The 144,179-nt window shown below is 46.1% G+C and overlaps 4 protein-coding genes and 1 non-coding gene across 7 annotated transcripts in view; 4 read left to right on the forward strand and 1 right to left on the reverse strand.

Annotated features, from left to right (window-relative positions):
• Positions 1–10,994: 10,994 nt before the first annotated feature.
• On the forward strand, positions 10,995–31,494 carry LOC135913936 (SEC14-like protein 2). 2 transcript variants are annotated; one of them, XM_065446632.2, is made up of 12 exons: positions 10,995–11,116; positions 14,700–14,769; positions 18,219–18,262; positions 20,214–20,276; positions 21,590–21,680; positions 22,668–22,762; positions 23,066–23,144; positions 23,964–24,044; positions 25,109–25,195; positions 26,702–26,811; positions 28,236–28,524; positions 31,357–31,494. In XM_065446632.2, the coding sequence occupies exons 1-12, from the start codon at positions 11,063–11,065 to the stop codon at positions 31,452–31,454; spliced, it is 1,161 nt and encodes a 386-aa protein (XP_065302704.1). In that variant the 5' UTR covers positions 10,995–11,062; the 3' UTR covers positions 31,455–31,494. The 2 variants fall into 2 exon arrangements, with proteins under 2 accessions (XP_065302704.1, XP_065302705.1); XM_065446633.2 differs by lacking the exon at positions 14,700–14,769 and having other exon boundaries at positions 11,000–11,116.
• Positions 31,495–34,608: 3,114 nt separating this feature from the next.
• LOC135913938 (SEC14-like protein 2) lies at positions 34,609–54,685 on the forward strand. Its single transcript, XM_065446635.2, has 12 exons — positions 34,609–34,841; positions 36,236–36,305; positions 39,511–39,554; positions 44,494–44,556; positions 45,153–45,243; positions 46,325–46,419; positions 48,245–48,323; positions 49,158–49,238; positions 50,599–50,685; positions 51,891–52,000; positions 53,135–53,426; positions 54,338–54,685. Exons 1-12 carry the CDS (start codon positions 34,788–34,790, stop codon positions 54,427–54,429), a joined length of 1,158 nt encoding a protein of 385 aa, XP_065302707.1. The 5' UTR covers positions 34,609–34,787; the 3' UTR covers positions 54,430–54,685.
• Positions 54,686–65,158: 10,473 nt separating this feature from the next.
• Positions 65,159–108,379, reverse strand: LOC135913917 (SEC14-like protein 2). 2 transcript variants are annotated; one of them, XM_065446607.2, is made up of 12 exons: positions 108,153–108,379; positions 94,195–94,264; positions 88,665–88,708; positions 87,269–87,331; positions 85,568–85,658; positions 84,045–84,139; positions 82,235–82,313; positions 79,583–79,663; positions 78,828–78,914; positions 77,609–77,715; positions 75,620–75,974; positions 65,159–65,331 (listed from the first exon to the last, which is right to left on the reverse strand). In XM_065446607.2, the coding sequence occupies exons 1-11, from the start codon at positions 108,204–108,206 to the stop codon at positions 75,663–75,665; spliced, it is 1,083 nt and encodes a 360-aa protein (XP_065302679.1). In that variant the 5' UTR covers positions 108,207–108,379; the 3' UTR covers positions 65,159–65,331; positions 75,620–75,662. The 2 variants fall into 2 exon arrangements, with proteins under 2 accessions (XP_065302679.1, XP_065302678.1); XM_065446606.2 differs by having other exon boundaries at positions 75,686–75,974; positions 108,153–108,377.
• A 17,961-nt stretch (positions 108,380–126,340) lies between these two features.
• Positions 126,341–126,413, forward strand: TRNAK-UUU (transfer RNA lysine (anticodon UUU)). Its single transcript has one exon. It is a non-coding gene; the product is annotated as a tRNA-Lys (tRNA).
• Positions 126,414–129,598: 3,185 nt separating this feature from the next.
• Positions 129,599–144,179, forward strand: part of LOC135913916 (SEC14-like protein 4) — a 52,620-nt gene continuing 38,039 nt past the window's right edge. Inside the window, exon 1 of the mRNA XM_065446604.1 lies at positions 129,599–129,741. Coding sequence (XP_065302676.1) covers positions 129,703–129,741 — 39 coding nt within the window. The 5' untranslated portion in view covers positions 129,599–129,702. The remainder of the gene's footprint in view (positions 129,742–144,179) is intronic.

Raw genomic sequence — 144,179 nt, forward strand, 5'->3', positions numbered from 1 at the left:
TGTCTATTACCCTTTGCCTCAAGCTGGTCCTTGTTGATGTCACCCAAGAAGGCATTGTGGAGTATGGCGATGCGCACTTACAAATCAGTGTTGATGCCAGTGAAACCAGATTAATGGAGCTGCCATTTATTTCTGTCCACTCCATCTTCATCCAGTTACAATGAGCAGTTCTTTGTCCAAACAGAAGGCATATGTAGTTGGTCATGCATAGCCTACGCACTAAGACTTGTTGGCGTGCCTGAGAACCTTAGCAGTGTCTATATGCAAAAACATTCTGATGTGTTGATGACTTCCTTCTCTTTATCACCCTTTGCCTGATGAAGCCAGCAACTTGGTCACCCGCCGTGGTTGCTCAGTGGCATGGTGTTGGGCTGCTGAGCACGAGGTCACGGGATCGAATCCCAGCCACGGTGGCCGCATTTCGATGGGGGCGAAATGCGAAAACACCCGTGTACTTAGATTTAGGTGCACGTTAAAGAACCCCAGGTGGTGGAAATTTCCGGAGTCCTCTATTACGGCGTGCCTCATAATCAGAAAGTGGTTTTGGCACGTAAAACCCCATAATTCAGCAACTTGGTCAATTAGATGTACAACAGGCTTCCCATTAGTTTTCTCAGCGTCTCCTTTACCAGGGTGCTGCTCATAGATATCTGTTTTCTTGACCTTGCACTGCACTTAAACCATGGCCACACCTGCTGAACCTATAGTATGCGATCAGAAAAGTGCTATACATCACGTTGCTCCAAACTCATGACATGCGCTACAAGGCCTTGTGGAACACCCTCATTAATTTCCGCCCTCATCATACTGTATGAAGTTTCACATGACAAGTGCGACAATTAACATCTGCTGGTTTTTCAGTGCTATTCCTGTCCAGCTTGCTGAAAGCTGTCCCGAGTGTTTCAAAAGCAAGACTGCTGTCGGACAAGAAGTGCATAAAGCAAGGGTAGCAATAACCATATATGTCACACAAAATGAAGGTCACTGAGTGTACAGGCGATTTAATTCTTATCCAACAAGCTTGGTTCTCCCTTTGCAAGTGAGTAAACCCAACTTGCCCCAAAGACATGGCCTGTGACAAACTATGTGCCAGATGCTGTGTCCCCTGCAAAGCCGAAGATGTGTACAACATCCTGACACCCGTAGTGGCTTCTACACTGGGCAAACAGGCTACTACAAGAATGACCGCCTCTAATAATATGCTAATAACATGAAAACGTGCAGAGATTTGGCTATTCATTGGGTCCAACTGCAGGTGCAAGCCACTCTTCCACCAGATTTGTGTTGTTCACAGGAATTGGAGCTATACAAATGCAGACAAAAACAGTGATGTTTGAAAGTAGTTGAGTTCAACTATATTCTGCACAAACAGTGCTACTTGCAGCGCCGGTACCTTGTAGCTACATTTCATGGCTGTCCCGCCATTCAAAGGCACTATTCTTGAATTATTAACTTCTATTTATACTTATGGTGGCCACATATTGCAAGTACATATCTACATTTGTGCAATATGGTTAAATGATGTCAACTATGATAGCCATTCCTAATCTGAGATGCAACAAAAGAACTAATATAGACAACAAATTGCAATTCAAGAAGACAACCCGTGCACAGGATAAGTGATAGACTTCCTTTTATTGAACAAAAGTCACATGTGTCACACGTCACCAGCAGTGGGTAGCAAACTTGCAAGCTTGGGTGACAGAGGCAAAACTTAGCAAAATGCTACACTCATACTCAAATGTATAATGGCCTATGACACAATAAACTACATTATATTATACTGAATGAAAGGGCAAGACTCCATCCAAGAACACACTACGGCACAACATAATTGACATGGTGTAAAAGATGTTAACACGCCTTCCCCATAAAAAAAGAAACACTGAAAACATGCCTTAAAGGGCAATGTGCAGTGTCTGAAAGCAAGGAAAAACAACCCAAAAAAGGTTTCGCTAAGTCTTTCAATGATTAAAATTGTCAAACTGTCTTGTCACTTCTTAATGGATCTGCATTGTGTACTAGGGTGTTCTGATAAGGCAGTTTCAGCAAGTGTATTGGAAAGCAGTGTTCCCAGTCTGTGCCCAATATTTCGAATTTAAAGAGGGTCAGGCTGCCTTTCAAAGATGTACATTTTAATTTATAAAACAGAAAAAGGCAAGCAAAATTGCTGTGCTTTAGAAATTCACTTAAAGCAGTGCTAGTAAATTAAAGTATTAGTTTTCACTTATACAGCTTTCCACCTCTAACATTGTTTATCCCAGTTGTAAAAAGATGGGAATTTCTTTTTGAACAGAACTTTTTAAAATATATTTAACAGGCGAACCAAATACATCAGAAAAGTGGCATTTCGCATCTGCAACAACTTCAATGTACTTGAAATTCAGCATATTGGGACATGGAGGAAGCCATAAAAATGCAATAACGGCCCGAGAGAGTTCTCTGCAATTAGGTGAAGAAATTGGCACATACCTGCAACATTTATTGATATCTAGGGTGAACTTTAACATCCAATGCAATATAGGCTCTTTCGGGACTGTTTATAACGTTTTGTGCCAGCGCACATACGTTAAAACACTATTCAGTGCTTGCACGCCGTGTCGATGTATGCCGAATTGCATTAACAGGACGTGAGCAGCACAGTAATCGCAAGGGCGTTTTGTTTCCTCTTGAGGGCATGGCGCTGCGTATCATTAGTAGTAGTGGTGGAATACGACTCCATCTCACAGGTTCCGATCTTGTCAGCATGGTTTTCGCCCAGCGATCCTCGCAGCGTAAACTGTCGCACCGGCGTAGATCCCGATTCCTATCAATCGGTTGTCGGCATGGGTTTCGCCCAGCGATCCTCGCAGCGTAAATTGTCGCACCAGCGTAGATCGCGATTCCTATCAATCGGCAGGGCGGAGACGGCGCTTCGATGGATGGGACGGAAAGTCGCGTCACCCTCGGCTCGCGACCGCGCCAGCACACAGTTACGCCAGTTTCACGTAGCCGCGTCTGCGTGCCAGCCACGACAAAACGTTGGCCACGGCGTTGGCCACGACACGCAACAAGCTACGCGAAACCGCTGGTGATGAGAGTACGTTGTTAGGCATGACGCCACGGCGCGTCCCCGCAGGCGGCAGCCAATAGCGTGGCGCTGCGGTTGCCATGCGTTGTCCCTTCTGGATTTTCCAAATACGCAGCCGGCAACGGCGAGCGGAGACCCGCGCCGAGTAACGGCGACTTCGTAGATGACGTAGGCCCTCGTCGGGGCGCGCGAGCGCCCATCTGCAGGCACAAATAAAGTTGGCTCCAGTCCAATCCAATCGTCAGGGAATTTCTTTCCGTAAGAATGCAGAAGACGGGCGCTTACAAGCCAAAACGATTAGCCAGCATAAGTAGCAGATCGGTGTTTCGCGAAATAGCTCCGCCGCTTAAAGTCAGTCATTCAAGAACTTTATAGAGGTCCTGAGGGGTCTAAGCCGTTGGAGACCGCACGCAGGCAGCTACTTGGGCCGAAACCGTAGGCGACGCCCAAGTCGGGACGGGAATGTGGTGACGCTCCGCCAGTTCTTGGGCCCTCTGGACGGCCTTGAGTTGGAGTTTGAGGTCCGGGCTTTTGAGGGCTTCTTACCATTCGGCCTCACTGGAGAGAGGGCCCTCTGGTACCGCGGTACATTGCCAAAGCATGTGCGAGAGTGAGCAATAGGGTTCTGGGCAGTCTGGGAAATTTGCCGGGATTTCTGAATTGTAGTGGCTTAATAGGCCGCGTGACCGATACGAGTCCGTTTGTAGCATTCGAAACGCGGCCGCCTGCGTGCGCTCGAGTTTGGCGTGCGGGAGCGGGTATTTCATTCTGCCTTTTCGATAGTGTGAGGTGATTTCTTGGTAAGTGAGTAGCGGGTCATTAAACTGAATGTCCAGCCCCTCGGAGGCCGTGGGACCGTCGCGGAGGGCAAGTTCTCGCGCACGGTCGTGGGCCGTTGCATTGAGGTTGGGATTTTGCGGGTGGACGTCTTTCCCCATGTGAGCGGGGAACCAGGAGAGGCATCGTTTGCACTCTTTTGAGCTTGCTAGTAGTATATGCGCTACCTCTTTCGATACGTTGCCGCTTTCGTAAGCCCGAATTGCAGCACGCGAATCCGTGAGGACATGGGTAAATGTGGGGTCTGCCATGGCGATGACTACGGCTATCTGTTCGGCTTTAGCGCTGGTGGTCGATTTAACCGATGCCGATGGCCGTAATGTTCCGTTGCCGTCCACAACTGCTATCGTGAAAGTTGATGTATTGCCGTACTGGGCCGCGTCCACAAATGCCGCGGCTTCACGATCCGCGTCGGTGCGGTCGAGAATCGCGCGGGCGCGGGCGCGGGCCCGGCGCCTACCCACGTTGTATAGTGGGTGGACGTTTCTGGGAAACGGTGAGACTCTGTAGTTGTCTCTAATTTCACTCGGTAGGGTAACAGCGTGCTTGAGATAGGGAGATGGGGAGACATTAGCTTCGCTTAGAATTAGTCTACCGGCTTTGGACGAGGATAGGCGGAGTATTTGCGCCATAGTCTGAGCCTCGATCACTTCGTCGATGTTGTTGTGCATGCCTAGCTGATCAACCTTTGCTGTACTTGCTCTTTGTGGAATGCCCAAGACCTGTTTGATGCTCTTGCGCATAAGTGTGTTTAGTTTCGTCTTTTCTGCTTTCGTCCAATTGTGGGCAGAGGCGACGTAATTATTATGGCTCATAAGGAACGCGTGGTATACGCGCAGAAGGTTATCTTCGCAGAGACCCTTCCTGCGCCCTGAGACTCTGTGGATGAGTCTGATCATGTTTTCGGTTTTCGCGGTTAAGCGTTTCATCGTGTGTCCGTGGCATCCGGTGGCTTCGATTAGGAGCCCAAGAATGCGTATGTGGTCGACTCGCGGAATTTGTTGTCCGTCTCTTGTATGTAGTGCGATCGGAAGTTCGTCTAGAGGAGTTAGGTATCGGACTCCTTGGCAAGACTTGCGATATAGTAAGAGTTCCGATTTCTTGGAGGATAGTTTCATTCCTGTGTCTAGTAGGTACTCCTCCGTGGCATCTAGGGCAGACTGTAATGCCTGCTCCATGTCTGCCAGGGAGCCTCCCGGGCTCCAGATGGTGATGTCATCTGCATATAGAGCGCAATTTACGTTCGGGATGTCTCGTAGCTTATCTGCTAGTCCCTTAATCACTATGTTAAATAGTAATGGAGAGATGACTGAGCCTTGCGGTGTTCTGACGGAACCCAGCGTGTAGCAGTCCGACTTAAGTGTTGAGACTCGCAGTCGGGCTTCTCTGTCTTTTAGGAAGGAGCGCACGTACTCCTTAAATCTCTGGCCGAGGCCGAGGCCTGCCACAGACTCCAATATGAAGCGGTGCGAGACGGTGTGGAATGCTTTCGTGAGATAGAGGGCAAGTATGCCTCGAACGTCTCTTGTTTTAACGTCAAAAACCTGTCTTTTTAGGAGCAACATGACATCTTGCGTGGAAAGGTGGGGTCGAAACCCTACCATGTTGTGTGGGAGGAGATCGTGTTCCTCAATGTAGCGTGACACTCGATTTTAAATGACGTGCTCGGCTACTTTACCCACGCATGAAGTAAGAGAGATAGGCCGTAAATTGTTGAGGTTAAGTGGTTTGCCGGGTTTTGGGATAAGGACCACCGTGGCCGTGCGCCATTGCGTTGGTACCTCTCCTGTTTCCCACACATGGTTGATGTCTTTAATGAGTAGTGTAATGGCCTGGTCGTCTAAGTTACGTAACATTCTGTTGGTTACCCCGTCGGGTCCTGAGGCCGACCTCCTGTTTAGGTTGTGTAGCGCCTCTCGGACTTCTGCTTCCTTGAAGGCAGCGTCTAGTTCGGGAGTGGTTTCGCACTTTATGCTCGGGTAATCGTTGGGGTGAGCGTCGCCTAGCGGAAGGTAACGTTTGGCGATTTCTGCCAGGAAGGACTCTTCTGTTCCCCCTTTCTCTTTATGTGAGTGTAAAAGTCGGTCTAGCGCGTGGCTTTGATTATCCTTTGTTTGGCTGTCGTCTAACATGCGTTTAAGGAGGTTCCACTTACCTCCGGTTCGCATGCGGCCGTCGACCGCCGAACATAGTTCGTGCCATTGGAGTCTTGTGAGCTCCGTACAGTATTGTTCGATGTCTCGGTTGAGTATCGCGATGCGTTTGCGCAGGCGTCTGTTGAGACGTTGCTTTCTCCATTGCGCAAGTATCGAGGCCTTGGCCTCGAGTAAGTGTGCGAGGTGAGGGTCAACCCTTGGGACCTCCAATTCCGTTTGTATGGTTTTCGTGGCTCTAGTTACGCCGCCCTTTATCGCAGAGAGGAGCTCTGCGAAGGAATCGTACGTGTTCGTGTCTTCCTTCCGTAACTGGCGGAAGCTATCCCAGTCTGTGAGGGTGAAAGACCGGTGTGGGGCCGCCGTGTCTGGTATTTCTGTGCGTATGACGAAGTGATCGCTGCCCAGGTTCTCTTGCGTATTCGTCCATGTGTAGTTTGCTACATTTCGGAGTAACGTGAGGTCCGGCGTAGTATCGCGTTGGGTCGACGTACCCAATCTAATGGGGAACCTGTGGTCCGTCACCAAGGTGAAGGTCAGGTCGTCGATCGCGCGCGAGAGGTTGTTGCCGCTAGGCTTGATTGTGGGGTAACCCTACGACGGGTGGGGGGCGTTGAAGTCGCCTGCGATAACGAGCGGTGAGTTTCGTGCCAATGATGTGGCTTTAGTAAGGATCGCGTGGAAAGATTGTTTGTAGTGCGCGGGGGAGCTGTAGACGTTTAGTACAAAAACGCTTTGTTTTAAGAGTCGGTTAGGTACGAGCTCGATTAGGATCGCCTCGATGCGACTGTTTTTCGGTAGGACGTTATGAACGATACGCGCGAATTTTTTTATTAACGAGCGTGGCGATGCCTCTCCTGGCGTCCCATCCTCTTTGGGAGACGGGGCTGTACCCTGAGAGCGTGAGGGTTTCGCATAGGGTTTCTTGTAATAGTATTACGTGCGGCTTTTTGGGTTGAATTTTGAGGTACTGTTGCAGCGAGGATTTGCGTTTCGCGTAACTAGCGCAATTCCACTGCCAAATTTCTAAGGTGTCCCGTGTCGTGTTAGCCATGATGGTTTTGCGGGGGATTTATTGGTGACGAGTGAACAGACAATATTAGAGCACCGTCCCGACCGATCATCGGCTCAGAAGGCAGTGAAGGCACTTTTGTGTTTTCTCAGAACTTCTGGTTTGCTCGAGCGACTTTAACTGAAGTGCTGTCCGTACACGTACCTACACCTTCTCTCTCCCTTCTTTCTCTTCCCCTTCTCCCTTCCCCCCAGTGTAGGGTAGCCAACCAGACTATTGACTGGTTAACATCCCTGCCTTCCTGTATTCTTCTCTCTCTCTCTCTCTATTGGTGACGAGGGGTGCGTCGTCGTGTCCATCTGTTGTGGCTGACTAGCTTTGTTTTTAATTTTTATGGCGACTTTATTCTCGACCACCTCTACACGATTTGTTAGGATACGAATACTTTCTAGGTTCTCTCGCGTGAGGCGCAGAATTTCGCCTAGGGTGTCTTGCGGTGCATTACCGCTTAAAGAAGATAATAATAATTCTTTCGGCCCTGAACTCCTTTACCGCGACAGCAGCAGGTTCTCTCACCATACAACGCCATCTTGCTTGTTTACTTGCCTGCTTGCTACTCAAATAACATCTCTACACTGTTGTTGTCTTTTTCGCTATGGTTATTCACATGGGCAGAGTGACCACGGTTTTTCATGGAAACTGCACTATGATTGATTCTATTTTTGTGCTAATCTCATGGTACATAATGCTTCGTTAAAGAAACGCAACAATAATAACGAAAAGTTCAACAGGCAGATTTTCGATGAAGCCATATGAGGAAAGTCAGCAAATAAAATGCGTGTTTACAACTCTAGAAGCAATATGTTTAACGCGCCGGCTTAACCGATGCAAAGATGTAGTCGTGCACAAACTCGCAATGTTCCTCTCCTGCTTATCACTGGCTGATCACACGAAAATATCAAATAAGAAGAGCAGAGAGCCTATACGCGATAGCGGTGGCTCTGCGTATATCATTCTTTTGGAAGTATACTTTCGGCAATAGAGGAGAAAATTGTGCCGTGACTCTACGTCCCCTTGCGAAGCACACAGTTTCGATCGCGTGCACCCGTCTACTCCTCTAAAGGTTTAATTGTGGGTCTCGACACCATAAAAGTGTAATCGATACATCGCACTGTTAATATTCTCAATAGCAGCTTCATTGCCATATGCACAATGTCGTCTTCATCCGCTATAATACGTATTGCCCGCTGGGCCCTCTGAAATACGCCGACAGATGCCACACCTTTCAGACTTTGGGTGGTTTGATTACTTTATGGATTGATGGATCGATTGATTACTAGATTTATCTATTACTTGATTGATTGTAAATCGTAAATGTCGATAACAAGTACAGTGCGTCACCGCCTCTTAATACGGTAAACTGTAGAATGAATGAAGCGTGCTGATAGCTGTACAAAATCACTCGGAAATTGCCAGGCACGCTGCTGCGTGACAGCTCAGAGGCCAAGGCGTCCGGCTCCCAACCACATCACACCGCATCTTTTCGCAAACACACGACTTTAAGCTGCGGCGATAGGCACCACGAGTATAGCCATGCTTTTCTTAGACGTATGGTGAGGGTGAGGATGATAAGGCGGTCGGACTATACGTAACTGAAGGTACGGACAAAGCAATCTCAGCTGCGAGCTCTTGAACTTTTGTCGCAGTTAAACAGCGAATAGGATTTTGCATGCTGCCCCTTTTGCACCGTCGCGCTTAACTTTGCGTGCTCTCCACAGCCAAATAGTTTGCCAAATGTAGAAACTGCTCCCGTGATTAGCCATTTCTCGTTGCCATGCTTTCAGCGAAAAATAGCGCTCGAGTGGCTGCTTTTTTTTTCTTTCGAGCAGCGGACAATATGCGGGTACTTATGAAGCGCACAATAACTCCATTGTTCTGATATGAGAAGACGTGCATCCACAAGTGGCGGTTGTCCCGATACACTTGGCAACGAGCGTCACAGGTCGCGTCATATCAGCTCGCTTCGTGGATTCGCCTCAATAAAAAATGTTTGTTTGGACAAGTGGAGATGACATTGAAAAGAAAGTCTGCTTTCAAAGGGTTCACTGACGCTCTGTAACGTTATTGGGGGCTATACGGCGCTTGACAACTTAGCGCTAGACAAGTGGAGCCAAGTATTGCAGTTAAAATATTATAACAACCTCCTGCTGTTCGAAAACTTAATGATGTTGTTTCATCTGTGCTCGGGAGTTACGAATGTCAAGGGGTGTAAAAAAAATCTATACAGATCCCGTATACACTGTTGGAAAGGGTGTTATGCGGCACATTCTGCAAGTAGCTGGCTATCCAGCATTCTTTCGGTTTCTGCAAAGGCTAACGAAGTGGGCCAATGTGTTTTTGTAAATCTATCACACCTTACTCTTTTACATACCTAATGAAAGAAAAATATGTTTCTTCGCCGCAACAGCACTGACACGAAGGGACTGGAAGTTGGAGAGAAACCGACTTGCGAAAAACGTTTAGAAAGCACTTGTTTTCTGCACCAACTCGTGTTCTTGGTCGTCAATACGTATTCTCAAGTCAGAAATGCTTACGAAGCCTACGTGTTTCTTTACATGACGCCGACTACGCGAGTGGAAGTCGAGAAAAATGCCGCTTTACTGCAGCATCTCCAGGTCTAGGCGACACAATACTGAGTTCCTGTTACATAGTCGCGCAGCTTGCCAACACAACGATGCCAACCGAAGTGGCTTTTGAAACGCTGAGGGATAAGAGAAAGACAAGAATCTGAACGTCGTTTGGAAAGTATGTTAAAGCCCCCTTCGCACATGACACCCTCTTAACACTCCTCCTCAGTAGATGGTGTTCAAGCCCCAACCGTTGCAAAGTGGGCATCACGCCTTTATAGACCCAATCATATAAACACAACCATGAGTGTTCCCAGCGCTTTCTACATAACAAAAGAAAGCCAGGGTTATCACATACTCGACGTCATGGAACTGGCCCGATGATTTCACTTCAAAACACGCCATCTCGACGTACACCGACACACATAACGAGCCTACTCACTTTACAACGCCCTTTTTTGAATGCATCGATCATCAGACGATTGTCCCGGTTGCAAGCTTCCTTGCACAGTCGGCATCAAAAGCTTACTTATCACCAGCTCTGAGAAAACGTTGCATTGCCGAGCACTTAGTGAGGTTAACCAGTAAAACCACTAAAGGGACGAAATACAGTGCACATAGGAAGTAGCACACAGTAGGGGCGCCCCCGCCGCCTTTCCCGGTGTTGTTTCTTACCACTGTTTATTGTCTCTTTTGCGATGTTTCTTGTTTTAAAAGAAGCATAATAATTAACTCGCCGAATTTCACATTTTGCAACACTATAGTGATCGCACATTCTGGACAGGCTGGAAACCTGAGCCCATATTCGCAAAAAAAAAAAAAAACACTTACGTTAGAATTACGCCAAAGAAAAAATAAACATACCACGTCAATCCGAATGCTGGACGTAATATTAGCGAAGACGACCAGCCAATTGAAAAGAGCACTTCCGAATGAAAACCGTTGCGTATTAGGCCTCTGAGATCCAGGCTGGATGTGCCCAGATTGCAGAAGTATTCATCATCTTCTCAGATCCTCTTGTCGGTAAAGAGCGTTTTAATTTGAGCGTACCGTGAGGCTGGGGCTTCAATCATCCCCCAGTGAGTTTTCTCTGTCTCGAAAAACTCGAAGCCGGAGATTACAGACGGAAGCGGAGGAGGTCAGATGAACTTATCAGCCTCGTGTGGGTAATCGGTCCGCATCGAGTGGGCAGGTGGAAAGCCAATCGGCGAAGCAGCATCTATGCTCAGCTGTTCTGTCAGAAGCGCACGCGGAAAGGGCTCGCCGCAACCTTGACAACGTCGTCTAGCGTCGAAGCCAACGCGCGCTCGCAGTCAGTCGATCGACCGCCGCGGTGGAGGGCGGGCTCGCAGCAGCTGGAGCCATGAGCGGATACCTGGGCGACTTGAGCGCACGTCAGCAGGCTGCTCTCGAAAAGGTAGGACTGAACAGCAACAGGTGAAGCTTCTAATATATATATATATATATATATATATATATATATATATATATATATATATATATATATATATATATATATATATATATATATATATATATATATATATATATATATATATATATATATGAGTATAGTGAAGAGAACGGTAAACAGGTTAACCAGGCCACAGAAAATTCGGTTTGGTACCCTACATTGGGGAAGCGAAAGCAGAACGAGTAGAAGTAGAGAGAGAGAGAGAGAGACAACTTCATGTAGTCGCCAGCTGAACGACACCATGACTAAATGGCGCCGTGACGCGGGCCCTGACGTCTTCTCAGCGGGTGGTCTCTACTCAACTCCAGCGCGTGTTACTCCCGCGGTAGGTCGCCCTGAGGGGCAACGTTCCGTTGGTTTCGCTCGGCCTTTGTCTTTCAAGAGCCGCCGAGACCTGCTGGACGGCCCAGGTAGTAGAAAAGTAGAAGGGAAGCCTGCAAAAGTTTGCAGGCACGGCATGGCCACAATTAGCACATGACCGGGGTTGTTGGAGAAGCATGGGAGAGGCCTTTGCCCTGCAGTGGGCGCAACCAGGCTGATGATGATGAGAAGGGAAGCGGAATGAGCCAGAGAGCACTATTTTTTGAAACATTGAAATCGTGGTAAGAATAAACACCCTATGAATACAGGACACGTTTCCTGCTGAATTCAATTGCGTCGTGTCCATCATTCAGTTGGACAACCATTTGACTAATGCGCGGTGAGACTCGCCGTTTTTCGCCGCAGCTTTATACTATATACTGGCCGATGCGGAGCCGGGCCTGGACGAGATTCAGTGCGCAAGCAGGTGTTCAGAAAGTTTTATTTGTGTGTGCGTGCGACCGGTCGCAACGTGTGGATTTATGACACTTTCTCGTTTGTTGTTCTCCACAGGCAAAGCTTGCGTGATTGTGAACTTGGTGGGACAGTTTTCTTTCTACAGATTTGACCAGAGTTCTGATTTCTAGACAGTATCTTTTAATGAGCTTGAGAGAGCGTAAACTTTTATTTCAAATCAACAAGATTTGAGTCCGGCGTCTTTTTAGTGGGTCTGGACACCCGCCGCGGACGCGGTTCCGAGACCCTGTCACGAAGCGGCTTCCTCGGCTCGCTGGACTTGAAACTTTTCCTAAATGGGCATGTTTTTGTATTGCGCTCATGTGTGCGTTACGCCGCATTTCTCGCACGTTTTCGCGAGTGCATGTAAACCCGTGTGCGTGCGCGCGCACGCGCGTCTGTGTGTGTGTGTGTGTCTGTGTGTGTGTGTGTGTGTGTGTGTGTGTGTGTGTGTGTGTGTGTGTGTGTGCGTGTGCGTGTGCGTGTGCGTGTGTGTGTGTGTGCGTGTGTGTGTGTGTGTGTGTGTGTGTGTGTGCGTGTGCGTGTGCGCGCGTGTGTGTGTGTGTGTGCGTGTGTGTGTGTTTGTGTGTGCGCGCGCGCGACTGTGCGTGTGCGTGCGACTGTGCGTGCGTGCGTGCGCGTGCGTATGCGTGTGTTCTCGCAAAACTATTTCTCGCAAAAAATCCTCGCAAAACTATTTACACTACCGTACTTTGAGTATAATTTTCGTAGGACAGATACAAGTCTGCTCTTCCTACATAGTTATAATAGGAGAATGCCAGCAAACTTGAAAGTAGAAAAAAATCGAGAAGCAGACATAGACAAAGTGACAGGAAGGTGGCTGGTCACTTCGTCTATGTCTGCTTCTCGATTTTTTCCACTTTCAAGTTTGCTGGCAGTCTCCTATTATAACCATGCACCAACTAGCCCAACAAGTCACTCTCATGAGCTCTTCCTACAATATAACGCACGTAACTTCCTCACATCGCTAAAAAAATATACTTTCCAGGTTGTTCCGGATGCACTTACTCTTACATGGTGTGGTTTCTGAAGGCGAAGATACTTCTTGCGTTTCGAAAGATCTAAATTTGACTGCCATGGCCAGCCGCTGACATCGAGTTTCGGAACTCGGTGAATGTGTCTACTGGAACATGGAGTGTTCTACTGTTTAAAGTCGCTTTCTAAGGAAGCTTTGCAGAACAGCTGCGCATGGCACTGTCGTCAGACGGCAAGAGGAAAGTTTCTTCGGTGTTCAGGCAAAGCTGCCACGTGACTTGGTGCTTTGGAGTTGCGGCTAAGTGATAGTGGCGGAAGCTTTGGCAGCGGCGCACGCACTTCTTACATCGAGCTAAGCTGAAACGTGCGCTGTTGGATTAGTGCAGAAGTAATCCAGCAAACGCCTTTTTTTTTTCACCCGCTCGAAACTAACGTTGCAGAGCCATCGATGGCGTGCGATGAGGCTTTCTTTTTTTTATTCTGAATCTAGCGGAATATCCAGATATACTCTGCAGTGTCTCTAGTTATCAGTGCAACCAATCTTTTTACTTACCCTGGCCTTTATTTTCGGTGTATCGAACGACAATATTGAGTGGCCGTCACGTCAAGAACGTCTCTTCTTGACACTAACGATATAAGATTTGCAGAGAGTATGAACTTTATTTTGCCGTAGCTTCGGACAAACTACGGCAGTCGGTACATTTTTCAGCCTTATCACAGTATTCCTCCATATTGCAGAAAGCTAACCGATTTCAAACAAAACTCAGTTTTCTTTTAATTTCTTCAAACAACTTCTAACGTTCTATGTCACTGTATTTTCTGTTATAGTGTAATGCACTTAACTCAGCGAGTTTTTATCTTGTTCCTTTTTTCTACAAAACTGCGCTGGTGTTTTTTCGCTTATTCGAAATCGTACCTTTGCAGTTTTTTCGTAGCTAACAGTTTATTCAAAGCCACATGTTGTATTTCGATCATTTGTATGTTATAACGTTTAAGAGGGCTTGATAAATACAAGTGTCGTGTGCTGTAGCGGCTGTTATGTTTAAATCAGTTTTTTTCATCATGCACAGGAGGTTCCAATTCAATTTATATCTACGGTACCCCCTTCTGCCATAAACGTATCTTGTTACTCTTACTTCACGACTGAAATGAATAAACTGATTCTGATTCTGAAGGGCCAGAAGTGGCCAAAGAATGCCTCAGTGAAGCCTTGAATGACACAAAAAAAAATGACACGGCTGGAAGGTCTCTGTTTTAATGCAAGTTGCTTTGTCAACAGCGTAGCCAATTTTACGCTGTCGTTGCTTAATATGATAACATTTTTACCAGCCGCGGTGGCTTAGCAGCTATGGTGTTGCGAAGCACGAGGTCGCGGGATCGAATCCCGGCCGCGGCGGCCACACATGGACGGGGGCGAAATGCAAGAACGCCCATTGTTTCGTGCATTGCGGGCACGGTAAAGGACCCCTAGGGGTCAAACTTAATCCGGAGTCACCCCACAATAGCGTGCTTCATAATGAAATCGTGGTTTTGGAACGTAAAACCCCAGAATTCTGTTAATATCATTTTTGTTCAATCATATTAAAATACTGGTTATGTTTGTGTAAAATTTTCCCCTTATTTTAATACCCTTACTGTTGAAGCTGTTATCTATTAGGTCTAGCAGTGAACTGTTCAACCGACCAATTAATCCGGGGTCATGTCTTCTGTGCAGTTCCGCGAAGCCGTGGCAGACGTGAAAAAGCCTTCGCACACGAATGCATTCCTGCTGCGCTGGCTACGGGGTGAGCGGGCGAATCGTCGCTACAGACATTCTCATCACGAGTTTCACCACGCAAACACCGTCGAAAGGCGGTCTGTGCTGGGATAAGGCGTGACCGCATGCCTCTACCCACTGCATTCATATCAATTCGCACTCATGAAAGCCGCGCGCGTCTTGCTAGTATCGAGCCTTTGCAGAATGTTCAGAAGTGCTTCGACGGGGGCTATAGTTTGTGTGGCATTACTGTATACGGTGTGTGGCTATGGTATGGACCTTGCTCCCAGAGTGTTCCACCTTAGCAGTGCAACTCTACGTCATACAGTATTCAGAATGGTTTATTGCTATCGGTCTTTGAACGCGCAGAGGGCACTTTTCACTTCTTTCATTACCGCTACCCCTGTTCCCACGTTTACCTTACCTAAAGCAAGGAAAAACCCCGTTAACCTTCCTGCCTTTTTCTTCGCGCTCTGAATGTCTAATAACACTGGTCAGCTGCAAACACATATTGCACAGGTTATGAGAGTCGTTTACAAACTGCGGTCGGCGGAACCCGTCGCACCAGTTGCACTAAATAGCGTCCAGAGAGGATCGGGGACGAATAGTCTTGAATGGCAGGGAAGCGGCCTAATGAAGCTTAATTTACATGAACTCAACTCGAGCGGGTCGAGCTAGTCGTCGAGCTGATCGATACCGGCACGACTGCGTTTACGTGCATTTTCTTATTTGGGTTGGGCCAGAGGACAGACCGCTTCCATGTGGGTTGACCGGTTTCACCTCGGCGCTCGCTCACTCGACTCGACACGCTAGCGTTTAGTTCAACTCGACGACTGGGTTTCTGACTCCCAAACCAACTAGACCCGACTTTACTGCGCGCATGTAGACGTAATTTTAGACGAAGCGTCTGAATCTTGATTCGCTGAAGGGGGTGGTACAACCCTGCCAGCTTGTACCTATTCAAAGTTGGAAGCGCAACGGAAACATACAATGACGATTGCGTTGTAAGCAAGGTCGTATGTGCTCGATGGAGCGCGAAATCCAGCGCTCACTAGGAAAGCCTGCGTCACTGTGCATGTCAGCACAATGCGGCACGTCAAATCTGCAGCTATTGTTCTCTCCTGCTATTGTTCTAAAATGATCTTCGTCTTATTACCGAGCAGACGACCAGATAAGCAGTGCCATTGCCTGGTAATTAGTTGAAAACTTATTACCATATGATACATATTGCAATTTACAAATTGTAGCGGGTAAGACTGGAAGGCATATCCACTTTACAACAATTTTGTGGATGGCACCATTGCCGAGATATGCGCCGTCAAACTTGTGGTAATAATGCACTGTTTGATCCATTTAATTTCTGAAGAAAAATGGTTTTATGCTCTGAAGCACCAAAGTAACCGGAACGCGAATGCATTTCTCCGCAAACTTGGGGAATCAATATCTCGAAACTTCAGTGGCAGGATCCAGGGAACTGAATTTATTGGTTTTCCGCTCGCCCCCTTGAGGCGCATGCGGAGGGGTGAGCAAGCAGTGAATAGCCACCGTCTCAATTTCTCAGTTCCCTGGACCCTGCCCCTGAAGTGTTCATTCGGAGTGACCTATTGCCCTTCCTGAAATACGCACGTGCTGACTTGATGTCAGTTGTCGGTTAAACGTTCAAAAACTGGACCACAAGGAGGCTATTTAACTCGACTCCCTAAATCTAAGCCCATGGGCGCACTTGGTTTGCGAATTTCATGCATATATTCTTTTTTGGAACTATTTTTTCTTTTTTTCGCACCGTAGCTGGACCACAAAGCTGCCGGAACGGGCCGTGCCTTGTATATTTGTACTGTGACACTGTGTTTCTTTCTATAAGTTGCCGCTCTTCTGTCTTCCTTCTGGGCCCCTTCTCTATTGTGCCCCCCGCCACCCTCTCCCGCTACAACGGCAGCCCACGCACTGGAGCTGCGGAGCGACCGCTTTCTCCCTCCTTGCCTCGGGTGCACGGGAACCTAGCTGCCGCTACTTCCCGCCCCCCCCCTCCCTCTCCGTCTTACGTCTCCCTCCTCCTGTGTGTTTTTTTTCTTTTTCTTTCCGTTTTCTTTCTTTCTTTTTTCGTTTTTTTTCCTCACTTACCTCCTTGCTCTACATACATGTGACTCCGCCTTCCTCTTGCCCTGCATAGCTGCCAAAGGCCGCTGTAAATCTGCCAAGGCGCCGAAAATCAATCACTGTCACAACTGTTCCTCTCGGTTTGATGTATGTAAGAACGACCGGGTACCCGGTCTGGTGTCTTCCCTACTACGGCCGAACTGCCATTTTTTGTAAACCCTGACAAAGATCGGTCCACCGATCGAAACTGTCGAAATTAAATACTTGTTCTGTTTACCTTGTAGCACCACTCAAGTTCTTTACGTTTGAAAGGTAGCCTGAAGAAACCCTCTTTGCCTACTATATATATATATGTATATATATATATATATATATATATATACACACACAGTTTAGATGGCCCAGTCACATAGCAACATAATTGCGGCTATCATGGTTTCGTCCGCCAGAATGAGCCAATAAATAGAAAGAAAAAATGAACCTTACGACATGTTGTGGTCCGGGCTGACGGATGAGGTGCATCGCTCCATTTCTATTAACTCTCGGGGTCATGCATTCGGTAAGCCTCGTAAGACTGCTATAGCGATGGCTGCACAGATGTAGCCCTCATCAAAAGTTCAATAACCTAGGAAAAAAAGTTCATGTCATTTGTCTTGCTCCTCTTTTGTCACGTGGAGGGCACCTATGCGTACGCTCTTGCGCAAAGAGTTTTACTGGAATTTTGCTTCTTTTAACTAGTTTAAATTTACTTGCTGTGCACGCGGTTTGAATAATTGTGTCAATTATACTTCGGCACAAAATTCCGTCCTTCGGTATACCGTACCCGAAGTGAATCATTCGCAGGAGACAATTCCTCTCTCCAATCATAGCAAACACGTTCGTTGGAAATTGGTGAGCGTCAGTTTTGGTATGCGAAATAATATACCTTGGGTGAATAGCACGCGTTATATTTTACACGACAATAGAATTTTAAGCCACAGCAAGAAAGTATCACATTTTCAGATTTTTCTGCTGTGTTGCGTTCAATTGTGCTACAAACCGATTGTGTGTCTAATTTCTATACCTACGCACAAGTATATTCCGAAGTTGTTTACTTTGAACCCACCTAACTTCACATATATTTATCAAATCCACAACATCATGTCATAGAATACAATAGAACGATATCATGTCATTGCTATAATTGTACAGTATAATTATTGCAAATATACGAGGCGCGATCACGAATAGATTGTGATCCATACTATTGCATCTAACAAGTATTGTTGGCTACTATAATGCAATTGTATAATACATTATCTTTGGATTCCGAAACCGCAGAAACATGCTAACTGTTTTTTTTCTTATGTATTTTCATTGCATATGGCATGGCCCAACTAGCCCGAGAGTTTGATGTGTCCAAGGCGGAGCGCATGTACCGTAACGTGAGTACCATTCTTTCTTCAAATGTCAGAATGCACAGTCCTAGAGGCACCCTCGGCCAAATAGATAGCTTGAATTATCCTAATTTGTTTTATTTTGTATTATTTTCAGTTCGATCGGGTCTTTTTCGATCGCTTATAAGAGGTAGCGCTGTTCCCTCTTTTCAGGCGCATTTCTGAAGAGGCTAAACTTACGTGTTTAAGAAATAGCAGTGTTCAAATAAGTAAAGAGGTCCACTAATTGAACACATAATTATTAGCTTTAAGGGTTACTGACAGGATATTTTCGACTGTTCATTCGTCGCGTTAAATCAAATGACTCGGCCTCTAATCCCTACATAAAGCAGTGACAAGCCTCGGAATAGTGTTGAAAATTTTGATATAAATAGCTTTTCTATAGCTAGTTTCAGTTCCGTTTCCAGGAGGGTATTGGTCGTGACGTCATGACACATTACGTGGGATCTGGACTTTTCGATGTTTTCACAGTCACTCCGCCTCACTTGGTCGCCTCGTACGCTGCTACATTCGCTCTCACAACGAGTAGCAGCGTTCGAGACAGCCGAGCGAGCCAGAGCGAGGGTCAAAACATCGAAGTGTCCACCTCCCACGTGACCATTTATTGTGTCATGACGTCATGACACAGTATACTCATGGGAAACGAAACCGAAACTGGCTGTGGAAAAGCTATCATGTTAAATTGTTTGCGGCGCTCTGAAGCTTGTCACTGCTTTTTTTTTTAAGTTTAGAGCTCCAGTACCTTCATTTGATCTAAAGAATGACTAGTCAAAAATATCATGTCAGTACCCCTTTAACTGTTGAAGGCCTGTGACGCAATTCCTAAATTGAAGCAAAGCAGCCGCAAGATCATGTCTGTTCAACGGAAACCATAAAACTCCCTTTTACAGGTATCCGTCCTTGACATACTGTTAGCAGTACATCGGCATTCCAGTTAACAGTTTCTTAACGTGTGCGTTAAGAAGATAGAGACAGTTCTCTAACCGATGCGGCATTGAAGTTTTTCACAAATCTTTATCAGTTTTTATCAGATTTTGCAGGACACTATTAAAGTGTAACGCACTATCAGGACGTACTGTTCAATGCACCTTCAACGTTTGGGTGACATATTTGCTTTAACTAAACGAGAACAAAAGGTCAATGGCCTCTCGTGCTTTAGAACACTATCTTAATTAGGGAGGGAAGGAAGTTGGGCTAGTTGGCGCGTATTCCAGACTTGAGACATTGTGCAAGTGCTTACATTGGACAAGCGGGTTGGTGTGTCAGCGACCGCGTGAGGGAACTCAGGGTAGCTGTCAGTGCTTTAGCGACCGCTGGCCATTCGGCTGACCATCGCGGTAGGCGCTCGTGCGACGCTCAGTGTCAAAGCAATCGTGCGCTTAGGCGGCTCCAAGAGGCAGGTGGATCACAAAGAAATATTCGAAGCGTTTTTTTTTTTTCATAAAGGAGCATTGGTATATGAAAAATAACCTGCGCATCGATTTGTTCCGCTAGCTTCTGTCTAAGAGCGAAGAAAACGGGAACAAAAATTGAAATTTGCTTCTGAGCGTCGGGGCGCCACGCATCTTCACGAATCCTATGTATGCATCAGCACAGCAAAATTTCAGTTGAAATGCAGAGTAGTATGCTGTGTGCTGCCCGTTGTCTTTCCGCGTCTTCTTAGCGCTAGAATACAATGTCTCAAGTCTTAAGCCATATCCCCAGCATCACGCTTGTGCGCACATTCCATCTTCATTTTTTTGGTATATGTGGTACGTTTGTTTCAGACGATTGAGCTATTTCCTCTGTGACAGGACAGATAGTCGCGCGCTGAACTGGATAACCTCATATATATATTAAACAGATTTTTGAATAAGGTAGCCATCTATTAAAATACACTTGTTCATCATTGCTATTTCGTTTCCTAACGTTTCCTTACGCCATTATTCTTCACTCACAGCACCTTGAATGGCGTAAGGAAAACGGCGTCGACGACATATTAAACAGCTACAAGATACCGGAGGTACGTTTTCTGCTATGATAAACAGTTGCCATGTATGTAGTGGTTCATGTGTTTAAATTTACTGTGTGATATCTCGGTGAACCAGCTGGTGCGTTTCTGTCAACGTTCTTGCATCCATGCTGTTCACGTTTCTGTGTGTGATTTGTGCTTTTACGAGCGTGCAGACAGTAATGCTACCTGTAACTAATCCCTCATGATCTTGCCTTTCTGATCCTAAACCGGACGGTTCAATCTACGCTTGTTCCCGTAATCAAGCTTTGGCCCCTCTCAATGGGATCTGCTTCTACCGAGACATACGCTACTTATGGAGCTGTTACCAGCGACAATATTAACGCGACAGCTTTACTGGCCGCAAACTTGCGATTTCGCCGTGACGGTGCTCCGAGGAGGCAAATGACGTCACAACGCGCGCCTCGCTGCGGATATTTCTGTCTCCCTCGCACCCTAGTGACTACTGCGCATGCGCCACTAGTAGCACCGACCACAAGAGTTCCGCCGCTGCGCAGCGCCGCGCCTTTCCGCCTCCGCCGTTCGGTATGACGTCACACTGCGTTCCTCGTCGTTGCGCTCGCCTCCGCTCGCTTCGCCAGCTACGTCGCATGCCTGATAACATGTCGGAGGATTGAAAAGGAGAGCTCGCTTGCGCCGCTACCACAGTTGAGGCGGCAGTATGGACAGCGACAATTCTGATAAGCAGGAGGAGGGCTGGAATCGACATCGGAACGAGGTGAAGAGGAAGTGAATCTCCCAGGAAACAGACGAACAGCGCGCCGAACGAATGGCTAAACGCCTCAACATAGTTAGACAACCAGGCTAACCTGGACTTGCAATCAACATTACCCAGGCTAACCGAGCTATGCCTTAGCTTTCGCTATGTTTATCCTGGCATAGCCGAGCTAAGCCACTGCCATTTTTTTCTTTGATACAAATGCGAAATTGATCTTTGTTGCTGTAGATGCATTCTTATCTTGCGATTTACGAATTGTTTGTTACATATTGGCACGTATTCAGCGACGACGCTTTTATTAAATGTGGTTAAATGAAATGAGACCCCGCATCTTACTTATCAGCCATAGTTTCATCACATTTGTAACGATCCAATTTTCAATTAGCATCCGAAAAATGTGCAGCATGCTCATTTCCCTGCCGATGAGAGATCGCTGCTACCCGTAAACTGCACGTAGGGGAAGTTAAGTTGTATATATAAAAAAATTAGGAGTAAAAACATAGATCTAGCCGCTGGCTGCTTCTTGAGCTATAACAGCTCTGTTAGCTATAACGTGCGGGTAATCAACGTGCTTACGTTACCACAGCTGGTGAAGGAGAATTTCCCAGGAGCAATACTTCACCCGTGCAAGGATGGACGGCCGATGTGGCTTATTCCAGCTGGAATCGACATGAAAGGTGACTCTCGACCTTAACCTTGTTGAATGTGACCCTACGGTTCTAAGCTGGGGGGGGGGGGGGGATTCAGGTAAATAAACCTACCGGCTAAACGGATTAATTAATTATACCAACTTTAACACTTTTCTACTTTCACGCCCGCAGCGACCTTAAAAAGCAGCCTCTACCTAACGGGTAATACAAATATGATCAAATATAATTGAAGTATAACTTACAATTTAACAAAAATATGACTTATACTTTCAACTGACATTCCCTTTTTGTTGTTGTTCGAGTGCCCTCTTGATTATAGTTAGTTTATTTTTATCTATTATGTATTTCTATCGCTACTACACCTGTCTTCACCTCTGCTTGCCCGTTTGTAAGCTGTAAGTACTTTGTGTCAGTACAGTGCTGCCCAAACACAACCTGCATGTATCTTCTGTCATATCCCGTGCCGTTACACAACAAAAAGTTAACTCGACAGAAATAGTTTATATGCTCCCAAAACAGTCACAGCGACACAGGGGAAGCTAGTTTACAATCTATTGGCGCTGATGTACTGTAAACTGAAACCTCGGTATTAACAACACTGGCATTGAAGACTGGGTTGGCATAGACAAGATGACGTGCATAGGATAACAAAACGATAACGCAGGAGGAATCGCAGCATGCGCAAGATTTGCCCGTATCCTTATTAGTTTGACTTCATTGCCCTATTCATTTCAATGAGACACGACGTTGAGGGTAGCTACGTGGGCTTGTTTGTGTGGCACCTTCTACTTCGTTGTAGCGCAGGCAGAACGACACGCAAAGAGAAAGGCACACAAGAGAAACACACAGTCAAGCGTGTTTGTCTAATGTGCCTGTCCGTGTTCCTGTACATGTGGTTCTGCCGCGCTACAACAAAGTCCAAGACGGCGGTGAACTTCTCTGCGTTCGTTCAACTGACTCGAATCTTAATTGCAACACTGTTCGCCTTATGACGTCATTTTGTGCATCGTGCAGCATTCGTGGCGGCCCTAACCCCAGCCGTTGTGCAGCGCCACTGCATCTACATGCTGGAATACGCGGAATCACTGAAACAGTCCGCATCAAAAGAGGTGAGCCAAGACTAATCACCGAACTCTCTACAAAATGCGTGTAACCAAACTTTCTGCAATTATTGTGTGTGGTCGGCCAGTTCAATGGTAGAACTCTACAATGACTCTAAAGAAAATAATCATTGCAATATATGAGTCATAATCGATTTTTGCATTTATTTAACTCTTCTCTCTCTGTCACTGTCTCACCTTATTACCGTGAATGAATATCTCTCCGTGACATTACTTGAAAGCTAAAGTGCAAAGCTCTGTCTCCATGGCTATTTTTGCTTCCTCTCCTTCGTTTTTGTTTTCTTTGTTTAGGCAGCAGCTGAAATGGAGACCCACTACCTGGTTATTGACGTAGAAAATTTCAGCCTTCGTCAGGCCTACAGCTGGCAGAGTAAGTAGCAGCAGAGCTTGCCAGATGCCAGTAGAATCTTCGCTCCAAGTCCAGCGTTTCTTTCTTTGCTTATGCGTGCGGGCGTATACGGACTACGTATACTGGACTGCAATACAGAACGAACCGTGGAATGTGAGAAAAAGCCGAATATGTCCGCAGTCTCGCAATGCTGCCTGGTATCCTGATTTCCAACCTGTAAGTATATGCAAACAACGTAGGTCACCGCTTTACTGGCTACGGTCCCAAATTACTCGAAAATTCTGAGGTTTAGCTGTCCGTAAACATCCGGCTGACTGTACTTGCACGCACGCGAGTTTGTCCGTGCAGCGGGAAGGAGGAAGGGGGAGAATGGTACGCCGGAGATTTCACGCACAATCTAAGAGACGGCTGCAGCCCCATCTGCTAGAATAACGGATTGTCTCGTACTAGACTCTATCTTCAATGACTGACGTACACCTCGGCTCCAAAAGTTGCAATAAGTTTACTCTGATTGCGCCCTTAGTACAAGATTATTTTACTCCTCGTACAGGATCAATGGATCCACGAGAACTTCCCAAATTTTAGCTGCATATGAGCTGACTAGCAACGTCGCAAAATGAGTTTCCAGCGCTCTTTTTGTTAATTGGTATGGGCATCAGAGGTTGTAGGCAGGACTCATTTCAAGAGCTGAGGAGATGTCGGGGCCTTAAATTGTGCGTCAACATCTCCTTATCACATATCACTTAAAAAAAGCAGACGCAGAACATATCTTACGTCGCACTTTTTGTGGCTGTCAGGACACTGTATCCTTTCTTGCTAAATTGCTCGTTGGCAGTGCAGCCGTAAAGACTATCACGGACATGCTGCAAATGATGGAGGACCACTTCCCCGAGTGTCTAGAGAAGTGTATTATGATAAACGGTGAGTACGCCCACAAGTATGCCGAAACGTGGCTTGTGTTTGACGTTGGCTTTTGCTCTCCTCTCTTTCTCTGTTATTTATACACTCATTTGATACCAAATATTGTGATTTCCGTGCCACGGCTCCATGAACATCACTGATTGCGTGACAAAGTGCTTAGCAGCTAACTAATTACCAAATAGAGCTAGCATATTAATTAAATATAAACAGTAGGTAGCGGCAAATACGCCTCTTCTTAGCTACCTGGTGCGTGGATATTGCGCAGTGGAAAGCCTATAGGAGGAGACACAAGCAAGAGGTCTAATCGCTGGCTGCCAACTTCAATATTTATTGTGTGGGGATTTTTGGTGTTTTCGTGGCTCCTTCCGCATACATGTACCATGCCTTTATTAAAGCTTTCACTATTTAGCTAGATATTCCATTCTCCTGGGAAACATGTTGCAATAAATGAACAGGTCGGAGCTTTGTGCCGTCAGTGATCTTTGGCTCAGTTCTTGACATATTGAATAGCATGCACGCAAGTTCGTACATGTATAATTTTAGGCGTGTTCACATACTATACTGTCATTGCGTAAGCGATTCGTGTACTTGAGCACTAGTCGAAGTGCGGCGGCTTAAGATACCGCTTATAGTGTCCCTGTGCATCCTCCCACATGCACACAGTGCTCAGTCTCTCTCTTTTCCTCTTTCTATTCCCCTTCCGCCACCTCCAGTGTAGGGCAGCAAACCGGGTGCTCGTCTAGTTGACCTCCCTGCCTTTCCTGCCATTGTTCTCTCTCTCTCTCTCTCGATTCTGATCATCCACGAACAGGCTGCGCTAGCTTTAGGGCAGCTGACAGAACTGTAGTTCTTGAGCTGCAATGAACTTATTTATGCACTGCTATCTAGAATAATAAACCTTGTCATTCAAATGGAATTCGGCCACTTTTAGTCATTTAACAGCATAGACCTTGTATAAGCACTCATAAAGCTTATAAATCGTGCAAGAAACCGAGTCCTTAAGAGAAAAATGTTTTAGTGATATCGACATTGCTTGCGACAAGCTCATGGACTGCCTCGCGCAGCGGCCCACTTTTTCCCCATCATGTGGAAGCTGATACGGCCCTTCTTGACGGAGAGGACGACCGACAAAGTGGAAATCTTCGCAAAAGGTGAGTACAACTATATGCACGCTGGTTTGCGCCTAGGTCTGCGGTATCAGGGTGCTACAATAACGCCAATACCTGTGCTGCAGGTTAAAATCATTATATTGATAGCTTGTGACGAATTCGTTTTCATTCCGTCGTCGATTACAGCCGACATGCATCATGAAGGCCTGCCGACAGTTACATATTGATGTCTGCTAACGAGCCTTATCAGCCACTTGTATACTAATGTTAGTCACGTACTAAAGGGACGCCAGTAGGAGTGGAAAGGTCGATCGCCGTATGTGCTTCTGGGAGCTTCCTACTAAATGTTCCTTATAGACAAAAAGATAAATTCATTCAGTGGCTAAAAGAATGTCGTTTACGTCATCTCACCTGCCGCTCCCGAACAACGGTGACGGATAGGTATCGCACAAACTCGATCAGAACATTCACAACAAGGACCACATAGACTACTTTCAGATATAATTCGACGGGCCATCAGGTACTGCTACGCGTTATGCCATAAGCGCTCACAACATCATACAGATCTTTCCAAAACACAAAATGTAGTTGTTGCTAGTCTTGTAAAAAACATGATGTGACTGAGTGATAGGATGGTACCACAAGTGGTAACACAGTTTAATAAATGTTATGTCACAACACATCAGCTTAGTCACAGCCATGCACTAATTCATAGTTAGGGCGAGAACTTATTGACGTTTTTTGGAGAAATATGCAGAAATACGGCCGTGATATTGGTGTAGCTACTAATTAGGCGATCGCCTTTAACAGCAAGCTTTCGCTCGGGTCCAACTCCAATTCTTCTATTCAAATGCACACATGTAAAAAGTGGAAGTGCTTTTAGGAGACAACCGCTGGACCTGTTTGAATAAACTTTGTTGCATTTGAAAAAAAACAAGTCATGTTAAATTCTGGATTAATGCTCGGAATTTGTTTCAACTTGCCCAAAATTGCTAACCTTCAAGAAAGATTGGAACACGAAGTTTACAAATCAGTAACTATCCACCAAAAAACAAATATGGCAGTTCTGTAAACTGCGTCTGTTAAAGAATCGAAAGTGGGCAAATCTGTATATGAACTACCAACTTACGGGAAATGCTTGCAATGTTTTCGAAGGTTTTGCATAAGTCCTACTCACGGATTGGTGGTATATTTCAGAGCCCTGCGTATTACATCAATTTTTCCGCTTTACGTATATTATAAGGGCAGTTTAGAGAATTGTGATAACTTTATTATGGCTGAGTTACAAAGTTGTGAACCTAATACTTGTAATTCTTGAAATTTTGCAATTCTCAGCACTTCCTGTAAAAAAATATTGACGGCATAAATAAGAAATCCGTTTTTCACAGTCAGTATACTTCAACTTTTACTTTTAAATGCAGAAGGTCATCAATATTCTGGAGGAGTCACCAAGAAAAAACGATTTCTCCGTTTCATGCATTTTAATAAGAGCTCCCGAGCTAATGATTCCTCTTAAAAGTATGCAATGCTTCGTGGATTCCATCGCAGCTGACGCCTGGAAGGAGCGGCTGGTGGACATCGTTGGCGCAGCCTCCCTTCCCGCCCACTGGGGAGGAGACATGGTCGGCCCTGATGGAGATCCGCGATGCAGGCACATGGTCAGTGCTCCTGACTACTCTTTTGATATATGTACTGTAAGTGTCGCTACGGTTGAGCAATTTCCGGCAGCTACTGTAAGGCTAATCCCACCAGTAGCCTACAACCACTCAACTCAACGCAACAGCTCTTTGCACAGGCCAGTAAGATTCACGTGCATGCCGGAACTAACCTGCTGTGTCATTGACAAGTAATAGTAGATGCACGTTGTAAGGCGAGCTGGTGCGAGTTGCCCATGTTAGCTTGAAGCAACGAATACAATAGCGAACTGTGTTTTCATCGTTCTTGTCTTCATATATGTTTTTTGCGCTGAAAGCTAACGTTTACTAACCGTCTGAGTCGTTAACGAAAGTGAAGGGAAGCCAATCACGAATTTCTTAACTGTACGTCTAAGTATGAATTCGCGCCTCCCACGCAATGTCAAGAGCAGCTACACGCGTCAAGAACGCTTGTAATCGACATCTCCGTGTTTCAGTAAAAGTGATTTCGTCGACTTTGCTGCTGTCTTTGCAATGCCTGTTTTAATACATGGTTCGCGCACTATGAGCTGAACACTTGACAAATTTTAGCATCCTAATGGCAGTTAAGTAGAGAGAAGTCGCATGGCCCACGTAAACTCTGGCAGAGTAAGAACCAACTGCGTCCCGCGGGCTGTTACTTCTTAAATCAAATGACCTTAATATCCAAGCTTGCGCACTCTCGCACACAGACTTGGTGTCTGTTAGTGACGCATTCCAAGAAACTCTACGCTTTCTAGCTTATCTAGAATCTAAGCTAGAAATCTAGGCTTTCTAGCTTCGCGCTACGCTCAGGTGATTGACAATTTTTACCTTTTCGTGCAAATTTATACTCAAGCAGTGTTTCGACAAAAGACCATGTTGCTATATGTGGAAATTTCTTAGTAAGGTTATTCTAGGCATATGTTATACAATAATAGGCATTGTAAGTATCGCGTCGTGTTACTAAGACAAGAACGAACATCCAAAGATCAATGTTAATGAATTGTCACGGCCTAGCGCACTTTAGTTGAATGCGTACAATGCCACGTACACTGCTGTTATTGCCTTTCATGATTGGTTTTAACGCCACAAAACAACAGCGGAAGCTATGAGAGACGCCGCAGTGGAGGCATGCGGATTCATTTCCACCTCCTATACAGGTCCTTAACTTGCGACCACAGCTCGGTGCTCGAGCGTTTCTGCATTCCTCACGCATCCGAATGCGAGCGCCATAGCCAAAAATCGAATCCCTATGAGCTCGTGCTTATAGCTGTAGATCGCCGGGGCCACTTAAGGTCTGCGGCACTCGCGTCTTATTCTAAGCCTACGGTGTCATCGACGCGCAGAAGCTAGACTGTAACTCTCTAGCAATGCGTGTGCGTCAACCTTAAGCTCACTAATTTTATGTTAATGGTTCCCGTGTGCAGGTCAACTACGGCGGTCGCTTCGAAGAAGGCCCAGATCGGCCGACATGGTCCCTGTTCGACGAGCCGGACGCCAAGAAGCAGACCATAGGTCGGCGGGACCGCTGGGAGCTGCAGGTGAACGTGTCGTGCGCGGGAGTGCAGCTCAGCTGGCGTTTCCAGACGGCCGCGGGAGACGTGGCCTTCGGATTGCGCATGCGCGATGGAGAAACCCTGCTGCCTCTCCGGCGCATCGACGCAAGCGGTCAGATTCCACAGGAAGGCACCTGGCGCTGCGCGCGGGCCGGAACATGTACGATATCTTCCAAGTCCACTGAAAAGTTGTTCCGTTTCTGGGGACCGGGGCCCGTGTTCGCAAAACCTCTCATACGTCGTTCGTTTACTCTTTATCTGGCGTTTTATCTGATGTTCGAGCGCTTACCGCTCTTGACGAACGCTGGAATGGTAACCACAGGAACCACGCGGTGATGGTCTATAGCGAACCAGGCTTACATTAGAGAAAGCAAGAAAAGGTTGGGAGGTTAACCGACGGACGTCCGGTTTGCTACCCTGAACGGTGGACAGAGAATGAGGGATTGAAAGGAAGAAAGAGAAGGTAATGGGAAAAGACGAGAGAGTTCACGCGCATAGTAACCGGCACAGTAGGTTTATAAGTGCCATGGAAGGTCATTTCGCTTGACGAAAGTCATCATAGCGAACGTATCTTTCTGGATTGAGGATGGCTGAGTTCATGCACCCAGAATGTTTGCTTCTGTAAAAGGTCGACCATCTAATTGGCTGAGCACGCTCCGAAGAGACGTCCAACGTCAGTATCTTCAAACGAGAACTTTGTGAATGCGGAGCCCAACTCTTGTTAGCATCGCGGTTCGTTATCGCTCATCGTTGGCATGTGGTTCAAGGCTGGCTGACCGGCATGTCTGTTATTGCCGTCCGTGCCACTTGTCCAAATCTGATTGCACTAAGTACGCAACCCATTCTCTTTAAGCGGCGTTTACGTGCTGCCGCACGTAGAAATCCAGTATCATTAATCCTGGCTGTAGGTACCCAACGTGAACAGTGTGGAATGGCTTAGCTTAAGAAATGACGGACTGCTCGAAGTGCCAGGGCAGGTGTAAAGAAACCTTGGCAAGCGACGTGGCGGCAGCTTTTCGTGGAACCCACTTGAAACGCCGCACAGGAAAAGTGGAAAAAGAAAAGTTTTATTCACGGCTGTAAAGGTCGGCCCATAGCCATAATGCCTAGCAAGCCAAGCTCCTTTATATTCTTACAATGATAAGAAGAAAAAAAGAACAAGAAGAAATAAATATGCAACAGAACTATAAAAGTGCAAAATATTTATATATCTATATAGCTGTGCATTGTTATACTTATATATTAAAATTTATTTCCGATGTTCTAGATTAAGTGAAGAGTTTCCTTCTTTAAAATATGTGTGCATCTGTTTCTTTTTCTTCAGTCGACCACGGCTGCATCGTCGACATAATGCGTAACAGGGCGTGGGGAAAGGGTTCTAAATTCAATGTAGTACTAAAATTAACAGATGCGAGTATTTCGGAGTGACGTTACATTTACGCTTGTCGTACACGCAGGTATTAGAATACTAACGTCCCAATGCCTGACATTTCGTCTTTCGTACGCCCAGTTTGATGCCACCAAATGATCACTTAAGGGCGGAAAAATTAATGCAGCATCCACAGTGGCGTTTCGGACGCGCCGTAGCAAACATTCAGTCGCGTATATAGGTCAGTAGCTGATGACCGAACATTTAATTACTATGCTAAGTTATATTTCTCTGAAATGCCATCCGTATTTTGTGTGTAGTTGTGTAAAAGGAAGAAAGGTGGCATATGAGACGAATTTGTCATCTAAAAAAAGTAAGTTTTTTTTCTTTGTCGCAGTGACGTCTAACAAGACAGACAACAGTGACTTCTGACAACACCGAATAGTTTACATTGCGTGATTCTGATTCGCAATATCTTTGCAACGATAGTGTTCTACGTATGCCAGCGCTAAGTTCCCACGCGGTGACTGCATGCGGTGTTGGAATGGGTTCGCAAACACATTGTGCATCTTGAAAAAAGTCTACCTAGAAGTCTGCGTTAAGCTTTCGTGGTTAACCTCGGAACAATGAGTTTTAACAAGACAATCAACTAGATATAAGCAAGCCAGCATCGCAGAGATACAAAGCAAGAGAGTCATTTTTCGCGGCACCTCATCCTTTAGGCACGACAGAAGTAAGAAAGGGAAATGAAATCCTACAGAAATCAGCTTAAAGCTTTACGCGGTCACGTACTGCTTCAACTGGCAAAAACGACCGCTCGAAGAGAGCTACACAAACACTTTATTAGAAGCTGAATACTTAAGCCTGTCTCCGTGCCACACGTCTGTCCTCATGCAGATAAAAACAAGCACACTTACTGTTTACAGAGCACAGTGAAGTCTCGTTATAACTATATCGCTTTATTCAAAGTTTTCTGGGGTCTCGATTGAAATGTAAGCACCCAACTCCACTTGTACGAAGTTCGGAGCAGCACACCTGCTCCGCACTGTGTACCACCGGTGGTGACCTTTTGCGTTTTTTCATAGCAACCTGGAGAGGCTAAGAGCGACGCGAATGTAACTAACTCCCCTTAACGGCGGCAGCTTATTTGACCTAGCTGCATCACGTGTTATTAACCGACATATGATGTAGCTGCTCACGGACATCAGAAAAATTTGGCCACTGTCATGTTCTCACTACCAAGCGCGCTTCAGAAAGATATTTACGAACTCCCACACAGCATGGAGTGCACCCCCCCCCCCCCTCCCTGCTGTGACTCCGTTAGAGTTCCTCAGTTTCTAACGAAATACCGCTTATAACGAAGTATAGTGCCTGTCCCGATGGCTTAACCATACGACGGTCTACTGTGTCATACTGCGGCTTCAAGCCTTGCAAAGCAGCGATGGTGCCTTGCTCACGGACCAAGCACATAAAGTAGCTAAGTATTGGTGCAACAGTTCAAGGGCCGTATTTTGTCACCTTTTCTCCCCCCGTATTTTAATAAGTCGTGAGGCTATTGTGTGCAGTTGTGTTGCAGTATTAACGTATTCCGAATGTGGGTCGTCTTTTCTATGTCTCGTGCAGACGTGCTCCAGTTCGACAACTCCTACAGCTGGATGACGGACAAGAAACTGGCCTACGTCGTCGAAGTGCAGACGTCGCATGAGAGCCATGTGCCTTAGGATGTAACAAATAAATACATTTATTTTGTGCGCTGGTTAACTGGGCTCTAAGGAGAAAACTAAGGCTGTACTGGTCAACTATGCTTCTGAAATAGCAAAAAAAAACACTATATACATAGCATATCACGAGAGGAAGCTCAGAACGCCAGGAAACACACTAAAAAAGGATAGGTGGCGACGTCACTCTCGAAGTTGTCGCACCAGCCAGCTCCCTATGACGTCATTTTGACAGAGCCTGCTGGGGTACAGTTCATTGTTAATCAATAAAGAACTCCTTACATTGTGTTTGAAGCTAACCCAAGACTTCGCCTTCGTCTTGCGCTAAAACTGCCCAAATACAAACAAGCAAGAAACCTTAACCTACGATATCGTAATATTTTTTTTTTCCGGCGCACTTCTGGCTTGGTAAATATAGGGATAAAAATTAATTAATTCACACACTCACTGGGTTTTACGTCTCAAAACAGAACAGTCTAAGGCTAACACGGTCTAAGCACGGTCTAAACATGGTCTAAGTATTGTCTAAGGTCTAAGGTTTTTTTAACTTGTTAGGTTAACGTACAATGACGGTCTTGAACCGTGGCACCACGCAGGCGTCGTTTCCATGGCCGAGCGTTCAAGCCAGACGTTGGGACCAACAATGAAAGGCTGTATCTCTCCAACATCTGTCCGATCGTGAATTTTCTGTTTCACTACCACTGAATGAATTATAATTAAATATTTAAGCTCATACTAAACAATCGCACAGAGAAAAATAAAAGGGCCTAGTCTCCTGAAAGGAACAAAACACTCCGCCCGCCTGTTTCAACAGAAGAAAGAAAGGTAGGGAAAGAGGAAGGCACGCCACAATAAATCACATCATACAAACAGTATCTGCACTATACACAGACGAGAGTCTGCACCCGTGGTTTAGAAGAATTATAGTGCAACTTTGTGAGACTCCGAGATCGAGTTTCCGCACGACCTTTCGGAAATAAATAATTGATGGCATATTGGGAAACGATTCTGGAATGAACCAGTAAACCAACAAGCGAAAATATGCAGCGCACCGGGACCTTTCCGTCTTCCCGAATGACACATGTACGACCTAGGTGAAACAAATGGTGAGCTAGAAAGCGTTGTACGATCAGCAAATAAAGAGAGAAAGATGGTGAGGATACAGATGCTGGAAACAAGAGGATTTTTTTTTTTTGCTTTAAGTGTCAGTTTCTTGAGTTCACGACCTGAAAACGCCCAATCTGACTAGTTCTGCTTGTTAGGTGAACGTTCGCATGTTATCGGGCACAGAGAGTACAGCACGCACTTCTATCCTGATGTATAGGCTTCATCGCTACCGTGTCACTGTATCTATATGAAGGTTGTGATGATGCTTCCCGGAAATATGTCCAGACGTGGAAGCTGCTAAACACTTGTGCAAAGCGTGACGCATATGATTGGGTTTCTTCCTGCAGGCAGAAAGGAATATTTGCCAACCTACCTCCTGATCGGTGAGGGGGGGGGGGGGGGGCTTATTCCGTAACTACAATTAATATATTCCTTTTTCTGTGCTGCAGTGCTCTCTTTAGTGTGATTACCGCAGCTGGTGAGCCTGTCACCAAAAAATTTAATTACCAGGTAGATACGGCAGCTGCATTACATAAGTTGTCTCTCCCACTTCAACTTTGCGCAAGCTACTTGTGTCTGTAATAATTTTAGGGAGCAATTAGCAATGAGATAAATTTCTTTCTTCTCTTCTCCTGTCTACTTTAACCTTTTTTATGCCGTTACCACAGTGAGCCAGTATTAGCACTAGCTAAACTGCCTCTCTATCCCTCTATTCTTCTTTTTAGTCTATCTTAGTCCACCAGAACAAAGTTTACAAACGGGTGAAAAACAATGAGAATCGAGTTATGATCGGAATGTGCCACTGCAGGCTGCGCTCTAGTGTTTTCTTAAGTTCGACTGCTGCTATTCGCTGGTGAATATGGTCCCAAGCCAGAGCGCTAACTATTAGTAGACATTTGATTGGAGAAATTACTAGGCCAAGCATTACTTTATCTTTTGCCCTTACGAACAACGTTGGCCAAGGAGCAAGCATTATATTATGTTGCCTATCAACAGAATGATTTTTCAGGGAACAAAAAGACAACATATTTCTTATACAGAGGTTCGCAAGCCTGGCTTTGGTGCTGTCACTCAGTCACTCACTCACTCACTCACTCACTCACTCACTCACTCACTCACTCACTCACTCACTCACTCACTCACTCACTCACTCACTCACTCACTCACTCACTCACTCACTCACTCACTCACTCACTCACTCACTCACTCACTCACTCACTCACTCACTCACTCACTCACTCACTCACTCACTCACTCACTCACTCACTCACTCACTCATTCATTCATTCATTCATTCATTCATTCATTCATTCATTCATTCATTCATTCATTCATTCATTCATTCTCCCACTACGCAGATTTAGACATTTCATGTATATACCGTTGAGAAATGCTCGTTCCAAACTAAGGAAAGCAACACACTTCTGCGGTCACTCAACCGGTTCTGGGAAAGCGTGCTCCCCAGTGTATAATAGACGCATCACGAATGCACGTTATTTATTTATTTATTTATTTATTTATTTATTTATTTATTTATTTATTTATTTATTTATTTATTTATTTATTTATTTATTTATTTATTCATTCATTCATTCATTCAAAATATCCTCTAACGCAAATGCATTCTAGAGGTAAGTGGTTACAAAGGAACGGTAATTTATACAAAGTTACACAAAGTTACACAAAGTTATATAAAAGAAACGGTAATACAAAATCTATTAAGACAGAACACAAGAAATAACAACAAAACAAAATATGGACGACGTTAATCCAGCTATACGTTCGTTTACACAGCGCGTTTGCTGACTGTATAAAATTTGACAGCAAGAAATGGATGTTTGTCACTCTAGATCACTCAGAGACAACGCAAAAGAGGTTGCTTTTCTCGTGGCTCCGCAAAGGCCACTCAACCGCTACATTTGCTATCTCGAGTTTGTCGAGAAGCTCGCCGTACTAACAACATTGAAGGCCGCGTACGAAGGCCGTGCATCGCGATAAGCTCATAGACGACATCCGACAAGACCAGTGAACGGCCCAGTTTAGAGAAAAGCGCTGCAACCGGCAGTTTTGTGCAACCGTATCCCACGAGCACGTTGCAGTGACGTCGACGAGGCGGTAGAAGCTTCTCCCTTTCCTCGAAGCGAGGAAAGTGTGCGCGGAGCGTCGACTGTCAGACGATTGCCGATGTGAGCGTGCAGTCGGCATCATCGCGAGAAGCTGCGAGGAGCTATGAGTGGCTATCTGGGCAGCTTGAGCGATCGCCAGCAAGCTGCGCTAGATCAGGTGAGTGTTTCATCGATTCTTATCATTCATTTATCTATTTGGTTTGAAAAGATATCTACGCTTGGCAGGAAAAAGAAAAGCGAGGAGAAGGCTGGCAACCGCCACTCAAAGGGGTGCAGCGCCTGCCTACTGTTTAGAAAGGAGGAGACAGAAGCATAAATTAAATTAAATTATGGGGTTTCACGTGCCAAAACCACTTTCTGATTATGAGGCACGCCGTAGTGGAGGACTCCGGAATTTTCGACCACCTGGGGTTCTTTAACGTGCACCTAAATCTAAGTACACGGGTGTTTTCGCATTTCGCCCCCATCGAAATGAGGCCGCCTTGGCCGGGATTCGATCCCGCGACCTCGTGACTCAGCAGCCCAACACCATAGCCACTGAGCAACCACGGCGGGTAGACAGAAGCATAGAAATGGAAGATAGGAAGGAGAGGAGGAAACAGGAAAGAAAGAGCAAGATGACACATCTCAAGGAATATAGCGGAACGCACGTAGTACTGATCACGCACAGTAGGGCCGGTCACCGCAAGTCACACTACTAAAGAATGTTAAAATAGTGGGGATAGTAATTTGAATGCGAAGAACGTGGAGCTTTCGGCCATCGTGTGAAAACGCCGGCTGCTCGCGTAGCAGGATTTTTCCGCACTTGTAAGCGGGGCTTTTAATAAGCCTATAACGAACGTCGAAAGAGGAAAGTCATCCTTGGGTTGGAGTGATTGTTTCCTTAGTGCGCGTTTCTTTACACTTACAGGCAACATGCAGGAACCGGGTACCTTTGTCTTGCAGAATTAATGAAAATGCACGCGTGAGAACAGAAGGGGAAAAAAAGATAATGGGAACCTCCTCCACCGCATTCATCCCGCCATTTACCTTTCTCCCTCTTGTAAATTCTGTGTCTCTCCCAAAGCAGACTTAAACCACATCATGTGGGGGTGCCCTAAGCACCCCCTTCCCCCTTTCCTCAAACAATTAATATCTAGTGAGGAGCAGTGGGAGGCTGCCTTGCGCAGCTCCAGGCCCGATCTTCAGGAGGCCATCCTGGAGTGGGCTGAGAGGATAAAGGAGGCCTACTTCAAGTAGTTCCTCCCCCCATCCTCTATTCCATTGCCCCCTTCCCTTTAAAGAGGGATAAATAAAGTTTTTCATCATCATCAATTCAACTTTTTGAATTTGACGAGTGAGCCGTTCACTTAGGGACGTCGATGCAAAAAAAAAAAATATATGAATTGTGTCGGGTGTATTCGTGCGAATTTTTAATAGCATAAAGCTAATGCCGCATGCGAAACGTGAGCAATCCCAGATGGTGGGGGATGCGTGTAAATACTGGATCAAACCGGAACGCCTGCAAGCTTACACGTGGCTGACGGTCTCGATGTTTTCCTCGCTTTGCAGCTTCGCAATGTGGTGGAGGACGTGCGGAGGGCCACGGACACGGATGCATTCCTACTTCGCTGGCTGAGAGGTAAACTGAGCTTCTGACTCGGGTCGCACGGGTCTGGACCATCGTATAAGCTGAAGAGTTGGTCAGCGCGTTTCTGGAGAAGCCGTTGACAACGATAATACTCCTCTGGTAGTACTATATACGCGAGCTCAGGAGACAGGTCACATAATGAAGCACAACCTCCCTTTTGACTAGTTGAGACATAGCGAAAGAAGAAATCGTAGCACGAAAACGCTGCATAGAGGGCACAGTCAAGACTATAGCGCTACGCTTCCAACTAATGATTTGTCTTTAAAAAACTGAAAACGCCCCATTGAAGTGGAAGTGCATCCCCAGGAAGTACATCACGAAGATAAGAAAGGGTTAAGCAGATAAGGCCATACTAATATGACAACTATTAATTGTTCATCATATGACAAATATATGTCAATATGTTGCAACTTTTTGAGAGAAGCTGCAAGAAATAAAAAAGCCACCTAGAGTAGAATCGGGGCCTGCCCCGGGATACCGTTTCGAAAATAAACGTTTGTTCCTCTTCCTGCACCGACAACTTCTTGAGCATGTTTAAAGAGCATGATGAGTCGGTGGCCCAGTTAAACGTCACGGAGCTTACCATACTGCACTAGTGAAGTTCACGACGTTTATAAGCTCCAGTAGCTGAGAAGTACGTATGTTCACTGGCCCGGCCACTTTAGTCTAAGTAAATGAAGACGTTTGCATTTCGCCGTCTAAAATTTCGCCGCGGTGTCCGGAAATTGAAACCGTCACATCGTGTTCTGGAGGTGAACGTTATGGTCACTGAGAGACTTTGGTCATTCGTCGGATGTACAGTCAAGTGTCTTCTTTCAAAGGTGACCAACACTTGGTCTGCCGTGTTGACATCAAAGAGCTCGGTTCGCATTTATGGCGGCGAGCGAAACCAACTGCATGCTGAGGAGAGACAGAGAAAAGAAACAAAGGGGAAAGACAGGGATGTTCACGATAACATAAGGTCTGGTGTAATTCAGAGAATGAACTTATGAAGGATACAAAAAAGTGTTGAAGCTACGATGTCTCCCTGCCGCTTTTGAGCGTTCATAGATATGAACGTCGCTTTATTAAATTGACTAGTCAAAAATACTTTGCGATTGAAGCCGGGCGTCGAGGGGGTGACAAAAAGAAAAATAAATGACTCTGTTGACCAGCTCCGCACATGATAGAGCTAAAAGAATAACTGTTTTGTAAACAACCCGTGACAAAATAATGCGCAATAGAAGCGCAATACTAAACCGACGTTCCAACTTCGGGTCGTTAATTGCAGCAACAACACGCCGTTTGGCTGCCTGGTTTTTTTCCGCGACAAACGGTTTGTGTTTTCTTTTTACCTACTTAGCCAGCGTCAAGGCGCGATTAAAGCAGAGACCTATTTTCCTCGTCACAACACGAACCGCCAAGACGCTAAAGCACTTAGTAGCAAGGTAAGTGGTTACGAAATCAAAAAGCATTGAGCAATCGTAAGGTGCATGTCACACAGACGTGGAGACTTCGGAGCACAAGTGTTCGATCAGGGAGTCTTCTAGCGAAGGTACTCTCGTCCCAGTTGCATGCGACGCAATCGGTTAGTCGCGTCTTTTTTCTGTCATTGTCGAAACGTAGACAGTTGAGCGAACTTCTGATTAGCAGAGGACGAAGCTTGTTCTGGTGCCATATTTGTGCTCCGTGCTCCATATCAGTCGCTTTGCCTCTTAGAAAATATGCACCGCTTTCCTTGAACGTTCGCCGACGATTTCCAGAACATATGTGCTTGAACAGGTCTGCAATATACGCGCTAGAATGCACTATGCGCCAGCAAGGATTGTACGGTGCTTCTTCGCGACACACGATTATCCTAGTGAACACATACGCGAAAAACTCTGTAAAGGGCAGTGCTGCGGTTGCTGCTCAGTCGTGTCCCGAAGATATTCTAGCCCTAGAATGTCTTCGACTTGGCGGTTCATGTTGTGACGAGGAAAATAGGTCTCTGGCTTAATCGCGCCTTGAAGCTGGCTAAGGGGATAAAAAGGAAACACAAACCGCGTGTCGCGGAAAAAACCAGGCAGCCAAACGGCGTGTTATTGCTGCAGTTAACTATCGGAAGTTAGAATGTTGGTTTAGCATTGCGCTTCGTTTGCACATTATTTTGTCACTGGTTGTTTACTAAATGGTAATCGTTGTAGCTCTATTATGTGCGGAGCTGGTCAACAGAGACATTTTTTTTCCTTATTTTTGGCACCACCTCGTCACCCGGCTCCAATCGCAAAGTATTTTTGGAGAGTCAATCTAATAAAGCGAGGTTAATGTTTCTGGGCGATCAGAAGCGGCAGGGAGACATCATAGCTTCGACGCGTTTTTCCATCTTTCATAAGTTCTTATGACATTACTGTTCTATCCTAACAACCTTTCACACCAACATAAGATGAAGCATGCGGGCGAAGCAGTGCCAGTTATCATTCCGCTGTAGGCAATGAGAAGTCCGCGTCCCGGACCAGGACGAATTTTTCTTCAACTGTGAGGCTTTTTTTTCGAGGAACCCGTATGGGTTTCCTTTGTAGCAATTTCTAGGAACGGATGGATGTCTGATTGTCCCTTTATTAAATACTTCTCTCCACCTTGCGGGTTTCCGCAGAACTAATACGTCAAACCCAGACTGTACAATAATTTGTTCTCTTTCTCTCTCGCTCACCGACTCGTAAGTTGAAAATGGGGTTTGAACTTCTGCTGGACACCGACGCACCTAGAGGAATGTAGCAGTTTGACTGCGGAGCAAAGTTACCCGGCGGGACTTGATCTCCCGGTACCATCGTGGGCGAAGCCACCGACTTGGTCTTCGGGAGCCTTCGGTTCTGGCTCCCCAAGATCTCAGTCCCTCAGGACTCAAATAAAGTGCTTGTCGTGTCACGTCATGTGTGCTTGTATATTCTTTATCTCGTGCTCTTTGTCTGTAATATGAATGACAGAGTTGCCAGAGTTGCTGGTTATACTTTCACTGCGCCATATTGTGTCAGGTGCATGCTGAAGCACATATACGAAAGTTTTCAGTTCGAGCAATATTACGTCTCACTTTCTATTCTGGTATTCGAACGAGCATCAAGTTACAAATGTATGCTCTGCTTTTAACAGCGTCGTGTAAAAATATAGTGAAGCTTAGGTGTCCCAATCAGTGGCCTCACCTCTATTACGTCAACCGCATGTGGTGGTCGGTGCGCAGCGCGGGACTTCGACGTGACCAAAGCGGAGAAAATGTACCGTCACGTGAGTACCACTAACTGCCATCTTGCCAGTATAGTACGCTGAGGGTTTCACTGATATCCCCGTCATTTTGTGGGCGGGGCCACCTGGAGCCAAAGCAAGTGTGCGGGAACGGTGAGATCTAATCGCTACACAATAACATTACGGCGACAGCCTTAAGTGGCTCATATCCCGATGGTCTGGAAAACGCGGCGCGCGGTACAGAAAGTCATGTGAGCTCGCCTTCAAAACCTTCAAAACAAGATGTACCCGGAGAGGTACGAGGAGGATTGTAACTTCTGCAAAACTCAGTTAGGAACGCTCCAACACGTCATTGGAGTATGCGATTTCATCAAGGCGATCCCCCCACCTCTTAACTGCCCCGCTACCCTACCCCATCCCTCATCCACCCTTTCCGAGCGATGGGAGACCTTGCTAACCAGCACCGCCCTGGAAGACCAGCTCGTCCTGATCTCCAGGGGCCAGGCGGCAAGGGAAGCATATGGGTCCCGTGAAGAGGGAACCACTTCCATCGACGGCGTCTAAGAAGATGTCGAGCTCGGCTCAATAAAGTTGTCCCTCTCTCTCTCTCTTTCTCGCCTTACTCCAACTCGGACTCGTGCCACTGCTCGCGCATTTGTCGTCGTCTTCTTCCGCATCTGGATCCGATGCGGCTCATCATGCCAAGAAAAGGCAAATTTAATTAAGATGGTGGTAATTTAGGCCCTTGAATCCACGACCTTCAGTGGGAGAAAATAGGTATTAAGAAGTAAGAACGCATTCGAATGATAATGCCAAGTAATTCGATTAATGTATCTTGAGTGCGCAGACATTCGCCTTCACCGTCTTTGGCGTATGATAAAGTGGCGGTAAACTTTTTTTTTAAGAAAGCTTTCTCAGTAACTCATGGTAAATTCAATCTCACGCCAAAAGTTTTATTTTTCCTTTTGCAGAGAGATATATATATATAATTTTTAATGGCGTAAAGTTGCAGAGGTTCGCCTGAGTGAAGTGCTTCTAGCGTGCCACTCAACGTCAGGGAAGGAATGAGGCGAAACAGCAGAGATAGTATGTGAAGAAGAAGGAGGGTGGTGGTATGCTGAAGACGACGATGAGGGCTGCACAGGGCCCTGTTCCTGTGTAACGCGCACGGGCACAATTCACAGCGCAGGACAATGATCCTCTCGGGTAGAGGTTGTTACTGCAGTGTAGCTAGGAGAGTTCGTTTACAGCTTGCATAATTTTTTCTGCTGTTAGCGCCACTGGCGAATTTCACTCAGACAGTAGCAATTGCAGGGCGTCGATTATCTGTGGCAGCGCGGTTTTGATCAGTGAGTTTGGTGTCCTGACGTTGCTCGCACTGGCGGAGTTACGCAAATAAAACTAGGTGTGCGGGATTATTCGGAGCTTTGGAGTAATGCATCCAATATTGGGCCCTATTCGAGTCTGTCCCCGAATCGAATAGCCACGATTCGAATATACGAATAGTTTTCTAATACTTTACGTCGTAGACCATACCCGAACAAACGTGAAATTGAAGCGAGAATGCTACGCTTTTCATCATATCCCCAGCGCACCCTACTTCAGTGAGTCAGCCAAGCCTTTCCGCCTAAACACGATCACTCGCGATAAAAAGTTATTTAGACATGCAATGGAATCGTCAAATGGTTTCCAGCCCACATGGGGGCCGACGTGCACCTCGAATTTCCCAACGCCAACGCGTTGGCGCACGGACGCGCGCGAGGACTCACGCACCGCGGCGATCGTGGCGAGCGAAGTGGCGGGGAGGGAGGGGAGCACCGAGACCCGCTGCTCACCTTCAACGAAATAACAACACACTATCAGCTCTCGAGGAGGACCTTCCCGCTTCCTCACGCTAAACTCACTAGAAAACAGTCATCGATATTCAGGATGCTTCAGACAGGGTCGTTCCCCTCGAGAGGCAGACTGAGCCGTTATTCACCAGAAGTGGAGCTGCAATGTCCGGATTGTGGCGAATCGTACTCCTCGCTAGCGCACATGCTATGGCAATGCTCCGCGTTAAGCGGCACCGTGTTCACTAAAGAAGAAGACTGGGTGGACGCCTTACGAAGCGACTACCACCAGACCCAGCTCCAGGCCGTCCAGAGGGCTCACGAAAGGGCGGAGGCTCACGAGCTTCCCGTCCCAACGTGGGTGCGGCCCGCAACCCCTGCCGACCACTAAACCAAAAGTGGGTGGGGAGGGGTTTTTCAGGACTCAATAAAGTTATTTCGTCCTCCTAGACATGGAATTCAACAGTAGGTATCGCTTATTATCTGACGTGGATGCAGCACCTGTGTCCTCTCATCTTATTAACTCAGAATACGTTTCATTGCAACATACTTTACATAATAGTGGAACCATCTGCTGCGACAATTCGAGCTAGAGCAACAGGGTTTTTCATTTTTCACTCTGCCGTTCCCGCAGAACACACAGATGTCTGGTTGTGACTGTATATCGGGCGTTTATTGATACATAAGATTACCTTTATAAAGTCACAATGCATGACCACGTATTCTTTAAAATGTCCCGTGTTTGTGAACAATCTTAGTTGTTTGTAATGCTCCCTTTGTGCTTTTAATGAAGCATGCTTTGGAATGTGCAGCCTAATGACAAACTTCCTGTTGTTGTGAATACCAGGTAGTTAAAATTGTTTAATATTAATGGAGAGAAGGCTGTACAATATTCGCAAGCTATTCGAAAAATACTCGATAATACTTGATATTCAATTTGACTTGATTCGCTTTTGCTACTGTTCAATTCGTATTCGGTTGGCTTCTGTCACTATTCGATGTTCATTTGATTCGGCTTCTCAAGATTTCCTTTAGCACGTATGTAAACTAAACAGACGAACTATGGAAGAAAGGAACACGAACCTAGTATATATTCTTTTACGTGAGACGACGTAAGGAAATTAAATAAATGGAGTGCGTGCTCAATTTGACTGTGTCAGTGGGCAAGACGTTGGATAACACCAGAGAACGTATAATCATTTTCCTACCAACAATCAAACAAATACACAGTAGATGACTAGATACATGCAGTAAGTACGAATGATTACCTACTCCTGCACTATGCTCAATCAGTGTTAGTAACCGCAGAGAAAGGAATTCGACATAGCTGCAGAGCTCGTTCTGTCGCATTAGTTTCTCGAGTATGTTGATATCCCAGTATTAAGATTACCTCACTTGCAGATGGGTGGCAGATGTTCGGACAGCCTTTTCAAGCAGGACATTCTTATTTAAGTCACTGCAGCTCAATTCATACAAAAATATGAAGAAGAAAACTGTCTGCCAACTCCATTCAGTGAGCGTACGTGCGTGCGCGCGCGCGCGCGCGCGCGCGCGCGTGTGTGTGTGTGTGTGTGTGTGTGTGTGTGTGTGTGTGTGTGTGTGTGTGTGTGTGTGTGTGTGTGTGTGTGTGTGTGTGTGTGTGTGTGTGTGTGTGTGTGTGTGTGTGTGTGTGTGTGTGTGTGTGTGTGTGTGTGTGTGTGTGTGTGTGTGTGTGTGTGTGTGTGTGTGTGTGTGTGTGTGTGTGTGTGTGTGTGTGTGTGTGTGTGTGTGTGTGTGTGTGTGTGTGTGTGTGTGTGTGTGTGTGTGTGTGTGTGTGTGTGTGTGTGTGTGTGTGTGTGTGTGTGTGTGTGTGTGTGTGTGTGTGTGTGTGTGTGTGTGTGTGTGTGTGTGTGTGTGTGTGTGTGTGTGTGTGTGTGTGTGTGTGTGTGTGTGTGTGTGTGTGTGTGTGTGTGTGTGTGTGTGTGTGTGTGTGTGTGTGTGTGTGTGTGTGTGTGTGTGTGTGTGTGTGTGTGTGTGTGTGTGTGTGTGTGTGTGTGTGTGTGTGTGTGTGTGTGTGTGTGTGTGTGTGTGTGTGTGTGTGTGTGTGTGTGTGTGTGTGTGTGTGTGTGTGTGTGTGTGTGTGTGTGTGTGTGTGTGTGTGTGTGTGTGTGTGTGTGTGTGTGTGTGTGTGTGTGTGTGTGTGTGTGTGTGTGTGTGTGTGTGTGTGTGTGTGTGTGTGTGTGTGTGTGTGTGTGTGTGTGTGTGTGTGTGTGTGTGTGTGTGTGTGTGTGTGTGTGTGTGTGTGTGTGTGTGTGTGTGTGTGTGTGTGTGTGTGTGTGTGTGTGTGTGTGTGTGTGTGTGTGTGTGTGTGTGTGTGTGTGTGTGTGTGTGTGTGTGTGTGTGTGTGTGTGTGTGTGTGTGTGTGTGTGTGTGTGTGTGTGTGTGTGTGTGTGTGTGTGTGTGTGTGTGTGTGTGTGTGTGTGTGTGTGTGTGTGTGTGTGTGTGTGTGTGTGTGTGTGTGTGTGTGTGTGTGTGTGTGTGTGTGTGTGTGTGTGTGTGTGTGTGTGTGTGTGTGTGTGTGTGTGTGTGTGGGGGGGGGGGGGGGGGGGTGAACCGGTAGTTGTTTCTTCTTGTCACGTAAAGGACGTGATAGAGAGATGCTTAATGACACGGCGAATTATTGAAAAGATCGTTAAGAGCAGCATATAATTTGAAACAATGTGATATATGCGTTTAATGTACTTTGCGTAATAATTATCTGACGCTACGCATAACACTATAATTTGAATTTACCACCTTCAGCTAACCCCTGCGCGCGGCCTGTGGCAGCGGAAATCATTTTACACTGCGGCTTAGAAACTAGTACTTGTTCGGAACCATGGCACAAGTACGCCATAAGGTTGGCTTAAAAGATAACTATATAATCACATAGGCCCATGTTCACAAATGAAGTCCTTACGCTAGAATTGCCCTTAAGACTAGTCGGCCAGTCATGATCCGATGGAAAGCAGCAATTGCCAACGAAAAAAACTTCGTGCATTGGCTCCCGGTTCATGTTGCGATGTTTCACACAGAGTAAGTATTAGCTACCAATTATGTCCTATTAAAAGTGAATGAACAATGCACGAGCATTCTCAACGATCTTGAATATCTTGTTGTTCCAACTGCAGCACCTCGAATGGAGGAAAGAGAACGGACTGGACGACATTCTGCGCAGTTATGAAATGCCTGAGGTAAGCACGTTCCATTGGCCATAAATTATACGAAGATGTACTTTGCCCATGTTGTAAAATGAATGCATGCATCTAATAAAAGAAAGCTTTCGGTTCCTTCAGCTGTCGTCCGATACTTCTTGCTGCATATTAAATAAGAAGGAGGTAAACATTGACGAAACCAACTGAACAAATGCGATGACGCGATGTCACCAGAAGTTTGAAGTTGTGTTTTCATACCTTTTAACTTAGATCGAGTGGCGCTGCCGTAGCACCATGCACGATCAAGAACACGTCGAGTTTTCTATTCTGAATATTATATGTAGGACGTGTGATTGGTCAGTTAAAGAGCACGTGACGGGTCAACGCGACGGGAATAATATCGTGCACACACGCATACATTCAACACGTAGATTTACGCTTATAATATAACCAAGCACATTATTCTAATTTGTGGCTTCATAATACCCACATGCCACTTCAGTCACTACTTTAGGCTTGTCTTATGCATCTTTATTTTTAATCAAATTGATGTTTCTGTGTGGTGTTCCATGCGCTTCACCCTGCCAACATTTAGCCACCATCAGGTAACGATTGTCGTGTCTTCCATCACACAGCTTGTGAAGGAGAACTTTCCTGGCGCATTTCTGCACCCAGGAAAAGACGGTCGGCCTGTGTGGATATGTCCAATGGGCCTCGACATTCACGGTAAGCACTCTCTGCTTGCTGCCCATGTGCAGAAAGTAGAAGCAGCTGCTAAACGGCGTATAGCCTTATTATGTCCGAAATGCATGATCCGTGCGAGTCTTGATATTTGCTTTCCCGCAAATGCTCATTTGTTCCAGCTGAAGGTTTCTTTGCTTCTTCCTGCGACTTTCGCGTTGGCGGCGGCAACGGGGATAGCAGCAGCTGCTGCTGTTGTGGACATTACTTGAGATTACTAAGGTGACATTACTTCGAATAGGACCCACCTATTTGGCATAAGCCGCCTTTATTCGCACCATATCCGTGCTTGTTAGCGCTATGCCCGGTGCTGGCCAATCGTTCGAGACTATAGCCAATAAGGATGACGATGGGGCAATGACGAGGATGTGATGCAGTCTGCTATGAGCAGGTAACAGATGAACAGGTAAAGAACACACACTGATAAAACAATGCACGCACATAGCTGTCAGTCAAAAGTAAGATTTAACACAGAATACAAGAGTACCACACGTAACATACAAAAGCTCACAAATACAAATAATGGATACAATTGTCGTTCCATTGTGTGCTATTCGGTGCGGCATCTAGTACTCGTTAAGGGTACCTGTTTCTTCGAAAAAATGTTTGAGTGCGTTCACTGCTTTCGCTATTTTCGATGGCGAATGGCCCACCAATCTTGCAAGTCAGAAGGGTCGACGAGCATCATGGGGGGTGCAATTCTTGCTCATTTTTTCGTAGTGGTTCCAGTGTTGTCATGTCATAGTCACCATTTCATTCTTGTCATTGCGTCCTCGTCATCATGTCATTTTCGTGCCATCGAGAACGTTCCGTCGTCGTCAGTCCTTCGTCATGTGTGACATGCGCATGATCGAGCGCCACGTGTCTATGTCGAGCGAGGTGGTTCCCAGCGAAAATGTTTACAACTGGGTCGCGTATTCTCTACTTGCAAATGATGGTTAGGCAGGATGAGCGTTCTTCACAAACAGCAATGGAAGATTCGCTTAAAGAGAGGTTATTACACACAATACAGATGTTATTGTTTTGCAATTTTATGTTCATTGGTTTACGTGTTCATCTTCCACAGCGTTTCTGCAGTTGTTGACGCCCGGCGTTGTGAGGCGTCACATCGTCTACCTCATGGAGGAATCGGAATTTATAAAGCGGGATTACTCAAGCAAGGTGATTAAGATTTCGGTCAATTCATTTATTATTCACCGCGCAAAAGAAAAAAAACCCAGCCGATCGTTGTGACAACGCAATCTGGATACTGACGAAGCATGAAAGAGAAAAAAGATCTAATATAATCTTTACATTATTCCCGCGCGTAAATGAACTCGGGTATTGACCCTACAAGCATCCTGAAGGTATTCTAACACAGTATGAAAAATTAAGTTCTGGGGTTTTACGTGCCAAACTCCTGTCCTCATCGTGAGGCATGCCGTAGTAGAGGACGCCGGATACACTTCGACCATCTGTGGTTCTTTAACGTGTACCCAATGCACTGCACATACACTCCGTTCCATACGTAGCGGTCAACGCTGTGGAGGCTAGAGAGACTTCTTGCAGTGGCTTCGTTCACATTTGGATATAGTTGGATGTTTTTTTTACCCCAGTTGTGCCCAACTATTTTTTATATAAGCTCAATATATATTGAATAAAACAAGTTTTCATCCTTAGAAACAAACACAATATGTTAATGTGTTGTTTTAGATCACTTTTATTCTTGTCATTCTTCTCGGATTTCTTTTATTTGCAACCCCTTGTGAGGAGCTTCACGTGCATGCTCGCGCGAGTGAACACTGTTGGCGCGTAGCGAAGCATGGATAGAACGCGCGGAGTGATACATTTTCTTGACCGAACTTCTTGCGTAGCTTCCACAGCGTTGACTGCTATGTGTGGAACGGAGTATAGCCGCCATTGAAATGCGTATTCCGGGACCTACAACTACAGCATTCAACTGGTGGTTCAAGAAGTGCGAAAGAAAGTAATCCTGCTCGAGCACATGATAAAACGGCATAGAGAAATGGATTCACGAAGTAGTTGCCCTTGTGATGGCTCAATGGCTACATGGCATCCTGCTGCTGATGACGAGGTCTCGGGCTCGATTACCGTCGCGGCATATAAATTTCGATTGGGAGAAATACAAAAAAAAATAATGTTCGTGTACTTAGATTTAGGAACATCATAAAAAAAACTCAGGTGATAAAAATTATTCTAAACCTTCCACGGCGACGTTCTCTCCTGAGGACGCTAAAGCCCATGAATCAAATCACTCTCGGTGCAGTTTTCAAGACGAAATTTCTTGTGATCACATGGAAATCCAGTAGGCTTTGCTGCCTTCTTCATATCTTTCTTTTTTTTTAGGGGAGAGGGGCTTCAGTCAGCTGTTCAGCACCCATTCAATGAACAAGCGCCATAAACTGAAGAACAAGGCCCAACGTACATCTTTAGAGCGGAATTCCACCCATCATGCAGCAACTCAATTTCGCAGAAGATCCGCAGGGATGCAATGTCTTCTACGCTTTTTGATGCTCTCATACAGGGTTTATGGAATGCTTTCTGCAGTGTTCTGGGTAACCAAGACTTCTATTTCATGAAACCTTGTCCACCACGTGTGTCGTGGCCAAACGCACCTGGCTGGTAGAACACTGGAAGTTCTTCCCAGTCAACATTTTTGTTCACTTCAGGCGCTCCGCGTTCATCGCCTCCTGTGGGTGGCATATTTAGTCCAACTTCTGCACCTCACTGCGGGTGCATCTTGATTTCATTAGGGAAACCAGAACGAATTTTTCAACTTGAATGTTCGCGTTTCGAGGAAGGCAGGTGGGTTTTGCTTTTTTCTAACGTTAATGCACCTACGATAAACTATACGATGAATTTCCCTGTCCTACTGGCATTATAGCGTTGAATAACACGACGACATACCGACTTATAACGCTGCAAAGCTGAAAATATGTTTTCATGTCTCCTCCACTCCTTTTTTTTTTCTCTCTCTCTCTTCAAGACTGGCAAAGAAATACATAGTCACTACTTTGTGGCTGACATGGACAAGTTAAGTTTGCGACAAGTATACTCTTGGCAAGGTAAGGATACCCTAATAAACATTCGAGTAAGTTGTTGAGGGATTCTGACTAAATGTAGGCAGCAAGAAAACCTTAAACTAGGATGAGATGGCCAAGAACGCTGGCTTGCAACGGCAGCAGTTCGTAAGCTCATTATATCTCGGCGCAGTCATCAAATCGAAACACGCTACAACTAGCGGTTATCGAAATGGATCTCCAACTCACAAAAAGTAAACAAAAGCCTGAATGGCAGCTCTTGTATGTTCATGTGTCTTCGGAGATTGGTGAAATTGAGCTGTTTTTCGGGCGCTGCATTGGACGAAACTTACAAAGAGCTTAGAAATTAATTCCTTGTTTAAGTATGCGTGGCAGGGCGTACTTTGGAAATATCTAACCATTGGTTCATCGTAAGAGTACGTGTGAGCTTTTAACAAGTGAAACAGCTTTCATTCAATAAATTTTCATTGCACGCTCAGTGGCCCATAAATTTGTGATAACAAACGATATTAGTCTTTTTCTTTTTTCGCTCTCTGTTCGGCTTCCTACGTTCGAGGTTTGTTTTGCTGCCTACAGCTGTTTACTAGCCAACACACATTGTGAATTATTTTGTCATTTTTTTTCTCCTGTATTTTTCGGCTGACTTCGAAGTTTTATTTTTTTCGGTAAGGTTTCGAGACAGCCAACTCTTAAGCAGCCAAATGTTTATATGTCGTCTCTGCCAATAAGCAGCGACAACAACCGCGGCGTTAGCGTGTATTTCTCTGTGAGCCTGCTCCTGTTGCAGCTGATCCCACCTCGCGAGATCAGTGTGCTTGTGTTGATCGATGCGGTGCCTTTCTTTGCGTGTCCATGCAGTCTTAAAAGCTGCAGGCTACACTCTACACCTAATGGAAGACCTGTACACCGAGTGCGTCGAAAAGTTCATCGTCATCAACAGTAAGTTTCCCACTATGGGCTTAACACATCCTCAATTTTTATTTTTGTCTGCCCTCTTAGAAACAGCCGGTCGTAGACCAGCTATTTCCAGCGCTTTTCATGCACACGGAATCACAGAATAGTCCTAGGCGCCTCCGCAGAACAAAAAACAAAGAGAGAGAGAGAGAGGGAAATATTATGGGGTTTTACATGCCAAAACCACTTTCTGATTATGAGGCAGGCCGTGGGGGACTCCGGAAACTTCGACCACCTGGGGCTCTTTAACGTGCACCTAAATCTAAGTACACCGGTGTTTACGCATGGAGAGACAGGATATAAATGGGAAAGGGGAAGAGGTACATGCGCGGTTAGCTCTTACCACGCTATTGACTACAAAGCAATATAAAAGTAAGCTGTGCAAACAAAGCTCGCATTCTTAGGGCTTTCCAAAATTTAGCTTATTTGTACGAAGTCACAACGCACGATACATATTATGTAGCCCTCCGTGAGCGTCGCGAGACGGTCACAGAAGGCCACTCAGCGGGTGCTACGACGTTTTCATTTATCACTTCAGCGTCACCAACACAGACAGCTACGGGCACGAGGAAAGTGAGCCACCATTCAGAACGATAGAAGCTCAGAGGTTATCACTCGTCTGAGCGTTGTGCATCGAGCTATGCCGAGCTCAAGCTTACAAATTTTCAGGCTTCTGGATCTCATGCCCACGCAGTCACAAGTGGAGCATGCGTACTTCTGCATTTGAATATCTCGGACACTCTTCTATCGCGATAATTGATCGGAGGTGTCGTCACGGCGAATGGTCATCGGGTTCTACTCATTCGGTTTCCACAACCCGTTGCCTTGTGTGTTGTGATCTAGTGTCAACTCTGGAAAGCTTTTGGGGCAACGTGCATATAGCCGTCGGCACTAGAACTCGTTTCCCTCAGGATGTCTAGCACCAGTTTCAGAATTAGGCAACTGATTTGTTTTGATCCCTTTTGTATCACCAACTTCCTATTGCGGGCAATGCTCAATGACTTGCAGAAATTAGGCTAGCTTGCCGCAAGCCGCCGCGCATTCGCAATTACCTTTACTGGCGACGCTGAGCAGAACTCTCCCGAATTGCCTGCACCGAGGATTCTGCAAGGAATGACGAGTGCAGGGAGTTATGCAGCCTAGAAGCAGCTATTTCAATATTCAGCGGATAGATTACTGCTTGCAAGAGAGTTAAATTAATGTAATCCCGTCGATCCGTTTTAGTCAAATTCAAGCTGTGTTTCCCGTGCTTTTCTCGTCGTGTCATAGGGTCGTCTCATATAGTGTGTAAAGCTTTGCGCAAAACGGCTTTGTCACTGACCGACAGACTTTCTGACTATTGCAGCTCCAAGCTTTTTTCCTATTGTATGGAAATTTTTGCGAACGCTAATGACCCAGAGAACAGCCGACAAATTTGAAGTCTACGGAAAAGGTAAGTACTCTTAGAGCACGCTCTGTGCAGACCTTGATACCCCATAATGTCCTTACTATACCGGACGTGTCACCGTAAACTTCGATGCTTCAAAACAGTGCAGTGGAAATAAAAAAGGGCATATTATCGGCGATACATTTTTTTTTTATTCTGGTGTAAACTGTAAGTTGAGGGACAATCTTTATTTAGACCTTCAGTTACCTGCGCCTACCTAATTACCATTCAATTATTAACAGCAAAGGGCATGTAGTGAACGTGAAATTATCATTATTAAACAACCGAAATTACTGTATGAAACGTCTTGTCCAGCAGTGTACAGATTCGATCAATGTTGTTTTGTAAAGCACGTCAAAACGAAAACACCTATCAAGCGTAAGCAGCTTTCGAAAAACAAACACGTGCAGTCTTACACGTCTGTGGAACGATGCACGTACGGTCGACCCCAATATTTTACGGACCGCAGTATCTGAGAAAAAGCTGAATATTTTCGCAGCCTCCCAACGCAGCCTGGCATTTGTGAGATATAAGGTTTTACTAGCTACTCTTACAGACTGCTTTCTTTCTTTCTTTCTCTTATTTTTCTTTTTTCTTCTTATCTTTTCTCCTATTTCTCTTTCTGTTCTTTCTTTTTTCTTTCTCTTAGAAAAAGAAATGGCCATGGGCAGGACATGTAATGAGGAGGGAAGATAACCGATGGTCATTAAGGGTTACGGACTGGATTCCAAGGGACAGGAAGCGAAGCAGGAGGCGGCAGAAAGTTAGGTGGGCGGATGAGATTAAGAAGTTTGCAGGGACGACATGGCCACAATTAGTACATGACCGGGGTAGTTGGAGAAGTATGGGAGAGGCCTTTGCCCTGCAGTGAGCGTAACCAGGATGATGATGATGATGATGACGATTATTATTATTATTATTATTATTATTATTATTATTATTATTATTATTATTATTATTATTATTATTATTATTATTATTATTATTATTATGCTGATGATGATTATGCTGATGATGATGATACAGGCTGTTTGATAATTCAACGTCTTCCGAGATCCCGTGTCCTGTAAGCTTTTGTGCCTAACTGGACTTGCGTGTGTTGTGCCGAAACCAGACGACGCGTATGCCGGAGCAGGCTGCTCGTCTGCTCTACACAGCATAAAATGTGTGTGCACCTTGTTAAGTTGCGCACATCGCTTTATCCTTCACAGAAGACGATTGGAAGGAGCGTCTCCTGGACATCGTGGACGCGGCGATTCTACCCGCCCACTGGGGCGGGAACATGGTGGGGCCCGATGGAGACCCGATGTGCAGGCACAAGGTTCGTCATTTTGTTCTGTAGTTTGACTGAGTGGAACGGGCAGCAGCACCGCGGGCCCGATTGGTAGCGACGAGGTCGCCTCTGTAAATCCGCGAAATTTCTACGAGCTTTTTCGGGCGAGCTCCCTTGGGCGGCTGCACGAAGCACGGTGGCGAAACACGATGCAGTACCCTTTAGCACTTAAGCTGTAAATGGAACTCGTGGCGTCTAGCAAAGCCGTCATCAGGAATTTGCGCCACTTGTTCTTTGTCTTCTAATGTCAAGCAATAAATTACGAATAATTTCTGGAATTTTATGTGTCAACATCAACGATCTGATAATGAGACACGCTGTAGTGGTAGTCTCTAGACTGGTGTTTCTATAACGTGCCCTTGAATCTAACTACACGAGCGTTTTTTTTTATTTCGCCTTCAATCTAAATTCGTCCTCCACGGCGAGAATCGAACCTGCGACCTCGAGCTGAGCAGCACTACGCCGTAGCCACCGGGCTAGCACGACAAGCAAAGCGAAGCTTTCTTTGCCTCATGCACTTTGCGTTAGGTAGGCGTGTATAGGTAGGTAGTGAGGTAGGTTACTGTCGGCGTCTCGTTTCGAGCTTCTTCAATAAAAGAACATTGCGTATGACAACGTGGGATTGAACAAGGCTCTCCCAGAAGGAAACCGCGATGCTCTATTCATTAGAACTCGGACGCATGCACGTGCTTACGCAGTTGGCAAGGATGGCAGTGTTATCTGTTGGGGAGTGCGGTCGTGCTGTGTTTTCGACACCTCCAAGTAGTAAAAGCACAACCTCCGAGATTTAGCGGCCGCCTCCTATACGTCCCCATTTATTCCAACCGGCCAGTGACGCGCTACGCGAATAGCCAAGAATAGCCAGCGCCAGTACAAGCGTGTACTGTAGTTCAATAAGGACAATTACCACCGAAAATATTTACGACAGAAAAAGTGTCTGTTTCTCCCTGTAATGGCGGCAATCCCGATTTTCACCCCCAAACCTCGAAAAAAGAACGTGCGGCCATTACACGAGTATGTGCGGTATATAATAAATCACGAGGAAATGCAGCCAGATCAAATGAACCTGTTGCAAGGAATGCCCAGTACTCGACAGCTACGGAAATGTTGGCTCGTGCGCAGGTGAACTACGGAGGCCGGTTCGAGGAAGGCGCAAAGACTGCACTGTACGACTCCGTGTTCGATGAAGAGGACGCACAGCGGCAGACAATCGGCCGCCGGGATCGCTGGGAGCTGCCGGTGGACGTGGCCGAGGCGGGCGCGCGGCTCCACTGGCGTTTTCAGACGGCCGCCGGCGACCTGGCCTTCGGTCTGCACAATCACTGCGGACAGTCCCTGGTACCCCTGCAACGCCTTGGAGCATGCAGCCTCGTACCACAGGAAGGAACCTGGCATTGCGACACTCCCGGAACGTGTACGAAACAAAAAATACATAGTGTCGTCCAAACAAAAGCCTCATCAGTGTTATCAGAAGCAGACAACTCTGTTTTGAATGACGTTTAATTCATGTTCCAGAGTACTAACAAAGCGCAGTTGCTTTACGTTCAACATGGCGTACAGCGCAGATGACGGTTCGAGAAACAATAACATACAACAATAACAACAACAATGACATTATATCTTGTCCCGTCCCCTGTACCGTTCATCCTGCTAAACTTATGATAGTCCTGCATGTGATGTGTGCGCATGCGAGGAGAACATTGACCACATATTGTGCCATTGTCCTCAATTCCAAGCCCAAAGACAGTATTTTTCCGACACATTGAGGAAACTAAACGATCGTCCTCTGAGTGTACAGACAATATTAGAGCACCGTCCCGACCGATCATCGGCTCAGAAGGCAGTGAAGGCACTTTTGTGTTTTCTCAGAACTTCTGGTTTGCTCGAGCGACTTTAACTGAAGTGCTGTCCGTACGCGTACCTACACCTTCTCTCTCCCTTCTTTCTCTTCCCCTTCTCCCTTCCCCCAGTGTAGGGTAGCCAACCAGACTATTGACTGGTTAACATCCCTGCCTTCCTGTATTCCTTTCTCTCTCTCTCTCTCTGCTAAACTTAAGTCATGTATTCAGAATTCAATCGGAAAAAAAAACGCACAGCAGCGATAATCAAGTGTCAAGTAACGTGTTAATTGCTTGTGTAAAATACATGTATTTACTTTTGATTCAACAGGGTTCTCATTTCTGTCGTTAGAAGTAAACTTCATAATGCCGGTAGCGGTTATCGATACAGCTTGAAGCCTTGATCTTTCATTAATAGTCCCAGTATTGTTTTAGCTTTCTCCAGCGCCTATGTTACGCTGACATTTTTTTTTCTGTCCCTTAACAGATGTGCTCGAGTTTGACAACACCTACAGCTGGCTGAACGACAAGACGCTGGCGTACATTGTGAACGTGGACTGCACAGAGAAGTTTCCTTAGCTACCAATAAACCACGGAAGAACGATTTGCGACTTCCTATAAGTGAAGGGTATCGTGGTCATTCCTTGTGATCCCTTGGCTGGCCCGGTGATACCTAAAGTCGTCATTGTCGTATAACAAGCCACATAAGCTTTGCCGAAAATACACCGGTTCTTTAAACGGACATTGGAAAGGAACATTAAACAGGCACTAAAAATGAAAAAGAAAACATATTTCTGCGGTAAAAAAGAAAATAAAAAATGGCTGTGGCTTAGCTAAGGTTAAGCCCAGGATGCGAAGCATACTAGCCTTTATTTTAGTTGTTGAACCACTGTTTAGCCTGGTGAACTGCTGTTGCTTGGCTATATTTGGTTCGGCTAGACGAAGAAACAACTCATGCGCTACTCTGCTTCGCCTTCAAGAGTGGAACGCGACAGCATTCCCGTCGACCTGCCAAGGGGTGTAAGACAATCGGCTACGGCGCAGCGACTGCGCGACCCGCATTGGACGCGGTGAGCGCAGAGCAACGCAGCGTTGGGCACGGCAACGAAATGTGCGCCTGAGCAAGCGACGCACGCCTGAGCCTTAGAAACAGCTCGTTTCTAAGGCAACACCGCATTCACTAGAGGCGCTTTTGTACCGCTTTGAAGCATCGTGCTCGTGGCTCAGTGGTAGCGTCTCCGTCTCACACTCCGGAGACCCTGGTTCGATTCCCACCCAGCCCATCTTGCAAGAGTTGAGCCAAAGCCACCTAGAAACAAGCGCAGCTGCTTATATACCGCCGCGACGCCGGGAGCGACGGCGCGAGTTGGAGCATCGTTTCTCCACTGTCGTGACGTCACGGTGTCACGTGGTATGGCATGGGGTCAAAGGTCATCGAAGGCGACACCGCCGCGCCTGAGGAGCTGGGTTGAGCTCTCGTAATATGCTTCGCATAAAATCCATTGTTACCCTGAGAAGACTCTTGGTACGACAGAAAAGGCGCAATAACGAAAGACACCGGTTGCGAAGCCGCCATGAACTTCTAGGAACAGCTCGCTGTGACATCCTGAGGAATTTTTGAGGGCGTTTGCTCGCCCCTAATAAACTTTTTGTGGGTAAAGGTTCACTACAGTGTATTCAAAAACAGCCAAGGACAGAACTTGGCACGTTCCCAGAGGGAGAGAGAAACGAAGAGGGAAAGATGGGGAGGTTAACCAAAGAAGTGCCCGGTTGGTCACCCTACACTTGCGAGGGGAAAAGGGAAGAATGGATAAGGAGAGAAAATAAAAATAATAGCCATTCACAGCCAGTCGTAGAGGAATCTCCACTGTCACAAGCGTTCATACAATGCAGTGCCCTTCAAGAGACGCAGAAGGGCTCTTGTGGCATTTTGCATGCAAGAACACTTAGGCCGTGGTCCAAGGGTTTTATGCGTAGCATATTACAATCGCTCAGTTCAGCCCTTGGGCGCGGCCGGGCAGCCACCATTGACCTTTTTTCTTCTAAGAGCGCTCTATTGTCTAGCAGGTTAAGTTTCGCTTGTAAATTGCGTCGCTGAGTCTCGAAGGATGGGCAGTGACACAAACGGCGCTCTAGAGTCTCCCGCACCAATTGCAGGAATGAATAGGAATTGGTAAACGCAACGCCCAACCACATGCGACACAGTAAAGTTGTTTCACGACGTGAGAGTCCAGGTGGCAGGTAAAGTCGCACGTTAAGGTCGAGAGAATGCAAGCGTGAGTTTGTGAAACCCGGTGATATTCCATCAGAGAAGTGCGATGACACGAGCAAGTGAGTGAAGTTGTCGCGCAGCATTGGTTCTTGAAGGAACGCGCTGATGTTTTTGGACCGAACGCGCAGCTTCATCTACGCTGTTGTTGCCGACAGTGCCGCAATGGCTTGGCAACCATTGAAATACAATGTCGTCACCTTTCTCGAGCGCGTGATGATGAGCGTGTTTTATTTCGTACTAGCTGCTCGTGTAACCTATGAAGTAGAGCAAACTGCAGAGTTTGTAGAGCTGCTTTGGAATCGCAGAAAATGGCCCATTTGATGGCTGCTAGAGCACGTACTTGAGTGCACCTTGAAGAGTCGCAAGTCCTGCTGCTATCGACGTGGTATCGTGCGAATATTTAATTTGCAAAGAGTTCAGTAGTTGTTTCGATGGAACAACTACTGCTCCGGTAGAGCTGTTGTTATTGATGGAACCATCCGTGTTAATGTGTATGCGGTCAAAGTAAGACTCGCTGAAGAGAAGCAGAGACGACTGATTCAGGGCTAGCGGTGACAAGTCTGCCTTCTTAGCAATCCCAGGAATTGATTGGCGCACGTGAAGTTGCCGGAGACACCCCAATTCCGATGTTGGGCGTTTCACCCAACATTGGAATTTCTTGGCTTCATTTCAACATTTCTTGGCTTCATTATCTGTTGTTGGCCTGATATGGTCGTGACTAACGAAAATCGGGCCCATTCGGTTCCTTTCTTCTCATTTATTGCTATTAACTATTGGCACTCCTGCAGCACGTAAGCACCGCGAGTAAAGTTTCCTTAGCAACTGAATCAAACGCAGCTCAGAAATCGATTCTGATGGCTCTTACCGGCCTAATTATATACGTAGCAGCAAGCTTCTACTTCATCCTGAAGATTTTTGTGAACACGCTAATGTTCGAGAGAACAGCCGGCGAGTATGAAGACCGTGGAAACGTAAGTGTGCAACCGAATGTCGGTAGTCGAGGCCGGCTGCGGCACAATTCATCCCTATAGGAATAATTCCTACAGAAAAAAAAAATATTACTTTCATCGTATTGTATTATCAAACAATGGACCTGATACGCTGATGAAACCGATACCCTGCAATGATTTATTGTATTATGAAATAGACCTGATGCAATGATAAAACCGATAGCCGGTATTGGTCCACGAAACAATAGGCCTGATAGACTGATGGCATGTACTGGTCTATTAGCTTATAAGCGTATTCGTTCAGATTGGAGCCCTGTGTACCACAAGGGTTCTTTATGCAAAGCAGCATGAATGGCCGACTTTGAAGCGAAGGTTTCTAGGCAAACTATCCCAGACTTTGTTGACCGTGGTGGGTGCTGCTGTCTTGCCAAATCGATGACACACATACGGGCACTGGTATAACAAATGGTGGCCTATATACAGCCTCATCTGCACTATACCCCTACAGAGGAGCTGGGGGCCTACTCTGTTCTCTACGAAGTTACGCAGTGAAACAACAAGCAGAACCTTTTATTCTCAGTGGAAGAACTGTGCGGCTACGAAAGCATATTTCCAAGCCTTCAGTGCCTTCATTCTCGATGTTTGGCGCGTCTGTTATGTCGGTTTGCTGCCGAGCTATGTACTCACCGGTAAACGTTTATAACAACGTCATGAGTGACTAAGTGGCACGGGTGCGATACTGCTTAGTCACTCCTCCCTGACGCCTCGCCTTGCATGCATACACCTGCAGGCGTACGTGTGAAAAATATATGTAAAGATAAAAATTCATCAACCCTTCCACTCTGTGAAGAAGGAAGAGCAACGAAGCTGTGGCGTGTTTTACCTCAATCGACGCATCTATGTATATTATTATTATTTTTTTCATTGAAGTACACAGGCAACGAATACATTTTTTGACTGTGTAGTCAGTTATTCTTTTATGAAGTTGTGACTTGTGCAAATACCACCGCATGGCAGACTGGAATTCTACAATATGTACAACTTCACTGTGAAATAATTATGACAAGTAAATGAAACTCGGCGTAATGATAGAGTCGGCTTAGTGGCTAATTTTAGCACCCTTTGTTTTGGAATAGTTTCGATAAAACGAGAGTACAATACGTTTAAGTAACCATACTCCCTCCGTGGACGGTCATCTATTGACAGCAGATGGGAATTATGTAACGTTTACAACTTGACCGTGAACTACCTAATTGTGACTCGTAAATAAACAGCGTAATGACAGAGTCGTCTTAGCGGCCAACTTCAGCATGATTTTTTTTCCAATACACCTTCATTAGATTGGGAGCTGCAGAGAATTCGCGAGGAACAGGAGATGAAAATCTTTTTCACGTCGACGCGATGCGCAGACCAGCGGACAGCGACCATCGCCGGAGGGCAGCTAGATACAGCTTCGCGGTAAAGAGATAAAGATAGCTGATCCGTGCCGGATGGCGCATCATGACTGGCGTTTTTGTCGAAGTAGCGCAGCCTTACCAGCGTCTCGTTTGCCGACAGCGTTGGAAACAATGCGCGATGCCCCAACGAAAGATCGTGGTGTGATGATTGCGCTGTGATAACCGCAGCTGACTTGCGAATTCCTTTCCAACTTCAGTCGAACGCTTCCTGAGAAGCGGCGCGTAATATAACGCTGGTGCGCCAGTGTAAAGACGCGGGTCGAATATCTGGCCGTGCTTTTGCCCGTTATTGTGAGCAGTTGTGAAGCACTATACGCAGGATGCACGAGCACGCCGTAATATTAACGCCGACACAAAACGCGTGCAACGATGCATCATGCAAATCACCACCGCACAGGCACATCAACCACATGTATCGGCTCTGTGAGCGGCTAGACGAAGTGACAAGCAAGCACCGGCCGATGCTTCGGTGACAAATTTTAATTTCCCAGGGGTGATAGAGCAAGCTACGCCATTCAGTTGCACGCCCAGAAAGAATGGAGATGGCTGAGCGTCACAAAAGCACTCGCACGAGGTCTGGAATATTAAGCCATGGCAAGAAAGCGTGCCATATATAGAAAGGCCGGCGCACGGACAGGCAGTGGACGAGTGATTCGTAGATGAAAAGCTTTCTGACGCTACAAAGAATTCAAGTTCATTCGAACTTACCGTGCAATCCTTTGTCAGGAGCCGGAGAATCCACAACGCTGCACGGTTAAACCTTGCGGCAGCCAAAAGCGCGGGAAATGATGAAACCCGGGACGAAGCCGCCGCTGCTAGCACATCCGAAAACGCCACAGAAACTAGTCCTGCGTGCGCCTGGCCGTGTTCTTTCGCGCAGTGGCGTCGTCGCGCAAGTTCCGAGCAAAAAGTTAGTTCGATTGAAGTTTTAATGCTGCATTAGTGAAACGGATATAGGGTGGACTTCCTGCCAATCACAGACAATAACGGCACTCGACACATAAGTCACACTAAACATAACTACTTATGATACCCCAAAATAAGATTCCATTGTGAAACGGGTTCGGAAGCGTTGAAGTCCGCTGCAGGACACGGCAGGTACGATGTTCGTGCGGCTGCGGTCCCGTAGGATGTTCTTGTAACTTTACAGGTTTTTTTAACAATGAACGCCCATTAATAGATAGCCTGAACATATCTGATTATGCAGTCAAGGCCAGGTTAGCGTCGAGATGTCCCGTAACTTTAAGGCGCATTGTTCTGTTAAAATAGTGCCTCTTTTCAACGGGACAAGTCTTTTGCGTGCCATTCACAAACACATTCAATGTATCGATCCGCAGGCCCCCCGTGGCATCACGAGGCTAAAGCGTACCACCCCTTCGCAGTCCTTTTCTTCACGACTACATTCGCGATCCACCATTGCAGTGCAGCGCTGCGTTTCGTCTCCTGTATCCACATGTCCCTGTTCCTTCGTGCGCTATACCTATAAACTAATAACAAACTCAGACCACCTCGTTAACCACTGAACTCCTTATATTCCCTCTCTCTCTTTCGCAATCTTCCAATAGCGCTATATGGCCTCGTTTTGTCGAGGTTTAAAAAGTGGCAGTTCCTCCCGCAGCGCGGAGCAATGACCGAAACATATAGCAGTTTATTACCGTAGCAATGCACAGTGTTGCGCATGGTATCAATTACACAGAATTTTCGCAGTGACGGGTGTAGCTCCAGAACCAGGGTCTTTCTTTGGACCACTTGGTGCTGCTCGCTTTTACCATATAGCGGATTTTTCTTTGTCGCGTGTGCCGTATCGCCTATCGCGATCGCTGCCTTCAGAGGCAATACTGTTCTCAGCATTCGCATTTAGCCAATATCTCGGCAAAGACGCCCTTTTATTCTCGAGTTTTGAATGTCATCGCTGCTTTTAGCAGAAGAAATGTTTGCACTGCGAAGTGGCCTCCACAGCGTTGGTATCCATATTGCGGGCGCTAATATATGGCTGCTCTTGTTTATGCGTTTGTACTTGGGTGGACACATAGCTCTTTTCTTTTAGCAACAAATACCATTAACGGAAAGTAAGATCTTCAGTTTTGTGAAATGATTGTTGACTTGAAGGACCATGCACAAACTAACAGTTTAAACCAGACTAATGCAACGCATATGTTGATCACTTACATGTCGCTTCCACTCTTCTAGGTGCAATTTTTTTTTGTAGTTTTCTGTGCTGAAAGCGTACCCGCTGTGCTTTCGAGCCACTTTTCCGACCAGCCAAACGTGATTCGTTGGCGAGGATTTGTACAGTTATCGCATAGAATGTTGCAATTGACACACTACAGGCACGGTGTACCCAACTTATACCCCACATTTCCGCCCCATCACAATCACTTTGCTTTAAGCACGTGCATCGACCTATGCCCTCTAATCGAGGGAGGTCAACCTGTGTCACAAGTGCCACTGGTGCCGGCGCCTAGTCACGTGGTACTTCTTTCAAATGTCGAGCACTATCTTTGCAGCGAGGAAAAATTACAACCACAGCAGCTACCATCACTGGAAGAAATTACTTAATTATTTTTAAATAGGCTGTATAACTTATTATTTGCAAATGTTGCGTTAAAAGCGATACTTTGAGGGCTTTTTAATTAGTTATTGTTAATTAATTACCTATTCTCATGGTAAAAAATACCCGGAGTTGCTCAAGAGGGCAATGATCCATGCTAAGTTGGTTGCAATCATGTAACGCACGTGTGCATTGTTTAAAGCTTGGCACGAGTGAGCCGAAACACCCTGCAGATAGCAAATGAGTATAGAAGACGTCCTCGTGACACGATTGATTGGCGCGTATATTTTTGGCAATGAATGTTCCAGGTTCTGACTGGTTCAGGTGGATTTTTGTTATCGTTGAGCCTCTACATTAACGGCCTACATCGACGCATCGAATTTAGCAGCACAATCCCTGTAACAAAGTTCGAACACTGCTCAAGTTTCCTTGCACAATGCACAATTTGATTGTTTGTATTTTTTTTCTTCTTCTATTCCGCGCAGACATCCTTGAGTTCGACAACACCTACAGCTGGCTGAACGGCAAAACGTTGGCTTACGTAGGGAACGTCCTAGCACCGGAGGATATTTCCTGATTAGACGTCACGGAAGCAATTAACATGTGCGACTACATGAGAATAAAGGGCATTGACGTAAGCGCCGGCATGTTACCTCCTTCCATCATATCAAGACACGGAAAGAATTGATGTTTACTACCACGAGCTGTCTATAGCGAAATATCACGCTTTTCTTTTTTCGAGTGAAAGTGACTAGCTAAACATGAGAATAAGCCCGAAAGTTCTTTGTTGAGGGCACTGCGCAAGCCCTTCCTGCAATTTTAGTTTTACCAAGCGCACACTTTTTGCGTGTGCCGCGTGATCATGAAAATTTAGCAGGCGAATAAATTTCCCGCGCAAGAACCCCGATCTCATTACGAGGCATGCCGTGAAGTGGGATTCCGTATTAATTTCGACCGCCTGGGGTTCTTTAAGGTGTACCCAATGCACGGTACGCATACGTTTTTGCATTTGTGCCTCACCGAAATGCGGCCACCGTGGTCAGGATTTGTTCCCACGGCCTTGTGCTTAGCAGTGCAACGCCAAAGCCACGAACCAGCCACGGTGGGTCCTTTAGGAGAATTCCACTTATTGTTCTGCATATTTTCGTTTGGACGTTGCTCATATGAAAAACGAGCTTGTCAATGCTATTTTGCTATTTGGCTATGCGCCTGGATACTCTGATTTATGTGCCACCAGAGGACACGTTTTTCTGATTGAAGAGGCTCCAAAGGGTACGACACGGGAACCTACGTAGCAGCCACAAACTGGCTGGTGAGAAGCAAATGACTTTTCGCATGGAAAGCAACTGCCCAATCCAATTCACGCTAGCACAGAGAAGGGCCGGTTCTTTTACTGTTGCGTTCTTCAGCTGGTGATACTATTCTCGCGCGACTCGCTCTCAAGGGTTCTAATTACCCACTTCGTGTACAGAGCAGGTCATCAAACTCACGGGCTGTTTCTCTATCTGCACAGAAGCTGCAGCAATTCACCGAAGGCCGCTGCTTGAACATTCAAGATTCGGACTTCGAAAGTTCCCACCAAGTAGCGGCAACCTGAAAAAAACGGAAAGTTGTATAGCGCAAAGCATGGCCACTGGACCTTTTCAAAGAACTCGGGTAATTGCTACGCACAAAATCAACGAGCTTCTACTAGGGGCAAGTTTGGGAACGCAACAACGGAAATTGGGAGGAGAATCGAACTTGGGCGAATCGGGTACTTCCATTCGCGAACTTCAATTGCGACGCCCCCCCGCCTTCTCCTTCACCCATCTCCACTTCACCACTTGGCAACGCCATCTCCACAAAGCTAACCCGGAATAAATTCGTTTGTTCTGGCTTTTTTTCTTTTGCTTTCTTTTACTGATGGCGGGGGTAAGTGGTAAGTGATGGTAAGTCATATAATGAAATCTTTGTCTTTCTCAAAAAGCTACAGCGACGTTTCACCTCGTGAACGCGGGTTACCCGCAAGTGTGTGCGGGCTATTCCCTTTCTCTACATTGCACGTAGAATGTCTTATAAATGCTTTGATTGTGGGTAAGTGCGGCCGTTTTTTTTCAACGCTTACTTTTTATTTTGTATGTATTATGTCCGTTGTTTTTGTTTTTTATAAAGTTTAAAGTGGCATTAGAAAAGATGTAAGGTACTGTAATGAAATGCAGAATCTTATTTGAAGTATTTCAAGCAATATGATAATATACTATTCCCCCACTATTCATTTTCCCCTTCTTCTCATTCTTTCCCTTCTGGAATCTCTCGCGCACGCCAGGCACGTGCCTTTTTCCGGGCTTCAGCTAGCGCAGCTTGTTCAGCCCACGCTCAGCGCTCGGCTGCGACATCGGGGTCCGTCGACTGACCCTCGACCTGGCGCCACTTGGGTCGCTGCTTCGTCCTTCTCACTCGACGCTCGGCCTCTCGATAACGAGATGAACCCGGTACGTTCATAGCGCACACAAAGCCCGCATCAACTGCCAGAGGCGGTCAACCCAGCGCGCCTCCACCTAGCCTCCTCCTCCGCGACGCTTCGCCTCCTTTCTCCTTCCCCGCTTCGCTCAACGCCAACTAGACTTTCCTCCAGGTGGCGTTGCTTTGCCTCCCCCCATGCAAGCGCTGCTAGAAACGAAGCTGCGCGATGAGGTGCGAAATCTCAGGCCTTTACAGGCAAACCCGCTGCGGTAGTTCAGTCTCTCTGGCGTTGAGGTGCTAGGCTTAACGTTGCGATGTGTATCCCAGCCACGGCGGCCGCGTTTCCGTGGGCGCGAAATGGAAAAACGCTTGCGCACTTAAATTTAGGTACCCTTTGAACAACACCCGGCGGTCAATCCGGAGTCGCCCACTACGGCGTACCTCAAATCGGATGCTGGTTCTGGCACTCATTTCTTTTAGCTTTCGCACACAAATATGTAAACCTGGAAAGATGCAGATATCGCAGTAAAGTTTTTGAGAAATGCGTATATATTGCGTTCAGATGCATACAAGACAAAGAACTGCTCGTCTGAGACAACGGTTCAGCGGATTGAAATTAACCTATCGTTGCGTTTAGGAGAACGGTCTAACATCTCAAAGACTGCTTCAGGTGAGATTTCAACTCAGTGCTTCAAAGTATTGTCAAAAAATTATCGGAAACCGGCAACTTTCAGAAATAATGAAGCACTAGCTGTAGAAGTTCGTAATTCCTCTCTACAGCTGTATATCCTAATTTCCTAAACTCTTACATAAGGAAGTGCATTATTATTATTATTATTATTATTATTATTATTATTATTATTATTATTATTATTATTATTATTTGTTCTGAACACATATACACAATTAACAGGAAAGGGAAAGCGAGGGGCAGGCTGGCAACTGCCACCGGAAGGGGCACAACGCCTGCCTACTCTTCAGAAGCGAGGTGACAGCAACACAGAAATGGAAGATAGGAAGTAGGGCAGGAAAGTGGAAAGGAATAGCAACAGGAGAAATGTAATGAATAAAGTAGAACAGACAGTATATAAAGCGACCGAATGTAATGCATTAGTTCGCAGCTAGCGTGAAGTTATTACAATGGTTTCTTAAACCTTGCATTTATCATTAACAGAATAATATCATTGTCCAAAATGAAGAATAATATATCGCTGTTGTATTGACACATTGACTACAGCTGGCAACACTTTGGTGTTTGTGTTTATCGCGGTGTTAAAGTTGCGAATGCGATGTTTTTGAGTCCCAATTTAATGGGTGCATTTTTACAAAAACAATGCAGAACTAAATAACCACTTTCTCCCACATTTGGGTGGTAGCAGATTTCTCTTTTAAGTGCAGTAAACCCCTTAAAACCCACTTCCGGGAATGTTGTGCAAAACAATTTTGTATTTTTCTTAACCTATGGGAAGTCGTAGGTTGTCTCTTCCGCTGTCCCCGTCTTTATTTGCGGTCAATGTGATATGCAGTAAACACCAACTAGGCCAAATTGAAGTTCTTTTGGGTGAAAGCCGATCAGTAGGTTCCGGCTCGACATTCCACACAGCTGGAACAGTTTGCACTATAAAGCACACAAACAACAAACAAAAACAAATTTTTATTTGTTCCTCATTACATGCGTTATATAGTTATGGACCTAGTCGTAGCCGGAAGCGAGCAGTCAGGAGCCTTCCTCTGGTGTCTGCACGCACACCACGTAGGCGATCGTCTTGTCAGTCAACCAGCTGTAGCTGTTGTCGAATTCGAGCACATCTGCAAGGAAACAAAGAAATTGAAAATTACCTATACATTATTCACCACGCTGACGTGGTTTAAAAGAAATAAACAAAAAAAGCTAGTGAGGCAATGCAACCCGGTCTACGTTTCCTTCGCTACCTTCCGAGAAGATGGATAGATGGAATAAACCTTACAGAGACGACCACGTTCGTGCTGGCCTAGGTGGGTGGCCTCTTTATTACAGGAAACCAAGACTGTTTGCCCACAGCATGGCATGTCCCGACACGTCACCAGAGCTTCCCACTGATGTTCTGATGATCGCGGTACTTGTGTTGTCTTCGGGTTGTTTGCGCACCCCCATACCGTAGATTAGCGGGTGTCGGATGTGCTCGCGCAGTTTTTGCAGTATCTTTCATATTTCCACAAGTACACTGCTTGTAATAGCGTTCCGTGCAGGCATGTATACTGTCTCTAGTCTTCTCCATATTACTGGTGGTGGTGGTGGTGGTGGTGAATTGTAGCAACAGGCGGGTTTAGCCTGGCGAACAAGGCCGGCAATTGCTCCGCCCGAGCGTCTCGCACAATACCGCTGAAGGGTTTCACCATGTGTCCTTCAAACCAGTCTCTCTTAAAAACTCGATGAGGAGACGTGAAGTTTCTTTTCGGGCTATAACTGATCCCGCGGGAAATATAAGGTGTTGCAGGCGCGCATGCGGAAGGTTCTTGCTTTGCAGATTTTTCAGGAGAGTGTCTCTTTCATCTTGGAATTGCTGGCAGGACCACAAAAAGTGCTCAATGTCTCCTGTCTCGTTGCATGCCGAACAGTTCGGAGAATTGATTCGCCCCGTTTTAAATAACCAGGCCGGTGTATTTGCAGATCCTGTCCTTATTCGATATAGAAGTGTGGCTTCCTCTCGGTGCAATCGCTTGGTTACGCAGGGCATATGCGGTGGAACCCAAAGCGACGCAAAGTGATTTCGAATGTCAGATTTTTGCACTTGATTACTCTTTGGGGCCTTGATTTTGGGAGGATGATAGAGCGCGGCGTATGCAAGCGCATCAGCTTTTTCGTTTCCTGAGATACCAATGTGGGAAGGAATCCATTGAAACTTTAATGTGAAGCCTTTGTTGTTGAGCTCTTTCACGATGGCTAGTGATTTGCGTGGGAACTTGAGGGATGGCAAACCACGGTATATTTGTTGTAATGCGGCCTTAGAGTCCGTAAGGACAACCACATTCTGCGGAGGCAAAGTCTTTAATTTGCGCAGAGCAGAAGCTATTGCTGCGCCTTCCACAACTGTCGACGAGGCTATACAGTCCAGACGGCCAGACCACGTATATCTTAGAGAGGGAATATAGAATGCAGCTGCACAGCGGTCTTCGTCTGCCTTGACAGAGCCATCTGTGTATACTTGTAGGTGACTCGGGTAAATCGTGTTCAGGTGTTCCAGGACTAATGACTTGGCTTCTGCAGATGGAATGCAGCTCTTTGATTGCAATTGTGGTACACTTAAGTTGCATATGATGTCCTCGAATGTCCATGGTGGTTCTATCCTTTCCCTTTGTCTCGAGCAGCGCAATCCTAATACGCGAAGCGTGTTCAATGCTGCATAAAAATGTGAGCGCGGCCTGTTACCTATACGTCGTAAGAGCGCTCTACCGGGCGTAGACTCACTCAATCGTAGGAGCTGGATCATCAGAGCCTGGGAAGCCTGAAGTCGTAGAGGGCGTGACTCAGCTTCGTAGAGCACTTTCTTGTTTGACGCTGGCTGAGGGACTCCAAGGCAAAGTCGGATACCTTTTCTGTGGATGGCTTCTAAGCGCTCGTATTGGCTGTCTGAGGGTGACATCAGAGGTAGCTGATACAGGATTCGACTTGTAACCAACGCTGTATGTAGCCGTAGCATGGACGTCGGGTGGTTGCCCCAGCGTATGCCAGCGACTCGCTTGAGCACATGTAGCCTGGGTGACGATGACGCCACAACGTGGTCAACACCGCGGCGCCAGAGTAGCCTGTGGTCTAAGGTAACGCCCAGAAATCGGACGTTGGTGACTTGTCGAATCTGGTATCCGTCCAAATTCAGCGTCAAACGTGTAGATTTTCTTTTCACTCCAGGAAATAGTACGAATGATGATTTTTCTGCTGATAGTGATAATCCAATCGTTGCCAAGTGGCCCTGAATGGCTTTTACTGCTCCCTGGGCTATTCGTGCAAGGCGGCGATGCTGGTAGCCGGAGACCCAAATGCAGATATCATCGGCATATATAGATATCTTCACTGGTGTTCGATGGTTTAGTACTGTTGGGAGGCTACTCATGGCAATGTTAAATAATAAGGGAGATAAAACACTCCCCTGTGGCACACCACGAAATATACGTATTTCATCGCTCAACGTGTCGCCAAGACGAACTCTGATGCGACGATCATTGAGGAACGTATGTATGAAGTGCAAGAGATGACCCGTGACGCCTATAACTTGCAACTGGCTGATGATGGCTCTTTGAGACACGTAGTCGTAAGCCTTAGAAACATCCATGAAAACAGCAAGTGTCGACAGGCCATCCGCACTGTAATGCTCTATGTGGCTTAGAAGGTCCAGTACATTGTCTTGAGCGCTTAGACGCTGCCGAAACCCAGTCATGCACGATGGTAGTTTGCGACCCTCCTCGACATACCAAGTGAGTCTTGTGCACGCCATCTTCTCCATTAGCTTCGCTGCACACGAGGTCAGTGATACCGGTCTGTATGAGTCCAGAGCTGCAGGATTCTTTCCAGGCTTCAGAACCGGTACCACCTATGCTACCTTCCATAAATGTGGGATAGCCCCACTGGCCCAGACTTGGTTAAAAAATGCCAGCAAATCACGCCGTCTCTCAACCGGTAGGTTAGTCAGCATCTGATTACTGATGAGGTCAGGTCCCACCGCACAGCGACGTCGGAGGCTGCTCATAGCTAGTTCCAGCTCTCTGAGTGTGAAAGGAGCATCCGTTATACACGACGATAGAGGCGGTGGCGGGTTGGTTGTGCCAGCTGACCTTCCGGAAGAGTATATTTCAGCGAAGTCATTCGCAAGGCAAGCGAGTGTCTTGCCTAACTTCAATGCTAGGGCTTCAAATGGCTTGTTTGGTCGAAAGTTTCCAGCAAGGTTATTAACGACCCACCATATCCGTGGAACTGGCGTGAAGACCGATAGGCTTGCACAAAATGATGCCCATTGATCTCTTCTTAGTTTCCTTGTATAACGTCGAATTACTGCGTTAATCCTGTTATATATAGTCTTCATTGATGGGTTGCCTTTCGTCCTCATCAGCCTCCGTTCCGCTCTTCTACGGGCAGCGCATAGATTTTTGAGCTTTAGATCGGGAGCGGGGAAGTGGTCGGGTAGCTTCAGCTCAGCGGTAGCCAATCTCTTGCTACGTAGCATGTCCGCGAACAGGTTTCCAGATGATTTGCTTAGGCCGTCCCTGTATGTATCCCAATGCGTCACAGGACAGGATCTTCGGCCGTTGGTTCGATATCCAGCAATGTTAACGAAGACAGGAAAATGATCACTGCCCATTCTATCTTTACTAGTCGTTGACGATGCGAGGATGTCCGTTGAGTGTAACGTCAAGTCAATGACACTGTAAGAGGCCGGTGGTCGAAAAAACGTTGGCTGTTTGTCATTTGCCACGCAGAGTCCCTCGGTGTTTAAAGCTCTAACAATTTGCTTTCCACGTGCATCAGTCGCCTTGTCGCCCCAGAGAGTATGGTGCGCGTTGAAGTCGCCACATATAATCCTAGGAGCTGGGCAGCGGCTGCAGAGGTCTCTGATAATTTCTCCCATCGAGACCTTCAGGCGAGAGCTCACATACACAGAGGCCACGCTGAGGCTTCGATTTCCCAGCCGCACTTGTACAGCAGTGACTTCCAAAGCACTGCTACAAAGGTCTTGAACTGGAAGAACGTAATGTGGTATTTCACGTCTCACATATAGCATAGCGCTTCCGTTCGGAAATGTTGGAATACTCTGGTTTCCATGTGCGACGTAACCAGCAATTGTTCTGGAACCTGGAAGACCAGCCTCGGACAGGGCCAATATTGGCACAGGCATGTTGCGTAAGAAAAGCGACAGTTCAGGTAAATGGCACGCAAGACCCGCACAGTTCCATTGCATAATAAGTGGCACCTGTGGACGAGATGGTGAACATTGTGTCCTGACCGCATCCATATTGTTAGGTGCTTTAAGATGAGGTAGAGCTGAGAATCACTGACTCGAGAGCGAGGACTACTTCGAGCATTTCCTTCATCGAGCTAGCCGGCATCTTCTCTATGTGTGATCGCAAGGCCTTGAAGAGAGCACGTAGCACCTGCTGACAGTTCTCTTGTGGTGTGTTTTCATCGCAACGCGATTGGGGTCGCTGCAGTACAGACACATAACTTCGCTGTTCCGGTTGTTCAGCAGTCTTCTCTTCTACGGGGCCTCTGTTCATTGATTTGACTGTTTTAGCCTGTCCGCTGCGCGATGGCACCACTGTGTCCTGGATTCCTGGAGAAGGCTTCAGGCTTGGAAAATCAGTTTCACTCTTTGAGCTCAATTTCATTGCGTCTGACTCTCTGTGTCTTTCTGTCGTTTTCTTCGTCGTATTTTTCTCATCGTTCCCTGTTGGCCCCAAGATAAACGTTTTCTTACGCTTTATTGCTGCTGCCCGCGTAGGACACTTGCTATAACTAGCTGGATGACCACCACTACAGTTTGCACATAGAACGTTCTCTCTGCACGCGCATGTTTTGAAATCGTGCGGTCCTCCACATCTCTTACACCGCTGCTCACCACGGCAGTACTTGGCCACATGTCCATAGCGCTGACACTTGAAGCACCGAGGTGGTGTCTCAACGTAGTCAATGGTCTCGTGTCTTGTGAAGCCCAAGTTGATCTTCTCTGGACGGTCTGTATTTGGAGCGAACGTAAGAACCACGGAGCTGGTTCGCCTGGACTCCCAATCGGTTTCGGAAATTTGGACGCGTCGCATGACTCTCCTTGCATGGTAAACTCCTTGTGGTTTAAGGTATAGCAACAGTTCCTCGTCAGTGTACCACTTCGGTACTCCTCTAATAATATATATATATTAATAATAATATATTATTAATAATATATTAATATATATTAATATATATTATATATATATATATATATATATATATATATATATATATATATATTAATATATATAATATATATTAATAATAATATATTATTATTATCTCCATATTACTGTTTGTTCCATTGCTGGTCTTCTGCGTGCTCCTTGGTATTATTAAGTTCCTCCTCGTAGTACGGCGAGCAAATATGTGGAGAGAATAGTAGAGAACTTAGAAACAAATTGGAAGTTTCGCCCGAAGGGTGAAGCACTCGCTGATAATAATGGCAAGGTTTATCTTAGCGCTTAAAATTTTCGGACGGTGTTCTAATTATGCGGGGGTGTGTCAATAGGCGGATGCGACATATGCGGGTGCGCCAGAATTTTTGGCAGCCTTAAAAGCTTCAACACGCCGATGGCATCGTACAGACGCCACTGCGCTACCCGTAAAGAGCGGAGCCGGTGAAATTGCACAATTTCTAAGTTGTAAGCAGAAACATTTTCTTTTTGCACTCCTAATAGCCAGAATATTTAGGATAAAAGGAACGTGCTGTAGATGAAATATTTGTGGCTTGTGTATGTGCGCTGCAATTATCTTATATTCTAAGGAATAACTTAGTCAACAATGCAAGTATAGTTTGAGTGACTTTCGCAGTCGAATAACATAGCATCTACCATGCATATACGGCATTGGTAAGAATTTAGCATATTTATACGCCCAATGCACTGTACACATCTTGTAGCATCACTTCAAAATTATGTAAAATGTCTCTGTCATGTCATCATTGTACATAACCATTATGCACACTGTATATATAATGAACATCATGTTATGAACTTGACAATTAGTTCCGGTTTAGCTGTGTATTTCCGTGGGTCTATGTTATATGTTAATGAGTGAGGACTCGGACACTACCATGACACTTCTTTGAGAACGTGCCGTGTATACAAGCCTTCGTTTCTTGTATATGTTATCGTCCCGGTGGAATTGTGCCGTGATTTAACTCAGTTTTCCTATCGTCCCTTGTTTAATTAAACTTTTTCTAAAGACGATAGCAAGTTAATAGATAGCTATAAGGATGATATCGGTTTAATCGGCCGTGAACATTCGATTACCAAGTAAATTAACAATGAGATGTGTCATCATCATCATCATCATCAGCCTGGTTACGCCAACTGCAGGGCAAAGGCCTCTCCCTACTTCTCCAACAACCCCGGTCATGTACCAATAGTGGCCATGTCGTCCCTGCAAACTTCTCAATCTCATCCGCCCACCTAACTTTCTGCCACCCCTGCTACGCTTCCCTTCCCTTGGAATCCAGTCCGTAACCCTTAATGACCATCGGTTATCTTCCCTCCTCGTTACATGTCCTGCCCATGCCCATGTCCTGTGTATGTCCTGCCCATGTCCTGCCCATGTCCTGCCCATGAGATGTGTAAGTGCGAGTAAACGAGAACGTAGAAAGAAACAGAGACAGCGCTGTCCTGTGTGTCTGTTTCTTTCTACTTCCTCGTCCAATAGCGCACGCATTCTGTCATGAATTCAAACCAACCAGCCCGCCAACGTGTTTTAACCAAATTAACAAGCAAAGTGTCACGCGCGCACAGGTAAACGTGAACACATCTCGCTCGATGAACGCGGAAACTCGCTGTCAGAATGCTGGAGTGAGGAATCGCGGCAGCAGCAGTGGCCGAATCGACCCTCGTGCATCTCTCGCTTCAACGAGAGCGAAACGTCGAAAGCACAGCGCATGCGAAGCTACCGGCACTGTGCAAACATCGCAGATCGCTTTCAAAACGGCGCCCACCCGGCCGCGCCGTAAAGAGCAGCAGCCGGAGAACGCCCCTCCCCCTCCTCCGCGCGCTTCCGGCCCCACTTTCTCCCTCGCACACGCGATATTGAGCCGCGTTCGCCGGCTCCCCTTCCCACGCGTTCATTCGCACATGCAGCATACGGCGCGCGGCGACGATTTTATCGCCCTTGGACTTCATGGGTGCGATCTTGTACGCGTTCCAAAATAGAACGGAGGCGGTCCGTTCCACCGAGCCGCACACGGTTGGTCAGTTTGAACGGTGAAGAACGCCATGACGTCAATTGAGAAGTGATATCTGCTGTCAATCATTCCGTGTTGTCTGCTATCGGACGAACGCAACGGAACGGACCGCCACTTTCGCGACGGAAAGAACGGACCGCCTCCGTTCGAGTTTGGAACGCGTACAAGATCGCACCCCTGATGTAACCTCACGGCGACGGCGACGGCAGAAATGCGCCTGGAGTGTCCGCATAATTGCTGTCGCTATAATACGTGGCTGAAAAGAAGAATACACTACATAGTATATGTATACATGTCCACTAAAGCTTGCTGACTTAAAATGTCTCTCCAATGAACTTCTAGCTTTTTGAGTAAATAAAAGTTGGGACGGAAGCACACCAGATTTTCAATCCCGCAAATTCTACGGCGCACACCGTATAAAAAAATACGCTGAAATGGGCAGGAGGGGGAGGGGTGTTTTCGAAACGGACGGTGCTCCTTAGGGAGTCGTCTCGCATACGGAATGGTTCCGCAATCGGAAATTGAGTGTAGATACACGAAAACCTTATACTCGTCTATTACAATGCGTTTTGAACCGAACTGCTGCTTTATTTCCCACGTCATGCCACGTATTCACGCTCTTGCAGCTAAACTGGTTCTCGAGTGCACCAAAAATTTCGAGATTGGGCGATTATAATTCTTAATTATTTAAATTAAATTATGGGGTTTTACGTGCCAAAACCACTTTCTGATTATGAGGCACGCCGTAGTGGGGGACTCCCCAAATATGGACCGCCGGGAGTTCATTACCATGCACCTAAATCTAAGTGCACGGGTGTTTGTGCCCCCATCGAGATGCGGCCGCTGTGGCCGGGATTCAATCCCGCGTCCTCGTGCTTAGCAGCCCAAAACACCACAGCCACTCAGCAGCCATGGCGTGTGGCGCAGTGAAGTTGCTTGAAGCTTGCGAAGTTCGGTTTTATACAATGACGTCACCGTGAGCAGGTGCGGAAACTTCAAGAAGGCGTCGCCACCTGCCTTTAGTTTTTTGCGTCTATTCTGGGTTATCAAGGCGCCTCTCCCGGTAAGTGCGTTAGTTTTTCTTCTTTTTCAAGCGTCTCTTTTAGGGTAAGTGCAGCTAAAGTTCGTCACAGATTCGACATCGAGAGCGACCTGTGGGAATGCGACCGCAGAGCGCAAGCTGCTGCTGTCGGCACGGTATCGCAAATAACCGGCGAGTTCCGTTCTGGGGCCAGAAGAGAGATACGGTGGCTTCCCGGGTCGGATGCGCGGCGTGTGCTATATATGGATAGCGCAATTAGCCTACAACGCCTGCCAGCTGCACCGGCGCAGATACCCGTTCAGAAAAGACCGCGACGGAAGCGCGATAAGCCGCATGCGACGCAAGGGAAAGTAACCCTTACCTCGCAGAGCGCGAATTGCGGGCAGTTACGGGGGCGGCGACAACTGAGAGAACAAAGGGTAGCAAATGCAGGGAGGTTAACCAGAGCAGGCGTACACTTTGCGACGCTGCATTTAGGGAAATGGATAAAGGCTAGAAGGAAGGAAGGAAGGAAGGAAAAAGTGGAGAAGGAAAGGCAGGGAGGTTAACCAGTTTAGCTTAACCGGTTTGCTACCCTACACATGGGAAAGGGATGGGGGCGATGAAAGATGGGGAAGGGAGAGAGAGAAAGGCTAGAAGAATGCATAGAGAAGATATACGATGGTCTTTTAATCATTTTTTTTTTTTACAGTGTAGGTGCTAAGGGAAGGGAAACGCTGCCGAAGTCGGCAGACTATAGGTGGCGCCGTGAAATTAGTAAATTTGATGGCATCAATCAAAAGCGTTTGCACGCTCTGGGGCTTATCTGGTCCCTAAACGATAGCCGTCAGCTGCCCGGCTCACGTTTCCTTTCTTGAAAACTCTGTGCTCGTTACTTTCCTGTTACTATTGCTCTGTTACGCCGATAACGCGCATGCCATTCGTGACCTGGAAGTACCGAGCGCGCAGAGTTAAAGAAATGAATTGTGGGCAAGATAGATGACTGATTGATGTTGTGGGACAAGATAAGCACCAAAGATGGCAGACTTTAAGAGTGTAGGATGGTGTCAGTTGAAGCGAAATGAGAATGATTAAAGACCGCACGGATAGACTCGTTTCGCAGTCGGCATAAATTAGGCTGAGGATGATGAAGACGACGAAGTGAACGCTTTGTAGATTACGTGATTGAATTGTTCGCTGGCGAATCTATTGATTGATTGTCATCGTCGCCAATATTTCATATTTTCGTCCTTGCTCGCTCATCAAGCCTCTGCTCAATGTAAGACTTGTTCATTCGCAATGTCAAAGCTGTGGTCAATCAAGCTGTAGTTGGTGACAAGTTGACATATAAAAACGCAATGAACAACGTGCCGCCTTACAACCCTATGAGTGTGTGCCCCAGCAAATACCATTGGCTCGTTTTCACAACGTCACAGTGGAGACGAGCTTCATAAATAATTGGTGCCTGAGAAGAACTTCAGTTTGGCCTAGTTAGTGTTTACTGCATATCATATTGACCGTAAATAAAGACGGGGACTGCGGAAGAGAACACAAAAACGACACGGGCGGTGGCACCCGTGTCGTTTTTGTGCTCTCTTCCGCTGTCCCCGTCTTTATTTGCGGTCAATGTGATATGCAGTAATTGGTGCCATTTCGAAAGTGTATCTTTGAAAGCGGAGGCGCAGCGCGGTTTTGTGGCCGGAGCCTGTACTTAATACTTAATACTTAGGTTGTGTCATGGACTATAACGGAATTCTATTTTTATGTAAACCTTTAATATTGCCCTTGAGTGTTCATCTCTCCCTTCTATCGCTTCCCATTCTCCCTTCCCTCAGCGTAGGGTGGCCAACCAGACTCTTGACTGGTTAACATCACTGCCTCCTTATCTCTCTCTCTCTCTCTCTCTCTCTCTCTCTATCTATCTATCTATCTATCTATCTATCTTTCTATCTATCTATCTATCTATCTATCTATCTATCTATCTATCTATCTATCTATCTATCTATCTATCTATCTATCTATCTATCTATCTATCTATCTATCTATCTATCTATCTATCTTGAGTGGTCACTTGCAAATTGGAAATTTTTCGTGCGTGTGCCCTCTGAGGCGTTCCAAGAATACATACCTTTCTTGAAAGTGTATTCAAGATGAAATAAACATTCATTCATTCATACATATGAAGGTCCCGTACATGTTCCCGGTGTCTCGCAGTTCCAGCTTCCCTCCTGCGGTATGTAGTTACAGGCGTCGAGGCGTTGCAGGGGCAGAAGGCGCTCCCCACTGCGCATGCGCAAGCCGAAGGCCACGTCTCCCGCAGCCACCTGGAATCGCCAACTGAGCCGCAAGCCAGCCCTCTCCACGTCCACCGGCAGCTCCCACCGCTCGCGGCGAGCGATGGTGCGTTTCTGGGCGCCCATTTCGTCGAACACGGAAGGGCTCGAACACGCGACACCTTCTTCGAACCGGCCGCCAAAGTTCACCTGCATGTAAATTGGCGAAATGTTTGTCGCACGGCAGCGCTCTGTCTTAGTTATAACACGAGTGAGTACATGTATGTTCCACATGATTACTGTCGTAGCAGAAACACCCCCTCCCTCCCCCCATTGTGAGAGTTGCTTATAAGAATTTTTATACTATGAGCTTAGTGCAAAAAGAAAAGACAAATAAAAAGCTGCATAGCAATTCTTTATCGAAAGAGAACACTGTCCTCCACCTGAGAGCGGCACCATCTACGAAGGAGCAGCTCGTGCTACTCTGAAGTAGTGTTGTTATTGTTGAGGATAACAATAATGATGATGATGGCGACGATGCGGTGGTGGTGTTCTTCCCTTCGTAGCGACCCTATCAGTATTGCAGAAATAAATGTCATGAGTAAAACCCTGATTATTAGTGAAACCATGTCGCTGACAAGCACTGCCCTGCATAGCTGGCGATGATCGTCTGCGAATGGTCACCGCTCTCCAGCGAGATCGGTGGCACGTAGCAGGGGTGTTACGGCGTGCTTCCTCTGAACCGCAGTGAAACCAAGCGCAACATGCCGAGGTGGCTATGGTTGGCTTTTATGGAGCATCCATGGCCACAGGAGACTTGTTTGTAAGAGAGAGAGAGAGAGGGGGGAAAGGGGAAAGGCAGGGAGGTTAACCAGAGAAAAAAAATCCGGTTGGCTACCCTACGCTGGGGAGAGAGGGGAGGGGGAGGTAAAGTGGAAACAAAGTAGAGATAAGGAAAGGAAGGAGCATAGACACACAATCAAGACTCATTGGTCTCGTTGATCATCTGCCAGCAGCGACCAAGATATCAATGTACGCCGACGACATATGTATATGTAAAAATCTAAGAGGGGTCTATAGGGATTTCCGGGATACCATAGCACTTAGCGACCGCCTATAGTTTTGTATTATTATTATTTGTTTTGCACACATATACACATATACACAGGTAACAGGAAAGGGAAAGCGAGGAGCAGGCTGGCAACTGCCACTGGAAGGGGCACAACGCCTGCCTACTCTTGTATTGACGGACGTATTAACTTCCTACGTTTCATTTTACTGTGCCAGTAAAATTGCGTCTCATGGGGAATCCTTCGTTGACCAGTGGAAACCTTCGCAAGTAGCGATCGCCGTAAATCAAAAAGCTGGCCGGCTGGCTTAGACCTGTGCTAACAACGACTGCGCCTAGGATTTACATTAGCCTAGCATTTACAATAGCAGAGCAAAGTCGCTGAGCTCTTAGCTGATTCCAGCTGGCTCGGCTCTCTTTCAGAGGGGAAGGGCAAGTGCACTGCGTTTTTGGGGCGGAGCTTGTCCTTATTAGGCTATCATCGACTATGTTTTGTCACATCGTGCCAATCGGCGCCAATCCGTGCTCTTTTCCCATCACGGTAAGAAAGTGGGAAATGTAATTTTAGTTCTCTTGGTGACATCGATACCTTGATTAAGATAACAGCTATGTATAATCGCCTGTCTTGTCTTTGTAGCTTAACTTTTTCTGTCTGAAAAACTTGTGGTTCAGATAAGTATGCCAGTCTTGCGAGCTACTTGACCACCCACGTGTTCTTGGAGAGCATTTCCTGCTGAGACAATGCACGGAATGCCATCTGCTGGCCGTGACCGACCTTGTGCTTGCACCGTGGGTCTCCATCAGGTCCCACCATGTCTCCACCCCAGTAGGCCGGCAGCTGAGCAGCGTCAATGATGTTCAATACGTGCTCCTTCCAGCCATCTGTCACGGTGAAAAAACGCATATACAGAGCTGTATACATGAGGACAACTTTCGGTGGTTATGGCGGAAATCTACGGAGTCGGAGCGCGCACATGTAGGATAGCTCTTGAATATAGTCCCAAATTATCTGCATTATTTATTTAGGCCGGGATAGAGAAAACAAGCATCTAAGCTGCAACGTCAAAATAACACAAAACGGGGAAGTCAGTGTCAAATTTGACGTTTTATTCTGCCTTTCTCTTTCGTGCTTGGGCAAATGCGATAACGTCGCAAGCAGACGCTACGCTGATTCCGCCAGCACTTTTTTCGAGAAACCAAAAGTGTTGGCAAACGCTGCCGGACTACTTGGCGCAGTAACACGCCTGCAGAACCTCCACCGCCGCAGCTTTCTCTTCAATGCCACGGAAAGTTGTCAGCGAGTACAGCAAGCAACTTTTCACGCGCAAGCCATTTTGTCTCCTTTGTGTTGTTAGAAATTTTGGCTCCTCTCGTTTTATACGCTCAGTCATGGCAAGGAATATGAAAATTATGAGTTCGTATAGAATGCCAAACACAAGGAAACACATCACACAAAGCAAGTGGGCTGGAGTGACTGATGCGATGGCAATATCCACGCTACAAGATGAACTACAACGAATACAACAAAATTTTCGAACAAAGTAAATTGGCCGTGCATGAAGTAAAGCCTTGATACTCCAGCCACATCCAAGTTTAAAAGGAGCCGTACGATAAATGTGTCCTAACAATTATGTGAACATTTGTCGAACAATGTATGTATGTATGTATGTATGTATGTATGTATGTATGTATGTATGTATGTATGTATGTATGTATGTATGTATGTATGTATGTATGTATGTATGTATGTATGTATGTATGTATGTATGTATGTATGTATGCACGCCGTATGTAAATCTGACGTGCGAACTAGGTGGGGTGAGGAAATACACGTTTCTGGAGGAAGGCAATGTTATGCAGCTGAACACACTGCTCTCTGTATACTATACGCGATCATGTTACGGCTGAGCAGTATAAAGGAACGCAGGCTGCTTCAGATGCCGAGTGTGACCTGGACGTGACCGGTTCCACCCTGGTTCACGGTAAACACTTACCTTTGCCGTAGACTTCAATTTTGTCAGTCGTCCTCTGCGTCAAGAACGGCCGCACCATTTTCCACAGCACGGGGAAGAAGTTTGGCGCTGCATGAACAAAAAAAGAAAGAAAAGGTAGGCTGTGAATGAGAAAGTCAGTCAGCCTGCATTGTTGCGTTGTTGCAGTCCCGATAGCCTGCTTATTTGTTTGGCTCGCCATTCAACACGTCAGAGGGCCAATGGATCCGCGTGGAAATTCACTCTGGAGTCACTGCCCCGAGTAGCTTACGGGCGTCTGTGTCACTCTCTCTTTCAAGGGACGCTGCCTTTTGTGTATAAGACTTCTACGACGTTTCGTAGATGTGGTGACTTTTCTTCACTTTCTTTCTTTTTTTGTTCTTTTTCTTTCTATTATTCGCAGTGGAAAGTACAGGCATTACTGACAACGCATTACTACTTCTATAGCAGATCAATGTTTTGACACATAATGAAAGGCGCTCTGTATTGAATAGTTATAGCTGCACATACCAGGACTATGGGAAAATTTTTGATTGCAGCGATATACAACGTTCCATATGTTCGAAAGATCCAGCGATGGGTTTTTTATTATTATTATTATTACTGAAATGAATATTAGAAGAGGTTGGCGCCTATATGGTGGCACTGGCTACTCCTTGTCACTTAGCAAAGGAAACAAAGTTGCGTAAAAAGGTAGAATAATGACACGAAGTATGGCACTCAGAGATGTGTTATGAGCCTTGTGGCGGATTCCTTACCATTGATGACAATACACTTCTCCAGGCACTCAGGATAGTGGTTCTCCATGGTTTGCAGTACGTTGGTAAGAGTTTTTACAGCTGCGCTGCCGAGCAACAGAAAAGGAGAAACACCGTGGTGGCCCGTCAGGCTATCGTGCAATGCACACGACGTATATGGTGCTACCCGTTCTCGTGACTAAAAGACAACGACAATGCGCTTAACTGATAGTAGATGAGTGCATGGTTGTCCGGTGCTGAGGTGAAATGTACTTTTCTCTCTTTCAAATAATTTTCATCACTCAGCGCTTTAGCGCGCATGGAAATTAGAGAAGGTATAGCAGCAAGGGAATGAATGCTTTCTCTCCCTCCGATTGCCCAGCTAATCGTATACATAATTATTGTATCACTTCTCGTTGTCCTCTTCTCCAGCGCAATGTTCGTTAGAGTCAGGCGCCGAATTCACAATGCCCTGGCTGCCTTCGATAACAGAATGTGACTATTCGCTGGCAGCATTTCTTAAAATGTTCCCCATTACAATGTTGCCTATTGCTATATATGCATATATGCTATATATGCATATATGCAGAGAGTTTTCGGGACAATGACATAGATTACGCCTGTTTAATATCGACAGTTTGATAGTTGTACGCCAGCTAAACCGGCAACGGGCTGGCCATATAGTTCCTACGAAAAATACATGTCTATGCCGAACATTATGCGTCATCCGTGCACACGTTATGAGTGCTTTAGCATAGCTCAACCCGCTGCTGTGATTGGACGCCTCGATGTGACATCACTGCACGCGCATCTGGCAGGCGGAGTTTCGTAAAAAAAAATTATACGCGATGGTACTGTGGGAGCCACTGGGAGCTCCAAGCAAAACGGCTCAGCTAGCACGGTAATGATGGTTTGTACATGAATTTGCCTAAAATTTGTCATTCTGTGTTCAAGTGTCGTTATTACCTTGACAGATTATCCATAAGGAGCAAAACGTTGCACCATAAATGAACTGATTCGCATGATTCCGCATTTGCGAAGAGCTTTCGTAATTCAAGCCGATAAAGACAGATAAAGCTCGGCAATGTTTGAAGCCAGAAGCACGAAGGTCAGAGAGAGAGTGAGAGAGAGAAAGGCAAAGGAAAGACAGAGAGGTTAACCAGAGATCATCTCCGGTTGGCTACACTGTACTGGGGGAGGGGCAAAGAGCAAGTAAACGTACTAACCATCACTCCAGTGCTAACTGAACTATCATTACTCTAGAGCTCCGTCTAGTGATTTTAGCTGGGAACTGTGTCCTCAAACATTGCATCGCCATGCCGGATTTCCCACTGAGCAGTGCCGGAACTCATTTATGTTACTGAGGTTTGTGGTTGCAAAGCCTGAACTACGCTTGGGTTATACCTATGTATGCCGGGTATCAGTTTTTTTTTCCTTTAACGCCGACGACACCATTGCTGTGCCCGTGAAATCGTCATCGTCAGGCCAGCTCCTAACCTCTCCCCACTTGGCTGCATCCTTCTAACCCGTCTAGTGCTTAGAGTAGAATTTTCAAATGCTACTCCTTTTTCATAGGAATGGCCGATAGCCCCCTATGTGACTTTTTGCGGACGCAGAGAGACGACAATGCATTGTATTTGCGAGTACCCTCGTTTCAACCAGCAAAGAGCAGCGCTCTCTTCTACACTGGACCAGCTGGACAAGCGCCCACTCACAGAAAATAATATTCTTGAACACTGGCCCACACAAACGGCGCGAGCTGCCGTAAACGCGTTGCTGCCTTTGCCAAGAGACACCGCATAGTGCGACAAATTGAAAACGTGCACTGTGTGACGTTGTAGTACGTCTCAGTGGCCCGCCATCGTGGTGTAGTGGCTATGGTGTTGGGCTGCTTAAGCCCGAGGGCACGGGATGAAATCGCGGCCGCGGCGGCCTCATTTCTATAGGGGCGAAATGCAAAAACGCTCGTGCACCGTAAATTTGATGAACGTTAAACAATCCCAAGTGGTCAAAATTAATCCGCATACCCTCACTGCGGCGTACCGCATAATCATATCCTAGTTTTGGCATGCACTGTAAACAATTTACACCCTTAAAAGTAAAACATGGAGCAAATGTTTCTTTAACTGACACCCTTAAGGTGTCAATTATATAAATCACACCCTAATTGTGTGAGTTACACACATTTACACCCTTTTTCACTTTTCAGGGTGTAAATTATTTTACAGTGTGTAAAACCCAAGAGCGTATGCTTTCATGTCTTAGTATATAGGCGCTGACATTGTGTATACGACTACGTCCGCCTCAATGACCGTGTGACAGCGCCCACAGACATACATTGTTAGTCCTCCAGTTCTTTTTCGATATGTTTCAAATCTCTTTTCATTTCGCCAGTGCAGGGTATAGCCGATCAAAGATATTGTATAGTGTCCTTCCTTTGCTTTTATCTACATCTCTCTTGTCATAGGATGAATTAAGATAAAGCTTGGCCCACCATAGCAACCGGGATTCGAACTCACATCCTTGCGTCAATGTGCAGTTGGGACCTGAACGCGCTGTGCCAAGCACCTCGGAGCGTAAACGTTCTACATAATTACGCTGTTCACTGCTACAGCGTAGCTATGACGTGCACTAAACGTGTTGTCGCCGCTGTCGCGCATTTGAGTGACTTACCTTGCCAACAGTACAGGTTACGCAGGCTGAATTTTTCCAAGTCTATGACCATGTATTGAGACTGTATTTCCTTTCCACCCTGTATCGCAAGAGATCAGAGAATTGTAAGGCAGTAATCGTAGAGATTATTACGTCGTCTGATTTTTCTTTTTTTTTTTAAGGCACGACTAGAAAAAGCGAAGGAGTGCATTTTTATTAGCTGTAGATACGCCTGTAGCAGAAGCATCGTGCCGATCGTTTCGGGCGCCATAAATTGAGCCCGTATTGACGAGGCATATGCGCGAAGAGAAAGACAGCGCCTACCAACTGTTTAAAACAAAATTTGCTTGACGTCTTAAATTTTTATACAATGAAATTGCCGAAGATAAAACCATCGGAGCATCAGATGTTTACAACTGTGCAGCTTAGCAATGAAAACAAACATCACAATATACGAAATACATCGCTTTGGACGCCCAAAACAAAAAGAAAACAAAAGAAACTTGTGTTATACATCAATCTAAAATTTGCCGCTCATTTGGAAAGATAAGTTTCGTAAAGTTATCGTAAACACTGTGATTACCAAAGGTAATCTTTGAACCAGTACATCATCTAGTATGTTCGGTTTACGAAATTTCTATTTAGGTTTCTGGTGGGCGCAATCAGATACGTTGTTGCTGTCATTGATGACGACCACAATGCCACCATCACCATCGTAATGGCAGTTGCCGTTAAACATTCTGTATTGTACACGAGAGTCTTGCGTCCGTTCGTTTGTAAAACTTTGCTTTCTCTCTAAAATGCAATATTGTTTCATCAACATCTGTTCCGTGTTTACTTACTGCAAGTATTTTTCAGTGTCACATTTGCTTGAATATAAGCATATCGGACGGCACACTGACATAAAGCTACATTCTAAATACGGCTTCGGGCAGAGTCGCGACAATCTGCATATACAAGGAATGCCAAGCAGTTTTAAGTGAAAGAAGATTGCCTCCGCAGACACCTGCTCACTTGTGCCCACCATTCACTGCTAGTGTGGTCATACTTAGCAACAACGCAAGTGAATGTAGGCTGTTACGACACGGTGCCATTGTTATCGTTTGGCAATCTGGATCTTCACATGTCGATTACAAGGAGCGACGTATTGCGTACTTTTGTTAGTTTGTAATGCAGACAAGAATTTTTAAAACTATGACTGTTCTATAATTTTTCAGATTTCACTCCCGGCGTTGATGTCACCGAAAGCCTTAGTTGTAGAAGTTTGCCGGTAATTGTTATTATCACGTCGTCATGCCAAAAATAAAATAAAACAACAAGAAGATCGAACAAAATAAAGTGACCACACCTGTTATTGAGCCTAGCGAGTTCACTTTTCAATATGAACGGTCAAGCCAATTGCAGCTCTCAAACTGCGTTTTTTTTTTTTCATGACATTCATTGCAAAAAAAATTGAAAAAGTGCATCGAAAAGCTATGTATTACAAAACAAAACAGCCGTGCTCCCATTTACAAGTAAGATACCAACAATGCGCAATAAAGTGAGATCGCAGCATCATTGTCAGCGGTTGCTGCGGCCGCCAACGTTCACGACGCAAACTAGCACTAAAGTCAACAAACTGAAATGAACCCATTGGAAAATAGGTTAGACGGTACATGAATAACGAGGCAGAACTATGTTGTGCCTTTCGAAAGCGGTTTGTTCGCACGCCGCTGCAAAAGTGATGCTACGCGGAGGAAAGCGAGTTTTAGCACTAATAATGCAGCAGTTATCTTTTTCAGCTGGCTTCGCAGTTTTCGTAATAATGCGCGATTTTTTTTTTGTCGCTCACCTCTTTCGAAGAAGAACGCTTGAGGAACTCCGTGTACTCCATGAGATACGTACAGTGTCGCTGCACAACTTCGGGGGTCAGTGACGCTATGAACGCTGCAAAATATATCGAATAGGGAAGCTTGTTACCCGTCATAAAGAGATATGGCGGGTGGTCACACCCTGAACAAATTATTTAAGGGAAAAGCTGTCACACACAATGCCAATGCTTTTAAATAAATATAATAATCTACGCGTTGATATCACCCAAATAACGGCCCAACAAGTGACAGACTTGTATATGCAGGATGTTTAAATTAGTGGTTGAGTGTACATCCTCTTCGCTAGTATATATATAAAGTGTGTATATATGCTTCTGTATATGTGTGTGTGTGTAGGTATGCATACGAGTGTGTATGCATATACGGGTATATGAATGCATGTGTGTGTATATATATGTGTGTATATAATGTTCAGCGGCGTATTCTTGTCTCATTTGTATTCACCACGAGAACCACACAAGCTACCCTAAGTATTTTTGGTTTAGTCACCAGTGGCTCTTATGGATATGGGTGTGCATGTGTATATGCGAGTATGTGGGTTCATGAGAGTATATACGAGTATGTGTATATATATGTATGTATACATATGTATATGTGTATGTGTATATATGTATGTATGATGCATATGTGCTTCCATGTATGCTGTTGCCGAATATTCTGTAGAGGGGGCTGCGGGCCTCGTCAAGCTGCCTCTACTGGAGCAGCTTTTACTTGCAGTCTCCTCCATCAAGTAGATGGAAATAAAGCTATTCTATTCTATTCTATTCTATTCTATTCTATTCTATTCTATTGTGCGGGCAGAAGTTGTCTGTGTGACCAGAAAAATTCAGCTAACTCGTCGCATGTATTCCCAGCTGCAAATGAAGAAGTTACGATGTTAAGTAAACATAACGACGTTAAAGAAGTCTTTGAAAACTCCGCTCAGCACTGCCGCGATGCTGATAATGACATCTGGGCATTTTCCAGCTGCAAGTTACCATTTCAATGCTCCTTGTGCCGCTTGGACGAACGTGGGTTGATGTTCAAGGCCCGTACTCGCGAATGAACTCCAAAAAGAAACATTGGTGAGTGCCACGCGTCCAGCGGCCAACTGAAGGTGAGACTCACACGGCTAAAGATTGCGCCTGCGGGCTTCATACAGCTTCTTTGTGGCAACCGCACGAATGCGTACTCTTCTTTTTTTTTCACGTTTATTCAGCGTCGCATTTCTCATGGTTGACATCGTCGCTATCTCATACCGGCGCAGATCACTGAGCTAAGAAAACGAGGCAACTGTTGAACGAAGACAGGAAGCAAATCCTGCGAAAAGGATGAGACCTAGGCCCACGTGTGCAATGTCATAGTCACTGAGAGCTTCTTTGTCTTGTCTTATAGGTTCTTCAGCCGTGCCAAACTTGTGTCGAACCACTCTACTTTGCCCCGGCATGCACACTTGTTAACGCGCAAGCATCAAGTGCAGGGAGATACAGAAAGACCGGCCCACCTTGAAAATCCACTCCGGCTGGAACCATCCACAGGGGCCTGCCATCCTTGCAGGGGTACAGGAGGCCGCCAGGGTAGTTTTCCTTCACTATCTGCAAAAGTATAACACGAAGCTTTGCATTAAGAAAGAGAGAGAAAAAAAGGCAAGGCGAGGAAATGCAGGGAAGCCAAACAGAAGAGCGTTCAGTTTGCTGCCATACACTGGGAGTAAATGGAAAGGGGGGAATGAAAGAGGGAAACAGTGATCACTGCGTGTAGGCAGGAGGATGCACAGGACTCTCAAAGGCCACTGAGGCTGGTTCATTTCGAGAAGTGCAGCAGTGCACGGATAGATTTTTGTACCAGTAACGCATGTGGCCACAGTCTGATTATCTTTGACCCAGAAAATGGTATCGAGTCTAGACGGTGTAAAGTTGTATGGTGAGGGCGGCGTCGGACGTGGTGGCAAAGACAGGTGTTCAATAAACTGTAAACATCAGTGGCTGTGCTTGTGCGTGGCATCTTGTACTTCATTTCACGAGCTTGGCGCACTTTGGGCACACGTATAGCGCGGGTGATGTCTCATGAAGTTGAAAACGTTCTTGCATGTATATAATAACTATAATATTTTGAATCATCGACCAGCTTGCAAGCGTGCGTAACCCGTCAAAAACAAATGAGAAATGAGATAAACAGCGTCGTGGTGCAAATGAGGAAGGAACTTATTAGGCGAGGATGAAGTGTCACCGCTAGTGACAAATAACGTACACTGCATCGTAGACTCCTTTCCAGCGACAAGTCTGTGCCACGTCTCAGACATGTCACTTGTGCACGCTACGGTACAGGCGACAGCGAGAGACTAAGAGCACGGTTGAGAACGCTAAGAGGATGCTATAGCTCGGGTCCCGCGCCAATTTTCCTATGAACATACATGTGACAGTCAAAAATGCTCTTTTTGTATTTGTATTGTATTTGTATTTGTATGTTGTATTTGTATTGAACCTATTTGTATGAAATGTGTCGCACTTAAGAGAGAACACCGGAACATTAATAAAAGCATAATTCTCATTTAGTGGCACATTTTTATTTTATTCTTCTTTTGCAGAATTCACAACATTTGGTCAGTTTAACAAAAAAAAATATTCACGCACGAAGTTCACGAATATGTTAGTCCACCCCCCAAAAAAACTGTATCGTTGTTTTATAAACCGCATCTGTTATACCATCTGAAGGAGTGTTGGGAATTTCGCGGTTGTTTCCGCTAAATTTAACGTTTTCCTTTTACTTTTCTTGTTTTTCCATTTTCTTTTCTTTGCGTCTTCTTTTTTTTTAATTAGCGGTGTGCGCTACAATCCATCAGACATACCAGAAGCGAGGCGGAGACGACTGAATAATGCTGGCGGCTACTTTTTCGTGCTTCTTTTCAGCGATCTGTATTATATTTTGTTTCATCTGCAGCTTCCTTTCTCTTCTTTCTTTTGTTTTCTTCTTCAGCGTTATCGAATTTCAATGGAGTTCGTTTTTTGCTTTCAGATCAGAGCTCGGCCAACCGTGTTCCGTTTCTTGGTAATCTTTTGCACTGCATCCGTAATTAATTCGCACCTTGTACAAATATGTATTCGTCTTTTTTTTCCTTTTTTTTTCTGTGAAGAATGTGGCCGTTTAGCCGCTGGATATAACTCCGATATAAAGGGAGTAAGATAAAACAAATAGTCGTACATACCTCGGATGCTTCGTAACTTTGTAACATGTCGTCGATGCCGTTTTCCTTCCGCCACTTGAGGTCCTGCATGTCGTCAAAAAAAAAAAAAGATGGAGAGATAGAGAGACAAAAGAAGGATTGCGTGAAGCCGTACGTGTACTTTATAATGCTTCAAGTAATACAGGAATCCCTCTGGGGGTAACGACACTATACCGCTGCTGCTACGGTCTCGTGAGCCCATTAAGCAAACCTCTCGTCTTTCCCTTTATCGACTTTTTTTATTCCGCCTAACCACGGGACGTCACCTTGGCGAGCAGGCATCTCGTAATCACGTCGCTTACATCTAACTCATAACATCAGTTTCGTGTCGGCCGGCCAGTTCCAAGTGTCGTTACTGATTAGATACCTTTCTCTCATAGTCTTTAAAGCAAGGGAGGGCAGTGACGCCTAACACTACAGTGGTTTGCCCCGAAAGCGCCCCATGTAGGTACCTCAATGTTGCGTTGTTGTAGCCCCATTTACTTAAGTGCAAAAATTTTGTGGTATGTTCGAAGAAGCTCCGTACACAACAAAGGCGGAAGAGCAGAGGAAATCCGCCTCGGTTCTGCCTTGGTTAGCAATCTCCTAAATCACCATAATTTACCTTCAGAACTTCAGCTGCTCTAATTCCATTTGGTTCAGCGGTTGTCTGGAGGGGTAATCTCTGCACTTCATCGCTGTTTGTGTAGAAAAATTAGAGCGGGCCTTCAGCTAAAGCTTCACCTTAAATTGAGTGGCCAGATGGTCCCTACAGAAGCATCTCTGCAGAGGTCACGCGTTTGTTGCCCGGCCACGGCGATCGCGTCCCAGTAAGGAATGAATACAAAAACGATGATGAACACACGCTTCAGGAGCGCATTGCTCAGCCTTGACGGCGCCTTCTATAGCTCGTGTGCGGCTTAGTGGCACTACATATACCATGTGATATGAGCATCTCTGGCACGATCATTGCTCCCTACCGATCATTGCTCCCTACCAAATTCGCAAAGTAGTTCGCATGCGAGAGCTGTCGGTAAAAGTCAGCCAAAGGGGATAGCAAATGTATTATTAGTAAAGGCAGTGTGAAATAAGACAGTTCCTCCGAAAGAAAGTTTATTTGAATGCGGCCCATGGGTTCGTGATAAAACATCCAGTGTTACGCAGCCACCGGAGTAAAGTTTGTAATTATTCATGTAGACATGTACAGACGTTCACAGGAAGACGAAGACTTGAAGCGATTAACATTGCTCCAGCGAGGAAGTTTCTCAACGTGCAGCTAACGCTTCTACAAGGGTACCTGTCTTTGCCAGGGCAAGGCTCCTTATTGAAACGTTGGCTTCAGGCTGGCGCATTCCTTCATCGACTATTTTTAATCGAGTAAATCGATACTAATACTCACGTGACGGTACATCCGCTCTGCCTTGGCCGCATCGAAATCCCGTGCTAGGTTTGGTACGGCACATGCGAGTTCAGTAGGGAATTAGGATTCTTGCAGACACGTGAGCAATCGTAAGCATAGATCAGAAATTATGCAAGCATGCTAACTCTTTCTTTCTTCTTGCACGTCGCAACCTACCTATGACGCGTGCTCGCAAAGCTATCTCCAGTTGCAGTCTGGTGAGAGAAAGAGAGAGAGAGAGAGAAGTAAACTTTATTACAGGCGTATTAGTTATTGAGACCCTGGCGGAGGAGCTAGCGAGGAGGCAATGTGGTCGCGAAGCGGTTAGCCCACTCTGCCAGCATGACATTGCATTTTGGTCATCAGTCTTGATCGTACGCTCTCTGGTGAAATGCAATGTTACTTAACTGCGTTTACTTATTTTTCTTCCTTCATCACGTTCAGTCTAGGCTGCAAACGCATGGCACGCCAAACGCAGTAGTCGGGTACTGACCTTGCCTGATTGGGCTCTAAGGACTCAATATATGAATACAAACCCGAAATAAGCGTACCATTGTTCGCTGTTATCGTTGTTCAGTGTGCTTCTTTTAGCAGCAACAGAATGAATGTAAGCTGATGTCCTGAACCAGCGCACTCGTTGCTAGGGGCGTTAACAATGTACCACTCACATTCCCAGCAAGCTTCGGCTTTTAAACATCCTCCGAAAGCAGGAATGATAACGGGTCGCTCCATATAGCAGCACTGCATTGTAGCAAGCACGTGATGCCCAGAATGTAGAGAATGGGAGCCGCAGCCTTTTGCATGCTTACAGCACTCGAAATGTGAAGTGTTCTTGTTTGATTGGTTGTATTTGATCTAAAAAAACTCAGACGTATTCTTTTTTCTGTTTCTTTTTTCGCGTTTTTGGTGAGGTGGTCATTATGGTTACGAAGGCCGAGCAGTGATCAGTTCTTATTACCAGGATTCAGTCAAGAAGCATGCGAAGAATCAGTAAAGCTAAATTCAGGATCACGAACCATTACTGTAGTTTTGAAATATGCAGGATGAATCTCAGTTAACTCATTTTGATGCTGACAACAACACCCAAGATAGAATTATCAGTCGATGGTACAATACAGTACCCAAGAGAGATGTGTTCATGGTAGCTTCGCAGCAGCTTGCGATATTCCAAGTTCACTCTTTATATAGGCAGTATATTCTTATGTATACGGACAGATCGCACCAAAATAATTCGCCTGCATCCGTATTCATCATACCGGGCTTGAAGAGAGAACAAAGAGAGAGAGAGAGAGAGTAAGGACATGATAGGCAGGGAGATCGACCAGACGAGCACCCGGTTTGCTACCCTACACTGGGGTAGCAAACATAGAACTAAACACTAGAACAAAAGTTTAGACTAACCCGAGGGACATCATCTACATTGCCCGGGCTATTTGCAATCCTTTCTGCCTTGTGCTTCATAGCGTCAGTGGAAATCACAGAAAAGGGGCCTATGTTTAGCGATTCCTAAGCCGTCCTCAAGCGCATTGCGAATATGAAATAATCAAGGAACACACAAAAGGCAGCACAAAAAATCACATTATAGCGCATCAGTGTATTCCAGGACATTGAATTATTCGTGGAAACACTGCAGCGAAACAGGTGCACGAAACCCATAATACAATAAGCCTCCATCTCACCCATAGTGAAATCAGACTGTTGCTGAGATAGATGTCCTGTCGACTTAGCATAACCACCTGGTTTGATCAGAAATCAAAGTGCTCATTGTGATTTTTTATAAAGTCTAACATTAAACTGACCGACGGTACAAGCTTTGTAACTTTATCAAACCGTCTGCGGCAAGACGCGCAATTCACGCGTCACTTTTCATAAAGAATTCAATGCGTCGCCAGTCCGCAGTGCCATTGTGGCCACGCTGACGAAGACGCACGACACCTCCTTCTCGAGTGCCCGCGATCCGCTACGATTGTTAGAACGCACACTTATTAGTCTGAAAAAAAAAATACTTGGTCTATGGCCAACAATAAACATACAGAAAAGAGCACTTGTGAGCTCTGAATTTAAAAAATAACTATATGGAGTTCTTAATAAACGTATCCTGTTTGACCTCATTATTACATTGTTCTTATGTACGTGTCGCAATGTGTCTTATGAACATATAAAATGAACTTACGTGCGCGTTGCGTTATCGTACCTTTTTAGTGCACTTTCATTCGTTCACGGAACTGTGTATGTCTCTTAGTGCCCTTTTACCTTTTTCTGTGAGCAGAACTTTGCAAACGTGCGTATTTTCTTTGACTGTCACCCGTGCATAACACTTTCTTTTGTTGCATAACTGCGAGTCGGCCTAGTTGGAACAGGTTCATTATTTAAACAACTTTTTTTGCGCAAACAGACAGAGACAAAGAAGAGGGGCAACACAATGACGAGCGCTTTAAAAAAATGTTTCCGAGTGGAAAGCGTTCATCCTTGTGTTGCCCCTCTTCTTTGTCCCTGTCTGTTTGCGAAAAAAAAAGAAAAGAAGTTGTTTCAATAATGTTTCTTTTGTTTGTGCTTTTGTTTTGCTAGCCCTGCGAAGAGGAGCAGCCAACGTCAATATCAATAATGTTGCCAACTTGTTCTTTCATTTCATATTTTTTTAAATATGCTCTGTGAAATTCTTCAGCGTCCGCACCTGTGTGATTGAGGATCATCTCTAAACATGGCCTGGCAAAAAATATAATAATAATAACTACGTTCTGGCATTTTACGTGCCAGGACATAGATGCGATACCTCGATACCGCGACCTCGTGCTTAATGGCGGAACATCATAGCCACTACGCCCCCACGGCGGGTGGAAACATGGCCCGGCATTCGGCCAGAGCAATTGACGAGTTCGTTTGGGGACAAAGGTATGTACGCCTGCTTCTTTTTTGCTACACTTACTTGTAATCGCCCTTGGGACGGAGTCGTGCGCGGGGTAGGCGTCTATACACTTCCGTTTTCTTTGCATCTTGGCCTGCTCAAGGTTAAGATGCGTCGCCTCTTCTTGTAGTTCTTAAAAACGCTAGTACGGTCGCAATCACACTTGTCCAGAGTGGTCGATGGGCCGGCTTTGGATGCGCCAGCGTACTCAGCTGCGACGTCGCGATGGCTGCTGCTAAGTTATGCATATCGTTGTCCTATATAGCGCGTGGACCTAGCATGCGACATGAACGTGCGTCATCTCATTGAGGCACCGGCCACTGTCCTTCTTTTTTTCTTTTTGAGGAAGATGGCAGCCAAATACGCCGATTCACCACTCTACACAAGTGTGATTCAGACGTTACAAGCATCTAATGACAACAACATTAATAATGTTGTAATGACTATATTATTAAGGACACATCTCGAATTTCCCGCCACAAACACAGCCAGTATTTAAAACCGATCTTTGCACGAACAAATCTTTTCAAAAACTCATTCTTTCCGAAAACAATCAATGATTGGAATGCCCTACCTGTAAATTCCCACTGGTTACAGCCACCCACTTGATGAATCTTGTTGACTGTAACCCTTGTATATATTGTATGTTTGCTTACTTTTGTATCTGCTCACGTAACCCCCTCCTGCTTGGACAGATGTCCGCAGTATTGTGAAAATAAAAAATAAATAAATACCCCTTGTACACGGCTTGCGATATGAGATTAGCGCTCAAGGACAACTGACGTTGGGAGGCTTGATTCGTTTTGAAACAGCGAGCCTCTTTACTTTGCCTCGTTCATCACTCTCAGCAAAAAAAACATTTAGTAAAATTTTAGACACTGTTTTCATTCTCTAATTGCTTCTAGCCACTAATCTTGATTACTAAGAGTTTATTAGCGGCCCGAAAGACCTGACGCCGTATTCACAGAGCTGTTCGTTCCTGAGCGCTTTGATATTATCTGGCCGCCTACGCTAATAGATAAAGAATCAGGTATGACTGAGATTTGATCTTACAAACAGTTCTAGTGCAATTCAAGAGCTTTTTATGTGAATATGGGTCCTGTAGTTATGAAATTTACCCAATCATTCGTCATGCCGTGCGATTACTCTTAATAAGTAATTTTAATTGAGCGTTCTTGCTTTTGTAATGCTAAATTCACGTCTCTGACTTTCATTCCAGCGTAGATTAGCGTAGAAAAAGACGACTTCCTGAAACATGCAACTTCAGTGCAGTCGTGAAAAACACGGAGGATCCTCGATGTTTGATAATGTGACTACAAACAAGTGATTGCTAAAATTATCCATATACATAGCAATTGTTTCCGATGAGAAGCCGGTGGGACGTGCTCCTTGCTGTCTTTTTAACCTCTCTCACAAACTCTCTGTAGCCCGCACATTAACACATCGATGCTGTAATTAATTCCACTTATGAACAACTATCAGTACTGGGGACATCCGATTACGCCTGTCCTACTTTAGCGACGGACTGAGAAGCAAGATATAAATGTAAGATTCGAACACTTGTCAACTTTCTAGTGATCTCGTTATCAAAATAACGCGGTGAGTAGCGTTGTAACTATTACAATGCAACAATGAATGCAGCAATCTCGCGCCCGATTGAAAGGAATTACGTGCTTACATGTGAATAGATGAAGGGGGAAAGCCACAAAATAGACATCACTTTTCATATATGATGTATGATATATGATATATGATATATGATATATGATATATGTGTATTTCACTTTTGTGGTGTAAAGGTCCGGCTCAACGTGGCTCTCCATACAGTATTTTCTTACGATCATACGAATACCGTCCATCAAATCTCTAACTAATCAAAAACAACAACCTGCCGACCTAATTATTCAACGAGCGTGAGAGCTGGACAACGCGCTAACGCGGCCGTTCCCGTGTGACGACAAAGTCGAGGGCTACATTTGCAGCCTTGCCGGTCTCTCAAGAAATTAGGAAACGTTTCCGTTTCGAGGTTCATTGCATGATAAGCAAATGCTCAAGACTAAACCGCGGAACTACCCTATACAGTATTTCTTGCCACATACAAGCCCGTTTAGGACGTTATTTGAGTTAACCAACTATTGCAATTGTTACCGCATGCGGCTCGGTAAAAAACCAGCAAAATACCTGATATGTTACTAAACCCCGATAAATTACATCTATACGCGACAAACATTATCTACGCTTACCTCCAAAACTCTAAAAGGGTTCGCGCAGAAATGTAACCGGCTTTCTAGAAGGATTCATTCAACCTGTTCAAAATATATTGGACCTGCTTCTTTGCAGCAGAATGAAATATAGCTTACAAATTACACATGGAAACAATTCTCTTCAATAAGAACCGATCCAGTCACAGCATTCTGCTGCAGCACGATGGATAATCGACGCATAACGTTTTCAATCGCAGCAAAGCCTATGTGCATCTTCTATGCGGCAAGCCTTGACCCATTCAAAACAGAGAGCACGAAGGCAGGACAAGACATGGTCTTTTCCCTCGTGTTATGCTTCTATCGACTCCAGACAACAGGCAATCGCACTTGGCACCCTCGATCGTTCCGTTCCCGCACTCACCCCGTAGCCAGCGTAACAGGAAGGCATCCGTGTCCGATGGCCTCTTGACATCCGCCACCGCATTGCGGAACTGCACAACCCAGAAAAAAACCGACACCTGCCTTAGTAGACCTGCGCCACCAGGTGTGTATAGGCGCAGTCTCGTGCGAACCGTCTCAAGAGAGAAAGAGATTGAAGAAAGAAAAGGCGCGGAGGTGGAACAGACCCCGTCATCAGACGTACGTACATTGCGGATGCCTACTCCGCACTGGAGGAAGGGGACGAAAGGGGCGGAAAGCGCGAAAGGGGGCGAGAAAGAGCAAATATCACAAGAAAGACAGTCATTATTAGATTACCGTATGAACATGAGTAGCGTACCTCAGGACCTAGATAAAATTCTCTCTCTCTGTCTGTCTGTCTGTCTCTTTAATTATCGAAATTAAAGTAAAGATATGTAGTCACGCAAGAAGGGTAATAGCTACCGCTTCTGACATAATAGTAACAATAATAATAAATTTTTAAGGTTCTTTAATAGGTTTTTCAATTCAGCGACCTTCAAGGAACCTTGGGCCAAAAACCAGAGCCGCTATCCGGGCACTCAAAAGAGAACATCCGGGCAAGTTGTGTGAACAAAAGAAGACCATCCGGGCAACCAGACAACACAGCATTACATACGCTAGTTACTTCTCAAACAAGTTACAAAAAACATTGCTTCCGTGTTCTCCCTAATGTTAGTTCACAATATCACTCAAGCTGTAACTTCTAGTACGCTGAAGTTTTATTTGTCGCTTTCAATAGCGGAGTTCAAAAGGCAGATACACGACACTATACACATGACCGCCATCTTTTGGCACTGAGACAGGGTTGCCTGTGCTCTCTTCAACGCCAGCTGTCCGTGAGGTCCGCGGCGCGTCCGGAGCGCCGCCAGTGCCGGTAGCATCCGGCCCACCGCGTATGGCTGTTTGACCGAGGCGATACTTGCAATGTGGTTCTGTCTGCGACAGGAAACTATTTCGTCCATGAGGACCAGCACACAGTATGGCGTGGGGCGGTGCGTTGTGGTGGAGTGTGCCGGTGCGAACATTCACTACACCCATTTTGAGATTGTGGCTATACAGTATCATCTCCAACCAACCTGCTTTGCTGTACTGTACTGCTGTACCTGCTTTGCTGGTGGCCATTTCATGGTTAACATCTACTCTCGATTACGGGAGAGCCAGCATTCTTTTTTATGCGAAGCATATTACTAGAGCTCAACCCAGCTCCTCAGGCGCGGCGGTGTCGCCTTCAATACCACGTGACACCGTGACGTCACGACAGAGGAGAAACGGGGCTCCAACTCGCGCCGTCGCTCGCGGCGTCGCCTTCAAGGCTGACCACGTGACACCGTGACGTCACAACAGAGGAGAAACGGGGCTCCAATTCGCGCCGTCGCTCGCGGCGTCGCGGCGGTATATAAGCAGCTGCGCTTGCCTCTGCTAGACACTCACGAGGTGAGATGCCTCCTGGAGACAGAGCTGCTCTTTGGAATGAGAAGCGAAGGTTGCGGCGTGCTACAGAGTCTGTTTCTAGGTGGCTTTGCTACGGCGCAGCGACTACGCGCCCCGCATCGGACGCGGTGAGCGTCGAGCAACGCAGCGTTCGGCGCGAAAACGAAATGTGCGCCTGAGCAAGCGCCGCACGCCTGAGCCGACGCCGACGACACCGGCTTTTCTGCGACACGAGCTCCTTAACGCTGTCGCGTTAAAATAAAGGCTAGTATGCTTCGCATCCTGGGCTTAACCTTAGCTAAGCCACAGCCATTTTTTTCATGTGACGGCACTGATGCATGACAATTCCTATACCTATCGTAATGTAGCAGGGGGCCCTTTAGACCTCGGCGTTTTGGCTTGGCGCCTCGCTCCACACCTCGTCGCCGAGTGAGGACACGATGTATTTGATGCCGGTAGTACAAATGCCGAATGCGTATCAGCCTTTCTTCTGCATCTTTACGCATCACTAAGCGAGGCACGCTATAGAACCTTTTATTCGCTCTGTGGCAGCAGTGTGTTTAAGACCCCCGATAAAACTTCCGGTCCTGTATTTTTGACAGTCAAGTTAGACAAAAAAAGGAGTATTTTGTCGCATAGCATACTGTAGGAACATATTCTTGATGTGTTCAGATGTAAAGAGCCTGCGACATGCGTCGAGCTCATGCGTGGGCTTTCTCGTCGTCGTCGTCGTCGTCGTCGTCGTCGTCGTCGTTGTTGTTGTTGTTGTTGTTGTTGTTGTTGTTGTTGTTGTTGTTGTTGTTGTTGTTGTTGTTGTTGTTGTTGTTGTTGCACTTGACAATAAAATACCCTTGTCGAACATTCCAACTCTACAGATGAACTTGTGCCAGCTCGAGGGCTCTAAAAATTTATAGGCTATTGTAAATTGTGTTGTTGCAGATGGCTTAACCGGAAGTATTCTCGGAACCTGAACCCTTAACGCTGTCGCATTAAAATGGCTCCAAAGCGTGCGCTCCCCATCGAGGACAACCAGGCCCGAAATAGGCGTCGAGCGAAACAATGGTGTCTTCGCTACGGAGCGAAACGTGGCGCAGACCGCGAATGTTGTAAACAATGTATACGTACAATTATAATAATTCAGTGAATTACCTACAACCCCATAATTCAATTGAAGTTTAACACTTTGCCACGTCGAGCGAAGCAAAGAACATACAAAGCTCCGCTTGGATCCGCCAATTTTTCTTTCTTTTCTTTTGCGAATATTTACTCCTATTCGTTGCCAAGTGAAACATCCTGTACTTTCCCATTTTCTACGGTTAAGGCGCACCGAAATAGCTCGCCATTGCAGTTATTGGCCTTTAACGGGCAAAACCAGAAGCTTGTTTTTCATGAAGATGAACTGCAGTCGGAACGATGCCATTCCTGCTTCTTTTTTTTTTCAGGTCATACATTTTGCAATAGTCGCTGTTTCTCAAGCTGATCCTGCGGCTTCAGTCTAAATATTTCTTCTGTAAAAGTGAAAATCGCCAAAGTTCGGATAGGCGAAGAATGGATGTCTTGCACTCAACGTATCTTTTTACCTACTTTTGCAAACACACACACACACACATACACACACATCAAAAGCTAAAATATAAACTTTATCGCAGGAAGTTAGGTTCGTCTTTCACACAACAACACGCAGAGCAGTAAACATCAGGCAGGAAATGCTCTGCACGCGGCTTCATGCACGTCATCTTGGCGGGCCCCTGCCTGTCAACGTTAGGGCTGCTAGAAGAGGGCGCGTCGGCGGTACCAAATGAGGCGCTGCCACGGTCACTGTCGCGTTCCATAACTGGCTCGTCCGCTTTCGAATGCTTAACACGTCGAGGTTCGTTGGCCAAATTGACGCCTCACTTGGGTTCATGTAGATGCGCTGGAAAGTGAAGCCTTTCGCTTGGGCAAGCGCCCGCGGTTCATTGTCAGAACAGTCTTCACGAGACGACTACTGCACAAACTATGCTTACGTAGCAAAAAGTTGAACAAAACTTCGCACTAACTTTAATTGAAGCCAGAATACAAAACAAACTGCGACAGACAACTATCAAAATTGCAAATGCAGAACCCGCTTAATTTTAATTGAATAACTTAATTTAGAATCGCTGTATCATATATTTCTTAGATAAAAAAAATCCTGTTTACATTTAGAAAGAGTCTTAGCAAACTTCATTTGAATATGCGACGTCGGCTCCTGTGTTCCCGCGACTGTGGTTTGCAAATGTTTGCATTGTGTTCTCCTTATCATCTCTTTTTATTTATTTGCATTGAAATGTATTAACACTTGTTGCCTTCGTAATGTGGGGGTTCTCTTGGCAACGTTCTTTTTTTCTTGCGTAGAAGCACGAACGGGCTTATGTCGAGCTCAACGTCTAGCTTGTTTTGCAGGTTCCACCGCTCACTGCGCTAAAACCTGCTGTCTGGAACTGACGCTTGTGTTGTGTGCGTGGCGTTTTCAACGGCTTTGTCAAGCGCCCAAGCTCTTCTTAGCTTTAGCCGAGCAGCCGCCTGATCTTCACTGTACTGACTGCTAATAAATAAAATATAATTTGGAAATGTTTCGGTTTCTTCTTTTTTTTTCCTTTTAGAAACAGGCCATTTTCTATTCGGATGTATGGCTTACAGAACTTTCCTTAAATGGCGGGCCCTTGGGCATAGCCAAAAGTCACGTGACGTGAGAGTGCACCTGTGCGCCTGCGCGGGTACGCGTTTCCCTTCTGATGATTCTGTACACTTATGCTACACCGTTCTTTCCAATGACAACAAAAACTCACAAGAAAAAAAAATGAGCTGTTGCATTCATCGTCGGTGCTTCAACCGTGGCCGCGCGTAATGAGCCAATGCTGGCCAAAACTGGTTTAGGAAAGGAGTGCTTCAACGTATACATAAAAAGCATTTAGTATAAGCACAGGTTCAGTTATTACAATGTGAGTAAATGGCAGTGCGCAATATGTCACACATTTTTCGGCCCCTGAGTGCATGACAACTCGGTAAGCGTTTACTCCCGAACTTCCCATGAGAGGAGCTTCTAATACTCCGCTTACACGAACACGCAAAAGGAGGCAGAGCACAAACAGACCAACACTATATACTATCTGTGCACACTACATCGGCGCAACCAAAGTGGGAACACCGGACATTGCGCTCAACGCATACAGAATTTCAGAATAGTGGCTAGCCGGGCTTGTTGGTGCGAACGCATTTTTTTACAAACAGCGCGAATAACGGGACACAGAAAGAGGCACACGACACAGGCGCTGTGTCGTGTGCCTTTTCCTGTGTCCCGTTATTCGTGCTGTTTGCAAAATAACGTACAGAATGCTGCTGCATCCGTGATAGTAAGATCCCTTCCGAGATGGACCCCTAAAGGCGAATCGACGCAAAAGCTTTCAATGCGGTGGCCACGGGAGCCATACGTGACGATGAAATGACCAATCGCACTGCTTATAAAGCCATAAAACGCGCAAGAACGAGACTCACTCGGCAACGCCGGCTTAAAATTTTCGCGCCAGCTCGCTGTGACAATCATGCAGTTGAGTTGAGTTGAGTTGTAGGCTACTGGTGGGATTAGCCTTGCAGTTGCTGCCGGCAATTGCTCCACCGTAGCGACACTTAAAATAAATAACTCACATAATCAGGCACAGACCTCCCAATTACAAATGGTCACTCCTCAGTTCACCATGTGGAAGCCAAACCCGTGTCCTGTAGGTAATTTAACAGAAGGCGAGAGACCTACTTCCTACACAACCGGTTCCCGTGCGGGAAAACAATGCCCTGAAGAGAACTGTGAGGAAGTCCTGTGTTCTTGAGGGACCCGAATAACACCCTCCTTTCCGCGTTATACACAGTACAGCACATTAGGTAACGTTCTATGTCACCGCACACACCACACGTTGAACATAATTGATTCTGACAGCGCCAACTCTGACCTCGTTATTCATTTACTGGTAAAAAAAAAGGACCACATTGCATTCGAGACGGTTCAAACGCTCATGCCAGGAAATTTCGAGAACTTCTGCTACGCCAAACCAGCACAAGTTTGACAACGTACCATGCAATCTGTGACGTCAAACTACATGCACTGGCGCTGTGCCTTCCGCACGAAATTCAGTGTTAGCAAGTCTGTCCTACATTCCCACTAGTATAATAATCAACGTTCTTTACATCAAATGAATTATGCCAAGTTTTGAAAAAAAAAATCTCTTTACGCCAAATGAATGATGCCAAGTTTTGAAAAAAAAATATCTCAAGCCGAAACTGATGATCCCCCTTGTTGCTCTATATCGTCCCTTTGAAAGGACCCTATTGAAAAAAACTAAATAAGCTTGTACATGCAAAGCGTTCTATCGAGCCTCTATATTTCCGCACTAATGCCTTGATTAAAAGGAGAAGAAATGAAGGTTAAGGTTTATTAATTACTCGCGGAAGAAATACCAGCGCCCGTATACGCCACTGTGACGTCGCGGGTTTAAACCTCTTTTTTTCTTTTATATGCACCATTGTGGCTTAATAAAACTTCTGAAATACTCTACTTTATGTATCTGGTTTTCTTCGGATACGATGTTGCCGATATTTAGTGATATAAAATTAACTAGGCCCCAGCCGAGGCCGTCCAAATTGATGACGTCATGGCACGCTGGTGCGTGAATTTCACGAAGGCGTCGCCACCAGCCTTTTGTTCTTGCGTATTTTCGTCCTTACCCATTGACTGCTCCCGTTAATACCATTTCCTTTTTCCTTATTTTTTCCTTTTGTAGCCTAAAATGGCAATTTACCAACACGGCTAAATAGATTGCAAAATAACTGCGAGCTGGTCGAGTTGGTAATTATTTACGGTTAAGCTGCAGCACGCGCAAAGGACACAGGAACTTAATCAACAAACGCTGACTCGCAGCTGAGTTCATTTCGCGAAAAATAAATACACGCGAACTAACTGAGGGCTTTCATGCCAGAAAACGCGCTGATATGCGTTAGTGAGCCTTCCGTCGTACCCACTAGCAAATAACTCGCTTTCTTTTTTCTTTTCTTTACGAAAGCACCATACGCCAAATTACGCGAAAATCCGTCGTAGTCGGCGGCGTGAACGAATGATGGTACCAAAAATGGCCGACGGCGCAATGAGTAAAAACGCGTCAAAAAAACATCGGATTAACCTCACATTACCCATGCAGGTTCCTGTAAACAAATTAAGTTAGTGGCTGTGAAAAGAAAATCTGGCATATTTCGGTCGGGGTGGGGATCGAACCCGGGCCTCCGGGTTGCGACACGAGCAGGCTTCATCGAAGCCACAGCGGCTCTTTTTTTTTCCTTTATTGCATGGAACTATGAGTAATGTCAAACCAATATTGTTACATTACATTTCAACATACATGCGAAACAAATGCACACATGGTTATGGAGTACGCGGTTCTGGTTGACTAAAAGTGTGCACAGTGCGCGCGTCATTGCCCACCTCACGTCGCAGCCATGACGGTATAAAATAAAAAAAAGCATCAATGTACAATTGACCGCCACTGAACAAGCCTTCGAGTTACGAGCTCCACGCAGGCCAAGCGAACGCGCTGAGACGCTTGACGCGTTTTCATGTGGTCGTATACCGAGGCGCAGTTAGAACGCAGGCGAGAGCTAGCGCTGACACGAAACTCGCGAGAAAAAAAAAAACATTTCACCGAAGGGAACATAAATATTTCGCATTGCCACACGCGAGCAGTCTTAAGTGCCTCCGCCTAACTTGTTTTGCGTGATGTCTCCATATTTGTTTCTTTATGTATATTTCTCTGTATAGTTCTGCGTATGTTCATTGCAGCCAGCCGCGATAGCCGGTGCAGGTGCATCTGGGACGAGTTACATGCGCAATCTTTTCCTGAAATAAACGGAGTTCCGAGTCGGCGCTAAAGTTTGCCAACTTGCCGTGTCCTTCGTCCTTTGCGTGCGCTGCAGTGTTACCACAGCTCAAACAATTTTCTTTTATGCGAAGCATACTAGCCGCACAACCACGCTCTTCCTTGCTGCGCCGCGCACGGCCGCGTAGCTACATAGCCGGGTCTCAGCTCGTGCGCTCGCATGCATGAGTTGTTTCTTCGTCTAGCAGAACCAAATACAGCCATGCAACAGCAGTTCACCAGGCTAAACAGTGGTTCAACAACTAAAATAAAGGCTAGTATGCTTCGCATCCTGGGCTTAACCTTAGCTAAGCCACAGCCATTTTTTTCTTTGACGTTCCTTTACATGTATGCGCCGCCTGCGCAGTCCGGTTACTATTGACTGTAACGCGCCAGACCTTCAACAACACTGCTATACTCGGAGATAATGCGTGCTAGGACAGCGACCCGCTTCGCTGAAATCTCCACGGCGCCATCTTGTAGCGCGCTCCTGCCTACTCGGAACCAACCGGAGAAAACAGACACGCTGCGTAGCCGTCCGGTTTAGATGGTCACTCAGTGTGACGCGTTCGCTCTTTCTTTTACGGCGTGGGTTGGGAGACAGCCTCACCTAGCCCTCACGTACGTCCATGCTGTAGCACACTCTATGGACGATGAGATCCCTCTTTTTTTTTAATGCGAAGCATATTACTAGAGCTCAACCCAGCTCCTCAGGCGCGGCGGTGTCGCCTTCAATACCACGTGACACCGTGACGTCACGACAGAGGAGAAACGGGGCTCCAACTCGCGCCATCGCTCGTGGCGTCGCCGTCAAGGCTGACCACGTGACACCGTGACGTCACGACAAAGGAGAAACGGGGCTCCAACTCGCGCCGTCGCTCGTGGCGTCGCCGTCAAGGCTGACCACGTGACACCGTGACGTCACGACAAAGGAGAAACGGGGCTCCAACTCGCGCCGTCGCTCGCGGCGTCGAAGCGGTATATAAGCAGCTGCGCTTGCCTCTGCTAGACACTCACGAGGTGAGATGCCTCGTGGAGACAGAGCTGCTCGTTGGAATGAGAAGCGAAGGTTGCGGCGTGCGACAAAGACTGTTTCTAGGTGGCTTTGCTACGGCGCAGCGACTACGCGCCCCGCATCGGACGCGGTGAGCGTCGAGCAACGCAGCGTTCGGCGCGACAACGAAATGTGCGCCTGAGCAAGCGCCGCACGCCTGAGCCGACGACACCGGCTTTTCTGCGACACGAGCTACTTAACGCTGTCGTGTTAAAATAAAGGCTAGTATGCTTCGCATCCTGGGCTTAACCTTAGCTAAGCCACAGCCATTTTTTTGAAATGAATGTTAGGAGAGGTTGGCGCCTTTGTGGTGGCACCGGCTACTCCTTGTCACTTGGCAAACGAAACTAATTTGCGTAAAAATGGAGAATAGCGACACGAAATATAACACTCAGTAGAACACTGGATGAATAAAGAATATACGGTCCAACAGTACATGAGTCGCAAAGTTCTGTGCATTAGTTCAGTCCACGTACGCATATATAAAGTCAGATGTTTTGAACAGCCAAAAGACACAACACATGTAATACACTGCAAGTATAGAACAGAATCATACATATTGCGTAAAAGTTGCGATAACCACATAAACCACTTATGAATCACCAACAACACTTATGTAACTCATTTAGCGTATTCGAATCATCGGGTACCTAATATTTTCCCAAAATGTTGGTGTCTTCTAAAAACTTTTTCAGAGCAAGAAGTGCTCTTTTTTGAAGGCCCGCAGTCGGCCATGGGCCAAGTATCTTTTTAAGAGTGAATGGTCTTCTGTCTAATATACACAAATTAGCTTGCAGTACCGTTCTTTGTGTATTGTATTTCGTGCATTCGAGAAGAAGATGATGCACATCTTCGTCTGGGTGGCCACAAGAACACCGCGGACTAGAGACACATTTTATTCCTATTTGGGCAACTATAATGGTGTAATCTTTGAACGAAATTAGTTGGGGCGGGAAATTAGTTGGTGCGAAATTAGTTGGCGCGGAAAAGTTGGTGCGGGACAAAATAACGGGGACACGAATGAATTCAAAACGACGCAGCCAGGCCCTGTAACAGAAATTAGAGAACTGCAAAAAAAATAATTAAAAAACGAATTCTATAGAGATAGCTGACAACGTATCTTTACATGTACACAGAATCTCTTTTTCTCCCTCCCCCCCCCCCCCGTCTCTCTTGCATAAACTCATGAAAGCTAGCACATTTTGGAAAAAATTGGGGCATGCAGCTGCTATTATTTTCTGACTCGGTCGTTCAAAAAGATATCGAGAACATCTAAAGCCCTCAAAAATGGTTGAGCAGTGTAATAAGAGTGTTTTGTTTATTTTGGTTATTATTATTATTATTATTATTATTATTATTATTATTATTATTATTATTATTATTATTATTATTATTATTATTATTATTATTATTATTATTATTATTTACGCGTTCTCGGTGCTTTTGAATAGGGATATTAGAACAAAACACCGGGATACAACTACACAAGGAAATCTGCGTCTACCAGAAGCTGCTGCGACTGACGTGAAACGTCCTTCTCATTGTTGCTGATTCGCGCGAGGAGATTAGGCACGCCATAAAAGCTGCAGCTAAAACCTCACGGCAACACGCAGCTGTGGAGAAACATAGGCAGATGCCCCCAGGACGCGCTTCACAACCGTATCTCTTCTATCAGATTTCCCATGGACTGCGAGGGGTTGTTTAAGCGACGTCGTCCGCTAATTTTATTTTATCTTCTTCTTCTTCTTCCTTTTTTTTTCTCGTGGGAACGTGCCTAAGCAGAACGATAACAGCAGCACAATGTGTGTTCGCGCCGCTATACATATGTTTAAGTACAATATCTTGTCTCTTGAAGAAGATCCACTTTCGGTGAGCCGTGTGTGTTTGTGTGCGCCTTGCGTTTCGAAAACGATAAGCCACCATACAGTCGTTAAGGCCTGCACATAAGGGTTAGGCGGAAGAGTCGCAGCAGCACCATTCCTGCATTGTTACTGCATATGCCCGTTTATGTAGCAAGTCATCGGGATGGACTGTGCAACTTCTTTCCGAGTCAAAAAAAAAAAGAAAGCCACCGAGTGATATAAGCCATTGAAGTAAGGCGTGTTGTAAGGCTAGACATAATCATGTCTAGCTGCCTCTCTGCCCTACATAAATATTTTGCACGCGCAGTATCATTTAGTTTTAAATGTGAGGCTGAGCGTTTTGCTGTCTGCTGGCTACCCACATCACATAATTCGCCGCACATGTAGCATGCGTCAAAAAAACAAAAAAAAACTAAGATATCCCAAAAGGAAAGAGCAACGTTTGGACCTGAAACCCCCTTTTCTCGTGCCGTATTTGCACTGTCTATCCCAAAACATTGAGAAGGTTGCAGGAAGGTGGGGGATTCGCGTCGTCTTCTCAGCGCCTTGCAAACTTAAGAAAGCGCGCCCCCTACTGACTACAGCGAAAAAGGAGTATAGCCCATGTAACAAGAATCATCAGAGCAAAGTTCATTAAACGCATCTCTAATGTTATCTACGAGATACTTCTGTCGTGCGGCCGGTCCTACGTACGTCATATACTGGCCGCTGTTTCAATGAGCGTACGCAGGAACGCAAGCGATTCATGCGTACCGGAACGAGCAGAAATCTCTATTTGCACTGCAAGAGCAGCATGTGACAGCAAAAGCCATTTGCCTTATTCCTTTCGAAGGTAAGATCGAAGACGGAAGGAGAAGTCATCGAGGCATTCCACATCTCTAAAATGGGGTGAAAACTGCATTAGCTCATCTCCGTTATCACTATCCAGGAAAGAAATTGAATTCTCAGATGGGCACATTAGGTCAGTGCGACGTTTTTTTAATGCACACATTGTCTTGCTATTTTCGTTGCCCCCTCGCGCAAGTTTTCTTTGCAGTTGTTCCTTAATTGTTTTGCTACTGTGAAATCTCTCATAAATTCCATGCCTTCGCGAAATAAAGCCAGTTGGAAGCTCACGCTTTGCGTGCGCGTCTGTGTTTCCATTCGCGTCCCATCTTCTTCACGCAGTTTAAAATTTTGCGGAGTAGACCATAGAATTGAAAGGTCCCGCGTTCGTCCATGCGAAAATTTCAAACAGGCTGCAAACTTTTAGGGCAGCCTGCATAATTTCTCTGAACTCTGTCGCGCGTTGCAGCGGTAGGCGTGAAAGTTGGCGCTCAATCCCTCAGCCCAGTGCCTTTGAGCTCTGGACTGAAGCCAAAAGCGGTATTGTTTTAACGAGCATGTCGTATGCCGGGCAAGATAGGGAGCAACTCGATAGGGAGAGGAGAAAAGTGCCGCGTATCGGCGTAACTGAAAACTGGTGTCATTCGGCTTATCGCTGGCCATAGGAGGCCGAAAGCCGACCTTGATAATGAGTAGAAAAGGCAAGATAACTTATAAGCTCAGGCAGATATCACTCACCCTCGCGCGGTCAAAAAAGAAAGAAAAAAAAAGCTGATATGCGCCACGTTCAAGCATACAGAGCAGAAAGATTGTTCAGTAACCGTATTTCGTATACGATTTAATGTATTTTTGTCCCATTATTTTCGCTGTTTGCTTAGCTGCTACCGGCCCGCCGTTATCGTCGAGATAGGCTCGTCGGCGCGAGGAGTGATAAGAAAACAAGAATGCAAAATGAAATGCGCCTTGACGAAATAAGGATAACGTGTATCTCCTTAGGATATCTAACGAAAGGACGGCGCTATACAAATAAATGAAGGGTTGTCCGCATAAAGGGGAATGCGCGAAAATGTGTTAAAAATATCTAAATTCTCGAGTTTTACGAGCCAGAACTACGACCTCATTATGAAACACGCCGTATTGAAAACCGTTTTGCAACCTGGGGTTCTTTAGCATGTACCCAACGTACGGTACACGGGCGTTTTTACACTAATCACACATACAAATGCGGCCGCCGTGGCCGGAATTTGATGCATATACGTCGTCAACGAAAATTGTTTATAACATCACGCGTACAAGAAAGCGTATGTGATTATAGTTAGACGCACAGTGATATGTGTACACGTTTACGTGGTATTACAACAGCACATTCGGTCATTTTCCGCAAGCAGCGTCCATACTTGGAGCATAAGCAGGTCGGACCGAAGAATCGGCGAATGCCATTGCAGGTTCGAAAGCTTTTTCTCGGGTGCGTCTCGTGGTGTAACCTTCACAGTGAAATCAAACCTAGTATATTCCAGTCTATCCTATTTTTACTTGGATTCGCTTCCGAGGACTCTATCAACACTAGCATTCTTATCGCTATTTGGTTTATTTTTACGGTGGAATCTTGCGTTAATTTTTAAGTGATCGGCACCTTCAGCTGATGCTCGCGCGTTGTTTAGCATCTACTACCCGGTGGAACCGACGAAAGTAATACGTCGGCATAGCCGACATTCAATTCACAAAGATGTGCCGAGGACGCCTTCCTGATTTTGCGATCATTCAGGCAGTCACTCAAAAGGTAGCGCACGATTCAAATACTGACAAGCACTCAGGAGACCCATACACATAGTTCCATATTTGCTTTTGCACGCACGTGGCTGTTTTTCAAACCCCTAAAGCTGAAGGGGGAAAATATCAGTAAGACAAACAGAAGGAACGGCACCTTTGCACTGCGCAGGAAGAAGGCGCAGATAATAGGCGGACGGAAAGGAAGCCAAGGTGATCTACTCGCTCGGTATACATAGCATGCGGCGCCTACTGGCGTGCGATGTCAGAACCGCCTTCACTCACGTTGTCTTCGTGCGATGAAAGATAACCACGCGAGAGAACGCAAGTGTACTCGAAACCTCAATCTCTTAGGCGTTCTCCCTGCATCAGCAGACAGACTGATACAGCTCAGAAACGGGGCAAAGCGACAGAACGCGATTCAAACCAGAAGCACGGGTATGGGGTTAACCGTAGAGATCGTGAAAGCTTGGTTGAAAGCAGCTCGCTTAAGTCCGATGCGTTTCACTTGCTCGGAAAAATAAAATCGCATCGGTAGAAAATATGTGTTATCGTACACGGGTACACACGGTTTCTATATGCAGGAAATAAAACAGCGAAAACGAACAATAAAATTGAGAAACAACACTGCGTCAGAGACAAGTCGAAAACACAGGTCGGAGCTCATCGGTTTTGTTACGTTATGAAGGGAATATCACCCGAAGGCGAAGCAACGATCCACAAATTTTATTGCATAGCGCTGCTACAGTTCACTTTGGACGACAGAAATGTTGTGCGGTTCACGAAACAGCAATAAATCAAACGCGAATGGAGAGGGCTGAACGCGACGTACACGTTTACTACGTGTTACTCCACTCGACACAACGTTACGTACATGAAAACGAAGAAACCAGTAGACACAGAGAAGCGCTAAAACCTCTACACACTGAATCAGCGCCAATTTGTCACCGTTCTCAGTATAGCCTTAACCGCTAGTATGCACGATCTCACGCGATTGCTTCGGGAGCGCAAGGATTGATCTCGAGGTCAAAGGTAACGAAGAAATGACAGGCGCGTTTCCCACCTGGTCAAGCGTGGCCTGCTGGCGCGGACTCAAGCCGCCTGGGTAGCCGCTCATTCTTAACGGCTGCTTGCTTTTTCCCGACGCCTCGACTCGGTCGCCGCGCCCGCTCTCTCGCTGTACCGCGGTCGCTCCGTCGACTGTCGTTCGGAGCACGCAATCCTATCAGCAGGCCTCCGGCTATAGCAGCGCCCAACGCCCGAGCAGCCGCCGCGATCCGGTGACGACACGGGCGAAGGATGCCGCTGGCGCCGCGGGTGTAGAGCGCGGCGTGTGTATATACCACCACGTCCTGTATGTACGTACGGACCGGCACGTCGCGCCATCCTCGTGCAGAGCTGCATCAGCTGCATTAATTTACGGTTGGCTTATGCCGCTCCCCTGTAGCGTTTGATATTTCTCTTTTCCTCCTGACGAGAAGTGCGACTAACTTAGACCTGTGTGTCTGTTAGTGTGTTTGGGGGCGCGCGCTGGTTCATCGGTTCTTTTGGCATGTTCTGGCATGTCGCTCTTATTACCCTCGCCTATTCAAATAATTGAAACTGCAAGCTGTTTGTCCACTCCTTGGACGACACTAGCGTCAGAGGGCAGGTGGATGCAGAAAAAGGAAGGCACGCCGCCGAAGAGGATCAGTGCAGCAAGCAAGCTGCTTACGCTATTCACTCAAGGAGTCAAGAGGCGCGGGGCCAAGCGTTTGTGCCAGAAAATCGAATCATTGTCGCGTAGTTGCACAGAAGGGCCTTTTTGAGAAATGGTAAGAGTAGAAGTTTTAAAAAAAGAAAACAACGAGCAATGTCTCATTCCTGCAGAAGAGTTGTCAATTACTATAATGCCTGTCTAAAGTGGGGCAAAATGATTGCCACAAGCGAAGTGCTGTTGGATTAACCACCTCTACATTTGTTCAACGAAAAAAGAATATGGTTATTAGCGAGCTCAGGCTTCCGATATTGAAATTAGCTCGAAAGCCGTGGCGTTTTCCAAGCCCTATTGCATAACGCCACACTTTTCCTGGTACTTTTGCCTACTTGGCCGCTTTTAGTATGCTCGGAAAGGTGGTTATGTGGCACTCCCATTTTTTTGGAGTTATACTATATGAACGAAATTTACTGCAGTTAAAATTAAAGTACTGTAGAACGCAATTTCTTGTGAATTTTTGAGATTGCGAACAAGGCCCCCGTATGGGAGCCGAAACCTCTTGGTTTCTTTTCATTTTTTTTTCTGCTTTTGGCCGGCGTCCGTTTTACCCTTGATTATGAGCAATCCCGACCAGACGAGTTTTCGTCGCACTCTTTATTTCAAAACAAATTTTTGTTTCAGGTACAAAATCTTAAAAGGAACAGGAGGAGGAAGGCGTCGGCTTTTATGATTATTGATTTATTACTGATTATTGATTGAGTGAATAATTTATCATTATTGATTCTTTCTGCTGTTGTTGCTTTCTTTCTAGAATGCAAATTCCCCTTTCGACAGCACTTACTCTATAGCCGTCCTGCAAATTTATTTTCTATGGTAACAGGCTATCATCATCATCCCCCTTTTTTTTTTTTTTTTTGTCCGCTGCAGGACGAATGCCCATTCCAGAGATCGCCAATTAACCCTGTCTTGCTCTAGCTCGATAACGTACTCCAGCACAGACTCTAGAGACTCACTAACGATCATGAATTCATGTTCCCTTGCTGGGCCCATTCCATCCATCCACCATTTCTTGGTAAAGTCCCCATAGTATGTATGAGCCACGTGCTCGATGGGCAACAACAAAGACAGGCAAAGGTATTTACAATACGCGTGGAGAGCGTCCGGATGACCCCAACACACCTGGCAGAATGCCCAGTCACGAAGCTGATCAATGCGGTGTTCGACGGCATCGTTGGGGAGGGTCAGTGTCTGGGCTTACTTGATTAGCGACGCATCATGGCGTCCATCATCGCCTTTTCGAACACGCTTGCCTACTTGCACGCAAGAAGTCACAAGATCTCTGGAGTTCAAGTGCGTTCAATGGCCGATCATATAAACTGGACCCCACGCTACGGCTACAACTGCCATCTAGCCTTTCCCGCGGTGAAACAACCTTGCTGTGCCGCTTGTGGCTGGGAATGGCGTTCACGATCGCATACTGCTATCGTGTGGGAATGGCCGAGAGCCCGATGTGCGACTCCTGTGGGTGCGACGAAACCATCGAGCACCTATCGGGTACATGCCCTCGCTACGAGGTCCAACGCCTCTCTCTGTGGGAAACTTTACACCCTCTGGACTCGAGACCGTTCACCGAGTCAAAGATACTCGGACCGTGGCCGCTCCGGTCAGTGGCTCGAAAAGCGGTTTGGGCACTAGTGCAATACTTGAAGTGCACAGTTTATAGTGTCCCAGTGTATAGTGTCGCTCCCATACGCGCTCAGTGCTTACTTTCTCCCTTTTTTCTCTTTCTATTCCCCTCTACCCACCAACAGCGTAGGGTAGCAAACCGGATGCTCTTCTGGTTGACCTCCCTGCCTTTTCTCTCCTTGTTTTTTCTCTCTCTCTCTCATCACCCTTCTGCCACACATCTCACACCACTGCTTGGAAACGTTGGACAAAAGCCCCATCGGGACATTTAGCCAGCAATCTGGCCTCGCGTAATGTTTTACATTCTCTGTATTTAAGGGGCCATGCTACGCACCTTACCACTGGCGCCTACACGATCACCTGCTATACTGTGACGCGGTCACAGCATCACCACAAGTACACTATTTTCTTTTTCTCCTTCCAACCAATGTCAACTTTCCCTTCCTTATCTCTAATATTACTATAAATATTAATCTTCAAATAAGTATAACAGTTACATTCCCCGGTGGTTTCTTTGTCTTAATTATCAGTTGATTCCAACTAATTTTACCTAACAGGAAATCGAGTCGATCGATTCACTGTATTCTTGGTTATCGCTGTAGCTCAATTGTGCAGAATCACATGCGCAATGCGGTAGGGTTCGGTTTCGATCTAGGTAAATTTTCTTTTCGTATACTCTCGTTTTCATGTCTAAGCAATAAACATGAATCAAGTCAAATTAATTAGGCTGATGGCGGCACTCGTAAAGCATTGAAGGCAGATATCTGTACAGCGGGTCATTGCCATTGACCAAGTCCCCTAGTTACAGATGAATCACGTAAATTCAGGCGGTTCAGTCTCTTGAGTTAATGTACTTGCTGATGATCATATATTGCAGGTAGTTCATGGGAGTGCTCCACGGAAGGCACTTGAAGTGCCATTAGTGTTTTTTTTTTTTTCTCAAGCGGTAGGAAAGGCGAAGCGTGTAGGCCACATCCAGTCGTAAACATTGTGAGTATCCGATGTTCTTTTACGGGTGAAGGAGGAGCTAGCACAGAAGGGTAGGAAAGCTTGACTGTAATGTCATTAGAGAGAGAGAGCTCCTTATTCAATGCAGATACGTTTTCTTCTGGTGTATAAGTGTTCGTCCGTGTGTCACCCTGCAATGGATGTAGAGGGGCGGCTGAGAAAAGCGCTAGAGAAAAGAGACTAGAAGAAAACGGAATTTCCGGCATAGCTCATCTCATAATAAATGTCGACGTTCACCCGATTAGCATTGAAGCAATGTACTACACGCCGTACTGCTGCCACCGAAACGCGTCATGCACGAGGAATGCACCGCAGCCGGGCCTCTCTCTCGCGCTTCGCAATGGACCCGCTGCGCCATCTAGCATCGCCGCCGCGAAGTCCGCGCGTGTCCTCCAAGATGCACAGCACTCCGGGGTGTGCGCGAACGTTAAGAATGCTTCTCTCTCTGCCCGCGCACACTCATAGCTCAGGCTGCTGTTATTAGGCAGCTTTAGTATAGCGTACGCTATTCCATTGCGTACGATAAAAAATAGCGGGTCGTCACTGCGCATGCGCTGAACGTTAAACGAAATAGCGGGTATAGCGGGCGTACGCAACGCAAACGAGTTAGCGTTAGCGTTTTTGCGGGGTTTGCGGAGTTTGCGGGAAACATGGCGGCGATCCCGGCTGCCCGCTTCGAATTGAATTTGGCGTTGCTTTTGTAAAATGGACTTCGTTCGTAGCAAATGACTGTGTAAACGGCGTTCGCTTAGTCTCAGGCCGTTTCGACGACAGAGTATTATGGATAACTTCGTGGTGTTTTCGAGATCGCTTCTCGTTTCGAACGAGTCGAAGCCTAACGAAAGAAACGTTCGAGATGTCAGCGCCACCTATCGCTACAGGCACGAAATAGCCGCAACGAAGGAATATGGCCTCAGAGATCCGAAGATATCGTCGGCCAACTAAAATTGTAGAAAACGTGCGCTGCTTAGCGTACGCTATATCATAGCGTATAGTGTACGCTATAGTTACGTACGCTAAACTAAAGCTGTCTATTAAGAAGCGCGTTTGACGCGGGTACGATTGCGCCCAGTGCCGTAGATATTTTAAGCTAATTTTTAAACAGTGTGACACATATCCAGTCGAGGAGACTGAACAAAGAGGGGCGCATGTGCTGTGGGCCCAGTTGCCTATTTGGGGCACGGAGCAAGTGGCATATTACCCAGTGCCCCAAACTGTGGCGTAAAAGAGGTTAGTACAAACAAACCGCAAAGCGAGTGAAGTTCTGAAAGAGTGGTAACCGCATTAAAATCGCATGACCTTTTATCCCCGTTATACTGTAGATGTATATGACGAATACAGGAGGAGGTTATAACTGCGAAACGCTGCGAAATGCTGTTCCAGCCTTGCCCGGGCGTTGGCGAACGTACTGTGGACGCTCTCGCACTCGCAGTGTCAGCCCCTGAATGTATTTTCTTGTACCGCGGTAAGGACAAATCAAAACACCCTCAAGACGGCAAGTTGGTCCAGTTGATTAGGATTCATTGCAAATTTCGTAACAGCGCAACACTTTCTCCCCTTCCTTTTGTCCCCGTCTTGTGTTGCGCTGTCACGAACCTTCTAATAAATCAAAACACTCCAATCATGTCAATGCGCTCACTTCCCTGCGAGGAGTTCATAATTCGGATGACTGCACAACGCTATTCAATTGTACATTAATGATTTCGCATTCACAGCTATAAGAAGTGCTTAGGTGTCCTCGGATTTTATTTTTTTTTAACCGAGTGAGTCGTGAACATTTTCGCTTATATATTGGAAATTATGAGCAGTCGAAGGTGTCTCCTGTTGTTGCAATGCGCAGGTGGCCCTGTATGTCGATAACACTTGCTGGAAAAGACCGACCGCAAATTGAGCGCCTAAGAATTTGCTCGGTGTTTTTCTCAGAATGTTAAGATTCCCTTTATTATTTATTCCCAGCAGACACTGCATTTTATACGGAACAGCAACCTTGCTATTTGGTGTGAACATTATAAATGCGCATATAAGACAGATACAGTATGCGAAGCTTCCATCAAACCCGGTAAAATGTAAGCATAAAATAATCCGTAAAAAGTAGGGGAAGTAGGGGTGGGCGAGTACCAATATTTTCGGATATGAATCGAATACGAATAGTAAGAATAGAATAACGAATCGAATATTGAATAGTCAACCGAAGGCGCACATACGTATTTAGAACAAGAATGCCTATTGCTGTGTAATTAGGCACTGCGTCTGTACTGATTAGCATAAGAAACAGCTATCAGGGACAAAGAATCAGTATTAAACACAAGACAACTAATCATCATCTTGTGACTGACATAAAAATTTGAACTCGAAATAACTGGTAGATTACATTGCTGCGAGCTCGTAGGGATCATCTGTAATGTATCAAAAGCAAATGCAGCTAAGAAAGTGCTGCACCTATCGACGTAATCATCAACAGCGGCCCTCTTTGCAAGCAATGTTACATCACGAGCCTATTGCTTATACCAGAAAGCCAAGCAAAACCCGACAGCTTGGGTTGAGTACAAAAACTTTTTAAAAACTTACTGCTCTGCTATATCTGCTGCCAAAGATAAATATTACAACCGTGATCTACCCTCACTCCTCAAATCGGACCCAAAAAGGTTTTGGAAAACAATTTCACCGGACAATGGCTCCACTCGCATTTCCCTGCACGGAGCCAACAACGTACCTCTAGCTGACCACGAGTGCCCTGTCGCTTTTAACAATTTTTTTTCATCAGTATTTACGACGGAGGATCACTCCACTGTACCCCTTATCCCTGAACCCGACTACCCTTACATGGAACCTATTGACATCACCGTCGAAGGTATATCGCGTCTAATCACAAACCTCAAATTATCTACATCTGCCGGTATTGATAACATTAGCTCCAAAATACTAAAAAACACTGTCTCCGTTTCTAGCCAAATATTACTTCACATATTCCGACAATCATTATCATCCGGTCGCCTCCCTTCTGACTGGAAAATTGCTAAGGTAGTGCCTGTATTTAAGGCGGGAGATAGAAATTCGCCTGGTAACTACCGTCCTATCTCCTTAACTTGCATTTCTTGTAAATTACTTGAACATATCATCGCTTCTCATGTCTACAGCCACCTTGAGTCAAATAATTTCTTTTTTACTAACCAACATGGCTTCAGGAAAGGGTTTTCATGCGATTCACAGCTATTTGAACTTACAACCGACTTACATTTTAGCATGAATAACAACAAACAAACCGATTGCATATTTCTTGATTACTCAAAAGCCTTTGACCGTGTCGCTCATTGTCGTCTAATCTCGAAATTATCTTCACTCCAGCTAGATTCGGTAACTCTTTCTTGGCTACGGAATTTTTTGTCACTTCGCCAGCAGTTCACAGTTGTTAACAGTTGCTACTCACCCCCTTGCTATGTGACTTCCGGTGTTCCACAAGGCAGTGTTTTAGGACCCTTACTATTTCTAGTACACATCAACGACCTGCCTACTAACATATCTTCTTCCATCCGTCTTTTTGCTGACGATTGCATAATTTACCGCACCATTAATTCTATCGACGACCACATCGCACTTCAAAATGACCTCAAGAATGTTTCTGATTGGTGTAGTACCTGGCAAATGCCTCTTAACAAATCTAAATGTAACGTTATCACTTTTAGCCGTAAGCACGTCAATTCTCAATTCACCTACTTTCTTAACTACTCTCAGGTCTCGGAAGCATCTTCATACAAATATCTCGGAGTTCACCTCGCTCCTAACCTGTCCTGGGCATCCCACGTCACCGCCATTTGCGCCAAAGCCTCACGAACTTTGGGGTATTTACGAAGAAACTTAAAGAACGCCCCACCCAGCATCCGGAAGCTTGCATATGCAACATTTGTCCGGCCTCAACTAGAATTTGCAAGTCCTGTGTGGTCGCCTCATCAAAAATAACTAATCAATATGCTAGAAGCCGTACAGAACAGAGCAGCACGTTTTATTTCTTGCGATTATAACTATTCTCATAGTGTAACTGAAATTAAACAGAATCATGACATCATTTCACTTGAAACTCGCCGTTGCATCGCACTTCTGTGTTTGTTCCACAAGTACGTTAATGGTAATAGGCTGTCTCCGCTACCTCTCGAAAGGCCTTTGCGCATGTCAAAACGCCTCCATAATAATTTCAGTTACTCGCGCATCTTCGGTCACACATTAACATTCAACAGCTCTGCGCTTCCACGGGCCATTTCTCTGTGGAACGATTTGCCCGACACTATCGCTTCCTTAACAAACCATGATTCCTTCCGCAACCAAGTCAGCAGTCATCTTTCAAAAACACCCTTTTAATCTGTTCACAAACTTATTGCTTTTCATTGATATTTTTCACCTGCATCGTGGTTTGTACTGCGCATCAGTTACATTTTTTAAAGTGCTGTATCTCTTGTGTTTGAATGCTTTATAATAGAAATGTATAAGTGCCGCTTGCTACATAATATGTTCACTAGCTCAAATAGTACTGTTTCTTTTTATACTCCCCCCCCCGCCTTACGTCATGCTCCTACGGGGGCCTGTAAGGTCATTGTAAATAAATAAACAATGTTACATCACGAGTTTCAGCGATTGACTTCGTTGACGTGCGATGTCATTGGCTTGTCTCGCCGTTCAGCATTGTTTGCATGCTTCGCATTGAGTGTCTTGCACTGACCGCACCAGAGGCGTACGTACGTGCGCACACTAATGCTATCTTCGGCTGGTCGCTTCCATCCCCCGAAGCAGAGTCGGGCAGATCCGGCGTTCCCCGAGCTCAGAGGTAGAGGACGAGCGCGCAAGCCAAACGTGCGACTCGCTCTCGGAGGAGGCAATGGCAGATGCTAAACCACGTGACTACTACCAACGTCAGATGTTTCGCTTATCGAAAGCTCCCGGCGCTGCCGGGAAAACCGGCGGACGCGCCGGCGGGACGAGCGTTCGTCGCAGTGGCCTAGGTTGCCTAGGTTACGGTGGGCCGTCGCCAACAGCAGCGACGCGGCTCTGCGATGACGTTTCAATTTCGACGACTGCTCCGACGACAGGGCTCGGAGCGCCTCAGAGCGCTCGAAGGTGGAGGAGAGCAATCGAGAAGAACCAGCCGAACGCAGGGCGGGCACCCTCTTTCAACCAGCCGAAGACAACACCGCTCGCGAGAGCGCTCCAGAGCGCTCAGAAACGACCAGTCGAAGATGGCATTAGTGTCCGTGCAAAGCTCTTATCGTCTACAACTACGAGGTTACTGGTGCAGTGTCCGGTAGTAGCAAAGCTGGTGATGACATATTGTAAGCATTTGTCTAACTACAATGGATTCGAATCTCATTTTCAGTAGCACGAGCATCGATTGACACTCTTGTTCCTTGCGCAGCACTTACGTTTCACCTCCTGAGACGACCGGGCAGGAAATTCAAAATAAATCAGAAAAAAAATTTACAGTTTAAGATTCATGGTTTTCATTATCTATATGATATCAAAGCATATGTTTAGTTTATGGTGTTGGGCTGCAGAGCACGAGGTCGCGGGATCGAATCCCGGTCACGGCGGCCGCATTCCGATGGGGGCGAAATACGAAAACACCCGTGGTGCTCGGATTTAGGTGCACGTTAAAGAACCCCAGGTGGTCGAAATTTCAGAAGTCCTCCACTACGGCGTGCCTCATAATCAGAATGTGGTTTTGGCATGTAAAACGCGCTATCGCGGTTGCAAGTGATTGTCTCTGTAAATTATATCGAGGACAGTCACAAAGAAGGTGTTGAAAAGTCTCTTCGTTACCACAGTCCTCACACGAGGCGTCGTCGGCCCATCCAGTTCGGTAAGCGAAAGACTTGGTGAAAGCCACCCCTAGCCATAGGCGACAAAGCAGGGTAGCTTCGCGACGACAGAGCCCAGCTGGAATACAAAGGCGTAGGGAGGAGTCAAGCTGGTGGAGTCGGTAGTTGTGAAAACTTCCAGCGTTCCACAAGGATAACGTGATGTGACGGCTGATCATTCGAAGTTTTCGAGCGGCATCGGTCTTTGATAACGGTATCGGCTCCTCTTCGTCCCCTTGAAGAGCCGACCGAGCAGCGTTATCAGCGTGTTCGTTCCCTATGACTCCGCAGTGATGACCCTATGACTCCGCGTTTTGACCACAGACCTCTCACAGAGGAACTCATTTTCAGATACCGCCATCATAAGCCATCGCAGCAGAGGGCGACGAGGGCACTGTTGCGGTTCTTGAGGGCGACAGAACTCGACAGGCGACTGTAGCCTGAACAGATGTTAATGTTGCTACAAGTGTCAGTGTGCTGTGCGATGACAGTGTTCGGTGACAGTGACCGATTGTGATTGTGTGTCTATGCTCCTTCCTTTCCTTATCTCTACTTTGTTTCCACTTTACCTCCCCCTCCCCTCTCTCCCCAGCGTAGGGTAGCCAACCGGATTTTTTTTTCTCTGGTTAACCTCCCTGCCTTTCCCCTTTCCTCTCTCTCTCTCTCTCTCTCTGGCATGTAAAACCCCATAATTTTAATAAATAAGTTTAGTTACCAGTTCAGTTACTGAAGTGTCTGGAATAATTAGAATTAAATAGATATTACTGAAACGACCGGGGATGAAATTCAAGATAAAGCAGAAAAAATATTAAACAATATTACAGTACAAAATTCATGGGTTTCATCACAGATATGACATCAGAACATAAGTTTGGTCACACGTTGAGTTACTGGAGTGCCTGAAATAATTAGAATTAATTAGAATTAACTAGAAATCACTGCGACGACCGGAGACCAAATTGAAAATAAGTCAGAAAATAATAAAAAATAAAAAGCAGTACAATACAAAATTCATGGCTTTCATTATAGATATAATATCAGAGCATAAGTTTATTTGCAAGTTGAGTTACTGGAGTGTCTGGAATAAATAGAATTAATTATATATCACTGAGACAATTGGGAACGAAATTCGAAAGAAATCAGAATAGAAAGAAATAGTACAGTACAAAATTCGTACTGAAGAATAGGGATTAAGTTTTCAGGGCTATGGCACGGAGTCTGCCGTCATTTGCAACAACTGCCTTTCTATGGCTCGCGCCATGGACGGATGGATGTTATGAGCGTCCCCTTTGGAACGGGGCGGGGGGTTGCGCCACCAAGCTCTTGCTATTATACTGCCTAATGTCCTGCCTAGGTTAAACAAGAAAAAAAAAGAAAGAAAAAACACTATGAACTCCTACAACCAAATTTCTGATCCCCTATGGCGAACTGTGCTTTTGTGTCTCTCCGTTTTTTGTCATTTCTCTACTTTTATTTCACGAATGCTCCAATCACCTCTTACTATGACGAAAGAACGCGCGCTCTCTATCGGTGCGCACAGAAACTGCAAATACACGTCATTTATCGCTTTCTCTGCTTTCTTTTCTCTCGTGCCAGTGTTGGCCAGTGTTATTGTCGAAAGGAATTATCGTAAAAGTACTGCACGTGAACGGTTATGTTACCAACGCTTTACACGAGCAGACAGGTAGAATTTATAAGTTGCACGATCAGTTTTGCGGCATCTCTGGTTAGATATTGCGCCACCAGATGTCGTCACCAGTTTTGCTCCTGCAAAACTATACTCTAAAATGTAGCGACACTCTCCCCCACGCCCGGGCTTTCCTCCTCTCCGATTTCATCTTCCCAAGATCCGGTGCGCTGCCCCAGCGGCCGGATCCGAGTAGGTAAGTTCTCTCTCTCTCTCTTTCTCTCTCTCTCTCCCTGTGTGTGTGTGTGTGTGTGTGTGTGTGTGTGTGTGTGTGTGTGTGTGTGTGTGTGTGTGTGTGTGTGTGTGCGCATATAAGAAGGATACAGGATGCGAAGCTTCCATCAAACCCGGTAAAATGTACGCATACAATAATCCGTAAAACGTAGGGGTGGGCGAGTACCAAAATTTTCGGATATGAATCGAATACGGATAGTAAGAATAGAATATCGAATCGAATATTGAATACTCAACCGCAGGCGCACATACGTATATACAACGGGAATGCTTATTGCTGCGTAATTAGGCATCGAGTCGAACAATTTCGAAACGCGCTGGACCGAGCTCAATCTGCCTGCACTGTAAACGTTGCCGTCGACAAATAGATTGTTGAGCCATTTTTTCGATATATTTACAGATAAAATCAGCCGAATAAAAGCTATTTGAAAGGTCCGTCAATAGTGCACTATCACAGAGAACTACAGCGAACAGACGGGAAAACTGCGGGGGACAGGTGTACGCCGCCTCGACTATAGCAGACGACATACGCGAATACTGACCCTGATGCCAGGCGAGTGGGCTTCTCTCTCAGCGGCCCTGAAGGTCGCGTTCGGGGCTATGAGGAGCCTGCGGGTGATTCTGAAACCATTCGCACAGCTAGATAAACAGACTTTCACGGTGAAACTTTGAATGAACTGGGTCGACCTTCTCTGCGTGCTGGTAGTGAAATCTTCAAGCGTTCTCCTGATTACCAAGCTTTCAAGGAATCCCGAATATTTATATCAGTTCAGCTTCACTCATAAGTGCTGCCATCGCGGCGGCCAATGCCATTCAGTGGCGGCGGGCCTGAACAGAGTCAGTCGATGTTGCAGATTGCGAGTGTTTTGGTTTTGGAAAGCCTTTCGACGACGCGTGACCTTAGGTTGACCTTGGATAGCCGCGAACACGTGCCGAGGTGAGTCGTCGGTATCAGGCGGCTGTTTCTGTGCCCTTTGTGAAATACAAGGAGTAATCGTGTCTGCACTTCGAAATAAAAAAAAACATTTTGCCAACCAATAAATGGTATGCATGTCATGATGTATTTCGTTAGCAATGCACCTTGTTGTACGATTATTTGTTACATGCTAGAAAGATATAAACGAGCACGAAACTGACACGTACTAGGAAGGACGCAGGACAGATGATCCCTTACAGCTGGTGTTTATTGTAACCAGTAGTAACTGAGCCCTTGTCCTGTGTCCTTCCTAGCCCCCTTCAATTTTGTGCTTGTTTATATCTTCCCGTCACGGCGTATGTTGAAGCAAGCGGATACAAGGTAACATAGATTCCGGAAAATTATTTTGAAACTGATCATAACTATTTTGTTTCGTTTAGATTCCATACATCCTGGTATCCTGGTGTCGCCTCTCCTCTGCCCAAAAAGCCACACGAGCGCTTCCCCAGTACCTTAAGACAAAAGACTTGAGTGCTCGAGTGTAAACAGGCCGTGCGTGTCTGTTTACACTCGAGTTAGTGCACGTGTATTCGGTATGTCTGTGTCCTGTATTCTCTCTGTCGCTCCATTTCACTGCTCTCTTACCTCTACCACGCTTAGGGTAGAAAATAGACACTTTGAGCCAAGAAGCTGATTGACGTCAAAACTTACGAGACTCGATTGAAGGCCAATGAGCCCAAAGAAGCTGTTGGGACTATGGCTAACAAATAGTCAACAAGAACGCTCAGAAATATTTTGAAGGTCACATATATTGCAGAGAAACGTAAAATCTCGCCGGCTGAAAACATTCGTTGCACGAATGCACGCTGTATTTATGTGTACCGTATGCATATAAGTAGCGGGTCCCATATTTCGTTGCCAACGTCTCCCTATTTATTCATACCAATAAAAAGTCTAGTTAACCTCTCTGCTACTTATTCCTTCCGCCTTTCCCTCCCTCCCTCCCTCCATCTGTGATCTTCTATATGGACGGATAAACGCCTTCATTTCTACGTGACCACATGAAAAAACGCATCCAACCGTGTCGCGAGCACCGCACGTGAAAGATATAACGTATTTCTCACATATCAGCGCACCAGTGTTTTCAGGAACGACGTCATATTTTGCCAGCCAAAGTTCATAGCACTGGTGGGCATCAAGATGTGCAAAAGCCACCAATCAGTTCGCTAAATGATTGTCACTAATGAACATGTTTATTTATAAGTTTCCCGCGCATGTTTGTATGTAGGTGTCAAAAAACATGCACTCTCCAAGAATAAAAGAAAAATAAAGAACAGACATTTCAGTACCCGTACAGGTCCCATGACCACAATGAAGATATAAGTATGGGCGCGCGGCTATTTATGTTCTTTTGCTATTTATTTTTTATTCTTGGTGAGTGCACGTTTTTTGGCACCAGTACGTTTCCTCGCCAGACGAGTTTTCGTCGAACACTTGACTGTGTTTTTATGTGGTGCAAATGAAGCTGGTAATTGGTGAAGACATTACCAGGGACCCTGGAACTACTACTGGTTTCTACATATCAATGCAGGGACCTGTGCCGAGATGCACTGGAAGAGCGCAACCCTTTTTTAAGGCGAAAGCCTTTCTAGGCTTATGGGGAAGTTTGTGTCAGCAGACCTGACCGCCTGAGTGTTCGCCGAAGTGTCATTACGCCAAATGAAGGCAGATTAAAGAGAGACTAAAGAATGAAAGATGAGTGATAGTGAAAGTTAGTGAGCGATAACGTTATAATAGAGATTGGTAGAGGTAAATAATGACCAGTCATGACTACTAATGACTACTAATGACTCCGAAATGACCAATATGTCTAACAACGGCTTCTAATGACCATAATTTATTAGAAATTACTAGAAATGTCCAGTAATCAGTAGTAATGACTAAAATAACTACTAATGACTTGCAATGGCTACTAATGACTATGAAATGACCAGTATGTCTAACGACGGCTTATAATGACCACAATTGATTACAAATGACTAAAAATGCTTACTAGTGAGCAGTAATGACTAATAATGACTGAGATTACTTATAATGACTAGTAATTACTACGAAATGATCAATGTATCTAGCGACAACTTGTAACGACTACAATTGATTAGAAATGACTAAAATTCTTATTAATGACCAGCAATTACTAATAATCACTGAAATGACTTCAAATGACTTGTAATGACTAATAATGACTGCGAAATGACCAATATGTCTAACAACAACTTATAATGACTACAATTCACTACAAATGACTAAATATGCGTAGTAGTAAGCAGTAATCACTAATAATGACTGCACTGACTTTTAATGACTAGTAATGACTACGAAATGACCAATATGCTTAACGACATTAGAAATGACTAAAAATGCTTAGTAATGACCAGTAATGACTAAAATGAATGAAATGACTTGCAATGACAACTAATGACTATGATATGAACAACATGTCTAAAAACGGCTTGTAATGACTACAATTGATTACAAATGACTAAAATGCTCAGTAGTGAGCAGTAATAACTAAAAGAAACAAGAGAAAGAGAAGAGGCAAAGAGAAAGAGGCAAATGATAGGAGGAGGAAGAAGAGGCTTTCACCGTTCACCTCTTACGAGAGATCTTAGGAGACACTAATTTTCTGATGGGTACTAGCTTTAAATCTTTCTGCGTCTGATGAGAATCCATAACGCTCTTCTAAGGGTTACTCGCTCCTCCAGTGATCTGATTGTCGCCGGTGATAAGCTCAGAGCAGCGAACCCCTCATTGCCGCAGATAATTGGTGGCGCAGTAATAACCAGTCCTTGCTACGCACGGCAGCCGGGAGTCTACAAGAAGCGAAAAAGAAACAATGGTTACCAAAAAAAGAAAGAGACCAGATAACCAGCGCTAGTAACTTAGAGACCTGGGTGCTGAAACTTTTCTCTACCAAAATGCTACATGATTTGGTCACGGTAGACTCCAAACGCGACGCCGCAATGACCCTCTTCACCGTCTCAGAATGGGCGGAAAGGTACGGCAATGGTTTCTTCGCGTAAGCGGTAAATACGACCAGTAAACATGTCCTTCTGAAAACTGAAAATAAGAACTTCAAACTATAAAAGAAACTGTGCTTGGGTAATATATGCGTGACGGCGAGGGCCTTCCCCAAGCTGCGTAAGAATGGCTTAAGCGGATTGCGCTGCGTTCCAGTCTGAAATAATACCTTCTTTCTCGAGCATAAATAAAAAAACAGTCATAAACGCACATAAGAACTGCGAGAGGAATCTCGTTGTTGTCGTTGTTATGGCCATGCTATCGCTGCCAACTTCTTTATCTCCTCCGCGCACCTAACTTTCCGCCGCCCCCTGCTACGCTTCCATTCTCTCGGAATCCAGTCCGTAACCCTTAATGGCCACCGGTTATCTTCCCTCCTCATTACATGCCCTGCCTATGCCCATTTCTTTTTCTTGGTTTAGGTGCACGTTAAAGAACCCTAGGTGGTCCAAATTTCCGGAGTCCCCCACTACGGCGTGCTTCATAATGAGATAGTGGTTTTGGCACGTAAGATCCCATAATATGCAAGTTAATAGAGAGTTTTAGAAAAGGGGCCCCAAAGGTTTTGGGGCCCCAAAGATATAGCGTCGAAGCCACTGCGCATGCGCGAGACGCAAACTGCGTTTGGGGTTTGCGTTGGGAACGCTATTTCACCGATTTAGCGGGAGCTCAAATAGCGTTCCCAAAAGCTTTGCGTCATCAAACATGGCGGCACCCATCGAAGCGACGGCTCACCTAGCACCAAACTCGGTTCGATTCGCGGTAATGCGTGAAGTTCGCAAGCTAGGAGAAGTGACTGCAGTTATCGCTTTCTCTCAACAAGCGTATGTTATGAAGATTGATTCATTAGACGCCGCTGATTCCGAATTCGAGTGTGCATATTATGGCTCGTGGGCCTAACACGGCTAAGCTTGGCTGGTGAAGGCACGTAAAGTTGGTTTTGTTGTTCAAAACTAAGCACAACTAATTGTTTGCTGCTTGAAGAATAACCTCTAAATTGTAATTAAACGCGAATACACGGAAGTCAAAAATTACTATTCATATCATAAAATGGAATATTTTATTGAATTATTTTTAATCGTTTTTCTTAGACGCCGTAGTGGCGCTGTCAGCGCAAGACGCTATCCGCAAACGCAAAGCCCTATTCTAAAACTCTTCACTCCTGCGTGCCCCAACGCTAACACCCGCAAAGCTCTTTGGGGCCCCAAAATATTGGGGCCCCTATTCTAAAACTCCCTAATGTTTTTCACTTCGACAGAGACGTACGTTGATATTAAATAAAGTTCGAACAGGAATGAGAAGTTACTTGTTGAAATATATGACGCATTTTCGAAGCGCACGTCCCCGTTACATTCAATGCAGTCGTGCATTGCTGAAGAGTTCCATATGGAGAGTAAAAAAAAAAATCAGAGAGAGAGAGAGAAATAGAGAGAAAGAAATAGAGAGAGGTGGGGAGGTCTCCCAGATCGATGAAGAAAGTAGACCATATGGATTGGTTTCTTTTGATAAAATCAATTGCATGCAGGGAATTATTATCCTCGAGAATATCAGAAACTTCTAAGAGGGACTGCTGTACAAGTAAAAAGTGTTACGCTCGCTCATTATGCAACTAAACAGTACCGCTTCCTCGCTGGTCTTAACAGTGATAGAAATAAGGTATTGTCCTTATCTGCGGTTCATGTTTCCGTTCGAGACATTCAAGGGAATTTCTTTTGCAAATAGCGATGGCCTTAGTTTTGACTTTGGAAGCGTTCACATACACAGGCACAAATTTCATGCGGATGGCTTCGAACACCTCCTCGTTGTACACACCCTATGACATCCGTTGAGGACTTCGCTTCTTCCGGTTATCACACTGTGTGGCATCCACATAATTTTTCATTGTGAAGAGACCCGAAGCGATGCGAGATAGGAATCTATCACCTCCCTCAAAGTGTGTGGCAGAAGGCAAACTATGTGTCACATTAAAACATGATCATTGCATTTCCTCTGACTTCCTTTAAAGAATCTGTAGGCCTGGGACATAAGCTCTATTATAGAGACGTGTATCACCGCAATTTTATGCACCGATTTACCTTTCGATACTCCCCTTTCTCCCTTTTTATCCTTTAAATGCTTGTTCACTTTTTCCTCGTGCAGGGTGGCAAACCCTTCTTTTTCTGGTTAATCTACTTGCCTTTTATTTGTTTTTGTTTCCTCTCTCCCTGCACGATTTTTGTCGCGCTGGCATTCGTGCATAGTACATTTATATGGGCAGTACGTTATCGACCTATCATCGTTGTTTTATGCTTAATTGCTTTGTGAACCCACCATCACGCTGTATACAACGAAATTATATAGAGGACAATCTTTCAAGAAGACCACGCTTTTGAAGTAATATTTGTTTGTGTTGCGATGTGCCGTATCCGGAAATTTCCTGTATATAATTCTAGAGACGTCGTGACGCGCATTATGCTGGATTGAAAATGCCCTTGAACACTAATGAGGAGTCGCAGTGGCGTGGGGATATCATAGTGACGCTTACCCCATCTTGAAAGTTCCAGGGTTGCGTGCGTGTGTGTGTGTGTGTGTGTGTGTGTGTGTGTGTGTGTGTGTGTGTGTGTGTGTGTGTGTGTGTGTGTGTGTGTGTGTGTGTGTGTGTGTGTGTATGCGTGCGTGCGTGCGTGTATATATATATATATATATATATATATATATATATATATATATATATATATATATATATATATATCCCACATGGCACAGCTTCCCGCTGAAAGAACATCATAGACAATACGGCAAGCCTCCCGCGCCATATCTAAAGCTACAAACAAGCCGGTTCCTTTTTGTGTGCTATAGCAGCAGCTGTAAATATATGAACTAACTGGTGGTGAAGTCGCCGTACGGTGAAGCGGTCGGTTGTAAAAGAGACAGTCAACGCTCGCGTTCCATCCGTACCTCTCGTGCGAGGTCATAGGTCGTGGTGATGAGAAAACCGACGCACAACTGGAATTCCTGCCGAAATTATGTACATACACATTGATTACTCGATTATTGTCTCACGTGTTTATATTTTCCAAATTTTTAATTACTTGTTGAATAAGGGACCGAAGTCCCAGCGGCCCGGGTAGCTCAGTCGGTAGAGCGTTAGGCTTTTAACCTAACGGTCCAGGGTTCGAGCCCCTGCTCTGGCGCGTGTTTTTTTTTTCAAATGTTTCTTTTTTATTATTATTATGATTATTTGTGTATGTTTGCTAGATGAAGGACAGGATTTCATACAATACCGGGCCGGCAAGGCGTTCGATGAGAATGTTCGATGTGTGTCCTCGTGAAATATGCAGGAGCTGGGTTATGCATGGGCATGAAAAGCGATCAAGACAGCTTCGAACGCATACTGGGCAGGATATGTGTCAACGGCGCGATGTTTAAAAACTTTTTATGTTCTTCAAAGGAGCTCTATATAATAGCACTAAAATTTTGACTCCATCTGCCTTCGCTGACAAAATAGTCACGATGTGAATTAAAATAATTGAACGTTTTCCTTTTGAGTTATTCCTCTACGTGCCGGCGCTCGTGGTAACTTGGAGATCCGCAAGATCGTATTTATATAAACGTTTAACAAAGAATAGTGATTACCCATTCACATCATCCTCTCAAGCGAAATGTTCAAAACATACGCCAATTGCAGCGCGTGGTTCGAGCCTCCCTGCAATGGGAAATGGCGGTAACGTACACATTGCTCAACGGTGATTGAATGAATTATCACGCACTAGAGTAATTCAAGTTTCGTCCAAATCGATTGTTACGCTAAATAAAGCAAAGGAGTCAGACCCAAAGTTTTAGTGTCAGATATTGAATTAAGGGGATGCGTGGATTCGAGATGAGATTCAATCTAATGTCTGTTCTTTCCTTATATATATATATATATATATATATATATATATATATATATATATATATATATATATATAGTTGTCGGAAAGCTGGTCGGGCCTCAGCCCCCTCCGAAAAAAAATGAGAACTTTCCGCCTATAACACTAACCCTGCATCCTTCCAACGCGCCGACGCAGAGGGAAACGATACACGTGGGGTCTGCGCTTTGTTTTGAAAGTTGAATCCCCGCAACGGGCATCTGCGGTCTCCAGACGCGATTGCATTCTCCGAAGGACGTTCTCTCACGGACGAGTGCATTAACACCAGTGATTGGCACGACGCCAAGGAATGTTTTAGTGTTTTCCTCGACGGTGGCTTAGCGCACGATACACGTGCTTTCGCGTCGCCGAAAGCCTCATGTCGGAGATGGATTTACGCACGGAACAAGGTGAGCGAAGAGTTATGCCCTGCCGTATGTGCCAATGATAGCAAGCATTGTAGGCTACATGTAAACGTTACGCTATGTCCATCTTACCGCGCGTCATAAGACACGGGAAAGCCGACAGTCATTTGAATATCTGGCGGTAGGTATGCTTCATAAAGCTACACGTATCGTAGGCGAAGTGTGGAAACAGTGCGCTTCCGCTGCCGGAAGCAGAAAAAAAAAGTTGATAGAAATGGTGCAGCTACAGAGTCGGCGGAACGGAATTTCTTTGATAACATGAACGGTGGCCTGATTCAAAAAAGTCCTTGGCCTGATTGGCCGAACGCTCATAGATGGATGGATCCTTCTCGTTTCGGTCACTAATTTCTAGACAGTCAGACTAGCATCGCTGATCGACGTTTAGGAAATAAATGTCAATATCATAGGTAGAAAAACAAGGCATCGACAACACTCTGATTAGACAGCATACAAGCACAGCTGCAAATGGGAGGTCATTTGCACGAGGCTGCACTGGTTCATTTTCCCATTTTTCGATAGAAGAACGCTGAGTTTGTTTGCTTGCTTGTTTGCTTTGTGGTCTGTCTGTCTGTATGTCTTAATCAATTGATTGATTGATTGATTGATTGATTGATTGATTGATTGATTGATTGATTGATTGATTGATTGATTGATTGATTGATTGATTGATTGATTGATTGATTGATTGATTGATTGATTGATTGATTATACGCCCCACTAGTGCATGCATTGTACATAGCATTTTAGGCAGTCTTTCATCTGGTGTACAGACATCATCCTATTCATCAGTCATCCTATTGTCATCCTAGTCATCCTTGTTCTAATACATAGGAGTGAAATTGTTCACCAAACTGAGGCCACTCACACGTAAGATGGTCGATAGTCTCGGAGCCCTCTCAACCATCTCGAAGAACGCGGAGTGGGTTTTTGAAAACGTAATTAACTTCAAGTCACAACTTACACGGGGAAGTCTCGCGACGAGGAAGCCCGGCTTGAGTTCGGCGCTGTAGCACGGGTTCAGTATATGCAGCCTTGTCTCCGTCCATTTGGAAACAAGGCTATTAAAAATTATTTCCAGGTCAAAGGGCCTGTGTTATCCGCATGACGATATATCCACATGGTATTTTATTTGCGCACGCATGTGTTCACGGTACTGTCGATTTCCGTCTCTCTCATCTTTTTGTTTTCTCCTACCCTTTTCATGTGTAGGGTAGCCAAGCGGACGCTTTCGTGGTTAACCTCCCTGCCTTCCTATCTTAATTTTAACTCGCTCTTTCTCTCTAGGCAGACACACTAATATAGGAAGACCCATGTTCGCAGCTCAATAACACGGCAGACACCACAGAGACGCGAACACAAAAAACACAAAAGAAAGCGTGGCCTGTCACTGTAGTATTCTGTGTTCGTTTGCTCGTGCTATAAACATGAGCCTCGCCAAGCACCAGCTGGCAGAAGACGAGACACTGTCGTTACACAGAGACCTCCCACTCTCATCCCATTTGTTAAACTGCTCCACCGACTGAACAAGACGGCCAAAACAAGGGAAGCCTGTTCAGATAAAAGGCAATGACGCCGTTCAAGGACGTCACGATTGAGGTTACGATCATCCTCCATTAGAAAAGTCCATGTCTTCCTCCTACAGTTTTTTTCCTGCGGAGATAACGAAGACATTATAATAAAAGCGAAGTCTCAAAACAAGTCAATGTCGTTGACGATTTCCAGTCGTCAGTGATGCAAGTCACTCGATCGTAGCCGAAAGTTTCGAGCCAGCAGCTGGTTCACGTAGCCTATTCTTCCCCCCCCCTCCCCCCCCCCCCCAGTGATCTCCTTGGTGCCCGCCGAATGTCCTCCTGAGTGGCATTAATGACGCGCACATGCATTGAAATAAGCCAACAGAGGGCATACGAACAGAGCTCGCGCATCCTTGGATCAGTTCGCCCGCGACAGGCTTCGTTCCCGAACCGGTCGACGAGCGGCGCTCGCTTCCAAATTCGGTCGAGAGTCGCGCTTTGAGAGTACGCGAGCGCTCGACCTCTGCTGTGAGCGCGGCAGTGGTGGCATCAACCCCGTTAAGTCGCGTCGCGCACACCTCGCTCCGGTGACAGCAGCAGCAGCAGTGGCGGCGGCACATTGAACACGTTCCCGGAATGGCTAGCGACGCGCAGGAACGCAAAGCCCTCGAGCAGGTGAGTGTCGCGCGCGACAGGAACAACATGCGGGGCTGGGATGACATCTCGGAGAGGGAAAGCTGGTTCTTCTCCAGCGTAAGCCGAAACAGCACGGCCGAAATAAGGACAGAAACAAAAAGTCCTCCACTTGTCTTGTGGCACGTGTTTTTTTTTTCCCAATGGGAAACATTTGCTTTGCCCGATGTCGGGCGAGTATATGGTGGCCAAGCGTGACACGTGTGGCCCGTGCTTGGCCATTTCGGTTGGTCCGTTCTTGGGGATTGACATCGGCCTTACATCGGCCAGTTATTAGGGTGCCGACCTAGGGCCGGTAATTGCTGCCAAGCTGGCCGGCTTCAAACCTAGCAAGTCCCATGACAATTTGTAGGTAGGCTCATATCTGGGCCTACATAGAACCTAGCACGTCGCACGAAAATTTGTACGCCGGCTGATGAGATCTGGTCCTGTATCGAACCTAACATCACAGTGACAATGAGCTCCTATGGATTTCTTATGGATATCGACGGTCAGGCATGAACTGTCGTCGCACCGAAAGTCGGTCAAGGCTTTGTTGAACTTTTTACGTGGCAGTGGCCTATTGGAAAGGCTATAATGATCCCATTCCGTCCCTTTTCATTTTTTTCCACATTTTTATTTTTGTCACCTCTTCCTCTCATATTTCTTCCCCTTTTCCTTTCACTAGCGCAGGGTAGCAAACCGGAGGTTTTAGCTCTGGTTAACCTCCCTGCCTTTCTTTCATTTGCATCTCTCTCTACCTACTATCAGGACATGGATATCCTAGGAATGTGTTGAATACGTCTTGCGGACGTAAGTCTCTGACATATGACCGTTTGGCTGCGTTTTCCGTGCACTGTGAACATCGTTTGTGCGTCAGTGAGGGACGTCATGGGGACATTCTGCGTACATTCTGCGGACATGTCAGGGCCTTTTGCACGGTGTTTGCTATAATGTATGTTACGATCCCGCCCCACGCATCACAAACACACACATTTTGTGCACACGTTACGTGCGCACGCATTCGTGCAGAAGTGCAACGTACTCCTCTTTCATTTAGGCCTTCCGCAAAGATCAAGTGACTTACCGAATTAACTGAAGTTTTCAAACTACATTGCTTTAGAAAATTCGCAATGTACGACGTACGCATGAGCTGAAGACACGATAGCTTGGGATTGTAATTTGAACATGCGATAAAACATGATTATGTTACGAAGAAACTCAAAGACAAAATCTAAGTTGAAGGACAAATAGTCTCGCGTGTGCCGCAAAAGATTCATATGGCATAACCTTGGGACATCCGTGATAGGATACTGCCGAAGTGCTTTCATTGGAATGGCCCACAGCAATGTGTAGGTAGGCTTATGTCTGGCCCTACATTGGGCTTAGATCGACTATTAGCATGTGTTATACTTAAGAAACTGCATATTCCTGGACGATGACAAACAAGCATGCACGCTTCTTGCTGTACAGCATGCACAGTACAAAATGTGCTGCACAGAAGAGAACATATTCATTTAAAATGTATTACGAAACAGTTAACTTGCAAAAATGCTGGAGCTTGTACCATATAGCCATGTGCACATAGACTAGAACAAATAGATAACTGAAACCACGTTATCAACATATGAATACCTATTTTAACCATACTGCGGATGCATCTGCCTAGCATTAAAGGCAACGCTTGATGCCATTAAAAAATGTCACAGTAGAGAAGCAATCATACGAGATGCAAAATGACATATAGGTAAGAAAAAATTCAAGAGGAAAGAATGTAGATACATTGTGTGGTACACTGGTTTTGGGAAGGCAATATACTGCACTGGGGTAAGCAACGAACATAAACTCCTTATTGCTATAAATACTAGAAAAAAAAGCACTTGTCATTCTTGAGAAATCTTTAGAATTATCATTCAGTGAAGTCTAATACAAGTCAGTCACTGGCAAAAAAGTCTCGTGCTGGGGTCAAAATGCGTGAAATTGCTTTTCAATCCGCCTGATACAATGCGTTGGCGACGTACTTCGGCACGACGTATTTCCCCCTTCGCATACCACCTTGTCGTAGCCGTCCCTGAATAATGATCGTACAGCACCCTCGGTCCCACGTCATTTTGCTACTGATTCACGTGCCGACGTGGTTGGTAAACAAACTTAGCAAGACCTTTTTTCCTTCTACGCCCTCTTTGCTACGATAATTGGCAGCCGACCTTCCCCCAGCATTTTTTTTTTCCAACCGTCGGCCATCGGTCGATTCTGCTTGGCTTATTTGTGTCCTTGTTTTATTCACGGCGGTTTCAGCTTATATGCGGGGTCTCTAACGAGGAGACCAGCCTTGGAACCTATCAAGAAATACGCGAATCGGTGCACATTACCGCGTCGTGGTCAAATTTAGATCCTCCGCCATCACCTCCTCCTCCCCCTCCTCCTCCTACTCTAATCGCGTGTCCCTTCTGCGAGACAAAAGCGCAGTTATCATGACTGAAGGTCCCAAGGAAAAGGTTGCACACGTAACATAAGTATCTGCTATGTTTTGAAAATATTTTCTTTCAACGTACGTGTCGACGTTGGGGCGATATTTACTGCGATAGATCAATGTTTATCGCGTTCTGCACACGCAATACAAGGTGGCGGGTTCAATTACTGACTCCGGAGGCCACATTCTGACGTGTAATACAATCCAAGAAGCGCTTGTTCTCTTAGATTAAGGCTGAAACTTATCTGCACTCCTCTGCTGCGGAACCTTCCATAGCTTCTACGTCGCTGTTCAGTGATATAAAAACCCCTCAACTATATGATATCGCGGGGAATGCTAAAAAAAGGAAGTAGAGTGGCCGGGGGATACGCGCGCTTTAGATTAAACTAAAACGCAATTTGCTGTGGAATGCCAGCAGAACAAAGAACTTGACATCAGCACGAATGACTATGTGTCAAGAGACCGCTGTAATGGGTGACTGATTGGATCCGCTCGTAGCGACTACGAGCGATGTACCCGGCTGGAAATAGTCTGCTCGGACGTTTCAAATGACAGAGTTGTTTATTTTTGTTGGATTTCTCAATAATAGGTTATATTTATTGCTAGGGATCAAGCAACACCATTTTATTTGTTCCGTTTTTGTTAGGATACATCCCCAGCGTCGGTAGTCATGGGCACAAAAAGAAACGCTGCCTAAATTCCATGAATCTTGCGTTTTCATTCGACGTTGCTGTTGTACAGATAGCACGTCCCTTAAGGCTGAAGTGGCACAGGAACGTGACTTGGATGGGCATGTTGGTGCGGCTGATTACTGTCTTCATGGCTGTGGTCCTTACCTCATGCGCATTTCGCCATGTATTGCACTTTGCAAAAAAAGCCGGTTGTGGGCGTTTTTATTTAAATTATTTTCATGTATATCTGGCATAGATCCTCTTTGCACACGACCACTATTACACCCGGAGAATGTCCAATTCAATCAGGATCCGTACACCGAAAGAGCTGTGGTCGATCGCATCCGGTTTCAATGCCCACGTGTGTTCTGTTGCGCAGTATTGCGAACTGTAGGCAGAAATTTCGAAGACCTTAATTCTCGAAAGGAAGTTGTAGCGATTTTGAGACTGAAATAGCATTTTGAGAGCGTATGATCGAGTATGCCAGTTGGCAGTTGTCAAGGCGCACCGAAGAAGTCGTCTGGTGACAGTCGCGTCATTACCGACCAATCCGGCTATGGTGTTTCTCGCTGCTCCTTTCGTTATAAATTTGATGACAGTAGCAAATGACTGACACACACTGTTTCGGTGAACGCGTTATTTTCTGTTCTTTCGAAAATGACACGCGAAGTACAATTTATGCACGGACTCGCGCTTATTTTGGTGGGACATCTCTGGCTGTTCATATCCCACTCACTCATCCAACAAGAGCAGCGAAACAATCGGCCAACGCTGGGGTACGCCCGGACGTCTCCGTGCTTTTTTTTTCCTAGGCTTAGGGCTTTCCACAGGGAGCAGATCGAACAATTCAGAACGATTCCAAATTTGATGCCGCGAGAGTTCGCGTGGGCCTCGGCAGCTGTCAGCACCGCTTCCAAATTTGTTAGCTATATGTTTAAATCTACGATGATAAGTAACGAATACGAACCACGTCACGGTCATTCTGACGAACAACTCAGTAATCACGCATGCTTCACGTATAGAACGGGAGACGTGGCTGTCATAATTCAAGTAATAATTGTTCGCTTCCAGTCGTGCCCATCCCGGCGCCCACCTGGAATTCCTGTGATGAAAGTATTCTGTTCGAGGCCTCAATTAGAAGACAGGCCTTACCACCCCTTTATTGTTTGTTTCGTTTATTTCAAGGCCATGTTAGACCTCAGCTGCGTTCTTGAGAAAGCGAGTATGCATCACAAAAGGAAAGCATCGAGACGGAAAGTGGCATTGCATTGCACACTGTTGACGCGGAGCGGGCATTCCCTGCTTGGGCAGCTGAGTCTTTGAGGAGGACATCTCTCCTAATCAGATTCATTCGCGACGACACTTGAATAATTAAAGCTTAGTGTCAACACGCGACATACTCCAACAACAACTGTATTCGGTCCGCAAACATGCCAAAGAAAGCAGACTGTCGGCGTCTTTGGTTTTTTCCGCTTGTGTTTGTCGCAGTTTTCGCAACCTTACTGCGCCGTTGGACCTCCGGATTTCCTCATCCCCGACTTTCGCCCTTCGCTTCGCTTTGGTAACATTCGGGTGCGCTTCCGACCTCCTCGCCAGATTTTGACGTGAGCCGCCTGCTTGTTGAGAGACACAGCGCATTGCACAAGCAGCGATTCTCCATACCCAGACTATATTAATGTGAAAGCATTAAATGTCCCATGCGACGGAAAAGCCAGCGCTGTCCGCTACTAGTGGCCACAAAAATCATAATCATCAGTAACGTCATCAGCGTCTTGTATGACGTCAGTAGTAATACAGAAATAGAACAAGTTAGAGTAAGGTGGCTTAAGATGGAGAAAAGTGAATGAAGGTGAAATAAAGAGGATTACCGTGAATAAAAGTGAATTAAGGTTGATAGAAATTAAAGCAAGGTGGGTTAGTGTGAATTAAGGTGGATCAAGGTGGATTAAGATTGGTGCATATTACAGCAATGTGGATAAAGGCGGATTAAGGTTGGTACAAACTACAGCAAGGTGGATTATTGGGAATTAAGGTATAATTGTGAAGGGCACGTGACAATGTATGACGGCATGTATCATGGACGTAACCAATTAATTAAAGAAGTCATTATTCTTTCATACTAAAGTCACGTAAGAATACCGAAGTGGCTGTCTATTTTTTATTTTGTTTCCTAGATTATGCACGTGTGCAGGCGGTTCTTCAGGAGCTGGCTGGTTTCCTTCTCTTATTAAGCGCTTTCCTGAATTTCCAACTCTCGCAGTATAAACACAGGTATACTGCGGTACCCAGGTAGGATAAAAGCACGAAGTGGTACACAGGTTTTATAAAAAAAGTGCGTCATTTTCGGCTATACTGCTACTTAGGTAAACTTGGAGCCTCACTGCTAGTCCTGCTGAAAAAAATAACACCATCCATAAGTTCCATATTCGACACTACTAGATGACCAAACCGAATCATACGGGTATGTGGGATTATTGGATACGGAATGTTTGGAAATTATGACGCCTTACTTTTCAAACTGTGCACTATGCAAGAGACAGAATCGCGGAGCTCAGCATATTGCTTTATTTTTTCGTTCATTGGTGAAGCTAATATAACCTCACGCCAGTACGTAGCACGAGTTGCAATTACTCCGGGAATTGCCGATGCACCTACGAAAACAGAACCTGTTTCTGCGCGAAATAAAGGTGGAAAGGAACCGTAGACAGTCAGGACAGTTTCTAGTCATCGCAAGACCTTTTTTGCACATCAACACCGTAAATACCGTCTATGCACGGCAATTAAGCGGAGAAAATATTACCAACTAATACAATAACTCCTCAACTTCAACGCCTCGCATTGTGAATTGTGGCGTGTCGTTGAGTCGCCGTTCTTTACATGGCAGCGAGCGTGTAGCGTTGTATATTATAGCTGTATGCGCTGTACCCAGTGGCATAGTGTGGTATGTATCATAGCGTTGTGTAAAGTTACATAGCGTTGTGTACATAACGCTGTACATAGCTTTGTATGCGCATTCTTGGATAGCGTTCACCAGCAACTCGAAAGTAGACGAAGTTTTTGTAATTATTATTGTTTTTTTTTGTTATGTTTCCCACGCGCGGATGAAGCTCCTTTGTAAAGCTCGAGAAATGTTCTGTGTCGAACTAACGTACCAGCCCATGGCAACAACTCCTATCCAGTATCAGTGGACATGAAGACACATACTATTTACCGTGTAAGCAGTTTCGCAGTTTCTTTCTTCCCCGCTCTGGCCGCCCCCGAACTGCCATCTTGCAGGGTCTCTTCGCGCGAGTGTTTTGGCAACACAGAACACTCGCAGTGTTTCTATGTTGACGTGCAATCGCCAGAGATGTCACCGGAGGTGCCGTATCTCCGCCTGTCCCCCTGGCGGGAGACGAAGGCCGGCAGCGCTGCATTGCGAGGAAAGATAGCAACTGCCGCACGACCCCGATTCTCCGGCGCTTCTTCTACTGGGCGTGATTGTGGAAGCGGTCCGGTCTGCCCAGACACGCCTCTCTTGTGACAAGGTCTCGTTCAGCTGACCCTGCATCGTACAACACGCGTGTCGGTCTTGATACGTTGCTGATAGCAGCGGCATGCCGCTATCACTCTGAGCGAGAAAAATGGACCCAGTATGAAGAAAGACAAGCTGGTCCTTTACTGCGCAAAGAGCCCCGCGCATAAGCCAGAGTGGGATTTCCGCCTCCGCTTCAACAAGAACAACAATAATAGTAGTACTATTATCAATAATGACGACGACGATGTTGGTGGTGATGATAATTACGTTCCCTTGACCCCTGAGTAATAAATGTAATTGTTTTTTATAAGACCAACTTAGATCAACTTAGCCAACTTAGTCCTTCGAGCATGCACATCTTGGTATGCACATCTTGGGATGTCCTCAAAGCTAAAAAAACAAAGAAGATCGGCAGCGTGTTACACTTCTGTAACACATAAAGGCAAAAGCTTGCTGCACACGTGGTAGTGCATTAAGTTGTACGATCGGAGAGGTCAGGCTTCTTGCAAGACATAACGAGCCGCAGTGTCAAGTGAACGTGTGGCGCTTTAGGTCTACACCCTCAACGACGCGTGTGAGCACCTAACACAGTACTTAAAGGTTCTTTCTTTCTTTCTTTCTTTCTTTCTTTCTTTTTTTCGTGATTTCCTTCTTTCGTTTCCTCATTCATATTCAGCCATTGCATCTTTGTTTGCTTACGGGGGTATGAGCTATTCCTGATCATATTTTTTGTGAGTGAGTGAATGAATAAACTTTTATTTGGTCCAGCAAAACGCGATAAAACGCGCACCCGGCTAATCCCACGACGGGACTCACAGATCTAGTCTGCGGCCCAATCGCGGGCGCGCTGGACGGACAGGATTTGGTCCTCAAAGACAGGACTTCGCAGGAGCGCGTCCCACCCTTCCTTGGTGAAATTCGGGCCCAGCGACCCGCACTCCCAGAGCATATGAGGCAGAGTATCAACCTCGCCACAGGCCACGCAAGAAAAATTCGGATAAATCTCGGGATATATGCTGTTTAAGGGACGCCGGATTTGGGTAGGAGTTCGTTTCCAAGAGTCTGAGCGTGACCGCCTGCGGCCTGCATAGCATGGAGCGAGGGGGCGGGAAAACTCTTCTCTCTAAGTAAAAGAATTTAGTAAGCTCATTGTGCGTTATAGGAGCGTCTCTGTGTCGGAGGAGAGAGTCGCCCGATCCGAGGGCAGCGCGGTCGGTAAAGCTACGCGCAGCTTCGTGGGCAGACTCGTTGATGTTCAGAGAAACCCCCTCAACAGCCCGACGTGGGCAGGGAACCAAAGGATGGAGTGTATGGAGGTGTCGCCGTGTTTGGCGCTTTTCAGAATTGTAATTACCTGCCGGGCTACCTGGCCTTTCTGGAACGCCCTGACGGCCACTTTCGAATCACTATACACCCTTTCTCTCCGACCGTCTTGCATGGCGAGTGCAATGGCCGCTCGCTCGGCCACCTCGGGGTTAGTCGTCCGGACGGAAGCCCAGTTGATGACTTTGCCCAGAGTGTTCACGACGGAAACCGCAAAAGCCTTGCCGTCTCGGTATGCAGCTGCGTCCACGAAGCTTGCTTCTATCTTGTCGTTGTTTATTTGCTTAAGTATATTCAACGCTCCTGGCTTGCGACAACCTGCGTTGTGAACGGGCTGAACGTGGCGGGGCAAAGGGGCGACCACGATCTTCTCCCCTATTCCTCTGGACATTCGGGTGTTTTCAGCCAAGTTCTCGGTGGAAAAACACCAAAATCCCCAGCGAAATAGGGGAGAAGATCATCTCACTGGACTAGACGCTGCTTTTTTTCGGGTAAAGGCCACTGCAACGAGCTACTTAAGGATTTCGCCTTAAAAAGCAATATGCTTGCAAAACAGGCAAGCGTTAAGCCTATGCGGTCCAACGTCTTCCGCTCAACAAAGCAAAAGAAGAGAACAGAAAAACATTTAGCTATATATAAGCGGCGGATATATATATATATATATATATATATATATATATATATATATATATATATATATATATATATATATATATATATATATATATATATATATATATACACACAAATCGGAGGAAGCCAGCAGCCAATAACCTAATGACAGCATAGGGGACGTATATATATATATATATATATATATATATATATATATATATATATATATATATATATATATATATGAACGAGAAGAAAGGGGGTTAACGGAGGGACCCGATAATTATTAGTCATATAATGAGAAGCCAACAAACACTGACACCAAGTACAACATAGGGGAAATTGCATGTGCTTAATAAATGAAATCAAGTAATGATAAATTAATGGAAATTAAAGTGGATGAAAAAACAACTTGCCGCAGGTGGGAACCGAACCCACAACCTTCGCATGTCGCGTGCGATGCTCTACCGATTGAGTACCGCGGCGGCGTTTCCCCATCCACTTTCTTGGGTATTTATGTGTACTAGTAGAACCCTGGGAGTGTTAGCCAGTGCCCCCACTCACAGACCTTAGCGGCGGACGTGGAACGTCTTTTTTGCCGCAGGCGTCACGAGAACGTGATCTTTTCGGGTGAAGGCAACTGGTCAATAAACCCACATATGCTACCTGAAGGCATCAATGTTGCCGGATTCGAGACCCTCGTTATGTAATAAACGAGAAGAAAGGGGGTTAACCGAGGGACCCGATATTTATTAGTCATATAATGAGAAGCCAACAAACACTGACACCAAGTACAACATAGGGGAAATTGCATGTGCTTAATAAATGAAATAAAGTAATGATAAATTAATGGAAATTAAAGTGGATGAAAAAACAACTTGCCGCAGGTGGGAACCGAACCCACAACCTTCGCATGTCGCGTGCGATGCTCTACCAATTGAGCTACCGCGGCGGCGTTTCCCCATCCACTTTCTTGGGTATTTATGTGTACTAGTAGAACCCTGGGAGTGCTAGCCAGTGCCCCCACTCCCTGACCACTCACAGAACACCTTCGCGACATCATAACACCTCATCATATCACACAACACCTTCGCGAACACCATAACCTTCGCGACATGCGAAGGTTATGGGTTCGGTTCCCACCTGCGGCAAGTTGTTTTTTCATCCACTTTAATTGCCATTAATTTATCATTACTTTATTTCATTTATTAAGCACATGCAATTTCCCCTATGTTGTACTCTTGGTGTCAGTGTTTGTTGGCTTCTCATTATATGACTATATATTGTCACCCAGCTATGGCAACTAAAACAGTTTAGCACCGACAGACTGGGACAAAACGTCTGCCTTTAGCGATGGCTGGTCCTCGGAGAGCCCGCGCGCAACCACGAACTTCGTCGTTCTCGCCTTAAGGGTCCGGTGTCAACACGTGCAAACCTATTTCGCTTCATTGCTCCCCTCTCAAAAGCGACCGGCCCGGTCGCTTCAAGGGCAGCGGGCGCGCACTATGGGCAAGAGTGTCAACATGAAAAGACAAAAAAAAACACATAAAGGAATGTACACAATGCTGAAGCGGTTTGTGAGGGTTGCTTAGCCCTGGCGTGCGTAGTACGGCTTCATCCGTACTACGTGGACGACTTCAGCACGTGGACGGCGTCGGTTCGAACCAGGATCAGAGGTTCGAGGCACCACCTCGTAGTTCACATCACTGAGGCGGCGTACGACTTCGTAGGGGCCGAAGTAGCGGCGCAACAATTTCTCTGAGAGCCCGCGGTGCCGGATAGGCGTCCACACCCACACGCGGTCGCCTGGTAAGTACTGGACATTCCGTCGGGTCCGGTTGTAACGGCAGGCGTCGGCATTCTGATGGGTGCGGATGCGATTCCGAGCAAGCTGGCGAGCTTCCTCGGCTTTCTCGACGAAATCCTCAGTGTTGTCATTCCTTATGGTTCCTTGGTCTACCGGCAGCATGGCGTCTAAGGGGGTTGTAACGCGACGTCCGTAAACAAGCTCGAATGGTGTAAACTCGGTGGTCTCCTGCACAGCGGTATTGTAAGCAAACGTGACGTATGGCAAAATTTCATCCCATGTTTTGTGTTCCACATCAATGTACATGGAGAGCATGTCGGCTAATGTTCTGTTTAGGCGCTCTGTTAAGCCGTTAGTTTGGGGATGATAGGCTGTGGTCTTTCGGTGGTCGGTGTGCGTCAGTGTGACGACTTGTTGCAATAACTCCGCTGTAAACGCTGCACCGCGGTCAGTAATGAGTACAGCGGGTGCACCGTGGCGAAGCACGATGTTGTGGACGAAGAAGCTGGCGACTTCAGCAGCAGTTCCCCGCGGCACAGCTTTTGTCTCCGCATAGCGAGTTAAATAGTCAGTTGCCACGATTATCCACTTATTTTGCAAGGAGGACGTGGGGAACGGCCCAAGAAGGTCCATTCCGACTTGCTGGAACGGCGCCGGAGGCGGATCCAAAGGCTGGAGGAGGCCGGCAGGCTTGACGGGTGGAACTTTACGCCTCTGACAGTCACGGCATGTTCGCACATAGCGCTGAACCGATGAAAATAGGTGTGGCCAATAGTATTTTTGCCGTATGCGCGCTAATGTCCTCGCGAAGCCTAAGTGGCCGGCACAGGGATCGTCGTGACAGGCCTGTAAAACTTCCTCGCGCAGTGTCGTCGGAACGACGAGAAGGAACGTTTCCTGGCTGTTCTCGAAATTTTTCTTGTACAGGACATCGTTTCGCAGGCAGTACGACGTCAATCCTCGTGAAAGTGGGCGTGGGACAACAACGTCAGCTCCCTCGAGATATCGGATGACTGGAAGCAGCTCAGAGTCTGCACGTTGATAGTCAGCCATGCGCACCACGTCGACGACACCAAGAAACGGCAAATCTAGCTCCAAGTCGGAGGATGTCAAGGGAATAGGAGAACGTGACAAGCAGTCAGCGTCGCTATGCTTATGGCCGGATCTGTAGACAACAGTTATGTCGTATTCCTGGAGGCGGAGGCTCCAACGAGCGAGGCGACCTGACGGGTCTCGTAGATTGGCAAGCCAGCAGAGCGAGTGGTGGTCACTGATCGCTCGAAATGGCCGGCCGTATAAGTAGGGTCGGAACTTGCTGATGGCCCACACGACCGCTAAGCATTCTTTTTCGGTCGTTGAATAATTAGCTTCTGCTTTTGTCAGACTACGACTGGCGTACGCAATTACACGTTCTGCGCCATCTTGCCATTGAACCAGAATGGCCCCGAGTCCTACGTTGCTGGCGTCGGTGTGTATTTCAGTTGCCGCGGTGGCATCAAAATGCGCCAGCACTGGAGCGGATTGAAGGCGTTTACGCAATTCGGTGAAGGCCTGCTCTTGTTCTTCCGTCCACGCAAAGGGCACATCTTGTCGCGTCAGTCTCGTGAGCGGTTCAGCAATCCTTGAGAAGCCTTCAACGAAACGACGGTAGTAAGCGCAGAGGCCCAGGAACCGCTGAACAGACTTTTTGTCTTTAGGACGAGGAAACTCGGCAACGGCAGCGAGTTTTTCTGGGTCTGGTCGTACTCCTTGGGCGCTGACCACGTGGCCTAGAAACTTGAGTTCCTGGAAGCCAAAGTAACATTTTTCAGGCTTGATGGTGAGGTTGGCCTTGCGTATTGCGGTAAGAACACTTCGTAGCCGGGCGAGATGTTCATCGAACGTGCTGGAAAACACAACAACGTCGTCTAGGTACACTAGACACGTCGGCCACTTTAGTCCAACGAGTACAGTGTCCATCATTCGTTGGAACGTAGCAGGGGCGGAACAGAGACCGAAAGGCAGCACTTTAAATTCGTACAGCCCATCGGGAGTCACGAAGGCGGTTTTTTCACGGTCCCGCTCGTCCACTTCGATTTGCCAGTAGCCTGACTTTAGGTCTAACGAAGTGAAGAACTGAGCATGACGCAGACGGTCCAAAGCGTCATCGATCCGTGGCAGGGGATAAACGTCGCGTTTGGTGACTCGGTTAAGCCGTCTGTAGTCAACGCAGAAGCGGAGTGTGTTGTCTTTCTTTTTTACTAGTACGACAGGCGATGCCCACGGACTTGTCGACGGCTGGATTACGTCATCATTTAGCATTTCTTGAACTTGACGCTTAATCGCCTCCCGCTCCATAGGTGACACGCGATACGGATGCTGACGAACAGGCCGCGCCGTCTCCTCTGTAACTATCCGGTGTTGTGTAACGGAAGTGCGCTGGACTTTGGATTCCGTGGAAAAACAGCCGGAGAATTCTGTCAGTAGGCCCAGCAGCTGATGCTTCTGGACATCTGCTAAGTCAGCATTAATGTGGACGCGGGTATTCAGGCTGGCGTGAGCTGTTGCGTCCAGTGAAGTCACTTGTAACGTGCCGATATCGGAGAAGTCAGCAATTTCGTTCAGGAATGCCACAGCTGTACCTTGAGGAACGTGCTGATACTCATGGCTGAAGTTTGTCAACAACACTTGCGAGCACTTATGCTGTATTCGAACAAGGCCGCGGGCGATGCAGATGTGTTTTTCAAGCAGCAGCTGGATATTTGCCTCGGCAATACCCTCATAGCCGTCGAATGCGTCGCAGGTGACGAGGGTCAATACGCTGCTCCTTGGCGGCACCGTGATGTTCTCGTCAACAATCCTCAAGGCGTTGACATACGTGTCGTCAGTGCTGCTCCCTGCTAAGGCCTGCGCCGTCGAAAACGTTACCCGCGACTTTTGTAAGTTGATCACAGCTCCATTAGCCTGCAGAAAGTCCATTCCCAGAATTAGGTCCCTCGAGCAGCTTGGGAGGATAACGAAATCTCCGAGGTACGTAAACCCACGAATGCTCACTCGGGCTGTGCATCTTCCTACCGGGGTTAGCAGATGTCCTCCTGCAGTTCGAATCTGCGACCCTGTCCACTCGGTAGAAACTTTCTTCAGCTTGCAGGCAAGGTCCATGCTCATAACTGAGGTGTCCGCTCCAGTGTCGATTAACGCCGTTATTTCTTCGTCGTCTATGGTGACGGGAATGTTCGACGTTACTACCTCTCGTAAGGTGTTCGACTTCGTCTGTACGTCTGCGTCGTTCTGTTTTCGTCGTTGTCGTCGTAGTGGAGGATATTGCGTACGGTCGTCGTCAGCGGCCTCACCTCCGGAGGTCGCTGAACTCAGTTTTCCCGACCCGCCGGGCTAGGCGAGCGGCGTCTCAGAGTGCCGCGAGTAAAGGATTGGCTTGGTGATGGAGACCTGTAACGAGCAGGAGACGACGAACGGGGCTCCGGCCATCGCTGATCAACATTGCGACGATTTGCGACGAAACTCTCTATATCCGGCGGCCGCTCACCAGGTCGTGGACGAGGTGCATTCGGCGAGAATCCACGAAGCCCCACATGACGATAAGGACACATTCTGTAGATGTGCCCGGCTTCGCCACAATGAAAACAAAGAGGTTTGTAGTCTGGGGTGCGCCAGACGTCGCTCTTCCTAGTCCTTGCTTCGGCGATGTGTGGTGGGTTGCGAGGCGGCCTGAAGCTTACGTCCATTTGTTGAGTGGGGTGTACCATGCTGCATGCACTTGAGGGTGGCGGACGGCGTACTGCTTCAGCGTAACTCATTTCGGCGTGCGGTACCTGCTGTGGTGCCTCGTACTGTCCAGGAACATGGACGGCCTGTCGGACCTCGGCGCGCACCATTTCCGCAATGGAAAGTTGTCCCACAGGGGCCGTGGTCGTCTGCATCTTCTGCAGTTCCTCCTTGACGACAGCCCTGATGAGTTCTCGCAAGGCGCCAACGTCGTTACCGAGGGTAACGGCAGAGAGCTCCCTTGAAATCACGGCGTCGCGGTTGTTTTGC

The sequence above is a fragment of the Dermacentor albipictus genome, chromosome 5 (assembly GCF_038994185.2).
Source record: "Dermacentor albipictus isolate Rhodes 1998 colony chromosome 5, USDA_Dalb.pri_finalv2, whole genome shotgun sequence".
Classification (NCBI taxonomy): Eukaryota; Metazoa; Arthropoda; class Arachnida; order Ixodida; family Ixodidae; genus Dermacentor; species Dermacentor albipictus.

Coding starts and splice junctions, on each gene's coding strand:
- LOC135913936 (XM_065446632.2), top strand. CDS start 11,063: ATGAGCGGATACCTGGGCGACTTGAGCGCACGTCAGCAGGCTGCTCTC. Junction 11,117..14,699: donor AGCAGGCTGCTCTCGAAAAG/GTAGGACTGAAC, acceptor TCTTCTGTGCAG/TTCCGCGAAGCCGTGGCAGA. Junction 24,045..25,108: donor GAAGTGTATTATGATAAACG/GTGAGTACGCCC, acceptor TGCCTCGCGCAG/CGGCCCACTTTTTCCCCATC.
- LOC135913938 (XM_065446635.2), top strand. CDS start 34,788: ATGAGTGGCTATCTGGGCAGCTTGAGCGATCGCCAGCAAGCTGCGCTA. Junction 44,557..45,152: donor GCAGTTATGAAATGCCTGAG/GTAAGCACGTTC, acceptor TCCATCACACAG/CTTGTGAAGGAGAACTTTCC. Junction 49,239..50,598: donor AAAGTTCATCGTCATCAACA/GTAAGTTTCCCA, acceptor TGACTATTGCAG/CTCCAAGCTTTTTTCCTATT.
- LOC135913917 (XM_065446606.2), bottom strand. CDS start 108,206: ATGAGCGGCTACCCAGGCGGCTTGAGTCCGCGCCAGCAGGCCACGCTT. Junction 85,659..87,268: donor AAAGTTACGAAGCATCCGAG/GTATGTACGACT, acceptor ATACTTTTGCAG/ATAGTGAAGGAAAACTACCC. Junction 82,314..84,044: donor AGCGTTCTTCTTCGAAAGAG/GTGAGCGACAAA, acceptor CTTGCGATACAG/GGTGGAAAGGAAATACAGTC.